At 45.2% G+C, this 117,214-nt stretch overlaps 3 protein-coding genes across 3 annotated transcripts; all 3 read left to right on the top strand.

Annotated features, from left to right (window-relative positions):
- Positions 1 to 32,556: 32,556 nt before the first annotated feature.
- On the top strand, positions 32,557 to 98,408 carry DDAH1 (dimethylarginine dimethylaminohydrolase 1). The gene is made up of 6 exons (XM_049809278.1): positions 32,557 to 32,985; positions 77,292 to 77,391; positions 78,577 to 78,650; positions 79,248 to 79,367; positions 93,294 to 93,437; positions 93,934 to 98,408. The coding sequence occupies exons 1-6, from the start codon at positions 32,680 to 32,682 to the stop codon at positions 94,048 to 94,050; spliced, it is 861 nt and encodes a 286-aa protein (XP_049665235.1). The 5' UTR covers positions 32,557 to 32,679; the 3' UTR covers positions 94,051 to 98,408.
- A 4,407-nt stretch (positions 98,409 to 102,815) lies between these two features.
- On the top strand, positions 102,816 to 111,764 carry BCL10 (BCL10 immune signaling adaptor). Its single transcript, XM_049809279.1, has 3 exons — positions 102,816 to 102,949; positions 107,910 to 108,198; positions 109,292 to 111,764. The coding sequence occupies exons 1-3, from the start codon at positions 102,872 to 102,874 to the stop codon at positions 109,657 to 109,659; spliced, it is 735 nt and encodes a 244-aa protein (XP_049665236.1). The 5' UTR covers positions 102,816 to 102,871; the 3' UTR covers positions 109,660 to 111,764.
- A 1,191-nt stretch (positions 111,765 to 112,955) lies between these two features.
- On the top strand, positions 112,956 to 116,821 carry C8H1orf52 (chromosome 8 C1orf52 homolog). The gene is made up of 3 exons (XM_049809281.1): positions 112,956 to 113,251; positions 113,376 to 113,583; positions 114,800 to 116,821. The coding sequence occupies exons 1-3, from the start codon at positions 112,991 to 112,993 to the stop codon at positions 114,880 to 114,882; spliced, it is 552 nt and encodes a 183-aa protein (XP_049665238.1). The 5' UTR covers positions 112,956 to 112,990; the 3' UTR covers positions 114,883 to 116,821.
- Positions 116,822 to 117,214: the final 393 nt, after the last annotated feature.

Raw genomic sequence — 117,214 nt, 5'->3', positions numbered from 1 at the left:
TATGTGTCACTGTCCTCTTTCGCTGCCTAACCTGGGGTCTGCTGCTGAAACTCCCCACGAGCTCAACTTCTCGACTAACGGGGTAATTTGGGATCAGAGCAGAAAACTGGGAGATAGGATGGGTCTTTCAGGTGAGCAGTGTGTGACAACACGATAATGTTTGTAACCGCTTGTGAGAGGAGAGCCTCTGGTTTCAAGGAGCGGGCTTTTTCAGGGTGTACCCATACAGTGTTTAACAGCGCCATGTCAAAATAAAAATCATTGATTAAAAGTGCGCCTTACTTGTGCTGCTAAAAACACTTCTAGATTATACATACTGAAAACAGTAAATATTTAACGTACAGGTTTACTTTTCCTGGTTTATAGAGAGCTCAGTGGGCCTGACAGAGCAGCTAGACAGATGTGTTTATAGCGAGCTCCCCGGGCGGGTACAATGCTGCAGTGTTTTGCCTGCGAGCACCACAGGGGCATGCTTAAAAAAATAAAAATGTTCCATTTACATTGGGGGAAAAAAATCCTGAGAATGTTTCTATTAATATTAGCTGGTGTAAAACCCCAAATTCTACATTTCAGGCCTTACATATTTCAAAAATAGAGGACTGGGTGGTGGTTGGTGAGGATGTCGGGTAGAAAGCGTTCCCTCGCTTACGTAGCTGGTGAAAGGGACGGTCAAGGTGGCAGTTCTTTTTGCAGGAGCAGAGGGCTCCTGCTGAAATGCCCCTGATGAAGGTCGGGTGCGAAATGAAGACTTCAGGAGCGAGCAGGGCAGGGCAGCAAACCCTGTGCACGGGGAGCGTGGGTGGGTGGGGGCACAGGCCAGCATGCCCTGCCTGTGGTTTCCATGGACTAGGAGCTGGGGCTCAGGACCACGGCTGAGAGCCTGGATGTTATCAGCGGGCATGTCCCTGAAAGGTGAGAGGGACCAGATGCTGTGCGGAAAGCAAAATGGCAGAGCCCTCCCCGCACGATTGGATGCACACGCTTCCCACACCTGCGAGATGCTGACTGGGACGGCGGGAGGTCGACTTCCACGATCAGGGAGATTTTTTTACACGTTAGCTTTGAACTTGGCTGGGGTCTTACCTGAGCGCTAGCTTCTGATCTCAATTATACTGATGTTAAAGCTGATTTATCTGGTCAAAATTAATGGCATTAATTAATTAGCACACATTAATTAACTGAAACAACTGACATTTGAGTTTCTGAAGAGCTCCCAAGGAATGTCTGGCTGCGTCTGCCTCTCTCTGATTTCCTCAGACGTTATCCTCAGCTGAGAAGTAAGTTTTATTTCGGTAATCTGATTAAACAGCTGGCAGCTTTGTAACTCTTGAAGAAAAAAGATTAACTTTTTAAAAGGGATTCTTGGGCTGACTAACTTCTCAGGGAATTCTTCTGTTGAAGAAAAGTAGAGCTAGGAAGTAGAAGTCTGTGTTGGGGCTGGCTAAGCACTCTATGATTAAATATAGACATATATATATATATATATAAATAAATTAATAGTCATCTCAGTGTGTGAGTAAAGGTAGGAGTCCTGGTGAGGTTGTTTTGCTTTCCCACCAGCTTCACCAGAAGAGGACATCTTTTTGCTGACTGCAGGTGACCTGCCATCCTGGTAACACAAGGGGATGGGGCCATCCCATGGGTACCCGCTCAGTGCGGGACAGCATCGTCCCGGTAAAGGCAGCTCAGCACCTCTCCTTACTGGGGCCTTCCAGCACAGGGGCGCTGGGCTGCCTTTGCTTTCGAGCCCTGGGTGCAGCTTCCTTCTCCGCAAGCTCCTTTTCTGACCAGTACGATGCACAGACCACCCCCTTGCACCCGGGAGCATCGCGAAAGGAGGGTGCTGAGAGAAGGGCGCTCCTATGCTGAGGGCTGGTATTGCCACAACAGCACTAGGGGCCATTGCACGTCCAGGAGAAGTGGCAGAATAATGCAACTCTTTTCTTTGCCGGCTGAACTACAGGCCATGTTTCAATACGGCTGGCTCGCATCTCTTTACTGTGCGTTAGTTGTGAGCGCCGATTCAAGCAAACCCAGCCATCTTAGACCCAAACTGAGATTCATTGATTCCAGCAGCAGCGCTGGCCTGAGGCACCCTGCTACACTGTGGCTGCTCCCCGGTGCCTCGTTCCCCTGCATTTATGACCTCCTTCTTGCTGTTGGAGTGGCACACAGGTCTGCAGTAAAACAAAGACCTCAGCCCGGGTCTCCCAGGGGTAGCAAACCAGCACATTAAGCCACTGTGTGACCTGGCAAGGACTTGTGACTCTCTGGATTTTATGGCAGGATACCCTTGCCCGAGTATTGCGCGTCCAGGAGGCTACACAGTTGATGCACAGTCAGCTCCTGAAGGGCAGCTGGCATGATGACAGTAGACTTAGAAAATGAATGAATTGTCAGCTTCAGTCTGGATGTCACCATCATTTTAATGCTAATGGACTTTTTCCTCAGCCAGCCTCCTGTCTGAATGGGGAGCACAGAAACATCCCAATATTTATGGGATTTTAACTAGATTAGTTACAAACCTATAAAGCAAAGAAAGAGACAGTTCATCCAGTATTGGGGAGGGGAGTGTTAAAAATGCCACCTCAGATAAAATATTATGGGAGTTGAGTAACTGCAAATAAGAACCTTGCCTATGAAATAGCTTCTTATGTGAGCTTGGGATGAGGGCCAAGAGAACGTCTAGGGCTTGGGGAAATTTATTAGCCCAGATCAACAGGATTTCTGGAACTCAGGAGATGGGGTGGCAAAGAATTTGCCTGTTGGAGTCTGCACTTCCTCCTTTCATGCCTGCAGCAGGAGTCTCACTTATAAAACTTTCAAGATGGTTCGTTTGCATTTTTTGAATTTTCTTGGTTCTCATTAGCAGCTGCAGTTCTGTCCTGGGACTTGGGAGAGCTGGGTTCAAGCTCTGGGTTTCCACAGCCTGCCAGTGTGGTCCTGGACACAAATCATTCATCTCCCTGTGCTTCACTGCCCCTCTGTAAAGAGGAGGTAAACGTTATTTCCTGACGCACGGGGATGTCAGGAGGGTGTGCTATGGACTCGGCGGCATTCGGATACCTGAAGCGTGAGCGAGAGCACTGTGGGTGCTTAGAATGACAAGCACGTGCAGAGGAGCTACAATGCAGAAGTTGACCCCTTGAAGGGGGAGGGATGGCATTTTGGTGGGGGGCAATGGGTCTTCCCTTTGATCCCAGTCATTTTAGTCACTCCCGTGATTCTCCTTACTCAGACACCTTTAATTTGTACCCTCTGCCAGTGCAAACTGGCTGTCCTGATAGGGCCATTGGTGTCCTGATGATATTAGGGTCATTGTGGCTATGCATTCACTTTAAAAAAGGACGCATGCACATCAATAGTGCACAACTTGCGAACCCACCACCTTTTGTCCCCCTGTTTTTCATCTCTCCCATTCCCATTAGCACCCTTCTGCTGTTCCTTTTGCTATTCCTTACCTGTGTTCAGCTTTCTGTCCAGGTTCTTCTAGCATGTGTCTCCCCTTCTGCCTTCACTTCGGTATTTCTGCCTCCACCTCCATCCTCACTCCCACATTTTGTCCATGTTTTATTTTTCTTATCTTGTTTTTGGAACCCATCCTTAGCCTCTCATATGTATTTCCCTTTTCCTCCCTCTAGTTCCAAGAGCTTTTCAGTAAACAGCATCCCTCTCCTATTCTGACTCATTGCCCACTGACAGTGGAAAGATTTCATCATGAAAGCGATGGAAAGATCTCCCGGTTTAGAGCGCGGGCTAGGTTAGGCTGACCTCGCTCCGCCTATCAAGTGAAGAGCCACAGGGTCTAATTCCTCAGCCGATGTTCGTTTGCCAGTTTATCTCACGTTCAGTTGTGCTGTGTTCCCACACCAGTACAAGTACCTGTGTGCACTGGGGGGGGATGCTGTATCAAGCCCCGTATCGTCCTGCTCCCATATGATGGTAGCAAGTACCTCAGTGGCTGTTGGTAATGTACTTAGCTGAAGTGTGGGAAAACTCTCAGACTTGAACTTCGCTTTGTGTTTCCATGCCATATGAAACTCGTTGAATGTTTGTCCTTCCCTTCACGTGGCTGCTGCCTGCTCTTGTATTGCATTGACATATGTGAAATCTATTTGGTCCCCTTTTTAATATGCTGCTTACAGTATAAATACAAAAGCAGACAGTGCTTCTGAAGAAGAATAAATGTAATTGTGGTGGTGGTTGTTGTTATAAATAGTGCAAAGGATTTAGAAGCTATTTAGTCTTTCGGGCGGGAATCATAAGTCTTCTGTGTAATACAACCTTAAGGCTCTCATATTTAGCTATCGAAGTCTTCCCAGTTGTGATTGGCCCAGTTCACTCATTACTGTTTGGCGTCAGTGCAGGATGAGGATGCTCTGCTCTTCACGGGAGTGAGGCTTAGCCCCCCAAAATGTGGTGTGCTAGATCATATGCCTGACCTGTACATACGTATATGGCCGTTATTCGTGCAAATCAGGCATTTGCATGTGCAACTGGTCCGTTTGCATAAAGAACCGTGGTGTTTCCACACATGAATTTTTGAGGTTGGTTCCTAAAATCAGTGCTGCATTTTTCCTCTGCTGGAGTGAAATGCAAATATTTATTTATTGACAGAGCTGGAGCTGATCGTTTTCCCTGTCCAGGTCTGAGCTGTCTGTTCCGTCAGATGAAAACAAGTAGTATTCCGACTTCTTCTTAAAACGCATTCGTTCATAACTGCGTTAAAAACAATTGGTGCCTGCTCTCTGCCAGCCCTGGTAGAGTACTATATATATATATATATATATATATTTGTGTGTGTATGCATGTATATGTATATCAAAAGGGGCTGAACGCCCAGAAATTCTCTTGGCAGCCCTGCTGTCTGGTTAGAAAAGGAAGTGAGCTACAAAATTTGAACATTCAGTTCTGAGACTTGAAAGCTTTCTGGATTTTATTACTGACTCAACAGGGTTTTCATTATGTATGTGGCCAAGAGGAGAAGTTTACGCAAGAGGAACATATTGTAGTTGAATGTGTTTGTAATTTTACACATTGTTAAATAATTGAGATAACTAGATGTCTCCTAAATGGACAAAATAAATTAAGTGTTAGCAGCAGTGTCACTGTGGCACAGACAAGTCAATACAAAAGAGTGGCCAGCCCCCATCTGAAAGCTGATTTCCAGTGCAGAGGGGTCCTGATCCAGATGCTGAGTGACATTTTGCTGTTGATGTGAATGGGAGCCATCTTTCCCTCCTATCTGGAAGTCTCTTGCTGCCTGTCAGTCTCTTCTACTCCAGATGATAGCATCTTCAGCTTGCTTTTTTTTTTTTTTTCCCCTCTGCTTTTTAGTAACTCGGTGCTATTTGAACAGCAGTTTGAGGCTAAGTTTCTTCTGCTCTCATTTTCATGTTAGTTTTGGGAAGGAAAATATTTTGAGAAGCAGATTATCATGCGAAGACAGAAGGTGTGGGCTGCATGGACTAAGCTGTAAATACAGACCGAGGCTGTGTCCCGCTGTCCTGGTCACCTCCTGCAGCAGGGGATGTGCTGTCGGATCACACCCTGCGGCCAGTCAGCTCTGCCACAAACCAGCTTGACAGCAAAGTGAATTCCTGTCCCACAGACAACACGCTCCCAGCTAATTTTGCACATGTTCATGTGATGGGTATTTATTCTTCATTGTCTTAAAAAGGTATTTATTTTTAAACCTCTGTGGTCTCTGGTGCCGTACAGTCTTAGCGCATGTGTTCTCATGAAACTACTGTCAGTGGGAAACGCTATCTATATGTGCCTTTGCATTTTACATGTGGGAAGCCGAGGTACGGGGAACATATAAGATCACTGGATAATTCGGGCGGGAATTCAGAACCCAGTCTGAACCTCTCTTGCTCCGGTTTACGCTGGAGCCTGGCTCTGTCTTCTGGATAACCACCCCAGAGGTGCCGGGGGCTGCGCTTGGGCCCCTCCCTCCTCCAGGGCGACCAAGCCCCCTTCCCTCAGCCCAGCGGGCTGACGGCCGTCTTTGCTGCCGGCTCGAGCCTGGTGCGCGCGCAGGAAGCCTGCGTCTCCGTCGCTCTTCGCCCCTACGGCAGCCCCCAAGCGTGGGAGGGAGAACCAACCGTTGGTTTTACAGGTACCGTGATGGCGTGCTCAACGCTGTGCCGTGGCTGCACCGCAGTCCTGCTGCTGCCTGCGACAGCAAACTCCATAGTCACTAGAACGTGCTTGCCTTCATTTTCGGTCTTTTTAAAAAAATTACATCGCTTTAGGGCGTATGACACCACCAACTTTGTAAATCAAGCTGGGTAGCCTCTCATTTTTGCCTTTGGTTTGTTCCATTTGTTCTGTTGTGTATCTTCCTGGAGAAACATCTACTCTTAACTGCTCTTGCAAAAGATACGTGTGAAGCAGTGTTTATCGCAGCAACAGCTGATCTGTGGCACTGAACCGCATGCAGGTCAGCAAAGTTCAAAGGTGTTTCCTTGCTGGTGCTACCTAAGTGGTCTCGTCGAGGGTAAACGCATACGCAAAACAGATCCGCTTTTGACGTGGGAAATGCAATGCATGCCTGCCCAGCTGTGTGTACCAAACGGAGGAGTTTACCAGCTTTTTTTCCACTTACCTCTCTGTTGCTGTGCTGGGTAACTCGTGGCAGGGTGGTGCAGGGGTCGGGATGCTCACGGCTCCTCACGGCCACGGCAGGAGGTGGGAGAGCAGGGACTGGGCTGCTGGGCTTGCGGGGGACACGGTGGGGTGCCCAGGAAGGTAACTGTGCTGATGCCCAAGAAGGTAACTGGGAGCCTCTGTCACGGCTCCCTCCCTCCCTCGCTGTCCTCAGCCCTCAAAGGTGTGTGGTACCTGCCCAGTGCCCCCTGGCCTTGAGAAGGTTTTCATTTGTGGCTGCCAGACTCAAGACTGTGGGCTGCTCCTGCTTTATAGTATAATGTTTTTGTAACGCCGTTATGCTGGCTTTCTTACTAAAAGCATCTTTTTTTAGTCACTTTTGCCTGCTAGTTCGCCCTCTGTTTTTGAGTGCATTGGATCAATTTCAGCCAACCATGAAAAGAAGGTATTTGTTTCCAAGAGATTAAGCTGGAGGCCGAGCCCAGGAAGGCGAGCAGCCGGGGGGAGGAGGGATACCCTGCCGATGCCCTGGGAGAGCCGGCGGCCTGAGCACAGCTCCGGTTAGAAGCTGGAGGAATCCATGGTGAGGAGGCAGAGGGAGAGGCTGTGAATACCCTGACCACAGAAAGTGCCTCCTTGGCGCTTGTACGGTCTTCAGACACCAGAAAGTCCAACCGCAAGACACAGATCCGTAGGAAATGAGGCCTCATTAGTTCCACTGCCCACAACTTGCTCATGGCTCCACCAGCGCTTCCAAGCGTTCGGTTTGGTCGAAGGTCTACTGGAAACTGGGCAGATGTCTTCCCTGAGTCACCCTGCTTTTCCACCTCCCCAAGGTCGAGGTGCTTCGCAGGCCAGGGCGCTGCTAGAGGCTGTCCATCATCATACAGGCATCCAACCTTTCTCCGGTGTGCTGGCACGTTGAAATCCATCTGGATCTTCTTTGTGGTTTTGCCAGAGATTTTACTAACCAGAAAAATGTGGCATTATAAGAAGGCAGTACCAGCTTGTTATTCATATCCTCACCCCGGTGAGAAAGAGCCAGAGAGCATGTTTTAAGCGTAGCCCATGGTCAGATGGTGTGGAGAGCGCTGGAAGCCTGGGATGGTCTGGCAGAAAAATAATTTCCCCTTTTAAAACCACTGAACAGTCCTTGTTCCTCCACACTCCAGCTGGTTAGCTTGGCCGCGCAGCCCGGGCACGGAGACGTGGCCGGTTCCACCCCCGATGCCTCCCAGCACCCCGGGTGAGCTCCTGCTGCAGCCTTGGCCGCCGCGGGCGAGGGACGGGCTCTGCCATGCTTTCGGCCGCCGGGGGAGAGGGGCTGGGGCAGGGGGTCTGGAGGGACGTCCTTTCCTCTTCCCTTGCTGGTGGCTTTGCAGCTTATTCCTGATGCAGAGAAGCTGCAGGGGGGGTTGACCTTTCGGAGGGAGGGTGTGCGTTCTCACCGGGAGCGGAGGCAGCGGGGCTGGGCAGGGGAGAGGGCCAGGGGTGCTGCCCGGTGTCGGTGCTGCCTCGTGGGGTTGGGCTCGCGCCGTGGGGCTCGCCACCACCCTGTCACGCTGTCCTGGGGGGAGCGATGGGAGGTGGTCACGCAGCGCTTGGGAGAGGCTGTGCAGCACAGCGCACGGTTTAGAAGGAAAAAATAGCCCTTCAAGAGCATCACTGGGGAAAAATTACCTGAATGCTTGGGCAGCCACTGTTCAGTGCGTGCTAACAGCAGCTCAGATTTTGTGGAGCTGAAAGCACTGCCAAGCCTTTTCCTCCTGCCTGCGTAACGCTGCACCTCCACCTCCCATCTCCCCCGCAGAAACACAGCAGCCTGGTGACACAGAGTTTTCCAGATATGATACATTTCTCTAAAATTGCTTTCAAATGTTCCTAGCAAGAAACTGCGCTACTCGTTTTGCCCGTGGTCCTGCGCGGCCGGCGGCGTTGGCGTGGGTGAGCGCGGCGAGGCGGTGGGTACGGCCCTGGCTCGGCCCGCGGGGAGCTGCCGGCCACCATAAACACAGCGTCCCCCAAAAGGCGGGTTATTGCCGGGGAGGCACCGTCGATGCCCTTCCTGGCGCTGCCCGAGCCATCCTCTCTGGCCGGCCACCGCGTCGCTGGTTTGAGCGCTGAGCCCAGCTGAAATGGGCAGCCGGCAGGTCGGTGGACAGCGGCAGCCCAGAAATGACACGTCTGGAACAGGCGGTTGAGCTGGTCCTGGGGGTGATCCCCTGCACATCCCAGGGCTGAGCCAGCTCACCCCCTGCTTGCAGGAGGGTTCCTGCGCTCCCCAGGGACGGGAGGGTTTGGGAGGCAGAGGAGCGAAGGTGACTGGAGCGAATCCGCAGGGCTCGGAGGAATTCGAGTGAAATGCCAGCGCCATCCTTTGATGCTCCCGCCCCGCGTCCTTTCCGCCTGCCTCTGTAAATAGGCCCCTTCTTAAATGGGAGGGGAAGGCAGCACTTCAGTATCAAATCTAGTCCATTAAAAACAAAATGATGGAGAGATTTACCTCCTCGGAGCCCACCTGTCAGTGTTCGCAGTTTTACTATCATATTTTCCAACATCTTCCCAGTGTTTTTCTCTCCTCTGTTGCTGTACACAGAGGCAGAGGAAACTTGCCTGTGCAGAGGAAAAAGTGAACCAGGCTTTCTCAGATGTTCTAATAAACAGCCTGAAAAAGCTTTACACATTGATCCCGTGCCATTTTAGTCATCAGAGGTCTTATTTACAACTGTAGCTTGCTTAAAAAAAAACAAAACAAAGCAAAACCACTGTAGACGTTCTGTATGTACAAATCACCTGGCTGCCTGAAGAAAAAAAATCTCCCAAGAAAATTGTAAGTTCAAAAGAATATTGTTATTTTTTAAAAAAAAAAACAACCAAACATTAATATTGTCCTTAGGAGAAGATGGTACCATTTAAAAATGCTAAATGAGTGTAACAGCCCTAGCATCTTCTGCATGTCTCTTGGCCTCATTCCATGATGCTCATAAATATTTGAACCTTTTGGGGCATTAATCCTTTGCAGCAAAGCTGTTAGCCTGGAAGGACTGCATCCATCTGAAACCCCATGGCATAGTCTGATAGTTTACAGGGGGAGATTTGGGGGGAGGGGCAGGGGGTGTTGTTGGTGGTTTTTTTTAGTATTATTTTTTTGCAAATGGGGATGAGTGGAGGGGGGTTGAGAGGGATGCGCAGAAGGCAGCAGTGTAGTGGTGCTGGCAGGGCGTTGTGTAGCTGCCTGTCTTTGGCAGGCCTTCACAGGACTCTCCTGCCACCCTGGCAAACTGCATGTGGAATTTCTTGTTTACTTCCCCTGTTTGAAGGCAAAAATTAGAACAGCTTCGCCGGAGAGGACTGAGAAGATGGGTTCTGATAGCCACCACAATGGTGCAGCAGGGAGAGTTAAGCAGCCCCAGAGTGATTTGGAGCAGTGCTAAGACTGCTCTAAATTACTCAGTCTATTACCAAATTGTAGGAGTTGCCATCCTGGAGTGTGCTGGGGTCCAGCCAAAACCTTCTCATGTCTAGTGAGTTGCTGGCAGATTCCTTGCTCAGTGATGGCACAGGAACGTGTGCGGTAGAGCATCACCCCGGTGTGGGCCAAGGACGCCAGTCATCTGCCTTGGCTGCATCGGCTTGCCCCAAAACTCCCCAGTGGGCAGGCTGACACAGGTATTTTTTGGAACAGTTTTGTTCCAGCTGGAGGAAACAAAAAAGGTCAGAAGCCAAATGGAAACGGAAATGTAGCATCTCTTTAAAAACAAAAAGAAAAAAAAAAGGTAAGAAGGTGAGGTGATTCCAACATGTTTGTAATCAGCTGTCACACTGAAAAGATCCAGCGTGAGGCTCTGAGTTCATCTGGAGTACAGAGCAGCAGAATTGTATGCAAGTGTTTTACTTCATTAGGAAAATCAGCATCTAATCCGTGTGGGAAATGGTAAACTTTGTTTCCACAGAAGTCCTGATTTTTTAAATTTATTTATTTGTTTGCCATGATACACATTGTGTTAGTTAAAGAAAAGTATTTAAGTCACAGAAAATATGACGCAGAAGATTCAGGGTGCCATTTGATAAACAATGGGCTGCAAGTTGTCAAAAAAAAAAAAAAAAAAAAAAGAGGCAAGTCTGGCACATGCTGAATCCATTCCTTTCTGTGCAGGAAGAAAAATAACAATTTATTTCCCATACGGCCAAACTCTTTCACAATCTGCATTGCTCAAAGCTTGAGTAATGGCCAGCAGCAGCAGGGATGTTCGCCTGTCAGGATGGTCTTTGCAAGCAAAGAAAGGTAAGTCGAGTGGTACGCCACCAAGCTCTCGATGACCCTGTGGCCGATACAGTGGGTTAGCGGCAATATTGTCTGCATCTTGATACAGGGTTAATTAGTTTTCCCTGCCAAATAGCAGTGGGCAGCTTCTGAAACATGCTGAATAGTTTTCCATTCGGGCCAGGTCCACTCATGGTGCTGGTTTGGTCGAAGGTTGCTTATGTGCCTCAGATGCCTAAAATGAGTTGGTTTACAGCATTACCGATTACTGACTCAAGATGGTGATACAAACAGTGCAAATTCGGATCTCGTCTTTCTGCTTCATGTTGGCTGACAAGTTAATCTTAAAATAATAATTATCTAATGGGGAAAATCCCACCAATCTAGGCAAGTGGATTAGAAAAATAGCCACCCTCACTGGTAAGAGTCCCAAAGTAATTTTTGAACCATGCTGTGGCTAAGGGCCATGGACATGTACCTGTTATCAAACAAAGGAGCAAAAGGCTGGCAAGAATTCCCCTTTAGTCTGCCTGGCATCAGTAAATACCTGCAGGTCAGCAGAAGATGTATTTATAGTTGTAACCACATGAAGCGAGAAAGCCTACACTTGCCCTGTATTTTTCCATGAGAGAGGTGAAGTAATTCAGGGTTTGTGAATAGATCACTGTTCCTGGACCTTCTTTTTTGACCCTGATTCCCTTTATATAACAGTCTTCTGTTCCTCCTGTGGATATGGTTGGGTTTTTTTTTGCTGGGAAAGTTATTTTTGGAATGATGGCTTATAATTGATGTTAAAGCATGTAATAAGGCGCTTATATATTCTTTGTGCTCACACTTGTTTTATGTAATTGCCACCAAAATTCATCCACTTGCTTTCAATTTTCTTGCCATGTTTACATCTGCTTTTGTTTCCTCCCCAATATTAAGTTTTCCAAACACATTGTTGGACATCAAGGATTCAATTCAAAGTCCAGAGCTGCAATCTATTCTGTTCGTGCAAAAGTATTGATGTCTTAGTAAGTTAATTGTCACGTTATGTCATCTACTTAGGCTTTTTCTCTGAGGGGGAAAGCTAGTGAGCTATTTTAACATATTTATATGCACTCAGAAAGACAAAGTAATGAATGAATGTATATTTAGGACCTACTCTGCTTCCCCTTAAACCCAAGAGAGGAGGGGTAGAGCAGGGAAAGAGAATTTTTTCTGCTCAGTTTGTGGAAACCTAAATGTGGCTTTTCCACAAATAAAGACCACCAATCCCGGTCTTAAAATACTTATGTACTGAAACAGCTGAAATTTTACCAGATAGTGACTTCATAGCATGAGGCTACATCACTATTATGTAAGAGTGCTCTGGCTATCTGCATTTCGAGATACTTTCAATATGCAGGAATGAAAATACATTCTGGCAGAAGGCTGGAGACCGGAAACTTTTGCTGGGAGGGTGCTGATGAATAGAGGCATGTTTTCTTTGCATCAGTTCTCTACTTGAAAAATATCTAATAAACAAAGCTGATTTTACTAAGGGAACAGATACAAGGTCTTCTTGCAAAGGTTCTTCTTTTTTACTGTAAACCATACTCAGACTGGGATACTTGCCAGTATTATTATGCCCCTGAAATCTTGTTTAGGCATACCATCAGTTTGGCCTTGCCTTTTGGAAATATTGAGCATGTAGGTTTTCCAAATTGAATATGGGCTTAAAACCTTTAAAATTCTTAACTTCTGCTTAAATGCCTTAAGGCCTGAGCCTGGAAATGAAATGCATGGAAAGCTCCACCTTGCTCCTAGTCAGAGGAATGCATGTTTTGAACAAAATTGGGTTTGGTAACCCACATTTGAAAAAGCCCTGGAAGCTTATGGTGTCAGTGACTCGTCCTGGGGGTGGATAGTGCTGGGGCTCATACTGGTTTTTTTAAGGGATATTTTTACCCTTGTTTTGTTTCCCAGTTCAAGAGCTTTTTTGTGAATGAGATAATCTGTTATTTTCAAAACTACAACTAGGTACTTTTTAGACTGTTGATTTGATGCCATTTTTGGTACCCTTTATGTCTTTCCTGTAACTCATTCCCAGATCTGAACAGATACTCTCCAACATGTGGTAAAGTAATTTCATCTCTGAAGTGTATATAGATCATTACAGACTGCATCCCAGAGCAGGTGTCCATGGATGGGGATGACCATTTTCCATCTGTTTGTTTTATTCCCTGGCTTATTTGTCACTATTAAATGATTACTGCAGTGACAGAACTCCCCAAGTATGCATTACTGAATTTCTATTTCAGCCGGGAAGCAAGATGATAGCCCTTTGGCACGCGCGCAGCCAAGGGAAGAGAAATATGAACAAAGTGGGGCTTTCAGTTCCCATATCTTTGCGAGATCGTTTTTTCAAAATAACCTTGTAAGGCTTAGTAATGAGCTTCTGCCAACACAGGCTCAGCTGCAAAACCATCGAGGTCGGAGGCGAAACCAGGCGGAAAGCGGGGCAGAAGCGGGGTGGCCGGGAGAGCCCCGCAGGTGACGGCGTGCCCGGGCAGCGGGCAGGGGGACGGACGCAGGCTGCTCGAGGGCGTAGGAGCTGCCCCCCGCGCTGCCGAGGTCCTCTCCTGCCAGCCTGCCACGCTGCGAGGAGCAGCTGGCTCCCTGCCTGCGCTGGGGAAAGGCAGGGATTGTGGACCGCGTTCAAAGTCCGGGTGAAGGCAGTGAGCCCGAGCTCGGAAGACCAGTTAAGTTCAGCTCAACATGTTTGTTAAGCTAGACTGACGAGGCAAAATTATATTCCCAAGCACTACTTCTTTCTTGGTTACCGGTACTGAGTCAGTTAATAGCGTAAGCTTAACTTACAAAGTCTATTTTTATTCCATTGCGCGGTTCCATTTAACTATAAATATTCCACAGTGTCAGATAAATCCCATCAGAAACTGAAGTGCTGCTATAAAAACATGCCATTGTTAGGGGCCCATCCTGATCCTTTGTCCCTAAAAGCATCTGGTGCTCCCAGAGGGTAGGTAAGAAAGAAGCAAGTTACCAAAACACGTATCAGATTTAAAGAGCAAGCTTTCCATTAATGCTTCGACACATCACTGAAACGATGGGGCTACAGGGTTGCAACAAGTCTAGGCAGGCCACCGGCCCAGCTGGCAAACCGCTCCAGAAGCCGTGGGTCAACGCAGCGTTAGGGCCGGGAGATCAAAGAGCACGGGGGCTGGAACCGGGCTGCTCTTATTTTTAGGGTCCTGACTCAGCGCAGCCTGGAAGGATGAGGGCTGGGAGGTTTCCCAGTGGCCGCTGCAGGCTCCCGGCGGAAGAGCTGGCTGCTCCCGGCGGGCAGGGGCTGCCCTCCCGGGGCCGGGGCTGTGGCTCGTTCGTGGCTGTGGCTTGTTTTGAGTCAGGAGCAAAGCAGCTAAGAGGAGCGTGAATTCTCCCGCATCCCGGTGCACCTCTGGTGCCCAGGGTGATGGTGCTGGTGTTGCAGAGCGGTGGGAACTGTTGGCCTCTGACACCCATCGACGACTCCCTGGTGTATCTCTGCTTCCAGAGGTGCATTTTTAACAAATCTTAGACTTTTAGAAATGGCAGCATAAAGGTTGATCTCTGTGCAGCAACCTTCTTTGTGACCCTCTTCCACGCTCCGGTGAGTGTGAAAGCTGACGGGGATGGGTGCAGGGGGCAGCAGGAGGCCTCTGGACCTGGGGGCCGGTGTGGGGAGCAGCCATCTCATGCTGGTGACGGGCACGCACCTCTGCCAGGAGAGCGGGGAAATGAAGGAGCTGTGTGCCCTGGCACGCCGTGTTAGAAATGAACGGCACCGAGGGAAAATTCACTGGGAAAGGTGTTTGCACAAAACACCTAGAAGCCTTTCAGGCATTTTTTGAGGTGGGGACAGGAAGGCATTGGGGAAAAACCTGTGGGTTGAAAATGTATTTCCAACTATTTTTAAAGTAAACAAATTCCTTTTGAAGTTGTGGGCTTGTTGCATAAATTGTGCATTTGACAGAGTAAGTGGTGGGATGTTATGGTAATTACTAATGTCCCTTGAATATTTGGTTAACCACTATATATAATCCCACATGCAGTAGCCGTTCCAGGGAGAATTTAGATCTACCCTTTGGGCAGGATTAAATGTTACTCTCTTGTTTCAGCAACTTTTCAATTATTTAATTCCAGAATGAGGAGTTTTTCATTTGGGGAGGGGAGAAAACTGTGTCCTTTTGACATCTGACTTTTAAAAACAGGTTCTGTTTGTACCTGCATGTGCTGAGCTGTGAGGTGACTGCCTGGGCACCGGGCAGGAGGGGTGGGAAAGCTGTCCCAGCTAAAGACCCTGGGTCTCTTGCAGAAATGGATTTGACTTCTTTCTTCCCTAGACCCAGACACACAGAAAATGCATCAGTGCAATGCTGAACTCTGCGTTTCAGGTCAGATTCTTGTAGAGATGTTAACGCTTGAGAAGGTACCCATCCCTAACCTGCTTCTCCTACTGGCATCTGAAACATACCCACCCTGGCCCGCAGTTTTTCTTCTGCCTGTTATTTTATCCTCACGTTCCTTCTCAGTTCTTCCTAGGAAAGTCTGCCTTGGTTCACAACCTGGAGCCTGCACGCACACAGGGCTGTGTAGGCTCGAGGCAGAAAGGTGATCTGCTCTCCCTAAGCTCAGTTTTTCTCTGTGGGGAATGATATATCCTTGGGCTATCATCCTTACTTTGCAAGTCTAAAATATTGCTTGAAGATACAAGCATATGTTCTTAGGTGATTGCCTAAATCAGTGTTTTTCTTTGGTGTATTAAAATACAAAAACAGACCTATGCTTTTAGAGGAGTTTCTAGTCTGGGTCAGATTGCCTAGACTGGATCTCTAAATGGTATCAGTACCTCTCTGCTTAGCTTTACAGCATGCTTTTGTAAATTTTATTTGTATCCAGTTGTTGTTAGCCATTTTCAGCTCGTTTGTTGCCTGGTTGGGATGCTGATCTTGTTCTTCGTTACTGAGGCAATACATGTCTTACAGTACTCTAGCCAGAGCTACCCGATGGTGTGACTTGTGTGGATGCTGAGCACTCTCTGTGCACTGCCTGGCTCACCTTCCTTCTGCTGGTACTTCTTCCCCTATTTTCCATCTTCATGACAGTTTGCCTCATAAATGCACTCGGGTGTAACCAGCACAGCTCCTCACTACTGCTCTGATACCAGAGAAGAAAACAGGGTCTGTAATTGCTATCTTTGATACCTTGTTTTTCAAGACATTAACTGCAAATAACACATTACAGCCACTTAGCAACAGAAATCCTTATAAGCAAGTTAAAATAAGATCTTAGCTCACTGGAGTACAATTTGAAGCTTAGGAAAATGTCGGCCATAAGCCCTTGTGCTCTTCTGTATAAAATAAGTCTGGGTCTAGTTTCCACCAATTACTTTAAATACAAATTAAATATGTGTTTCACTAGGGAGAGGCCTTTTTATAACCTGCAGAGGTTACAAGAGCAAACTTTAACAAGCTCTCGAAGTAGAAACCGTAACAATGGCTCTGGTGCCTTTTTGGACATAGAAACAGGGTAGCCGTATGGTGTGAGGCATTTCGATATTTAGATATCTGCAACAGAAATCCAGTAGCCCACATATTTAAAAAAAAGTATAATTTCTTGTTTCATTTTCCATCTTCACATGCTCACTTGAAGGCTTCCAGCTTTGGCTCTTTAAGTTGGTCCAAGAGTCAGTCAGCTGAAATGATACATACTGCTAATCACGCTCTGCAGAATTAACTGGGCATAGGACTAGTGTTGTTCCTAATCAGCACGAGTAAACATTTATCAAATACTAGAAACAAATATTGCCAAATCTGTTCATTTTCATACTATGTGGAAATAGAAATGGCCTTCCCTGTGGTAAATTGGCAGTGCCCAGAAATTTGCTGGGTGCTTTAAGGGAATTTCTTTTATTGGAGACGGCACAAGTTTCCTGGCTAGAGAGCTTAATAATCCAAATTTAAGCAAGACCAAGAGCTGAGTTTTTCTGACAGAAGTGGGGACGGAGAGCAGGGGCCAGAGCCAGAGCCAGCAGTTTTGGGGTCTGGGCACTGGCTCTGGATGGGGATTGTGGTGGCCCCCATCTGAGCAGGGCAGCTGGGGGAAGTGTTTTGTACCTCCTCAGCCTTCCCACCTGTGCAGGAACCCGCCCTGTCCCCCCAGCCAGCTCCTTTGGCAGCTCTGTCTGCGAGCGCCCAGGAGAAGGCTTAAGTTATATCGCAATGTGACATAACTTGTTGAGAAGCTAATGCAAATAACCGGGCATTACTGGGTTTGCCTTGTGAGCAGGCTGGCAAGAGTGAGTTTGAGGAGGGATTTAAAAGATAAAACATGGTAAGCCGAGCAGAATTAGCAAAACATTTCCTTATGGAGAGGTGGTGCAGAAGAAAGAGAAGAAAACATCAGTCCGGGTGAGCCTGAAAGGAGGAGCACCAGGAATGTGTGTATAAGAGATGGTATTAGAGTCTGATGAGATCCAGGCTGGATTTTCAAAGGAGGGCCAAGGAGTAGATCTGCAGATGGGAAAAACATTTATACTGAGGCCAGAGGGACCTAGGGCAGCTCCCACCGGCTTGGGGCTTGCTCTGAGAAGCCCAAACCTGATGAAGGACCATGAAGAGCTGCAGTTTTGAGGGATCCCAGAGTTGGGTGACTTCAAAAGCAACATTATAAGCCAGCGGTGTGGGGTGGCCGAGTGCCAGGGTGGCAGAAGGGACACTGCGCTGCAGTCATGACCAGGTAGCCCAGACTTTTCAGCAGAGTTGTAGAGAAAGAAATATCGGAGCCTCAACATATTTTGGGAGGACAGAAGGGATAAGGAAATGGAGGAGCCGAAAGTTATCCGACTCGGAGTGCTCGAGTGGAAAGAGAGGTGGTGAGACTGCTGACAGGAATGGGGCGAGAGGAAGGGGGTTAGGAGGAACGTGAGGATTCAGTACATGAGTGCTCTGTGCAGCTCAGCATTGCCTCCCTGCTCTCACCCCTGCCATCTCACTGGGAAACCCTCCAGGACACAGACATCCCTGTGACAAGCTGGCTGCCCCAGGAGCAGCGGCTGCTGCTGTGGCCAGAGCACCGTGCGAGGGGCTGGGGACAGCTGCTTCCCACTACCGCTTGCCTGAGCCTAGTGGACTTCGGTTTCTGTCTGTCAACCTGTGGCCCTTCAGCAGCTCCAAATCCAGTCATAAATTTTAAAATATATTATGGCTCTGATATGGAAGCAACCCCATGCCACTCTTTCTACATATTTTGAAGTTATTTTCGTAAGAATAACAAGTTCACAGTGAGTGCTGGGGTTCAGGCGCACGTGTAAGGGAATTGGTCTCAACTAAACGGATTCACAGAAAACCCAGCTGTGAAGGTGCTACATCATTTAGAATAGACATCCACTCTATTTAACAGGAGACAATCCCATGCGCACCCAGACACCATGCTCACAGCTCTTTGTCAGAGAGTATGCTGGATGCTCAAAAGTTACGATTACTCAACAGAAAATAATGCAACATTTTCTAAGCAGCTCTTGATTCTGGGTTGGGTGAAGGAAACTCATTTACATTTAAATACCCTTAAGCCCCTGAAAGAGTTTGAATTTTTCATTATGTTTAGAAAATAGCTTGTGCTTCTTTTCTATGTCTCAGATGTTATTCTCTTATTTACAACTGGCCCTTGCCGTTTCACTGCAAGGCTTCTCATTCATGAGCTGATCCTTTGAGTGTCGCTTCTTCTTTCCTAAGCTGGCCTGCTGTTTCAGAAGTCTACATATTCTCAGATTCAGCTGTGTCAGGCATTTCTGTCAACTCCTTCACCGAGCTATGGTATGTGAAAAACATCACAGATTTTCCTAGACCTTTCAAAGACCTTCTTATCTCCATCAATTTTTCCTGTTTTGATACTGCTTGTTATAGACTGCAGAGCAGCAGTTTATGGGTGGAGTGTTTATCATGGTGGGTCATTTGTGATGCTTTACTTAAAACTGTTGTTTGGGTTTGCCAGAATGATTCTGTGTTAACAGGTTTTTATTATGAAAAGCATAGCTGACCTTTAAAGTCCAAAGGCCATATTTATGAATGACTCAGCCTGCTCTCAGTGTGGCTGAAGATTACAGTACGCAAACAAAAGCCGAAGCATACTTCTCCCATGTAACTTTTTGAGAAAGCAGTATTTGCCTCTGGCATTCACCAAGGGAGCTTTCCCTTTGTGTGCAAGAGGAAAATGGGGCAGGCTACAATAAAAGGCATTGTTGGTCCCAGCATGCAAAGAATGATGATCCAAGAACTGAAATAATAGAAAAGTGTCGGGAGGGAATTTAGTTCACAAACATTTCAGGATAGCTTCAGGCTTACTCAAGTTTTGATTCAAGCTTCTCATTCTTCTTAAATTCTTTCCAGGCCAAAATGGATTAAATCGTTGCTAATCTTCAATCATCCACCCTTTCCCTGGGATCAGCATTCGAGGATGGCCTTGCCATGCGGCCGTTTCAGCCTGCAGTTCCTTAGTGACAGGAAACCCTGGGGAGTCACAGAGTATGTACTCTTGGGCTATGATTAGGATCTGTCTCCTCAAATTCCATCGTTAAGGTCTCTGCAGGAGGGGCCTTCTTGCTTTGTGTCCTGGAGAGTATCTGTTACAATAGTCCATAAGTATGACCAAGTATTGCACCCAACATGTACATAATAGATTATAAGCAATCGTTTTTATGGAGCTGGGTTCCAGACCAGAATGTTGCCTGACAGCTGTGCTTACTAATCATTGCAAATAGAAGAAGAAAACTGGTTTTGCTGTGACATACCTAGACAGGTACTGCTAGCCCTGGAATTTAAAAAAGGAAAAAAAAGAAGAAGAAAAAAAAAAGGTAAAAATTGTGTCCTTTTTCTTCTCGTGCTAGTCCAGTTGGGATGTTGTCCAACTGAACTGACAAAAAACCAAGAATAAGAATAATAAATCATTCCCACATAGGTATTATTATTTTTTTTCCTAAAACTCTTTTTTTTAAAAAAAAAAAAGTCTCTTAAAAAGTTCAGAACATGTCTTTTTTCCCCCTCTTCCTCTTTATCCCTACTGAAAACCCCTAGGAGCTAATGCCAGGCAAGAATTTGCGGTAGCAGCTCAATGCAAAAACTATGCAATTTATGTCCTGTGGCCCTATCAAATATAATTACAAACCATGTTCACAGCGCTGCAAATTACACAGCACTTCACCAGTGTGGGAGATGGCATGTTGCCTATTGTGAGAGATGATCCCACACCTAGAATTGACTGGCAGCTTTTATAAAATAGCGAGGCATCCCTTTTGTGCCTGGCTGATGAAGGACAGATGGTCTTTTTCTCCTTCAAGGAGAATTCCCATCAGGCTTTATTTGCAATAGTTTGTGTGCATATGAATTATTTGTATTAAAAGAGAATTAATATGGTATTTATTGGCAAACTATAATGCATTGAGATAAAGTGTAATTTTTAACTATTTCTTGCATCAACAATAGTACTGGCTATTCAATATTTTTTCTTTCTCTGATAATGGAGATCATTTTCATTAGCTCTAAGGCACCCTTGTGCTTCTCTGGCAGTGTAAATTCATTTATACCTGCCTTTAAGGCCTCTCTGCCCTTCCAGAGCAGTGCAGCAGAGGCTGAGGATAACTGAGAATCAAACTGCTATTAAAGGGACAAAAAAAAAATCATAACACAAGTTAATACTCTTTAATGTTAATAATACTCTTTTTAACCTTCCTCCTCCTTAGAAGTTCACATGTAGATTGGAAGGTTATGGATGGCTCAAGGGGAATGACGGATTCCCTCTTACCCTTTCTTTTCTCCCTTGATGTATCCCATAGCTTATTTGTTCTATGGTGAATATAGTTGAACCCTGTTCAGCTAATTTTGTGGCTTAATTAAGATAATGTAACCATTTTGTGCAAACACAAGGTGATTTATACAGCACAATGTTTTGGGCGTTGTGGCCTTGAGCTGTTGGGCTAAGCGGGATGCCATTTTACTTTTGTCTTTTTAGAGCCCTTGTTCTTGGATCCACGGGTACTTAATGGGTTTTCCTAATTTAATTCATAATAAAGTGATAATCATGATGATAAAATAAGAGGCCTGAGCTTTTAGCGGCTTTTTTTCTTCAGTATCCTTTGCACAGCTTCACTAATTGCATTAGATTCAGACCTGAATTATTGAAGGCTTCTGAAAAAACACGTATTTTGGTCAAGGACAATTAGGAGGAGTTCCTGGAAACTGTTTGCAGTGCTCAAGCTCAGCTGTCCATTAGTTACTTTTATTTATACAGCACCAAAAATGTGCCAGCAAAATTAAAGAGATTATAAAGTTCTATGAGAACTTTTTGCTCTATTGTTCCTTATAAGGAAAGTAAAATCTGCTCTTTCCGCTTAGAACCCAGACCTGCCTCAGTCGGATGAACTGAGGATGGATGAACTCTGTAATGACAAAATATATAAAAGATAGGGCTTCATTTCCAAGATGAAACCCCTCTCTGTTCCGTTTTGAAAGCTCTCAGTGGTGTATACAGCTAATGACATGTCTGCCTGGAAAGCCGGTTACCTGCTCGTGCAGGTGAGCGAGCGTTCAAAGGCGGCACCGGCGGGTGGTCCGCATGCACGGTCCTACACGCAGTTAGTTAGCATTGCATCTCAGCCGCGGCACATGCTGCTCCTCACTGTCTCTAAATGCTGCTCCGAATGTGGCCGGCAATGTGGAGCCTGTGCGGCAGGGTGATGGTTAGAGAGGGCTTGGGGAAGTGCAGTGTGAGTAAAAGAAACAAGTGGCCGATGAACGAGCAGGCAGGAGGGCAATAATTAAAGGAAAATGCCCTGGGCAGGGGATGGTGGGCTGCAAAATTCAATGGGAGGTGAAAAACACTGAAAATGGAGTGGAAGAGGGAAGACACAGCCTAGAAGGGTCTCCTGAAAATCCCTGTGCCGCACAGGGGCTGGTGGCCATCGTGGAGCATCCGTGGGGCTTTGGGAGGATCGCTCACTGGTGGAGCCGGGTGCAAGCAAGGATTTGAGGGTTTTTTTGTTAAAAAAGTGCTAGCAACAGCAGGAGGCCTGACTGTAATGAGCTTAATGAATGTGGCGCAAGGGATGTTGCAGGTAGAAGGAGAAATGTGGGATTTCTTGTGTGTGTAATTAGGACACTTGGCAGCTGGGTAAGCTTTAATTGCCATCCAAAGCTCCCGATCTTGCCAAAGAATGAAGAGAGTGAAGAGAGCTATTGATTTCCATCTGGGCAAACAATTTCCTTCTTAGTGCTCATCAGCCTGATGTGTATCTTCATTCGCTGTCGCTGCTGTGCACAAGCTAAAGCTGCTTTCATCGGCAGATTTCAGGTGGGGGTTCAGCTGAATATGTGGCTAGAATTGCAAGGCGTTAATGGTAAAAACTGCCTCACTTACCACACTGTCAGGACACAATGTCCTGTTAGTTTTGGAAAATCTCCACATCTCTAGGTCCTTATATAAAGCGTCTCTTTGCTGTAGTGTCCAGTTGCCTCCCAAAAATAAAATGGGCACAGAAGGACCCTTCTTCTCTCTCTGCTCAACAGGAGCAGGGCAATGTTTATTTTATATGATGCATGTTTGTTTATAAATGTGGTGTTACTGAGCAGAGGACTAGATCAAAGAAGTGGATTTTGCATTTCGCTTTGAAGACACAGATGTCCATAGTCAACATGATCTCTTTTAGGGGCAGCTTCCAAATTTCATGGGCTAAATGCCACATTTTTGCCCTGTTGTTGACAGTTTCATTGTTCCAGGGGCATAGAGCTGGTGCAGGTCATGATCTTGAAACAGAGACACAATGAGAAAACTCATACGTAGACACAAAGTGTAGCAATTTAATTAGGAAAAAAATACTAAGTGGTATTTTGGGAGAAAAGGTTGAGAAGAGAAAAAGAGGAGATAGAATTACTTTTGCAAAGCTATCAAAAAACCAGACTTGCTGCAATTTACAAATAACAACATTAGACACAAACAGATTTTTATACAACTAATCTAACATTGTGCATGTAGTGGAGATTGGCATGCCTATGCAGGGTAGATATGTGTGTATGGTTTTCTGAAGTTAAAAAAATAAAGATTAGAATAATGAATTCCCTTCTGTTGAGGAATGGATAATTAGTCAAATGGTAACATTCAGCAGATGCAACTTATTCATGTTGGAAATTCTATCATATAGTGCCCCAGGGGCATTGGACACTACACAGTCAAAATAATCAATAGTCAATGGTCAATAGTAGAAATTGTTACATGTACCCGATTTTAACAAAATTATTTGTACACCAAATGGGAAGAAACATAAACGCATACAGGGCTGGTTTTCCTTTTGCTTGTGTTTTCATCTGGAGTGACTTTACTAGAATGACTGTGCACTGACAGCAATGATAGGGCAGAATCAGCCTCCAGATATCTACATATTGAGTAATTGTGGTAAAGTTAAGTGATGGCTTGTAAATTAAAATGAAAGAAGTACTTGGCTAATGTCTAAAAAGTAATCATCTAAAAGTAATATTGTCTCATAAGTTCTATATTTTAAAAGTGGCTTTTTCTGACTTACCAGGAAAGAAATGCCTAACATGGCTTAATATGGTCATTGACTAGTCATATCTTGATTTTGGTTTTGTTTTTCTTTAAGAAAGATTTAACTTGATGCAGTAGGAAAAACAAATAGTTCCAAATTCAGACAGGCCCTCTTGAAAACAGTGATTTATTTCCTGTTGACTTTAATAACTAATCCCGTTAAAATAGCCTGTAGTAGAAAGCAAACCTTATATGTGGACGAGATGGTGGAGATAAAAAAGGCAAGTTTTAGATTCATACTTGCCAAATTTAAAATAGAAAAATGATGCATTTTCTGTTGGTTGGTTAGATCTTGAATTCCATCTTGTGCTATTAGGGTATTTTTAAATCATGATGTCACTGCTGCATTACTTTTGTGTGTGTATATATATGTCCCTTTCTAATCAGGAGATGACAATATATGCAGCAAAAGTCATCTGGTACCTCAGGCAGCTGTTAAAATACAACAGTTATCGATATAACCCCTTTGTTATTCAGTGTTGGATTATAGTCTCATTTTATACGCAGAGCAGTTCTACCGTTTATCACAAAATACTTCCCACATGACACTGGCTTGTCATCTCCACTGTTTCTGGAGAGATTCTGAGAAATGACTCATGGTGTGGTGTGCCCTACTTAGGATACTTCAGATGTTGCTTTTTCCAAGGTGCTTCCCCAAGCCTTTGACTTTCAGGTCTTGAAAGAAGAGTACCGATAAGTGGAAGTGCCTGAAACCATTAGTTATCTTTAAAAATACGTCTTTCTCTTGTGAAAAAATAAATAAAAGAATGTTTTTCCCTCTGCTACTAAAAAAGTTGTTTTAAATTACTTGTAACTGAAAGGAATAAATAAGTATATAGTTCCATTCCTGCCATTAATGCATCTGTTAAAGTGAGCAGATAATTATACTTTAGATCTAGCTATCCTGTAAAACTACGACCATAATCATTAAATAATTATATTTTATCTAGATACACAATAAAATTTCTTCTATCCCTACTTACTGTGCTCATTACCATATGGTATTTCTTCTCTGATCCTGAATGGAATAAGAATATGAGCATTTTGTGGCACTAGTCTATATGTATTTATAGCAGTAAGGAGTAGAACTGCCAAAATGCATGAAATATACACTTTTCTGTTACTGCTTTCAGAGAAATCAATATGAGCTATCTACTTTCACTGCTGATTTTGTCTTTGCAGTTATATTTTGAAAGGCATAACCGGTTCTCTTCACTTGATTTCACAAACACATTTCAAACAGAACTGAATTTATGTGGTCAGCAAAGCTATTGGCAAGCATATTCACTATGTGAACTGACTTCTCCTAGCAGTTTATTAAGACAACATTCATTCCTTTCCAATAATGTGGCTGGCAGTGTTTGTGTATCTACGTAAAATTAAAGCAGTTGGATTTCCACAAAATATTAAGTTGCTATCAAATGTAGAACGATAGAGATTCTGAAATACCAGCAGATCAGACAGAAGTGTGAGCATCAGTGCAGAATATCTGCAGCACATAGCAAATAGTAATTTACAGGCCATCACAAGTCCTCAGGACTTTTGGGGGAAAAAAGAGTTGTAACCATTAGTTTCAAGACAGCACAAGAAAAGGTGAATGAGATCTTTTAATGGTGTAACTAGGCATAGTTTTCTGAAGCTGAATACAGGCCTGTGATTGCCATAGAATTAAACGGGAGGAGCTGATTTTTGGTCAAATTCCTGCTAATCAAGTGAAAGGATAGGAGGGTTTGTATTATGTATAGAAGTTTGCTGTTGTTTTTAACAGCAGTAATTCTGTTTGATCTACCTTTTTGCTCTTTGCGTTTGGAATATGCTGTGGTGGAAATCTTCATTTTGAGTTGTGCTGATCTGTGGGAGAATTCAGATGGACCCTGGGCAACATGAGCACTGGGCTAATAGCAACTTCATGAAGGGCAACAAGGAGAACTGCAGAGATTTGAAATGGGTGGATATGTACAAAATGGAAACCAACTGAGCAGAAGCCCTGCTGAAAAGGATCTAAGGGTTACTGTGGGCTCCAGGTTCACAGTCTCTGAATATGTAAAATAGTATATTGGGCTGCACTAGGAGCATTATGGCCAGGAAACTGAGAGGAATTATTATCCCCCTGTGCTTGATATTGGTGAGGCCACATCTGAAATACTGTGTCCAGTCTGGTGCTCCCTGGTCAAGAGAGAGATTGAGAAACTGGAGATTGCCCTGCAGAGGACTACCAAGGTAATTAGGGATCTGAAGCACATGGCATGGAAGGAGAGATTTAGGCAGTTAGGCTTGTTTGGTTTGGAAAAGAGAAGGCTAAGAAGAAAATAATAGCAACCTATGAATACTTGAAAGGCAGTTACAAACACAATGGAGACAAATTCTTATCAACAGATGCAGAGGATAAATCAGGCAGAAGTTGTGCCTTGAGATTTTTGAATTGGACAAGAGATAGGCTCTGATCTTCTTACTGACGTTCGGAAAACAGACCTTGAAGTCCCATAGATGCTTCAGCTCAGCATTCCCTCAGAATCAAATGTTAGGTGGTATCAAGGGTGCCTCATCTCCTGCTGGTTTATCTACTGAAGGCAGTGCCCTCTGTGCTGCCTCTGGTTGTGGTCGTATGCGGTGACACTACTTGTCAGGGACATTGTGGGGAGTAGGAGTTCTGTCCTTTCTGAACTACACCTTAACTGCTCCATTTCTCCATTCTTTTTCAGCTGGTGAGTTAGAGGCACTCAGAAACCTCTTGGTTAAGTGGTAAGGAACAGCACAAATTCAAATGGAACAAACTGATTACTCGTGTCACTCCTGTGGAAGCACCTACCTGTTGTTCCCCATGGAGGGGCAAACAGCTATTGAGCATTTCCCTCTAAAGAAGAGATCATTTCATGTCTATTCTGTGATGAATTGCAGCAAGAGTTATTGCCACCAGCCTGGATACATTAATACTAAAGCTAATCTCTGTACCTTTTCATGTTTTATAGCTTCTTAACTCTGACACTTAGGACAGCATATTAATAGGCTCAGTAAAAAAGCCTATTGGAAATCTTTCACTTTCTTAGCTTGATTTGAGATGTATTAATCTGTCTATTTGTCTCTAGTACTAATCTTAGTGCCAAGGAAGCTGGCAAAAGAACTGCTTGCCCTTTGCAGGCACACAAAGGAAACCACAAAGCTGTTGGCTCGTGTGCATACATATACATATAAAGATCTGTGTAGCTCTCTCTCTCTCCCCACCCCCCCCCCCTTCTCTTTCTTGTGGATACAAAATCTAATTCCCCTTTAAGAAGTTTCATGTAAATATACAGTTTCATAGTTGAATTTGCAAGTTATTGACCAAGTCAACACCAAAAATGCACCAAGCATGTACAAATCAAGGCAAAAGATGCCTAAGTGATAAGAAAGGCTGGGAGTTCATTCTTGGGCAGCTGAGTCCTGGAAGAAATGGGAAATGTGAACAAAGAAAAGCAAAAAATGCTGCAGCCAAATGTCATTGCATCTTACTGCTGAGTTTGCAAGGGCTTTTCAGGCAATGAAAGGGAAGGACAGCCTGCCACACCTGTGGGGTGCTGCCAACTGGTCAGCTGGCTCCATAGAAAAGGGAAATGGAGACTTAGGATAAACATTAAAAAGCAACTCAAGTTACATTGTGAAGGGCTTGCGTGCTTTAAAACATATTAACCTGCATCAATCAGCACTTTTAAGCTTTTACTTTTTTAGGGAATAAATGTATAGTTTTGGTAGAAGAGTTGAAGGGGGGGGAAAACCCAGCATGTGCATTATTCCTCTTGTATCAGTGCAGTCCAGTTTAGCAGCCATAATTTAACAAAGACTTTATCCCACCCTTCCCTCAGGCAGCCTTTTTCTGCTGCCTGTGGGGGCACCTGCAGCACCTCACAGCAGCTGGTTTTGGAGTCATGAGACCCATTGAACAATAGCTGTGTAAGTGTGAATGGCCTGAGCCACCCCCCCTTTTACTGCTGGAGCTGATGCTTTCTTGCCAAGTTGATAAAATAGCATAAATAGCATACTTTATTAAAAATGCTGTCTGATAGCAGGTAAAGTCTGTCTAATTTTTCCAGGGCAGCCACAAGGACAATTTACAAACCACTTATCCTAGCCCTGTCTCCTCTTTCTCTCCTGGCTGGCGTAGTATTTCTGGCACGTTTCTGGGAAGTATGTCCATCAGGGAAACAAACGGTGTCTTTCTGTTCTTTTCTGTAAGAGAGATGTCAACTATTGTAATTCAGCATAGATTTCCACAGAGTACTGATCTTATTTTTCAGTTGTGGTCATCTATGACCTATGAACCTATGGTAACCCATGCTTTTTTTTAAAAATTCAATAAGTGACTTTTCCCCTGCAGAGAAAGAAGGGCAAAAATGGACATAAGGCATGGTGAAGGTGAGGAAGTAGGAACACAGGAGGTAAATAGTCAGAGTCTCTCCCCTATGATCTGTTTGCTCAGCCAAGTGAACCCATAAGTTGATCCTGGTTGTACTAGTGCAACCTATTGTAACAAATCATGTGGGAAGACTATAAATGTGAGGAATGCCCTGCGCCTCTGCACGTTGTCCAGGCTCCTTGGTGCCATGTGTCATGGCAACAATGGTGCCAAAGCTGCCTTTTAAAGAATCACCCTTTGACAGTTTTGTCTCCCAACAACTGTGTAGCTGTCAGCTCATGGGAATTCCTCCTTCTCTGGAGGATGCAAAATGCCAGCTGAGAAAACGCCTAGTTCATTATCCCATAGCAGACAAAACAAATATTGTGTTTCCCCTGAACCAGCTATATATAGAATTAATCTGACCCTGGTAAGACTCTGTGAGATAGCTCGGGTTCAACTCAGGCAAGGGAAAATGTTGCTCCCCAAAAGGATTTCTCTACAAGCTGGCAGATGCACTATTGATTTACACCATCCAGAAGAGGTTGGTCTCCTCTTCCAGGAGTGATCTGTTACATAAAGAATAGATGGCAATCTAAATCTGCTCAGCAGTTGGAAAATGAAAAAATACTCAGGAGCTTGTCCATGCAGTGGGGTGAAGTGACTTGTTGCCTAATGTCTTTAGCTTCTCTAAATGAGGAGCCCATACAATTATCTAGTAAAAATACTGTTTCAATGAATCACCGTGGGTTTTTGTATTACAGTACTAGAGCAGAAATTGAAAACTTCTGTTAACTATCTGGGTGAAAACCCCTTTCTGAGTCGCTTTTCATGTATCTAAAGCACGACTGAAGTAACATTTTTCTCTTCTATGGCTGTGAGGAAGACCTGATCCTGTACCTTTCCTAAGAGAATGACCCATTGATCGTAATGGGAGCTTTTCCTGCAGAGCAGTGTTTGCCTCTATTAGTAATGGCATTTGGCTGTGCAGTAGTTGCATGGTTTTCTGAAGAAATCACTTAAACCTGTATTATTTTTATAAAGTGAAATTCAGTGTCTCTCCATCTTTCTGGTGCAGATTCCCATCACCATAATGGGACATGCTGGTGACTGAATGGCTCAGCTGCTGTCTTGTCCTGGCTTTTCACGGTCTCAGGTTTCAAGTAGTATTTCATTAATAGTGTGAGAGATATCCATTAAGGCTTTAGAGCCAGCGGTGTTGTTTCAGCATCTGCAAGCGATGGGAAGTGTGTTCAAACTTTGCAGCCATCTAGCACGCCTGAGCAATCAGCCTGTGTGGTATGCGTTTGTATTCAGCCGTGGTCCAAATTCTCCTTTGTCATGGTCACACAAACTGTTCAACGGCAGTGACCAGCTGTGACCTTCAGTCACCTAGTGGTGCACGTAAAGTTTGCGCATGTGCTACTGGGGATGTTAGACTCATCATTACGTAGCTATTTTCACTAAAACAATAATTTTCAGTGGAAAAATGGTAATAGAATCATAGGCCTGGAAGGGACCTCTCCTCATCTATCCTTCTTCCCCAGCTCTGGCTTTCTGCTCCTGGCAGATATTTCTTTAAATTCTTCTTAAAACCACCTGGTATAGAGGCTGCACATTCTTCCCAATCTTTTTCTCTGCTCCTTATTGTTAGAAAGTTTTCCATAGTTTTCCTTGCAATAATTTAAGTCCGTTGCTTGCCTTCTACCTTGTAGAAATTATTCCCTTCATCTTTGTGGCAGCTTTTTACATAGCTGTACGCTGTTCTCAAGTCATAGCTGTAAAAACCCCCACCAACTTATCATTATGCTGCTAGTGATTTTGTCAAATGGATGAAATTTCACTCTGTGTATCAATGACTTTTCTGTCATAACTTTTAAACCATATCTCCTGTTTCAATTTCTATTCCTTTCTTCTGAAAGCAAATGCGCTATTCACATATGCATCCTCAAGTACATTTTGCAAAGCAATTTTCTTCTCACTGTCACTGCCAGCAGATGACTCTGTGTAGTGTCAGTCACATAAACACCTGGATTTGCATCCTTTTCTGTATGAAGCATTTTCTCCTTTCTAAATACATCTTTCTGTGATACTGCTTAAGCATTCTGCAGTCCATCTTCTGTTACAAGCATAGTTTTCATCATTCTGCATGAATTCCATAGTGTGACACAGCTTTTTTCTTTGCTGGGGGGCAGCTTTGCTCTTTTACACTGGTCTCTCCAGCAGGACAAAATTACAGGAAAATAAGGGATGTAGAGCAAGGTAGACAATAAATACTATGTCGATGACTGTAGCTGACCCATTTTGTATTACTGTATATGATGAATTTTAACATGACTCCCGCAAGACTGTTTGAACACATTCTATTATGTAATGTTAATTTGCGAGTAAACTGATATTTTGTTAATCTTATTATAAATATGCAAAATTTTGCTCTGGGTGCATCTGTTCCTAGATTGTTAATGATGCCTTTCTGTTCAACATAAATAATAGAACAATCACAATCTGCAAACACATCTTCATTTGTATTTAAACTGCACCATTTTATACATTTATGGAAATAAAGATGACTTTTTTTTTTTTTTATGGTAGTCGTTACTCCTGTAACCTTGTCTAAATAGCTAATGTTTTGTATTTCCAAAACACAATGTATTCGTAGCATACCACTATCTCATACCACTGCATCTCATAAAGAGATCCTCCTTTGTCCAGCCTTGTCTCCCATAATGCAGAAAGGTACTGAGAAGCTGTCAGAAGGGATACCTGGCCAGCTCCCAGGGAGCAGCCATGGCCACCTGAGGTCAGCCTGGGCCGGTGACAATGCCTCCGGGACAAACCTCACTGTCCTAGCGTATCATGTGTGTACAAGATGATTGTGTGGCATCACCTCATATCTCATATTCCTGTAGTCTCAGTGAGATCTAAAAATCATCATTGTTTATGGTATTTATGGATGTCAGAAAAATCTGTATTGACTAGAACTTTCTGGTTCATTGGCTGCAAGAACAACTATTTTCAATACCTTTTCATATAGGAACCCTGGCCATTTTTTTAAGTTACGGAAGGATAGTAGCACTTTTTCTTCTGACTAAAAGTCACACTAACAAAAATCAAACCAACACGTGTCAATGGCCATATCCCAAATCTGTAATAAGTAAAAATAGGCTTTAACAACTGTGGAAGGATCACATATTATACAAGAGATACTGTAATAACATTGGTAGTGGTTTCTATGAATTTGAAATGTCCTACATGATAGCAACTCAATTACGTGTCCATTTGTTTAAGGAGAATAATATTTGCACATTATTCAGTGAATGACAGTTATTCAAACAACTGCACCTATGCACATTAAGTAAAGGCAGCCTTTACAGGATATTTGGAGAACGTGTGGGAAATGCAGATGAAAATCTAGTCAGCTGCCGTTTTGGAAACACACTTTGATATTTCCTTCATGCTATTCCCTAACCATATTCCCAAATGCTGAATGTGTCCCGATGTCTGTGACAACGTGGCCAAGGCAGCTGCCCAGATTTTGTCTGAGCACCAAAGGGGGAACACGGAGCTGTGCTGGTGGGGTTCCCTCTGTGACCGGAGGGACACTTGGAAGAGCCTTGCCAGTAAAAGAAGAGCTGGAAGGAAAATTCATATTCCTTCTCTCTTACTGTCTGCTCCGGAGAGGAGAGGCCTCAGAGGTACCTGGGAGGGTGGCAGCAGGAGAAGCTGTGGATGTCGCCCATGGTGCGAGGTCTGGCCCAACGCTTCATTTGCCTCCTGCCTGGAAGCCAGAGGCATGCGCTGGGAACGGCTGGCCCTCATCCAGGATAACCTCAAGTCAGGATAACACCTGGGGAAAATGAAATGGGGAAGTAAGGGTTTCTTTTAAGGGAAAGGGTGGAAAATGCTCATCGTTTCAGACCCTGAGGCAGAAGTGGAGCAAAAACCCTGGTGTCCCTTCCACCCCACAATGGCGGAAACTTTGACAGCGTAGAGTGGCAGAAGGTAGGCACGCTCTGCTGGTGAGTGGCCTTGAGGAAAGCCACGAGGAGGGATTAGGAAGCGGCTGGGCTTATTTCCTTTGGATTTGTATTTGGAACTGCCTTCGTCACGGGATATTCTTCCCTTGGCCGCACGGATAAACTGCCCGGCCTCTTGCTCCGCTGCTGGCGAAGCAGCAGGCGGCCGCAAAGGCCACGCAGGCAGCCAGCCTGTCGTATGCTCGGGCAGGAGGGGTAAGCAGCCTTCCCCCTTGCCCACGCCCAGCTCGAGCGAGCGTAGAAACGCAGGGGGACGCAGGTGTTTGAATTCTGTCAGCACAGTTATGTGTTCATACGTAACTACGTGAGATTACGATGTGAAACCGCGCTGCCCTTCAAGGCCCGTTGTGGCACTGGAGCCCCACGGCAGGCACGGGCAGCCTCAGCGCCCCAGCCCCGGGGCAAGCGCCGGGGCCGCGCCATGGAGGGTCGAGGACCCCACCGCCTCTCCACGGCCGGGCCGCGCCGCCCCTGAGGGGATCGCCCCGGCCCCGCGGCTCGCCCCGATCCTCTCAGGGCCGAGCGGCCGGTGCCGCCGCTCCCGCCCGCCGCACAGGTAAGCGGCTCCCTGTGGGGGGCGGCCAATGGCGCGGCCCGGCCGCCGCCGCCAGCCAATGGCAGCGCGCTTGGCGGCGGCCCCATGGAAATGTGCCTGGTGGGGAGCCAATGGGGCGCGGCCGGGCCGCGGGCGGCGCTTTATCAGCTGCCAGGGCCGGCGGCGGCGGTCGCGGCCGCCCGTCCCTCCCTCTCTCCTCCGCGCCCCGCCGTCCCCGCCGCGCAGCATGGCCGGGCTGGGCGGCGGCCCCGCCGCCTTCGGGCGCTGCACGCACGCCGTGGTGCGGTCGCTGCCCGAGTCGCTGTGCCGGCAGGCGCTGCGCCGCGCCTCGGGCCCCGAGGTTGACTTCGCCCGCGCGGAGCGGGAGCATCAGCTGTACGTGGGCGTGCTGCGGGGCAAGCTGGGGCTGCAGGTGCTGGAGCTGCCGGCCGACGAGAGCCTCCCCGACTGCGCCTTCGTGGAGGACGCGGCCGTGGTCTGCGAGGAGACGGCGCTCGTCACCCGCCCGGGCGCGCCCAGCCGCAGGAAGGAGGTACGGCGGGGGCCGGGCCGGGGCAGCGATGCCCGCGGCGCGCAGGTGGGCTCCGGGCGGCCGCGCCGTCGGGCGTGGCCCCGGGCCCGCCCCGGCGGGAGCGGGGCGGCGGCGGGGATCGCTCACGGGGCAGCCGCCCTCCTCGGTGGGACCGGCGCGGCGGGCCCCGGGCGGCGGCTCTTGCCCGGCCTCCAGCCGCCGCGGCGGCTCCGGCTGGCAGCGGCCGGTGCCGCGGAGCCCGGCTGCGCCGGGGCTTTGTGGGAGAGCGGTGTTCTGCTCCTGAAAACAAGTGGACGGTGTAAAAACTATGACTCATCCTTTCTGGGGCGTGCGGGCTGCCGCTCGGTGCGAACTTGGCCGGCTCGGTCCTGCGGGACGGATCGCCGCTCCGTTGTGCAGGTCTGTGCCCGTGCTGCAGCACTGCGCGGTCCAAACCCCGTTTTCGTAACATGTTCAACTTGAGCTCTGTTCCAGGTAGGGCGTTACTGGTGCCTACGGTAGTTGTACCTGTGGGCCTTCGCACAAGGACTGGTTTTTGTTTTGGTGCGCTCCCTGTTAGCCTGAACGCCCTTGAACCTGATGTCACCTTCACTGTGCGCCCGCTGCAGGCCCGGTGGGCTCAGGGTGTGTGGATGTACAGGGGGCGCGTGCGGTCCTGTTGGAGAGAGGCGCGAAGGATGCGCAGTTGCCTCGCTTCGGACATTCTGAGCACTCTTATAACATGCTCAGCCCATTCATAAACTAGTTCATCAGGCAGCGCGTGCATTGAAGTGCCACGCAGTTACCTCCTTAATGAGTTCAGTAGCAAATTAAACAAACCTTACGCTGTCTGAAGCTGCAAAACTACTACAATGGCAACCTGTTTTCCTGTGTCCTAAGGTAACCTTCTTCACACCTCTTCCATTTCCCATCCTCTCTGGGATACCATAGCTCATCTCGTGATCCACAAGTATGTATTGTTGTGCCTGGGGGATGGGGATGGGCCACTGGCTGTAGTATACTAGGAGCTCTTAGCTGCTGATTGCAATGGATGAGTGTCTCCACTTGCTCTTTTTGATGTAGTGCCCTTCTTTTAGCAATTACGAAGTTCACTTGAATTTTGTCCAACAACGTAGCAGTCTGAGGTACTGCATACATCTTGTACATGTGCACTTCCTTGTGCATACCCATGTGTATTTTACTCTTTGAAGCACATCTGAATGTTTTTAAAGGTGACAGCATGAGAGTAAAGTGTGTTTGCCACATGCTGCTCTCAGAAGCAGCTGTTTCTCAGCCAGAGACCAAGTAAGTTTTCACTGGTCCTTCCCATGACTTGCTGGTATGTAGCTATGTGACTCCTGCTGCCATTTGCACAATTTCCCCTTTGGGAGAAATATGCCAGTTACTGAATTTGCATGAAGTGCAAATTCAGTAACTGGCATATTTCTCCCAAAGGGGAAATTGTGCAAATTCACAAGTGCGTGTGTGTGAGGGAATCAGCTGTGGCTCTATATGTTTTTTTTCCATTTTGATGTCTCAATTTGTGCCAATGCACAGTGAATTACAAGAGACAAGATATGGCAGCAAAGCTGAATGTGAGAGTGGCTGTAACTATTTGCTGTACCATTAGAGGTGCCATAAGGAAATTAAAAAGCATGAAATAAGGAAGCAAAGGATGTGGGGTACTTCTTACTGTTTACAAAGAAGCAGGTTGCTTTCTCTTCCTCCTTCCTTCAGTGTCTCTAGTTCTGGCTCAGCAAAGGTAGTGGACAAAGACACATAACCCGAGGGTGCAGGAGTAATGGAGGAGAGTTAGTGATGTGCAAGGCAGAGAGAAGGGGTTTGCTGGACCCTTGAGCAGAACAGTGTCTGGTGTGAGTACCTGACAGCATTAGCCCTTTTCTGGGGTTAAAACCAGCAAATTAAGTAGCAAATTAGTGGCATCTTGCCTGTTATAAGTACCAGTCAAGCAAAGCAATGCTTTTTTCTTTTAACAAAAAACTGCAAGATGTCACATTTACTTTTGTAATCCTAAATACGTTAAATTTTTTTAAACCATAATTAGATGTTATTTCCCAGTGTCCACAAAAATTAGAAAGAATTGTGCTGCAGGGGATGCATATGGTAACAATTTATCATTGTATTACACAGTTTATTGTCATTTTGAGAATAATACAAAATCTGTTTATGTTCTGAGGTTTTTCTTGCTTAACCCATGCCTGCTGGCCCTCAGACCAGGTTTCTTATTGATCAGCGTTCCCTATTTTGCATGAAGTAGTAGTTCAGAAGTGATTGGAAATAAAGCCTGAACATGGTAAATTTTTATTAGAAACAGCATAACAGATTTACTACTTTCTATGGGTGGATTGTCCAGGCAGAGTCATGAATCAAGAGGGGAGAAAAAGCTTTGAAGCATAATTTGAACCTTATTAGTTTTCTTGAATGATGGAGCAATCCCTCCCATGAGTTTTCTGTGAAGTAAAAAAGAAAAAATAATTGAACAAGCATCCTCTTAAAACTATAACAATGCATGACACTGCAGTGTAGTGCTTGTCTGAACATGTTATTCTTAATTATTTACAACAGTTCTTCCTCCTGGGAACATCATTACAGCAGTGCTTTGTGGAGAGGGGGAGAAGATGCTCATTTCTGCAGGATCATGCCTGATGGTTCCTGGTCCCTCTCTCCTCCCAGGCATCCCCTGGGGCAGCCTCCCCTCCCCAGCATGGTGACAGAGTTGGTTGTGTTTAGCTAGTGAGTCTGCTTTGTTTGAGTAGTTAGTGACCAGGATGTCATCTTGAAAACAGTAAGATGGTCAAGGCTTTAGAAAGCAGAAATGTGTGCATAACTACGCCCCCCAGAGCTTTGCCTGCTGTGGTGGAGGGCTTGGCATGGGCCTTGGATGTCTTGGCAAACATCTGTGATAACCTTGCTTTTATAAAGAGCCCCCCTAAGAAGCACCAGTGTTTCTTCTAGCTTCCCTAGAGGGTGTTTCCTATTGTAGCCAGAGCTTCTCTGCTCTCCCTGCCTCCAGCCCTGGATCTGGAGGTACCAGCTGTAGGTGCTCAGGCAGTCTGGGCACTGAGGCCTGAGGCCACCCTGAGCTGAGGGAGCCCAGCGCCTGTTCCTGACCCTTCTGTTCATCCTGGTGGGTGGCTGTTGGCAGCCTCCCAAGGTCTTTTTCTGAGGTTTCTATTCAGTCTGTGAATTCCCCATTGAGATAGGTCCTGGAGGCTGGTGGCACGTGAAGTTGCTGCAGGGTCTGTCCCAGCATCTGCCCTGTTAAATGTCTTTATTGGTGACCTGGAGGAGATGGGGGCATCTGTACTGAGCTGTGAATGGCCCCAAACTGGGCTAAGCGGGGCAAGGGTGAGAGGCGATACCCTCGAGGTCTGGGCTGCTGTTCAGAGGGACCTCGCAAGGCCTAAGGAAGGGGCTGATCTAGGGACCTTATGGAGTTGAACAGGGACAGATGCAAAGTCCTGCCTCGGGGAAGGAAGGATCCTTAGGTGGGACTGAGTGGGTGGGCGACAGCTCTGCAGAAGAATCCCTGTGGGGTGTCTGGTGGGCAGCACAGTGGCCGTGAGCCAGCAGTGTGTCCCTGTGGTAAAGGTGGCCAGTAGGTTCCCGGGCCGTATGAACAAGAGCAGAACCAGTAGACTGAGGGAAGTGATTACCCTCTAGACTTGGAACTTGCAGACTGCATCTTATCAAGAACATGGAGCCAGGCTGTTTGGTTGTGTGGCAGAAAGGCAAGAGATGACAGACACAGACTGAAGCATGAGGTTTTAATGGTGTATAAGGAGAAGGCTTTTCAGTGGGGACAGCCAAGCAGTGGAATAAGGGCCTAGAAAAGCTGTGCAGTCATCATCCTTGGAGGTTTTCAAGACCCAGCTGGATAAAGCCGTGAGCAACCTGGTCTGTTCTCATAGCTGTCCTTGCCTTGAGTTGGGAGGTTGGCCTAGAAACCTCCTGAGGTACCTTCCAACCTGAATTATTCTGTGAGCATGAAAACAAGTTGTATGTTAGGGTACATGGAGTCAAGCATTTGTCAGTTGAACTGCCATGAAATCTTTGCTGTCGAGACAGGGGACAATCATTAAATCTAGATTGCTTCCAGTCTGATGGATCCACTGCTAGAAAACCAGAAGGATGAAGCCTTGTGAAACCAGTTTCTTCATGCAGCCTCTGAAAGACTGTACTCCTACCTCAGCTGTCTTGGTCAGCCTGGTATGAAAGTGAACCAAGGCTCTTGTAGCGTGTTGTCACTTATATGGCCAACTGGGTGACAGAGAGGGAAAGAGGGTGGATGCAGTCTACGGACAGCACCAGTTTCTCAAAGTGCAATATCTTATTCTTTTTATGTAACGTAAGTGCAAACCCATGAATATTTTAGCAGTACAGTTGGTGTACGCTTGGCTTAATACAGTTAACATAAAGCCCAACTTCTGAGCATGCACTCCTGACCTGAGCCTCCTGGTAAGGCAGGACTCAGCCAGCCTTGTCTTCCTGATCTCTTAACTGTTTAACGGACTTCTGTTCAGAGCAGTCAGGAGCAGTGGAGGAAGGAAGGGATGAGGGAAACAGGACTGTAGGATACCATTTCTGCAAGGAATTACAAGATGGAGGGCTTGTGTCCAGGAAACCCACTAAGAGGCATGTGGTAGGTCAGGCTCTGAGGCCTGATCAGACCAGTCAAAGTTGAAGGGCACAGGGGGCTGCCAAGGTGCATCCCAAAGACAACAGCCTGGCTGAATACACAGCTGGAGCAGTGCTATTTCAGGTGCGTTGTGCCTCCTGATAAACTGTCTGCCAGGTGCATGAACTGAGCAGCACTGTCTCCATCTCCCCTGCTTCATGCTGCTGAAAACCTATAATGCAGTATTTAAGAACTGATGCAGCATGTTCTTTGACTGACTAGACTCCTTATTAAGAAGGCTTGTCATCAATTACTGTAACACTGTACACAGCAGGCAAATTTCTGCAGTAGTTTGTAATAGCATTGATTGAGCTTTCAGGCTTTATAGATACTATTGCTTACCCCTCCAGCACCATTGGATTCTTCACTGGTTGTCTGTCTGGAACAAAACAAAATAAAATCTGGGGTTATGTCTGTTCTTGCTCCAAGTTATTGTAGGGTGAAAAAAAGAGTTGAATTATATTTGGTCATGTTCAGCCAGTACTGGGAAAGAGCCCAGTATTTTTTTAGTAAAGTAGAAAAATTAGTCATGCATTTAATGATTTGCTTGCAAGAGTCAGACTTATTTCAAGGCATTACGTTTCTGTGTTATCTTCTGAACTTATTTTAAAATTCATAGTTTCTGGGGAGTTTTGGATTTGGCAGAAAGGTAGAGGCTTTTGAAGTAAGCCAGTGGTAGATTGCTAGGGCAGATAAGCTGGTGTTTTGTTTAGCTGTGTGCAGCCACCAGTGTGCTTGATGTTCAAGTTGAGTAACTCCAATGGAAATGTTGTGATCGCTGATCAGATTGCCAGTTCCAGCACCTTTTGTTCCAGCAGTATGTTCTCAATTGTTTATTCCCCTAGTATAAACTCTTCACGTCACCTTCTGAATACAACAGGGTTAGTTGCTGAGAAGAGCCCTCATCAGCACATTGCTCTTACTGCCTAAGTTGTGTTAATGTGCGTGGGGTAGCACAAACCAGCATTTCCACCATTTCTGTGCTTATGCAGACAGATGGAAACCCAAAAGCTCAGCAAAATGCACCCACGGTGACCTGGCCTCTTCTCAGCCGCTGCATAGGGAAGGGAGGATAGCTGGTGCTGGGAAAGCTTCAGGAGCTGCTGCAGAAGAGATTACTGTGGTTCCTTCGTTGTCAAGAGGAAACTTCCACCCAAGAGTATTGTTATTCCCCACTGCCCCAAGACCCCCTGGGGACAACTTGAGGGGCTGCATTCCTGTGGTGTGGGAGGGTAGACAGTCCTTCAGCAGTGAGGATGGGGGATGAGCAGGGAAGGAGTGTTTGTCAAATCCCATCCTCTCAGCAAGTGTGGGAGAAGCCTCCTGATTGCCTTTTGAGCATCTCTGGGTACCTCTTCCCAAATCTGCTTGCCAGGTGGCAGGGCTTTGTCCACAGCAGTGCTTCTGCAGAGCTTCTAGCTGTGCTGGGCCAGGTAATGTACTTTTCAGTGCTGAGCACCCTCAGCTGCTACCTCCCTCCCACCCTGTACAGCTTCTGCAGGGCTGTGCAGCCATATATGAACTAGAGCTTGTACCCTGTACTGGGCTGCAGTCTCAGCTGCAGCTTATTGCTTGCAGGAATGATTCTCAGGCCAGCTGGCGGAGGGTGCTGAGAAAATAGAATGCAAGAGTTTAGTAAGTTATGTATATATTGCATAGACTGAGGTAATACTACATAGCTACTGCTAAATGTTAGACACTTCCTCCACTCTCTCTGTAGACCTAGACAGTTCTGTAGGATAATAATGTCTATTGCAAAATAATAGAAAAGCTAGGCTCAGGAGAAACAGTTTCAAGGCTCTGCTAGCTCCTGAGCTTAATTAGATTATGGGTTTTTTATTTTGTTTTATAGCACATGCTAGTACAAAAGAATGTGTATTTGCTGACTAATCACTTAAACCAGCATCTCTCTGCACAACTGGCAAAGATCTGTCTCGTTTCCATGGAGGATTAGCACTTGCTGATCACTAAAGAGGCAAGAGATTAAACATTTTATTACCACTTTAAATAATTCATAGTTCTTTAAACTGTCATAACAAATTGTGGAGGTCTCATACATTTGCACTGACCCCTTTGCATGTCCTGATTGTGCTTTACCCTTGATGTTAGGCTAACATTGGTGTTCTGCCTAGAAAGCTTATGATCGAAAGCACAGAGGTTACCACTGTGTCATTGCTTAGTGCTTAAAACAGCAGGTGAGTAAACACGGGCAAAAGCTTTACATGAAGGTTGACAAAAATGAGGAATGGCACTAGGTACCTTTCCACCCTCTTGTCAGATTGTTTTTTCTTGAATACCTTTCTCATCCTACACTGCGCCTTATATGTGCTCCTTTAGCCTATCCTTTTCACCATCTTCTCAGTCTAACCTCAAAATTAGACTGAAAGTGTGCAAGATGTTGTCAGTGTGTTTTCAGTATAACTGAAAACAAGTTGAGAAGTACCAGTCAGACTTCAGATAAGATGTGTACCTGAGTTTTAATGTGAGTTTTGGTTGTCTTTTGCAGAACATATCATTGGTAGAACCAAATGTAATGATCTTCCACAAAGTGTATGTCAACTGGAGTTTTTTTCCAGGAGCAAACAGGTGATGCCCATCATGGGGTATTGAAGGCAATGAAGTAGCTCTTGTCAGAATCTGCATCAGTGTTTTTCTTTAGCATCTTTCATTAGCTTTCGTTTTCAGTGGTTTTGGTATTAACATATAAATTATCTAAAAAGCACCCAGTAAATGAGAAAAGCTTCTTAAACAGTACTTAAGTTTGGTTTTAAACAATATTGAGAAGTTTAAAAACAAATCCTTTGGACAGTATCAGGTAGACCTGTGTCAGGAGCCTATGCAATGGTAGTATCAGTAGACATGAGAAGGGATGTTTTAGCCTCCTAAAGCAGACTATTTCAAAAGTGTTTTGACTTGTTTTTGTGGCTCTGCCCCTTCCATCTGCTTTGTAGTTTGAGTGCTGCCTCATGGTTTGGGTAGGTGTTTCTTTGGTCTTAAAGTTCATTGTTGATGTAGCTCTGACCCTATATTAGTAGGGCTGACACTTTGGGCAAATTGGCTATGCCAAGAACTGTACTTTTTCATTTTCAGTTTTGCTTCTGTGATCACAGATTTAATGAAAATGTTAGGAAGTAGCTCCTAGTCAGATCAATATAAGTGGACTGTATTCATTGTAATTGGTTTCTATCTATAGAACTGTAAAACAATCTTTAAGGACAGTCTAGGAACAACTTGGGTTTCATGCTTTTCTAGCAGAGGCAATATTTAGACTTTGTTATTAAATTGCAATGTCAAGTTTCCCAGGAATATCCAAGTTGCTGACCAGAAGATTAAAAAAAGGCAGACCCCAAATTAAATGCCTGGTTTTTAATCTCCTGTGGACACTTATTATTGTGCAAGCCTGATGTCAGCTTTTGTACCTTGTTAATCACTGTTCCTTTAGCTGTGATAAATAGCCCTTGGTGAGCTTATGGTTCAGTGCAAATGCTAAGTGGTTAAAGGTTCCAAATAACTGTAAGCATTTCCTCAAAAAAGTGAAAAGAGCCTTTTCTGCTGCTCTGATTTACCTGTATGGCTTGGAGCTACCCTGCTCCTTCCTGAAGAGATTTCTGCCCAGACTTCCAAATTGAACCTAAATCTCTTTCTTTGGCAACTGCCTCACTTAAAAGCATTGTAAAAACTAGTTTACCACAGTCACTGCCAGATTTTGGTTTTGGGATTCAAAGGTGGGTTCATAACATATGTAGTATATGTTGCCTTATAGTTGTGTGGGCTGTTTGTTGGTTGTTTTTTTGTTTGGTTGGTTTTTTAATCCTATGCTCCCTACAAGCCTGCAACACCCGACACTCGCTGCAAAACAGAGGGTTGGTATGCAAACTGCAGTGCTGTCTTGCTCACTGTGGGATCTGACAGCATCTCTGGAGAGTGGTGGAGCAGAGCATGTGTATTGTGGTTTAACCCCAGCCAGCAACTAAGTACTACACAGCTGCTCACTCACTCCCCTTTCTCAGTGGGATGGGGAGGAGAACTGGGGAAAAAAAAAAAGTAAAACTCATAGGTTGAGTTAAGACTGGTTTAATAACTAAAATATAATAACACTAATAATAAAAAATATAATAATAAATGTAATGAAAAGGAATATAAGAAAAAGAGAGAAATAACCCCCCCTAAACACCAAGTGATGCACAGTGCAATTTCTCATCACATGCTGACTGATGCCTGAGCAGTGATCTGCCCCTCCTGGCCAACTCCCCCCAGTTTATATACTGAGAATGACGTTCTATGGTATGGAATATCCCTTTGGCTAGTTTGGGTCAGCTCTCCTGGACATGTTCTCTCCCAGCTTCTTGTACACCTGCTTGCTGGCAGAGCATGGGAAACTGAAAAATCCTTAATTTAGGATAAGTGCTACGTAGCAACAACTATAACATCAGTGTGTTATCAACATTATTCTTACACTAAATCCAAAACACAGCACTGCACCAGCTACTAAGAAGAAAATTAACTCTCTCCCAGCTGAAACCAGTACAGTGTGATGCAGAAGAGCTCCTGTGTGCTCTGCTTTTGCCTTTTGGCCTCTGAGATGCTCTGGTATGGAAACCGAAGTCCCCAGCTGAGATTTCCCATGCTGTACCAATGGCACAAGCAGCAGCTGCTCCCAGCACTGTGCCAGGACACACACATGCGCAGAAGAAGCATATATCTTCATTTTCCCTGCTCTGCCTCCCACTTGCCTCCAGTCCCATGTCTCTCCACCTGGGCCTCTCTCTTGCCTTCCATGTTTCCAAACTGGCCTCCCATAGCCTCTGTGTACTGGTTCCCCGAGCCAGGATCCTGATGTGCCCTGCCCCTCATTCTCCTATGCAGACCATGGGCTGTAGTGCTGCAGGGCTGTACTGTACTTCCCATGGGAAAAACGGGAGCTGGGATGGCATCTCCACTGGCAGCACACACCTCTGACAGCACCTCTGCAGGGCTGTGGTTGAGGGTAAGCATAGCTGTTTGCTGGTAATAGTGTGTGGAGCTGCCTGTCTGTCACTTCATTAAAGTTCTCAAACTTGATTAATTTCCCTTTCCACTAAACTCTTCAGTAGCAAATGCATTACAGGTTTATATAGCAATCTGGCATTTCCTCTGAGCAGGGTGATGCCAGGTCTTTTAGCTGATACAGAGTTTTGTCGTAAAGCACTCTGTCTTGAGGCAAGATGTATGATGCTCATTTCAAGCTCCTTCACATCCTAGGAAGAGACGTGTTTCATGTTTTTATGCAACGTTATTTGTCTAGCTATGTATATAACCCAGTGGAACAGATATTCCTTAATCTTTTATTCCCATTATCTTTTAAATGTTTGTGTTTCTTTGCAGGCCCTTCAGTGGTTGGCTTTATAAGAACAGTACTTTCCACGTTCTGGTGCCAAGTTCATTGTGCTCACTTGTTGCCCCAATGCTGCATCTTGCCAAGCTTCCTGCAGTTATAGGGTCCTGATTATTTTACACAAAACTCTTAATGCTGCATATAAACCAATGGGATTCCACGATGCTAATTCAAGAACATGAGTCTCAGCTCTGGCAGTAGACAGGCTGATTCGTTGTAAAACATACATACTTATGATGTAGAAACATAAATGTGGCAGAGGCAAGAACCTCTGGCTTGTTACTGTTTCTCCCAAAACTACATTTGATCAACAAGGCCAGTTGTGTCCTTAAACTCACTGCCTCTAGTTTTCCCTCATGGGGAGGTGACTAGGGCATGCAAATCTTCAGCAAGCATGACTGGTCTAAACTGATTTTTTTTGTATTAAAATAAGCAGAGTTTAATTTCTATCAATATTACTGCTTATTCTTACCTTGCTGATTTCTCTGGAATGACTCTGGAACAGGTACTTGACTTTGGCTGCAGACACAGCATGACTCCGCTGAGGATGCTGTGGGAAGTGACCAGGAAGCAAGCTTTAACTTGCAATACTCCACTCGTACTCAGTATTTTGTGAGTTTAGCAGCTCAGATTAGCCTATGCAAACAGTGTCTATGCTTCTGCATCGTTCAGTTTTCAGAGAATTTCTTGTCTTTGTCAAAAGTCTCCTGGATCAAAAATGCAGACCTGATTTTTAAATATCTGACCTGAAGCACAAGTCACCTATACAAAGCAGAGTCTTCACTACCCATAAGTTATCCCAGCACAGAGACATCTGTGTAGAAGTCATTGCAGAGGTTGGTGGCTGCAGAGAATGTGTTCCTACCAAGGAAAAAAGTACTGTCAGTAATTACTGATCATTAATTGTTGTGGTTTTTTTAAAAAAGGGGTTTTTTTACAGGAGCATATGTCTAAGTGATCAAGTTTATGGTGTGAGAGAGCTTCGCTCTTGGTATCAGATCTGGGCAGTCACAGTTCTAGGGTGGAAGATAAATGATGCGCCCACAGTATCAGGTGACAATATCTTTTCTTGCTGCCTTTTTTTGAGCAGTATTAGGAATTCTTCTTTCAGGAAAATTTAAATGTTTTATGGCTGGGGTGTACCGGAGTCAGGTTTTGGATTCATCCAAGGCCACTGATCACATACAAGTCAGCTGACCACACTGTAATATGCTGGTTTTCTGTCATTCTGAGTCAATAGCAAAACCAAACAAGTATTTCAAAAACAGCTTGTTCAAGACTTGCAGAAGTCATTTTAATTTCAGTAGTGATTCAGTATTTGGCACTATCTTTAAAAAATAATTGTGATAATTTGTTTCTGGAACCTTTATGTCTGTTAATAGTAAAGGAACTGGCTATCCACATCTGTCTCTGGATGCCAGCCGAAGTTCTCTGGCGAGATGAAATTGTCTGTATCGGCTTAGTCCCAACTGGCCACTGAAGCAAACTGAAACAAGATTGCCACATAATTGGACACTATTGGCAGAGTTGTGATTGATTTTGGATTTCTCTTTTCTTTTTCTGAGGCTTAACGTAAGAGCTGTCAGGGAAGCTGAATCCCATACCTCATAGAAATGGTGATCATACAGGACAAGAATCCTGCTTGTGCATATGTCTCTGCGCTTTGGTATGGTCGATGTCCTTTGAGTCGCAGACCAGCAGCCATGGTGATAGTCATCTCCATGCAAACCCAAGCTAGAAAGGCAAGTGTTTCAGAGATGGAGCTAGTTTTTGGCCTGCTGTCCAGAAATACCAAACTATGTTTTTAAAAATACTTTAAATGTTTAGCAGTAAACTGCAGACCATGCCTCTCTGTAAAGGTGAGAGACATTTACCAGTCCTACAGGAGTTAATTTTGCAAACAGTACAAGTGCTTTGGAGAGTTTCACCTACCCAGATACCTAAGTGTGCCTGTCATCACTGCGCTTAAAACTTTTACTAAGTGATGAATCTCAAGTATCTCATGCTCTTCAAACACTGTACAGGAGAGGTGGTGTGGCTATTGCTAGTCACTAGGTATTCACTGAAGTTCAATGCACTAGTTCATGGCTCGGTATTTGTTTCAAGCTTCTGATGGGAATACTAGTGCCTGTGCTAGCAAAGTGTGGTAGAAAGAGCTGAAGCAAGCAGTGCTGTTAAGAGGCAAATAGAAACTGATATAACCAATAGATAATGATGGAAGATGATATGAATTGGATACCTGTATTTTTCCAGGGAACGCTGAAGTCATCTACAAGTTTGCCTGCTTTTTGCAAGGTGATATGGGGTGACTCCTGTAGCCATGTGTATTCAGAAACTTTCAAATGTGGTGCTTTCCTGGAGTAGAGGATGCTAGAGGACAAGGAGGCACAGGGTTGTGATAGACCCTCTTCCACATGCCTCCTGGCCGCAGCAGCTCAAAATGTGTGCAAAGAACAACTGGTTTTAGTGCAGTTTCTAGAAGAAATCAGGCAGATACTACTCTGCTGTTGGCCATACTGCTCTTTGTCCAAAAATGCTTCATCCTTTTGACTGATCTGAACTGGTTTTAAGGGAAGAAACTACCTGAAAGGTAAAACCCCACCAATGCAGGAAATGTCAGGGCTGAAGTTGAGGTAGAGGAGACATGCTGTCAAAGCTGGTATGAAGACGATGGCTAGGAGGTAACCTGACAGTCTGATGTAGGGGAGAGCCTTTGTCAGCACTTTAAGCACTGTGCTGGATGCCATGTCTTCACTGATGCTGGCAAGTCCAACTGTGAAACTCCAATCCATGTGAAATGGACCTTCAGTAGTGCCATACAGCGATGACTTATTTTCATGACCCTTAAAGCAAGTGTTTCTGTTAATCCTCCTCTTGTTCTGGGATATGACCTCATTGTCACACAGTAAAACCACCAGCTTGCCCTGACCACAGGGCTCTGGGTTAGGACAGTCCCTTCTAGATGAGCATTTCCAAAACTTGTTTAAATGCTGTATATCTCCAGTATTGCTGAAAGGCCATTTTTTTGACTGGGCTTAAATTGATTATTCATCTGGGCCTGAAATGCTGTGTGAGGTTCTAGTTACCCATCCTGGAAATGCGGTGTAAGCAGAAAAGGTAGGAGTGGACGAGAAGACCTTGCTGCAGTGTAAGACTGCTTCTGTATGAAGTGACGCTAATTAGATAAATGGCTTCAGCTCTAAAGCTATTTTGGGCAGGGGAGGGGAGAAATAGGAGAGCTCTACAATATCTCAAATGGTGCAGAGAAAATGAACTGGGAATGATAGTATGAAACTTGATGACATCCAGAGAAGTACCCAGGCAGAAGATTCAAGCAAAAGGAAGTACTTTGTCATGCAATGCACAACTGAACTGTCAGATTCGTTGCCAGGATGTTGCGGGGGCCAAAAGTACAGCTGGGCACCAACTAATGAAAGAGAGATCCATCAATAGCTGTTTAACACTTTTATCCAGAAATATGTACGCTGCCTCTTACAATAAGCTGGGGAAAATATACTGGAGACAGCAGCACTCTATACTTGTCCTCTTTCTGTTATTCTTTCCTTAAGCTGCCAGTACCGACCGCTGTTGGAGTCAGGCTCCTTGGATATACAGGTGTCTCTGACCCACTTAAGCTGTTCATGTATTATGAATAAGCTGTAATACTGATAGCTGTTTAGCAGACTCATTATAATGAGTCACTTGCTGTGATACTGAAGGTCGCAAGTCGTCCAAGGACTGCCATTTGGGAGGCAGTTGCCCTGCCTTAACCCTGCAGAGATCTTGTCGGTGTTCCTGTCCCACCAGGCAAGGGGAATCTGTGTTCAGGCTTAATGAGGGTGTCCAATGGTGTAAGATAGACCATCACTAGCACCAGAAATGGGTGCACTGAGGTTAGATGTTGATTTATTTTTTCTTCCCTGCCTCAGTATGTCCATCCTAGCACAGATAGTAGAAAATGGAACAATTTCACCATTAAGACAGTCAGAGATATTTTATGTCAACAGTATAAAAGGATTTCTGCCCTCCCCTCCCCCCCCCCCCCCCCCCCCCCAGCAAGTCATTAACCCTAAGAAACAGTGCACACTTTGTAAAGCAGAGATCTCTCATTGGGAAATGTTGTTTCTAGCTTTTCCACATCAGCTGTGAAAACATATTGCCATCCAAGCTTTGCAAAATGATTCTTAGAAAGGCCCAGCAATGCATACTTGGCATACAGAGGTTTGATATATTGAGAGCCAGGCTTAACATTATGGAAGACGGTGTCCTAGAAGAGCCTTTGCAGAAAGGTGCCATGAGGAGGATGGTCTCCCATGAGCCCTGCGATCTATGTTGTCATGGGGCAGTTGATGGCAGCTGATAACCTGCCAGTTTGTTGTGGACATGATGGACAGGCTTTTCCTGAATAGCTTGATATAGATCGAGTTAGCCTGAAAATACCAGCATCGGTGATAGGAAATAGTTGTTCCTTTTCAGAGCACAAGGAACCTTTTGGAAAAGGCACTGCTCTTTTTTTGGCCCATATGCCCTGCTTCACAGCTAATTGACTCACTGAAAATTTGCAAAGCAGAACTCCTGGTCTCTTTATGCCTGCAAATGGCAGACATGGGAGACATTCGAGGTGGGTTTGATGAATGGCAGGCTGCCAGCGGTGGCATCCATCTTGTTATCTGAGATAATGTCATGAGCAGCCTGAAAGCCATTTCTGCCAGAAGAGCATCAAACCAGCCTCATGCAGAACTGACTGGAGAGCTTTTACAGGAGCAGGACTAGAACTGCTGTGGCCAGGGTTGGATGGTAAGCTGTGGCGGGTTGACCCCAGCTGGATGCCAGGTGTCCACCAAAACCGTTCTATCACTCCCCCTCCTCAACTGGACAGGGGAGAGAAAATATAACAAAGCTTGTGGGTTGAGATAAGGACAGGAGAGATCATTCACCAATTACTGTCACGGGCAAAACAGACTCAGCTTGGGGAAGATTAACTCAATTTATTACAAATCAACCAGAGTAGGGTAATGAGAAATAAAACCAAATCTCAGAACACCTTCCCTCCACCCCTCCCTTCTTCCTGGGCACAACTTCACTCCCGGATTCTCTACCAGCAGAAGAGGGCAGCACAGGGGGACGGGGAATGGGGTTTACAGTCAGTTCATCACATGTTATTTTCTGCCGCTTCATCCTCCTCCGGGGGAGGACTCCTCACACTCTTCCCCTGCCCCAGGGTGGGGTCCCTCCCACATGAGACAGTCTTCCACGAACTTCTCCAATGTGAGTTATTCCCACGGGCTGCAGTTCTTCACGAACTGTTCCAGCATGGGTCCCTTCCATGCCATGCAGTCCTTCAGGCACAGACTGCTCCAGTGTGGGTCCCCCAGAGAGTCACAAGTCCTGCCAGCAAACCTGCTCCATGGGCTCCTCTCTCCACAGATCCACAGGTCCTGCCAGGAGCCTGCTCCAGCGCAGGCTTCCCACAGGGTCACGGCCTCCTTCGGGAACCCACCTGCTCCAGCCTGGGGTCCTCCCCAGGCTGCAGGTGGAGATCCGCTCCACCGTGGACCTCCCTGGGCTGCTGGGGGACAGCCTGCCTCACTGTGGTCTTCCCCAGGGGCTGCAGGGGAATCTCTGCTCCAGCGCCTGGAGCATCTCCTCCCCCTCCTTCTTCACTGACCTTGGTGTCTGCAGGGTTGTTTCTCTTGCATGTTCTCACTCCTCTCTCTGGCTGCCGTTTCTGTCTGTCCCAACTTTTTTTTCCTTCTTAAAAATGTTATCCCAGAGGCATTACCGCTATCACTGATTGGCTCGGCCTTGGCCGGCGGCGGGTCCGTCTTAGAGCCGGCTGGTATGGGCTCTCTCTCTCTCGAACGCAGGGGAAGCTTCCAGCAGCTTCTTACAGAAGCCACCCTTGTAACCCCCCCCTGCTACCAAAACCTTGCCACACAAAGCCAATACATAAGCACTCTTCTGTGGCTGTGTTTCCCAAAGTCCTCACAGCTGTCAGCCCTTTGCATGGAAGCCTGGTGTGGACTCATGGCATCACTGATGCCCTGATCAAACAGGGGCTGTGAGAGCCTGGGACCTGTAGGTGTTGCAGCCTGCCAGGCAGGGAAGAAGGGCTCTTGTGCTGCATTTCTCTTTGCTTTGGTGCCTGTCACTTGGCTGTAGTAACACTCCCAGTGGGTTTACCTGACCCAGTAGCTGGAGCCATGGCTCCCCTGCAGCCTGGATTGCTGTGGCACTGTGTCCTGGCCATGCAGGATGACTGGAGAGTAGCAAAAGTAAATGCCAGGGAAGGTGAAACTAATGCAAAGAAGGGTGACTGCTATCCAGGCTCTGACAAAGGCATCTGGGTTTGTGGTACCAGTGGGAAAAATACTGCCATGACTGTCCCTTCTGCTAGCTGCAAGCGTGTCCTGTCCCTCCCGGGGCTTGCTGTTTCATGTCCTGGCTTTGATATTTCCCGAGCATGGCTTTATCTTTCTCATTTCTCCATCCTTAGGGGAACCTTGGCACAGATGTCAGCAGCCACCAGAAACTGCCAAAAGCTTTTGTACAGTTGAAATGTGCTCTGTCCGTGCTTCATCTTGAGGACTAAAGGCACTGCTTGTAATTCTGCACCAGGCTTCTCCAATTTTAACCTAGTTTCCACTTTGCTTAGTTTCCTTACCCTCTTTACAAGGTTGCTGCGCACAACCAGAAGCCTAACAGGAGCTCCTTAAAGATCTGCCAGTCCTCCAATGCGCAGCAGTATTCCCAAAACTTTTTAAGAAATGGGTTTGTGTTTCTCCAGGATGGAATGTAAACAAAGGGCTGCTAATAAAACAGTGTGTAAGGTCTTATTCAGATTTATATAAATCCTGAGACCATGTCTAAAAATAGTGCCCTGTTTTGCATTCCTGAAAGCAGATTCACCACATACCTACATCTGCCATGAAGATCTGTGCTGGTAACAAACCGGACTTCTTGGAAATGGTATGAAAAGTACTGAAAACCCATTTTAATTTTATTAGCCTTACAAAATACATATTGACAGTCATGTTAAATATTCAAACACATGGAATGGACTGCAGCCTTGGTACTAGCAGGAGGCATCCAGTATGGGAAACGGCCTAGAGGTGTCTGTTGGAGAAGTGCAAGCGTTGGCTGCCTGCTCAGAAGCTGGTGGGATCTGGAGCAGGGAGGACTGTGGGGGAGCTGGATGTAGATCTAGCTGATGGTTTCAGTCTAGGAAGGAGTGAAAGGATAAAGACAGGCAATTGCTGTGCATTCTGTATGTTATGTTAGGATTCAAGGAGGGGGACTTTTTTCTTTTAAGGCTTGTGCCTGTGACGCAAGTATATAAGTAGCTGGGGCTCAATCCTATAAGGTGCCAGTGCTTAACGCAGAGCCTGTAATCGGTCTTCTTAGTTTAAAGCACTTAAACTCTTTCCTGCCCTGCGTCTGCTTACTTACCATCTCTCTGAGCTGATCTCATGATCATGTTTTTCAATAGTGGAAAGTCTGACGTAATGTAACATTTGTCAAGATGATACGGCTTTAGCTTTAAAGTGTTTCTTAGCCTTAAATATTGACTAGGAGATTTTAGATTGTAGTGTGGTGCCCATGAAAGTGTGTGGTTAATAGCACAATAGAAATTGTATGCATAGTAGTATTAAATACAGCGTGTAGCAACATTAAATATATCCTGCAACGAGTTTTAAGAGCAAGTTAAATCCATGTGGAGCATGGATCTTTAAAGAATGCTTAATCTTTGTGCCTTGCTTTCTGCATGGTCCTCCAGGGATGGAAAAGCTGTCTCTTTGTTGTTGATGCATAAAGCATCTGACATGCCTCCCATATGTGTTGACTGTTCTAGTAGTGAGATTTTCTGTAGGTTTGCCCCTTTATACCTAGTAGAAAACAGATACACTCATTTAGCTTTTTGGGAAGGTACTCCAGAGGAGCTGAGGATGAGGAGGTGGCTGCCGTCAACACCAGCTTTCCTTGTCACACGTACCCTGTCTGGTTCAAGGCATTAACCCCAGCCTGCACAGACACCGGTGTAGGTGATAACTCCTGTAGATGAGATCAGCAGCAGAATCTTTTTAAAGTGTTTTAACATGCCTGAATAAGTGCTCACACAGTGGTATGTGTCCTCTGACCCCTGGCCAAAGCCCTGAATGGGAAGTACAGGCTCAGCATCTCTGAAAGGCAGGCTCTTTTCTCTTGAGCCTATGCGTGATTTAGGAGCCCAACCCAGCTATAGGCACTCGTACTGAGAAGTTTGGGCTGCTGTTTCTAAACTCATCCTTAAAACTCAAGCTGCTTATATGCTAGGATTGGGGGTTTTGTTTTCCACAAAAGGTGTTCTTGCCCCCACTTCCCTGCTTTTGCAGCTGTAAGAAAGCTAAGCATGAGGCAGAGGAGTGTGCCATCGCACGTGGGAGGTAGGAAAGGTGTGTTTGAAAGTATATTAAGCTATGACTGCTGCTTGTATTGGCACAGGCTGTAGGAAGCTGCATTTCCAATGAACAACTGGAAGAATGAGGGTCACCCCTCTTGAAAGGAGCCAAGACCCTTCACAGCATCCAGCATGGTCCTTACTTCATGCCAGCAGCACGAGCATGTGTTCAGGCTCTCCTACGAGGTGAGACCTGGCATGAGGAGAGGGGATTTGTCTGAGTGCATCTGTATGTGGCCCAAATTCTGAATTTCCAGCAAGGCTTTTTCCCAAGCTGATTTGTCTGTGGGAATTGTATTGACCCAGAAGTGATGCCTAGAAAGATGTTCCCTGAAGTACAGGTGTGAGCTGTAGCAGCCTGCAAGGCACTGTAGCAGTCTGCAAGTATCTGAAGTATTTACTTTGAGACATTAGTCACACTGAGAAATGACCTTGTCCAGCTGTAGTGCAGGCTTACATGGTAATTCAGTATAAGAGACCAGGAAATGTGGAAACTCTGGCTTCCTCAGTCCATCATGAGTTGCACTTTTAGGAACATGCATGAAAGGTGTGTAGGTCTTGCCTGAGGCTCCTATGCACAGTTTTCACCAGCTAGGTCATCTTCAAAGAAATGCTTGCTGGAAGTACCCCAGGACTCCTGGAAAACCTAATTCAGTGTACTTGGAGGGTCAGTTGTTTGTTCTTTCCATAACACTTGCTTCTGTGGAGTATACTGCTCTGATGCCCTACTGTGGTGGTGTCTTAGCAAGCTGTTTTCTGGGAAGCAAATTTTTTGGTGATACCTTCAGCTCTGTAGTTTCCAAATGCAGTTAATCTCAGTGGAAGCAGCCTTTAGCGTGGAAGCCAACCAGACACCCACGGCAGCAGAGAGAAGAGCTGAGTTATTTTAAAATTCTAAAAATTAAAAAGTATTTTTTTCACTTGCATTCTTGGGTCTTGGCCTGAACAAGGAGCGGAGGTGCCAAAATACTGCGAGAGCGTCTGTTGTTGCAGTATGTCTGGCCGAACCAGAAGCAGGAAATTCTTGTGAGAGCCTGTCTCATGAGATTGCCAGCCAGCTCTGAGCCTTGCCGGTTGCTCGTTGTGAGTGTGAGCTAGTGAGGTGGGGATGTGGTTGAGAGGGAAATATTTGAAGGTGGGTAAAATGGTTCATTAGAAGTGATAGCAGAGTATGTGTGCATGGTGGAGTGGTGGTGGTTTTCTGTTTTGAACACAAAAGCAAGAAGTGAATATACGAAGCAAATTTGCATCAACCTCTTTCTTGCAGTGGAGGAGGAAATAGGGAGAACTCACTGTATGGGTTGAGCGCTGGTCTGCTGTGCTCAGAGACCTTTGGGTCTCCCTCTGGTTTGAAGGGGGCCAAATCCAGCCCCCCGGTTCATAACATCCTTTTAAAAACTTGTAGGTCAGGAATTTTTTCTTACCCTAGGCTAGACTCTGCTCTAAAACTTTCCATGTTGTCGTGTGCAGAGCTGCCTTGGCAGGAGCAGGGATGCAGGCGCTGCAGCAAGAGCCCTGGTACTTTAACCCCCCTGTCCAGAAGACTTATTCCACCTTGGCTCCATTTCAAGACTAAAAGGCCGTAGCCAGTCTATGCTGCCGTTTACAGCATTATTGCTCCTGGTGGAGCTGTAACAGTGGGAAACTTTAAAGGAAAAGCACATAATGGAAACTGATTAGAAAAGTGGAGAAAGTCTCTGGGTACAATAAAGCATTGCCTGAAGAAAGGAGGGGGGTTAAGGTGAGGCCTTAAAAGGCATGTATTCGATCACAGCAGGGCAGGAAATAGCTTTAGGAGAATTTTTTCTTTGGTCCATTCATAACCTGGTTTGTACCTCATTAACTTTCTGTTAGTGCTTTTTTCTTTTGAAATCCAGGGTAGCTTATTCCCGCTGAAGTCAATGTGAAGAGTCATTCAGCACTGAGCGCATGAATCCTCTCGTGCAGATTAAACAAGAGAAGCTCCCAGTTTTGCTTTCATCCTAAAGGGATGAGAAGCACGTTGAGGATCTGCTGATGATGCATGCTTTATTTACTCCATTTCTGTGGAGCTACAATAAGCTTCCCAGAGGTGCCTTTTCCAGGGTGTTTGCACCATTTTTCTGTAATACATCGCATGTGCAAATGACAACCCCTGTGAAACCAGTTGCACTCTTGCTACTGGTTGTATTAAGCCTGTTAAGTTTGTTAGAAGCTCCTGTTTATGAAGGAATTGCCATAAAAGCTGCATGGCCCGGTTGTTTAAGATCTTAGAGGTTTTTCTCTTTCAGCCATTCCCTGCTTACCTAACAAATGCTGGTTTTGCGAACTGTTGTTCTGCAGTGCTAAAATTGGATTCCAGGTATTTTAAACTGTGCTTCATTATAGCCTTTAGGAACGACAGCTGGGGTTTTGTCTTGCTGATGGAGCCTAATTTGAATGACTTTCCTCATCAAGCCCATTTAATTAAAGATTCATTACATTCTGTATAGTGTAACAGTGAAAATGGAGAAGTGTTCCCTGGCCAGCCAGCTGCTGAAAGGGAGGGATTAGCTATGGCAGATAGGGTAAGAAGTTGTGGGATTAAACTGCAGGTTTGATACTAGGGGAAAATGGGAGGGTTAGTGAAGGGTTAGAATAGGTTGCATGGGTGTCCGGGGGGCTTTCTAGTCCTGGAGAGCTGAGTGGGTGTGCATGTGGGATGCACTTATCCTGCCTGTGCTGCCCTCTGAGAAGGCTTAGTGTAGACAGCACAAAAAATAGAGGATGGACTCTTGCAATCTTTTGCAAACCCTGTATGGTTTGCAGTTATATGGGTCTCATGAGGGAATGAGGAAACAGCAACCCAGAAGACAGAGACTGGAAATCAAAGTGATGCGCTGGGTTTGAGATGGGAGCACCGGTCACCCCAGCTGCTTGCTTAGTTTTTTGTCCCTGTGTGTGTATGGGGAGAGGAGTGTTTTCTCAAGTAGCTGTTCAGCAACAAACACTTCCAAAGACATGCTGAGAACCTTTTGTGCCAGTGTCCTTGGTGGCAGTCGGCTCTGCGCTGGAGAAATGCTTCGATGATTCCCCCAAGTGGTGCAGTGGTGCTACTGGAGCATCCAAAGAAGCCATTAGGTTGTAGATCCAACTTCTGCTTCAAGGCAGGGATGAAGAGTTGTGTATTGGGGGGGGGGGGGGGGTTAGGTTTGGGGTTTTTTTGCTTGAAATGAGAGAATATATGATGGGGTCTTATTTGTATTTGAAATTTGTATTTGAAAAGAGGAATAACTTAGATGGAGAGGGGCATTTCAGTATAAATTTCACAAGCCTGGAAAAAATTCCAGGCTACATTTAAAAATCTTGTTTGTACTCTTCCTGAAGTGCCTGTTGATCTTGTTTGCTCTGATTGAGAAGAGAAAACCTTAAATGAACACATAAACCATCAGAAAGCATAGCATTGCTGCTCAGACCAGCTGTTCTGTGAGGAGCCTACTAAAACTAACGCTTATTTCTTCTGGTCCCAGTTCTTCCTGTCTGTTTGGGTTTGCTTTTTGGTGCATGTTCTTCTCTAGCATGAGTTTTGTGGCTCTCACTTGCTTGGTTCCTTGGTGGCCAGGCTCCCCCTCACCAGCTCCACTCGGGCAGAGCTGTGCCACCAGGGAGCCGTACCCTGGCGCTGCCGTCCTGTGTGCCGGCACCCCGGGTGGTGGCAAAGCACCGGTGGGGAGCTGGGAGCTCCCCTGCTCCCAAAGGAAGGGGCTCCCAGGAGCACCCATAGCTTCCCTTGGCTGAACCGGCTGGGCAGAGACATGCCATTTTCTGTCCATCCGCAGCAGATAATAAACCTCTGGAGCTGCAGAGGTGTGGGAAGGAGTAATCGATTCCTGTAAGAGCACTTGAAAGCTGTTGTTTTATGTGCTAAGTGTTTGTTGATGTGACTCTAGATTTCAGCTGCAAGCCGGACTGGAGAGGCACAGTTACATCTTGGTTCTGTAATCTGAGCCTTCCACAGGTGGCTCTCTCAGGGCTCCTTTCTTCTCAGTATTTCCGTATTTTTGGGAGGTGTGCCTCCCAAATCTGCACGAGATTTATTAGGTTGATTTGTCTGGGTTTTGCAGTTAATCCAGAGGGGTCCCAAGGCCCCCACTGTAGTCTGCGTGGCTTCCTGCACAACATGGCTTTGCGTGGCATCGTCCCCCTCTGCTGAGCCAGACTGCATCCAAACACATTCACAAACCTGAATACTACAGGGCCTGTTTCTGCTGTCCTGTTATGTTAGTGGAATTGCTTAGAAATAATCATGTAGAGGGATGATACAAGTGCTGAGCTCCTGTGCTCTGCTAGGTCCAAGTCCCCTTTGCAGGAGAGCTTGATGCACCAAGATGGAAGTGTATAAATCCTCTGTGCAATACATGGAAATAAAAATGTGTTCTGGGTTTGGGTTTGCTTCCTGTTGGATCCAAGCTCTAGAGCAGCTCTGTCGTACCCAGTTTCTTTGGCTGAGCTGAGGGTGTGCACAGGTTCTTCAGGGGTCTTAGGATCTTTCGGACACCAGTGGGTGATAGTGTGCGGGGAGCTCCATGTTGGTTTAAAGCTGCAGTAGTTCGTATGTAGGGTCTGATTTGCTGTAGCGTGAGCTCCAGTAACTCTGATAAGAGGGCAGAGCATGAGCTTGTCCAAACACAGCAACTCTCCTTCTGTCAAGGAAAAACCATGTAGCATTTCATAGCCAACACTGAAAATACTGTGTTGGAAAGCTTAACCCTCCATGCATTTTAACTGACGTTTTCTTCGTTTTATTTTTAACCAGATGCATGGAGACCACCAGTGTTGCAGGCACAAGTGCCGCTCTGGGTGCTGCTCCCTGGCAGAGCAAGCAAGTGGAAAATTGGGTATCTGAGACTTTGCAGGACATGATCTGCACTTACAGATTTCTGTAAAAGACAAAGGAAACACAAAAATAGTGTTTTTCTGTTGGAGGCTGTAGTGCAGTACAATGAGCCAGGTAGTGTCCTGTGGAGCATCCATGCTAGCACAGGGTTACATCAGTTCTGCTCTGTGCTGGGCGGTTTCTTACAGACCTGTCTCTTGTGTGTGAGGGGAAATTGCTATTCCAGGAAATACTGAACATGAGATCTCCCCCTTAGCTGGCAAAAGTTCACTAAGCATTCCCATCACCAGTTGAATGGTTCTCATACATATGTGTAGATGTGCATATATATACATAGTGTATGTAGTTATATATATGGTTACTTGTTCATTGTGAACATCACTGCAGATTTTTATTACTGCAGGGAACTGCTCTTACATGGTAATGTCTGCTGAGAGTTAAGTCCATCGTTGAGAAGTGTTTTCGGTCTTGATCTTAGGCAGGTCTTAAACCTGGGACCCAGAGGTAGGAAGAGGTGTCCTAAATGATGACCGTAGCTAACTCTCTGAAATAGCATGGTGTTCTTGCTGCCCACCTTTCTCTTTCATCCTTCTCCCTGACTCTATTCCAGGACATCTTGTGGAAAAAGGAAAAGTAGTTTCCTGTAGAACTGGCTTTTTTTCTTCTTCCCATAGATGGTTTTTTTCCCCCCTCTACTCTCAAGTTAAATGGGAAAACAAAGTGTGCAGTATTTCTGCTGCAGAGTTAAATATTGATGAAGATTAAGATGCATTAGAAGACTGAGGAAATTCATGGGACAGGAATAAAAATAAACAAAACCCAGAAAATTTAAAAAATGTTCAAGCGTATGAATGGCCCTTTATCTTTCTACCTTCCTGCATGGCTTCCAATAAAATGTTTCGGCATCTTGATGCGAACGTTCCAGTTTCACTGAGCTGGGGACAAGGAAGTGCTGTACAGTAACGGTTACAGGGGGAAAATCTTCTGTGCTGTGTTGGTCTTGGACTTCCTCAGAGTATTTTTGTTCCAGATGTTAAACTGTTTTGTTTTTTTTTCAGAAGCCTTGTTACGTTGCCAGAACATTAGATTTTTTTAAGGATTTTCCGAACCCCAGCTGATTATCACAACACACAAGAATCCAAACTTGGGCTTGGCTTTGCTGCGCTGCAGCAGCTGCAGAAAATCTGTGCGAAGGCGCAGGTTCACATCGCCATCATTGAATGCCCTTATAGGGTAAAGCAGGGAATTTCTGCTTTGCTGCCTCATACAACACGGGGATTCACGTCAGCCATTGAGTAACATCGAGTTCCCCAAAGCAGAAATACCACCACGTGCACTCTGCAGCCGAGGCGGTAGCAGAGCTCCCGAAAGAGCTGCAGCAGAGCAACTCGGGGATGGAAAAAATGACATCCCATCTGCCTCCGTCCAGGCAAAGGATAGCCTGCTCGGAGCAGAGGCAAAATCAGTCCCCGGTGTATTTTGTTTCTAGATATAACAGTGCTTTTTTAGCTGGCTATATGTGATGATGCTGGTAGTACATGGCACAGATCACGTGTTGCTGCTTGATTGAAGTCAAACGCCGGATCCCCCTCCCTGTGGCTCCCTCCCCGACCAAGGCGCCTGTGCCCCAGCTCCCTGCAGCCCCGCTGCTCACATTCTTTTCAGCCCTTTGATCTAATCCTTATGGAAATAGATGGAAAAATCTCCTAGACTCTGGTTTGTCTATTCAGAGTGTTAGTAGGAAGCTTCTCTTTACAAAAGCAATAAATATATAAGCACCTTCTACTTTGTACCTGCTCCTCTCTTTACCTGCCTGATTTTTGTCTTTGTGCATTTACGGAAACTCTCAGCTATAGTATTTTTGCACTTAATGCATCTTCCCAACACTTGCTGTACCTCCCCTGCTGTCTTCATTTTGCTTTGAAGGGTCGTCAGCCCATATGAGCGGAAGCCTGTGACTATCCTAGTATTAAAGACAGTGTGGAGCTCAATGTGTTCAAATTCCTTTCCCTGACCACAACCCTCTTTTTCAGAGGTGAAGTCTGCCAACCAACTCGGGCGCCCTGCTCTTCATGCCAAAGAAAGCTACTTATTTAGCCAAGCATATCTGCTTTACCTGGAAAAGGGCTCCTCGAGGCTGCTGGAGCAAGGCTTCTGGCTGCAACAGGAGAGATTCCCCAGGCTGCCGGTGGCTAAGGCAGTGCGCAGCTGCCAGGGCGCATTGCCGAAGTGGTAAACGGATTTAGCACGCTGCAACTTTTCATCATCTTGGGTCTGTGCCTGGTCTGTAAGGACCGTGGTGTTCTTTCCTGGGAGCAACGCGGGGTCAGAGCGCTTGTGTGGTGCCTGGATGGAGCTAAGCATGGCTCTCTCACCGAGTGCCGCTGAGTTGTCCCCCACCCCAAGAGAGAGCTGGAGGACAAGACCTAATGAAAAGATGGCATAGAAAGGTGGCTAAGATATCTGGATTTTTAAAGGGGGTTTCATTCAGTTAGGTATCAAGTGAGCGGCAGCTTGAGGCAGTTAAAGTAGAAAGGACAACAGGGTCAGCTCTTTTCTGTTCTGAATATTGATGTCTCAGGGAAGGGCTGATGAAGAACAGAGTCCAAAATGTGAGGTATGAGCACATGCAACAGGTAAATCGCCATAAAATAGAGTGAAAAGCTCAAGTTTGTGCCAGAGATCCAAAGGGACTCTTCACTGTAATGAAATTAAGATGAGGCTGGGATGCTGGGGTAGGGCTGTCCCCGTCTCCTGGGACCAGACCCTGTTACTCATGAAAGGTTTCACTCTGGTGTCCAGTGTGCCCCAGGAAAAGCTCTGGTCATGATTCATGGTTGTAGCCAGAAGAGAAGAAGGGTCTGTGACTTATCCTCTGTCACTCAGTGCCCTTGCTGTGTGGGACTAATCCCAGCAGTGCTTTTCCGGGTTTGTTTATTTTTTCAATAGTATTTCATAAAGAATTTGCTCAAGTCTGGTTTTGTGTAGGAAGATATCCACATGGAGAACATAGAGGAAACTCTTCCAAAGCAGAATCTGAAGCTTGGAGTGAAACTGGTCAATGAAGGCAGAAATTTGGCTGTAGAAATACGACCAACCTTGTCTCTGTTGTGGCAGCCTGGTCCTCAACTGGACTTTGGGGGGTAATAAAGAGAGTATAGCAATGCATCAGGATGGATATTTGCACTCTTGTGCTGCTTCCTGCTATTCTTCTCTGACTCATGGATTGCACGGAGATCTCTGTATATTTTAAATGCCAGTGGGCCCTGCAGCAGTAGGCATGAGATTAAGCCCATCTTTTAATCGTTGTAACTTTGGACAGACTAACCCAATTAGCGTCCTCTCGACTCTTCCTTTTCCCATTTCAGAGGAACGGAAATGGAAGAAGTCATCCCTTATTTACACAAACTGATGGATTTTAGCAGTTTCCCTTGAAAGGTACCATTATCCTAATCAAGTGAAAATAACCACTGAAAAGTCTCGATTATCATAAAATTGAGATGTTGCAGTTCAATTGTATTTCCAGACTCAGGCGAGCTGCTGGAATGCATGCAGTTTAACTTTCCTCTATGATATAATAGTTTAAAAGAGATCAGGGTACATTTTACCATAGTGTCTAGCAATGTGAGTTTATTCAGACTTTTGGCAGGCAGTTCTGCACACTCTTGCTAAAACTGTGAATCATCCATTGTTGGCTGATTGCACTCTAGTTGCTAAGAGATCTGTCAAGTGCATACTGAGGCTTAATTCTACATTTGCTCTAAGAAGGGCTAAATGTATTAAATTGGAACATGTCACATCCTTCCTAAACAAGTAATTAAGGCACTGCTATGAGCCTGTCTGATGGAGAGGAGAGAAGGAGCTGGGAACAGCTGGAAGATTTAACTTGGGTTGAGGTTGGTCTCCTCTGTCTGGGAACGCTAGACTTATTGCATGTTGGATTTTCACAACCTGATGCATAGTGGAAATAGAAAGGGGAGGGAGACACTAAAAAAAAAATAGAATTTGCAAAAGGACTTGTTTTTCAGTGTCCTTATATAAACCTCTTAAAATGATCTAATGCTATTTCACAAAGTGTAATTTTTAGTAATGGAAAGACAATACGTCAGTGTTTCCCAAGTTGCCTTGCCCCCCGCCCCCTCCCAAGTGAACTCCATTCACACTGCCCCTCCCCAGTTATCCCATCGCTTGGACATGCTGCAATACGTATTGCAGATGCTGTGCGCTTTCATTCAAGATTGTACCGTTTAATGTTCCTGTTTGCTAAGTGTACCAGCAGAAGTGGCGAGTAAGTGGTACTGTAAGATATCTTTTACCACCTTCTCTGTCCTAAATAGCCACAAGCTTTTCCAGGGAGGCCTTTTACTACCCACAAGGAGAAAATTGATCCATTTGTCGGTAGTAAACCAAGTACGTCATCTGTTTCTGTGAGCGTACTCCTGCCTGTGTGGGGATGTGTGGCAGCAATTAAAAAAAAAAAAAAAAAAGTAAAAAAGTTCTTTAGTCAAGATTTTCAGACTCATCTGTTCCTAAAATTACATCATTTGCACTGGCATTAGCCACTGTCTGAAAAGTGCCTTAGTTTCTCACCAGGCTCTGCATCTTCTTCCCCTTCACTGAACAAGGAGGAAAAGTCATGAAGTTGCGGTTTGTCCATCAGAGTTTTCTGGTGCCCAGACTTAGCAACAGGCTTCCAGGTTCAGGCTTTTGCCAGTCATCTTCTCCCAGACCCACGTTGTCTGCATTGGGGGTGGGCTGCTCACTGCTGAGCCATGGGTACCCTCCGCTCGGGCTGCAAAGAAGGGAAAGAGTTTAACACAATCCTGCTAAGTTATCTAAATGATAAATTATCTTCCTTTTAAAAATAAAAACACTATCCTTGCATCAGCCATGGCTCCTGGTTTGGATTCAGCTTCTAGGCGCTGTATTTTGTTGGAGCTTGTTACTGAATTTCTGTTCCTTGTGTAGATCTCTGCAGACATGATTTGAAGGCTTTTATAATCCTCTCTTTGATCAGCAAAACAGATTGAGCTCCGTTAATGCTGCTTTGACTGAGGTTTTGGAAATGACGCCTTCTTCCCGGTGGCTCCTCTCGGAGCCCTTCATGACTGTTGGACGTTCTCCGCGTGGTGGACGGTGGTACTGGAGAGCAGCTGTGGCAACGCCATGTGCCGTGATGGTGGATCTCTCTGCCACTATACAGTGTTCCACTGCTTGTGCATCTGAAGATCTCTCTTCAGTCTCAGGGTCATGGCTAGAGCCCACGTGCAGACGATGATCCTCTGTGGTGGCTCGGTTTACAGAACTAAACAGATGGCCCGTCCTCTGGCTGTGGCCTGAGGTCCTTGTGCCAGCTACACAGCCTTCACGGTGGCCATGTGGCAGCGTGGGTTGGTCACTTCTACCTCTTGTGCCATCCTCCCTGCCTGAGACCTGGTTTGCTCATGGTTTAACACTCCCTTGGTCACTGACCAGTGATGACTGTGTGCCCTCAGTCTGTTTGTGTGAAACTTGAGTGACTTTGCACCGACAGGTTTCTGTTCGAAACACACCTATTCAGCAATGATTTCCATTCTCACCAGGTCTTGAGACGTGTGAAAACATTCTGTTTGCATACCAGCAGCAGTATCCACTTGTATACACCTTGCCCTGGTGCATCAGTGCAGTGCTATCACTGCTGTTGACTGGAGTTATCCTTCCATCCAAAGCTGTATCAAACTAGACAAGATTGACTTTCTGTAAACACATACCGATTGGTATTCATTATTTTATCCTTCAATTGCTTATTACTCTCCCCTGTCAGCCATTTCGTAAATTTTTCTGGCATCCCCATTAGGCTGTGAAGGGTTATGAACACTACAGAGCTCCTCCTTAGGTAGAAATCATCCTGACCCGCTGTTTTAAAAGTATTTTTTAATAATTGCTGTTTAATGTTCTCCTGTGTTATGGCTGGGGTGAAAATTACTCTCTGTAATACAATCTGAATATTTAACTGGCTTTTTTTCCCATGCAGAACGGAAATATTTATTCAGTACTTTTACCTTTTTGGTGTGAATATTGAAAATTTCACCCTTTCCAGGTAGTAATGAATCAGCACCACTGTTGCTATACCTGTTGTTCCTAAGGTAGGGAAGCAAAGCAGAAGGAAAAAAAGGCCCTCGTGAATCTCAATTCTGCTATCCAGAAATTTTCACTAGGTCCTTCTGCCTTTTTTTTAAGAAGTTCTCTTAATTTCTGATATATTGCATTAAAACTTACTTGTTAAAATTGTTTTGGCTTTTGTATCTGATTTAATTTCCCTGCTACACTAATTAACTTGGCTATTATTTTTGATCCTTAATATAGTACAGCATTCTTTCTCACATGTGAGAGTGGGCTTTCTGGACATTTAATGACATTTTCTTAAAACTGCTCCGGGGCAACACCTATTTTTAGCATGTGAATTAGCTGCTTAATGGTTTGGCTCAGCTATGTCAGCTTTGTGAAAATAAGGTTTTGAAAATTATTAATTCTGTGTGTTCATTATGTAACTGCTTTTACTTATTAGGGACATCCATTTTGCCTATGAAATCTCTCACTTTGGTGCGTTTTAGCTTCACCACTTTATCTGTAACTGAAAGAGTGTTATCTGTATTCTGAACAAATTATTGTGCGTTTATAAATTAATATTCACTAACTGTGCGTTAGGTTTTTCAGGAACATCATCTTTCTGGTAATTGTAACAAGTGGTCTCTGAAGAAGAAGCTGTATTTCTTCCTTTAGAGCCAAGTGAGTATTGAAAAGACTTGATATCTTCTAGTGCTTCCTACCTTTGCCCTCCTTTCAACCTGTTACTCTGCTGAAGTGGAAGATGAAGGTGGAACAGGCCAAACAAAACATCATATTCCTCCTGCTCTGACCTTGCAGACTGTATTCGTTTCTGCAGCTTCTCTTTGCTGTTGTGTTAACTACAGTTATAATTTTCTTTCACCAGCCAGAACAGGTAGGAAAACAGGCTTTCTGTCTTTCCCCTTGAGCCCTTAAACACTTGCAGGACATCAAAAGCATTCAACAGTAGATAGAGACAAGTTTTAAAAACAGCGCTAACATCTACAAAGAATATAGTAGTCATTGTTTTCCCACTTTACTGGTTGACTTAGAGATCTGTAAATGTGCGCAGTGTGGAGTTACACCAGCCAGCAGAAGACCCTTCCCACTGAAGAAGCTAAAAAACTTGCTGTACAATACATGGTTGTCTCTGGTCTTCCTAAGTGTAACCCAGTGATCGTGAGGAGCGAATGAGGAACTCTTGAGCTTTCTTCCTTATGTGGGGGTCCATAACTAGCAAGTTTTAGGGTATCTTCACTTTCTCCAGGATGCTTGCAGGAGATGCACTAAGGCCTCGATGCAGAAGTCAAAGGTGGGTGTCCGTAGACCAGGTGCTCGCAGCAATTTCCCCCACGCTTGCTGTACGGTGCAGGCATCGCTTCCTTCCTCCCAGGCTGGAGGGAGTGTCACGTTCACAGCTGAGCCCTCTTGGTAGGGCTGGGGCTTGCCTGGCTGGGATTGTGGTCCTCAGGGGGGGCTCAGCCACCCTACGCAGCAGTAACGTCCTCCCCAGTGGGGCGGGAGCCCCAGCAGCCAAAGTCAAAAACAGCTGCCAAGGAAATACACAGTTCAGCTCCTCGGTGGCAAGAGTGCATTAAGTGGTTTCCATTTAATTTTTTCACAACTGACTGCCGCTCCAGCCCCAAGCTCGCCTTTTGTTTGCAGCAGGTCCTGCAGGTACCCGTGGGCTCTGGCATTGCTTTTGTCTGGGAGTGCTGCAGTTACAAGCTGTCAGGTTACTTCCACACCTCTGATGGTGTTGATACCATCTGGTGAGGTAATAGTTTCCATTTAGTTACAATTTTATAAATTTCAGTATTTCCCTTTATTTCTGTATGACGGTGAAGTTATGTAGTACTGTGCAGAGAAAGGAAAAGCCATTAGGCTGACTATAAAGTAATATTGGAGTCTGCTGTATCATCAACTCTTGGCTGTTATTCCAGCAGACATGCTCCCTATTCCCACGCGAGTCTGGAAATGGGCCGCTGTTGCCTTGTGTCCGTCAGTCGTGCCACTGCTGTTTGCTCTGTGCAGCGGTGGTTGTGGGCTGGGCTCCTGCAAGGCAAATATTGTTCCAAACATGGGACCTGTTGGGAGGATCATGGCATCACCACGTCCCCCAAAGCAATGCCTCGTGCACCTGGAGCTGGCAGCGGGCAGAGCTCAGATGCTCCAGTACGTAACCCCTTAGGAGCATCACTGCTACTCTGTGAAGGGTGCTGGCTGTGCAATGAAACACAGGCATGCACTGCCTCAGAATCAGGAGGTGTAATTAGGAAATGTAGGTCATCAAATTCAATTAGCCCAGTGCAGTGTAGCTGGGAAGAGTTCTTACTGGATTTACTCCCCCTTCAGAGTAGCTCTTATTAAATAATACCTTACGTGAAACCCTAATTTCTAAGGTGCATTTAAAAGCCTGCAGAGAGATATTTCCCTTCCCAAAGTAACCGCAAAACAAAGTAGTAAGATACCGAAGCGTCTCCAGCACAGTGCCTGATGAGTGGGATTGGTGAGTGAGTGGGTGAGTGAAGGAGAGGTGGCTCACTTTGCGAAAGCACACCTTGCTAAAGGAGCATGGTTGAGTTAGAAGTCTTGCATCTAAAGTGTCTTTCTACAAGAAGAGCTTTAACTGAGTAGAATCGTTGAAGAGTTACCTTTTACTTAGCTGTTACTTTGCTTTCTTCATTTTTAACCCCTGTCCCTGTGCATTACAAGTTTGCCTTTGGTTTCCTTTTGTTTAAAATCCACTCGTATTTTATGAATGTACAAGTGGAAGATGTAGTGAAGTGCAGAGTAACTGAGTTGCAGACATGTCAAGGAAATCTATTTCTTTTGAAAATGTAATGCCACCCCCACCCCAATTTTGCTGCACTTCCTAGCTGAACATAGTATTTAGCTCTATTGAAAGAATATCGTCTTGGGATATGTAAAAGTGTGTAAGCAGCTTGTTTGGCAGGGAAAGGAGCAAAATGATGAACCACGTTGCACCTCTTCGTGCTCTTAAAGTGCTTTCCTTACAGGCATGCTGACATTTGCATTTCTGCATTTACTGTATAAAATGTAAAGGGACATCTCGGGTCGGGGGGGATTCTGGCTTCAGTGGGGCCAGCATTTCATCCTCTGCTGCCTGCCTAGAGTTCAGGTCCTGTGTTCAGGTTTGACCCTCCTAATTCCCACCCGCAACTAAACGCTTCCCTGGCAAATCTGTGTGGAGTTGTATTGATGATGCTTGTAGGTGATCAAAGCAACAGTGTCCTCTGAGATTTGAAATGATGATGACTTGAACTTAGAATAAGCACCTAAGCAATTTCTGTTTAAAAAAAAAAAAAAAAAAAGACTAGTAGTATTCTACTCTAGGTTTTGGTTTTAAACTTGATCAGTACTCATCCATCATTGAGTATTAAAAGGACACGTGCTGCTGTACTGCATCTTTGTGAAATGTTTTAAATTCTCTAACCTTGTACCTATATTGCAGAAATTGTTTGGGAGAGTTGTATAAATGTCAATGCACTGAAACTAATATAGACTTCAAGGTAATTAAGTGCGGGGAGGCCTTAAGGGAGTTCCTTTGGCTTCTACTTTGTTCATATTTCTTGCATAGATCAGGGCTTTTTAGATCAGAGTTCGTATGTGTGCCCTTTTTGTCTGGGTGAACTGTCACTGCGTGAAGGGCAGGTGGCTATTTCCTTTTTCCAAGCATTTACATGTCTGTCATAAACAAGAAATGCACAGTTTTTCAGGGCTTTTGGTATCACCTCTATCCAAAGTTGGTGCTCGATCACAGGGCAGACGGGTGCCTTTCGCAGCCGTTCTGATGGCGAGGTTTTGGAGCAGCTTTGGGAAGGCTCCCATGCTCCCTCCTGGGGGCCAAGGGCACAGTTCTGCATCTGGTGGGTCATTGTCCCCTCTTGGGCAGTAGGACTCAATGTTGTCACGTAGGAGGTTTAATAGCCATATACTTCCTGTTCTGTAACTCTCTGGTCTTGTAATTTTACTGAACAACAGTCCCCCGAGAGGTTAGGGAGGGAAGGAGGGGAGGCAGAGTGCAAGCAGGCTGGTTTAAAAGTAGGAGCTGTATTTTGTTAGTATCATGTTAATGTAACGTACATTACAATGAAGGTAGTCTGCCTACAGTTGTTGGTGTTTTTAAATGAAATATCGCCTGTGAGTTTTATGGCTTAAAAATGCAAAAGGTGAGAAGAGAGCTTGTACTGCAGTCCTTCTGTCACTAGAGGCACAGGAGGGTGCGGCACGTCCTGGCAAAGCAGCCGGAGAGGCGGCATCGTCCCTCTCTGCGTTTGCAGGGTGCGCAGCAAGCGTCTGGGGGGGACGGAGGCTCTTCTCAGCCCAACGCTGCAGGCACCTGCCTGAACACTTGGTGAGCTTGCGAGGAAAGGCAGGGCACTGGATATACAAAATTTTCTACCTCTTAAAAATGTGTGGTTATAGAGAGACTTGCACCAACTGCTGTGTCTTGCATGTGCTCTTCATGTTTTAGTGCTTGCTGCTTTATTCTCATTTCCTCCTAATGACTGTAAGCCTCAAACGGGAAATCGGTGCAGAAGCAGGACTTGCGAAGCTGACTCTTCCTTCACCTTTGTCAGTTTGAGTTCAAGGGCCAGTAGCCAGAGATGGGTAGTTGCTTATGCTTACTGCATATTTTTCTTTAAAGCTTGAGAATGTATTACAACTTGTCAGTATAGTATTAGACTGCTAAAGCTTATTTTTCAGGTTGAAATGTCCCACCTAGCGTGTGGTGGCCAGTTTGTTCAATGGATGACTCCCAGTTTGCTTTTTTGTGTTGAGATGTAGTTTTGACTACTTAAAACTGTTGGTGTGTCTTCAAGGATTTAATCCCATTTCACGTATACCAGCAAACTTCCATAAACCTACTGGGACAACACTTTTCTTACCCAGCAGTGGAAACCTTACCGAACTAGTTGGGAGACAGAAAATGGTCAGAATTTACATTTTCTGCCATTATTATTGTTATGTATGTCTAGACACTCCAGGGGACTCTTGCAGGATGTGTTAGCATAGCTAAAATAAGACAGACAAATCAACTTCTCTGAAAGCATGAATGAAACCTATTATTAGAGGGGAAAAAATGCGGGGCTAGTATAACCTCTGCCCGTGGGGCCCCTGTTATAAAATAACACGGGAGCAACCGGATGCTCTTCAGTGAAAGGCCAGTTACTGAGTGAATTCAATGTGAAGAAAAATATTCTCCTTGCTGCCTGTGATGATGGCCATTGCTCCCTGAGCTGGGCTGGCTCCAGGGGGCTCTGGGCAGGCGCCCACTGGAGCAATTGCTTCTCCTCCCTGCCTGTCCTCGGTACGTGGCAGTGGGGACCTGGTGGCGACCACTGGGTCTTGTCCGTGGCTCCCCACCAGACAGACTAGGTGGGACCAGATCTTCCCAATGATGATCGTCGGCTATTCGTGCAGCTGAAATCTGCAGGTTGGTTCCCACATGCCTCGGAGAGGCAATGGGAAGAGTTCAGAGCTGGGTGGTGATGATGATTCCCTGATGGGATGGAGCTGAGTGGGACCTGCTTTTCAGCAGTATCGGGTTAGTTAATATAAAATTAAAGCTTCTAGATCTCCTTCCAAGAAGGAGACTGACATGCTTTCCAGTGTTAGAAATTACAAAATTTGGAGTCCTCTTGGCACAATGACATGTGCACACAGCAAGGTCAGAAGGCAACAGCAGGCGTGCCAGCAGCTTGACAATTAACTGCGAGGACTCTAACAAAATCCATTTTAATGCAAAAAAAACCCACTCTTGATGGTTTTTTTCTAAAGTTTTTTTGTATTTATTTTGGTTGATAAAACTAAGATTTGGTGGAGGGAGGAGGAAATGAGTTGCAGAACTGCAAACTCAAATGAAAATTCAGACCAGACCAAGCTTGACTGGGCGCTAGGGAAGCTGGGAGGTGCTTGTACCATTTACCACTACGTTCAAATTGTGAGCACCCTGTTCAAGAAGTTACAAACCCCTGAATATTCTGGTTGAGGTATAATTATTTTTCACTTCTTTAGCATAGATTTTCCTTTGAAAAGAGTTCCCTACCTTAAAATAAGCGGAGTATTATCCTTGCCAAAGATCTTTCAGCCTCTTTAGAATAGGGCATTTAGATTACTGGGGACAAAGTGAGTATCTTGAATGCTCTGTGTCAAGGCACGAACAAACGGCACAGAAACAGTAGTACAGTACAGAGTGAAACCTGACAACTTGGTGTTAAAGGAAAGGAATGCTACTGTATGGTTCGATTGTGATCAACTTATCTTCAAGTGGGTTTATTAGCAATTTAATGGAATATTGGTTATTCAGGAGCCATAATAGCCCCGGCTGAAATGTCCCTTCTGCGCGGTTTTCCCATACCCTGTGGAATGAGCAGAATGTGACAGTTGAGCTTTCAACAGGCTTCATGAATTTTAAATACTTTTCAGCTGTGAAATGGGGCACATGGCGTGTGGTCAAGGGTGGACAAGGAGCTGGCAGCCGCTGGGGGTATTATGGGATATTGAGTGTCTGGGAGATAATGAATGCTTGGCTTATCCAGGTGCATTCTTGGCCCGCTGTGCATGTCCAGGCAGAATGGAATATATTTCTCTGTCCAACACTTAACAATTGATCATTTTGTAATTGTAAGCAGAAAGTATTTAGAACACTACTTTCTCAGCATGCCTGCGTACGACTTAAATTTCATGTCATCCTCTTTATCCAGCAAAATCTTCACTGTTTTTCTGTAACAATGCATTCATGCTGCTTTAACTTTTTCACTAACCTGATTTTACGCTTAGTGGATCTTAGTGAGCCTTTTCTTCTAGCGACTTTAAATCTCCATCTTTTTAAGCTTTTTTTTTTTCCTCTGTGAATTTTTTATACCCGCTTGAAATTATTTCCACTTGCTGTGGGTTGAAATTTCAGCCCAACTTTTTGTAGCAAGTGAGGAGGTTACCGGCTCCTGTTTTGTGGGAAATAGTGTCTGTGCATTTTAAAGGCTAAGTAGTGGAAGAGAGGAAGGGGAAACCCAGGCGGGGTTTACTGCTGGTGAGCTGCCTAGAGTTGCTCTCATGCGCTTCAGTTCTGCTTAGCTATTAAAACACAACATGCTCCAAGGACATCCATATTAATTGTGTTTTTAACTGCGTGTACCTGGAAGAGGAGGTTGGCGCTTGACCTCCTGAGACCTGCCAGGCTGGAGCTCCCCTCCTGCACAGCTGAGAAGCTTTTCTGGGACAAGAAGCCCCGGAGGCCACCTGCCACTCTGCTCCTCCTCCACGCGCCAGTCCCTCTCTGTGCTGTCCCTGGTCCAGCTCTTTCCATGTTTCCCCTTCCCTGTTAATCCCTAGAGGTGCTGTACTCACCCCAGTCTCAGGTTGCTCTCTAGGGGCCATGGACTTTTGGCACCGGGTACATCAGCTCTAGGTACACAGTTTATGACTATTTTAGTAGTAGGGCAGTAAGTGTGTTTGGATCCATAATTAGCACTGTGTGGGCAATAACAAATGGGGTAATTATCCATGTGGCCCTTTCTGAACTCCGTGGTTCATAAACTACCCAAACTCTGCCAAAACCTGCACCTACTTGCTGCAGGCTTTGGGTGAGGGTGAAACTGTCTCAGAGCTGCAACCAGAAAGCGTTGGTGTGGGATCTGTGTATCGGACAAGTTATCTGCTGCTTGAGGACATGGCTTGGGAGTACCTTGGTGTTCCTTCTTGGCCCTCCCATGGCCTCGTTTGGTGAAAAACGGTTGAAGACGAGTCGTGCTGCGTGCACGCTGGATGGCATGTCTGGCTGAGCAGGGTGGAAGGAGCACTGCATCTGCCAGCAGAGCGTGGTGCCGGCTGTGTGCTGGTGGGTACTCTGGCACAGCCACAGAGGCACAAGTCTGATGCTGCGGTGAAACTGCCACACTGTTTGGGTAAGGACCTGGCCTTGGAGCTCCATGTTGGCAGAGCGCGGCAGGGTAGGATCAGCTGAAACTCCCAAAAAGGGTTTTCTGGGTGTTCTGACATAACACGGTGCTTTCCACACATCATCATGTGCAGCCTAGTTTGAAGTCATGCTCGGATCACTCTGAACTGAGCAGTCTGGATGTGATTTGTCCAGGTGCCTTGGGAGCGGCATATCCACCCATGCCATCCAGGCGCGTGCTGCTGAGTAGCTGGTGATTCGCTTCAGGGCCAGGCTACTTCCAGTCTTCACCTTCTCTCCCCTTCCCAAAAGAGGCAGTGGGATGGACACAAAGGCCCTGTGTGGGTAGAAAGGGGGATCCATTGCCAAAGCAAACTGTGGTCTGTCAGCTGGTAGGGACGGGAACGGCAGGTACAGGACGTCCGTACCAGGCTGTGCTGGCAGCTGTTTGTGGGACAGAGCTAACCTTACTTGTCTAGCACTGAACACACTCTTACAGTGTGATCTGCATCGAATAGCAGTGCTGGAGTGTCTTGTGCTTCCACCGCTTTCATGCTTGACCTCTCAAGAGCCAGGGCCCTTTCTGGTATCAACACTGGGAGCAGGAGTCGGAAACTCTGCCACAACACACATCCCACAAATTTCCGAGATCAATATACGCGAGGGTGTGTAAATGACCTACTTAAAGCAAGAGAACAACCAGTAGTGGGTTCTTCTTCTCAAAAACCTCAAAACTGTTACAGTGCTGCTTTGTTTTTTTTTTTTTGAAGCCTCTGCAAGCCCAGAAGAGCAATGCTTATCGTCAAGAGCAGAGAAACTTTCCTCATCTCCAGAGGGAGCAGATTCAGACAGGCAAGAACCTGGATCCTGACCAACACTGGTGTCTGTTTTTGCAAAACTGAAGTCTACCCTTTCCTGGCCCCAGATTTGTCCATCTCTATTTATAGCCTTCACTCGGACCCTTGCTGAAAAATGCATTATATATTGACAGTGGCACTTTGTGAACCCAGAGCTAATGGCTCCAGAAATAGTCAACTCAGAGATATCATAGTCTAACTTCTGCATATATTAAGTCTGACATTTGCTTTGCACAGCTATGAATGATGGTTTAAAACAATGAAGTGGAGACTGAAACCCAGTAATTGTGATTTACCATGCTGGAGAAACCAATGGTGGATGTAAAATTTCAGGAGACAGTGTGGTAGAGTATCTTGGGCTGAGAGTCCTTTTTGTTAGAGCTGCGGTCGGTCTCCGGAGAACTGAGCTGTTAGCACTTAGACCTGAGCTCTGCTGGTTTAGAAACCTCATTTAATCTCTGGTTCATTGGATAGTCTTCTGCTCTCTGAATCTCTGCATCCTTTTATGTGAAACAGGTCTGCAGGCGTTCTTCCCCCTTTCGTGAGAGCTTGGAGGTGAAGGCGGAAGGGTAATTGCAGTCATTAGGGGATGCCTGATTTGGTACCATCCACAACTTCTGCTGAGCCCCAGCTGTGCCCCTGCCCATGGGGCATTTGGGAGCCTTGGTGGCGCCTTGCCTGTGGCCCCACCGCCCAGCCCTGGCATCCCCGGGGGAAAAGCTGTCCTGCTCTTGGCAGGGGTGAGCCCGTGGCTCATGAAATCATTTCCCTGTTTCCACTGTCTTTCAAAAAGATGATTTTGTTCTTACTGTCAGTAATGTAAATCCCATAACATCGTTAGCGCACAGAAGAGCAGTAAATAATTTAGGAAGCAGCCTCTGTTTAGAGTGCATCAAATACCAATAGAAAGAAAAATCCCCGCACATCAGTTACAGTAATTGGTGGAAGGCACCAGTCCGGAGGGTAATGAGCTCCATTTTTAAAGCACGAGGAAATTAGATTCTTATAAATGTCAAACACAGTTATTGTCCTCTTTCCTTGAAACAGAGCTGAGCTGGCTGGAACCCATTGTCTCTCAATCAGCTTTGCCATGGATTAGACACATCCCGTCTCACACCAGGAATGTGCTTATTAGAAAAAATATCACTACACAAAGCATACAAGCTTTAACACTCAACCGATGTACTAATGGGTACGTGTACAATAAAACCCAGTGTTGTTTAACAAACCTTAAGCTGACCTGAGATAATACGATACAGAAATCTTAAAGGATACAGATGAGTGTTTTCTTTGTGTGCTACAATTCTGACTACCTGAGATTTTAGTTTTCAAATAAAGGAGATAAAGTGAGAGAAGGTGACTTTTCCTCTTGGCTACTGACAAAAAAAAGCAAGCAGTAAGTCTTCTTCATAGTGAATATGCTTGTAATCATGTCATGTCCAAATATTTTGTGTATTTTACTGGTGTCTCCTGGGTAACTGTGGCTTAACAGAGGACTTTCTCCATCCGTTTTTTTTTTTTCAGTTCTCTCCTGGAAAAAAAAGCAAAAGGTGGTTATTTGTTCATACATCAAAGCCCTGTGATTTAGTCTTTTCTTCATTATAAAATCTCACCAGTATGTGTTAAGACTTCACACTTTAGAAAAATGGTTCTCCGTTGTTTGGGGAGGATAAAATGTGAAGAGGATAGAGGGCTTTGGAAAATCAAACCCCTTTGCTGCATCCCTATTTTTAACTTCTTACTTGAGCATAACAATCACTTGTCCCTTCTTAGCTACAGATTGTATCTTGGTTTTTTTTCTGGGGTAGGAGGTCCATTGGAAAGTGGCACAATGCTTCCTGACGTGGGAAGGCTTAAGGATGGAGCCAAGCTCTCGGTTCCCTTTTGCAATGATGAGATACAGACTCAGGCTACTTGTGTGGACTTTACCACCTACTAACCCAAACTCTGAATGTAGTAGTACACTGTTTCCAAGATGGTCGTGTGTCAAACATGTACTATGGACCTGCTGCGTTGGAGACCCTACTCAGAACTGCTGCAGGATGGTGTTAAAGATGATGTGGTGGGGGTAATTCGAGTCTGTCTGTGCTATCCCCCTCCCCCATGCAGGAAGCTTGGCTATATGCAAAAGCAGATGGGCTATTCATTTTTTGTTTTGTTTTTTTTTCTAGAATCCTGTATTTACAAGTTCTTCTTTTCCAGTTGCCTTTTTAATAAAGTCAAGTCTTCCCTCCAGTCTTCTCCATCTCAGTTTGTGCTCCTTTTTTCATTTCTGCTTCTACTGAATGAAGTTCCTGGTGTTGCCCATAGAAAACAAACAGTAACTTGACACTTCTATTTTACACAAGCAACAGATATCGAAAGATATTCCTAGCATATGTCACCAGACATGTGAACAGCACTTTCCAATTAAAACATTGAACCGTAGACTTGAATCCATTAACACCCATCATGGAAAAAGATCCAGCTATTTATATGGCACTCATTTTATTTATTTAAATTTGGTTTCATAAGCTAAAATGAGCTCAACTGTTGGGGAAAAACATCTTGAGCATCTTATAAATATCTTCAAAGCCTGGAACAATCACGAAGCAAATTAAACTAGTTTTCTGCGATTTTGAACAACTCTTCGTTCTGATAACTTTCCTTAATGTCTGTGCTACAGCTGCATCAACCCCTGTAAGTTAAATAAAGAAACAGTTCAAGGCATCTCTGACGTAGCCTGGTGGTTAAATGGTAATCAGCAGCTGGTGATTAAAACATATATATATGAAAAAAATCACAAATCCAAGTCAGCATTTACCTTCCACTATTCTCATTAGCTAGGCACTTTACTTGATTGGTACTCTAGCACAAGTGTTATTAATTGGCCATTCTGGCTGCCGCCTCCCTGCCTGCCTCTCCCCACGAAGCTCTGCGGCACCTTTGCTGAGTGCGTTGGAGTCATGTCTCGGGATGGTACAAGCATTTTGCATGGTTGCAATGCTCAGGTAAAAAGTAGGTTTCCCACCTGCTAGAGGAAGCCCATACCCGCCTCAGTGACTGGTGCTTGTTTGCTCTGGTCGCAGGTACATCTTCTCGCAGGCAGATCCATCTTTGGGCTTTTGTAATCCCTCCAACTTCCCGCACGTAGCCAAGATGCATGCTGCTTTTCTTTTCCCCTCAATAATCTGCCTCTTTCTGACCATTAAATTTATTAAGCCGTTAACGGACACAAATTTTCCAGCCAGCATGCCTAGCTTGCTTGTGATGCTTGTTGCACAGTTCCTGGTCCCACTAGGTCTGCAGGTAGCGTTCTAACACGAAGCACCTTCATGTCTTCTCTGCAGTCTGTCCGGCTTTTACACCTCTTTACTTTCTCAGATGTTCTTCTGTGGTCCAGAGAAGCTTTTGCTTTTGGCTCTCCCCATAGAAAGCAGGTAGGGTGGTCCTCTGCCACGGTAACATCCACAGCTCTGCTGATGCTCCAGACTGGTGGGGACATGGTATCAGGGAGGAGGACAGTAATGGCATGGGGAGCAGGTCCTTGGCGAGGGCAGCCGCTGGCTTGGCTTCCTCTGCAAGCCCAGACAGCTTCTGCTGGGAGCGCATCTCCTGAGAGGGCTTTCTCTTCTTGGCGTTTTGGTTTTGGAAGCTGCTGGAGGTGGTGGGTTAACTGGAGATAGGTGACCACACAACAGGCTGGGTGATCCTGTTTTTTCCTGTGGTTTGGCCTTCTGCCTTAAATAACCCCATCTGGTGGGTATATTTATTTATTCCAACTGCCAGTGGCTGGTGTACTCGTGTGTCAGGGTGTCCCGGTCGTCACTTTGCTTGTCTGCTTCATGTCGGCACAAAACAGTGAGTCTATGTGTTCTTGGATTGGGAACTTTCTTATATAATGCCACAACTCTGTTACTCCATATTAAGCAATTGTTTTCTTCCTTGGGGTCTTACGGCTCTTAAGCACGTAGCACCTGCACAGTAAAACCCACTGGGCTTCACAGGCAAAAGAAATCATTCAGCTATCAGCACGCGGAAGTTATGAAATGTTCCTGTGTTTGTACGACAGTCAGTTTTCCAATATTAACTCAGCTGTTTCCCATTTATTTTTAAAATACCACATGGGTCCAGTCCTCCTTATAAACCTAATTTTAAAGATCACTGGAGATAGAACAAGACTAAGAAAGATGAAGCCTTACTACTAAGCCTGGAGACTCTTGAGTGCCAAGTTTCAGCCTGAAGTCATTTTAGCATCAAGTGAGAGACAGAGGAGCAAAAAGAAGTGTTAATAATTGTAAAGGGCACGCTGCAGGCTTGCTCCAGTCTGCATGCCAAAGCCTTAGATGGGATTTTGTGTGGGGAGGACAAGTCCCTTCATCTTGGGAAGTTCCTGGATACAGTTCTGCGTTGCAGTGTAACCCATCAGCATTCCCCAGGTGGCACAAAGACCTGCCTTTGTCCTGTTCAACTTTAAACTGAGGCACCTACTTTAACAGTGGGCTTGTCCAAGGTTTTTTCTGTAAAGTAACTGGAGAGCAAGGCTGTGCTAGGGAGAAAGACGAACATCTAGAGAGCAGATCAATCTTCGATAAGATGTTATAGACCTACATCACCTGTCCTGGCAGCCCGTGGAGACCTGCTCTTGTCTTTTTGGACCTGGGCTTCGGGATTAATGGGATCACTCACAAATGCCACATAGCTAAGTCATGGAAAATTAGTGGGAAAAAGGGGCTTAGGTGGATCACATCCGCCCCCTCCCTTATTCCCTGAAGCCAGCACCGCTCTTAAGAAGGAATGACAGCCAAAGTATGTGTTGCTATTGCTCTGAGGCTGCTGCAGCGAGGGTGAAGGACCAGTCACCATCATGTCTCCTTTCCCTGCCGTGGCAGGTATAGTTTGGCAGAGCCCAGGAGTAGGGCTGCTAGAGTTGCTCCTGTTGGTATATGGTGCTGGAAGACAAATACCCTGTCACCTGCTTTAGCTTCCTGTGTTTCTTCTATAAGTGCTTAATTTATCACATTAAATAGATAAATGACCTGTGCGACATGCAAAAATCAGAGCTGTCTAACAGGTCTTCACTACATCTTCCACGTTTGTTAATGCTTGCTGGGCACCTCTGGTTAACCATGATGAGGAGGTTTCACTGAAAACAAAGGTGCTGGTGTGTGGGATCAGGTTCATGGGTTTCTGTGGATAAGCTCATTTATACTGACATTCTGCCAGCTGTAGTTGTAAGCTTTTGGTCAGCGCTTGGTTGCACGTAGGTGCGTCTTTTGGCTTACAAGGCACCAAGACAATGGTGCTTGAACATAGCAAGCATTAGCCCCTCTTATGGATAGCCTCTATAGAAACAGGTTCTGCTGTAGGCATCCTCAGCAGCCCTCACTGGGAAAGAGGAAACCTACTGAAGCTGCATTCCCTGCTCCTGTTATGAGCTCCTTTCAGCAGAAAATGGGCTCAGCAGCCCCAGGCTCCTGCCACACGTGCAGCTCTCTGCAGCAAGCAGCCAGCGCACAACATATAGACATGAAAGGTCTTGTAATTCTGTAGCAGGGTAGCTCAAAAATGCAACAACTAGTGCTCAGTAAAATTGCAAAACCATAAAGAAAATAAACATTTACTGATTTGGGGATTTTTATTTTTTTCTCGCCCCAACTGACAAGGGGCTTGGGGCAGAGCTGCCACCTCCACGGCTGGTAGAGCCACGTCTGGTGTCTGAGCAGTGCGGAAGGAGAGAACGTCACTCCTCTGCTGGTGCTTTTTCCTGCTCGAACCTAAGGGACAGGATTTGCAAGAGAGGATATTACTGTGCAGAGGGACTGGACTTAACATGCGTTTTGGATCCCTCATCTGTCTCCCCCAGATGCTGCATGGTTCCTGTGCAAAGGCAAGAGCCCAATCACTGCCGCTTGACGCTCCATCCTCACCAGACCACAAAGGCCTCTGGAGAGAGTTGGGGTGCTGCAATGGGCAGGGCCGCAAGGGACCCTGCCATCTGCCTTGCTAAAGGCACGTTAAAGGACTTGAATTCTTCCTAATAATATGTATTTCTGGTAGTTTTTAAAAGTTTTTCAATGGTACAATATATTCTAAACAACTTTCTTTTAAACAGGTTGAAGCCGTGAAGAGAGTACTAGAAAGTCTCAACCTCAATATAGTAGAGATGATAGATGAAAACGCAACCTTAGATGGTGGAGACGTCTTATTTACAGGTATAGTGGTAGTGAATTTGCTGTTTACATATTCTGAGTGCCTTGAAGACCATGTTATCTGTCGTCTGCGTAACAAAATGTCGTTCATGCGGTTTGTTAAATCAGTTGTTTACTAAATGTCACAAAGGTAGCTGAGAGATGAATTTTCAATGCAACCCTCGATTGTCCTGCCTAATGCCTGAATAAATGAAGTAGCAGTACACACAGTACAAAGAGCAGCACTGTGCATACAAATTTTATTTTAGCTTGTAAAGTGCCAATAAGAAAAATGCTCTCAGTAGTCAACTGCCTGCAGTTGTTTCATATTTCTTATTACAAGCAGCTACATTCACCAGACTCATTTTCAGGGCTTGTAAAAGCTTGAGGCAGAAGATTGTCACTAGTTCAATGAATCAAATGCAAAAAATGCATTTTTAGTTTATGGAGAAAGTGGTGGAGTTGCCTGCCAGATGTCATGTGCTAGACAACTTATATGCATGGTTGACTTCAAAGATGAAGATGCTGACTGCGTTTTTTATGTCGTTAAACCCATTAGGCATTTTCTCACATTGGCTGCACACACGCTTGCTCCTTGCCTGTGCTGAATGAGCCTGTTTATTTTGATCTGCATCACAGTAGACTGGCTGCTTGCCTTAGTTCACCAAGGGGAAAGAAGGGCCTCAAAAGAGGCAGACCAGGAAGGGAGGCCTTTCTAAGGCAGTGCAGATCCAGCACTGATTTTCTCTGGAGCTGGAGGATGCCGGTGGCTGCAGAGCTGCCTTCGAGACCAGAGGAAATCTCAGAGGGAGAGGGAAATGGTCAATCAGTGCTGTACTAATCCAACCCAGCTGTTCTCTTTCCTGACTCAATGACCATTGCGGAGCTTTAGAAGAGGAAGCTATTTATGCTTCTGGTGAAATGTGTCTTCTGGAAGAAGATAATTGCTTTAAATTATGAGCTCGCAATTGCAGGTTGCATTCTTCTATGCTGAATTTTCAGTTTTACTACACAAGTTGGGAAAAGAAAGATAGAAAATGATAGCCATGAAAGATTGCTTCAGAATGTCTAAAGCTGGCCTGTTTTTAAAATGTCTATGTTCTGATGAAGGAGCTGATGTGGTGATTTTTTGGATGGCTTAAAAAAAAAGATGGCTTAAGAAAAATAATAAATGCTGTAATTGTTTTGCCCTTCATTTTTTCATTCCAGGCAGAGAATTTTTTGTGGGTCTTTCCAGGCGGACAAATCAACGTGGTGCAGAAATTCTGGCTGACACATTTAAGGTTTGTAGATTCATTCATGCCACAGGAAATACAAGCTTTCATCCACTGAACCAATTTAAAAATTATACTGGCTAAGACATTTGTCATAATCAAGAGCTTTATTTAGGACTTTAAAAAAAAAAAAAGTACAAGTTACTGAAGAGGTTTGAGCATCCTGCAAAGTGACAGATGCTGAAGTTGGATCTGAAATGTGAGATCGCTGCATAAAAGTAACTTGGATAGTAGGAGGCTGTTATTATTTGAGAGCAAATCAACACTCACATCCTTAATGTTCTCATGTATCGGCAATGTGTTCTTATTGCTGGTCCCTGGAGAGGTTTTATGTACATACTGTTTAATTACACGTTTTAATGTATTTCTTTACAGTTGCAACAATAGTAATATTTGAAACATGTTCTGGATTTTACTCCAGTGCACCAGACAAGACAAGCTGGTCCAGAGGGGTATGTCGTACTTAAACAGTTGACACTGTGCCCTGGGATATGTTGCTATTGTTAATTTGCAGAGAGTAAAATTAATTATGGAATGTCTCAATATAATTATGGAACCAGGACAATTTAAAAATATTTATAGCAACCATTCTTTGCTCCTGTACAGGATTATGCTGTCTCCACAGTCCCTGTTCATGATGCTTTGCATCTGAAGAGCTTTTGCAGCATGGCTGGACCAAACTTGATTGCTATTGGATCAAGTGAAGCTGCACAGAAAGCCCTCAAGGTAAAGCACGTAAGAAAATTTTCTAAACAACAAACTTGGGTTTTTTTTGTTTTAATCTCTGCTCAAGGATGCTGGAATTTTAAAATAGATCGAGATCAATGAAAGAGGAAATTAGTACATCTTGGGGTCCCCTGTATGTGCAAACCATAATGAATGTTCATATCAGGCAAGAGAACAGTGATGTTAATTTTGCTTTAGCTATCTTCAGGAAAAAAATGGATCATACAGATTATAACTTACAGCTTTGTTGACTAAAAAGGTGATAATTTGGTAGTAGGAGGGAGGAAGGAGGTATTATCAGAGCAGTGGAGATATTTACTTCAGATGTTGCCATAAGGAAACATGGCTTTTAAAATTGCCGGAGGGGAAGTAAAAGTTTTGGCATGAAGAAGGAAGGAGAGGGGTCTGATCCCTGTTGTGAAGATGACCTGTGTACACATTTTGCAGTGTAGATTTTCTGGATAAAATCAGTAAGTAACTCCAGCTGCAGGGGACTCGCCATCCCTCCATCCTCTGTCATCTGGCTGCAAAGTCAGGTTCCTTCCTGGTAATGCTTTTTCCTCTCTGGTCCCATGAGGGTCTCATAACAGCATGGCTTCAACAGAAAGAAGGGAGAGTAGTCTCACCCCAGCCTTGCTGATAATTTGGGTCTCTGAACACTTTTCTTTAAAGTGGGAGGTGTGGGTTTGAACCCTGGGGCTAAGAGGTCTCATGAATCTGGGTTTCTCTTTGCTGGCAGACTTGCAAACCAGTAATCCATTGTGTAGCAGGTCAATACTGTAGTACCACCATCATCCTTGATGGGAAATGTTTATTGCTGCTGTGGTTTGCACTGGGTTCAGTGGCTTTCCCGCCTGCTGGGTGTGTTCAGAGCAAATCTACCAAATTAAGCTTTTTCAGAGATGTGGGCACAGAGACACCTGAGGCCATGAATCTCATTACGCATATAGGCAATGAGACAGCTCACCCAAGAGATCAGCATCTCTGCTCCCACACGGTAGCACAGCTGCAGGCACTGATGCTTTGCAGCAGAAACTTTGGCTGGGGCACCAAAACAGCAAAGTGCAACTGAGACTTTACCTGAAGTGAAGCTTGAGGGAGTTTGTCCCTGTTGATAAATTAAGACCTACCAACCTGCACACTTTGGTTTGAGATGCAGGTAAGTCAGAGCATGTCTGAAAGCATTACAGCTAAGTGTCTTGCGCATTTTTGTCAGGACTTGCCTTCAAAGGTTAAACCAAAATTTACTTTTCAGTGATGGCAGCAAGTCCTATATTTTCACCTTATGATTGTACTGATTCTTTTGCCAATAAATAAGAACCTAAGTGCAGGCTTTGCTCTTCGGCTTTGCAGAAGCCTCCTTGATGCAATGTGATCACTAACGCATGGAGGAAGCCAGCCGTGTGTCCCTTATAATAAATGAGGAGTGGTGGAGATAGCTCTGCTGTACTAGTGAGAAAGCTCTCTGAAATCCACTCAGTTTAAATGCAACTTATGCAACCCGACTTGTATCTCTTGCCCTGATTCTAAAGCATGAATTATTTTGAAGAACAGCACCACTATCAGTGCCCAAGGCTACTGATCTGAATCTGTTCCAGGCAGAACATTTACAACAGAAATAGCATGTAACTCTGAAATCAACATCCCTGTCCCCCAAAGAGCTTAGGAACACATCCTGCATGGCTTGTACACCTCCTTGGCTTCAGTAAGCTAGTGATATTTATTACTTTAAAACATCCTTAAATATTTGCAAGATGGAGGCCTGAGAGACTTCTTGTCCCTACTGCCATGCTGCGATATTTCATTGCACATTTGCTTTTCAGATCTTACACATTTTCCTCATGGGCATAATCCTAGGACTTTTCATTTCCCAGCAGCATCATTTTTACTATCAGAGCTCAGCAGAGATTTGGTGGTTTGGTGGGTTTTTTTTTTCTTTTTTATCTTGTGACAGTTCAAGATTTAAAATGTCTCAGTCCCCAGCTAAGATAAACCCAACATTTCAAATCTCAGAATCTCTCCTGCTGGACATGGGTTGAATTATGGAGGCCAGGAAAGTGCAGTCCTGGCTAGCTTAGACTTGCAGCTTGGCAGCAATTAAGGGAATAGGATAGCAGCCTGATTGCTCCATGTGAGCTTAGGGGAGCTCTTAAACAAGAGGACAGTCCGTTGACTTCCCGCATAGTTTGGAGTGGCTTTAAGTTTGCTCATTCATTTGAACAAGCTGTCAAAGTTACTCTCTTATTAGAAATCACTATGTGAAGCTCTGGGACGACAATTCCCAGCTTATCACCTATGTCTTCTCCCCTGAGAAACTTATGAGAAATGGTTTTGGTTGTAAAGGTCTGATGCTCCTGATGCTGTGAGATTGATTTAGTCTGGGATGGAAAGTGTCCTGCATTCTTCTTTGTGAAATGTGCACTATCCCAAATATTCAGGCTCAAACTCGAAATGCATCGTGAGCAGCAGCCTGATGAAGTTTGCAGATATCCAGACAGCGCTACACTTGTATAGAGTGTTTATAAACATGAGAAAAATTCAAGTACAATACTGGTTGCTCAGAGCTGCAATTTGAACTTGAGCCAGGACTAATCTGAGAAGTCATCAGTTTGATTAAAGCCTTTTGCACAGCTCGGCTAATCGTGTTGCAGTGCATCAATTTAGCTATTGTAGCCAAAAATATTTTTTGGATAAGCTGATTAAATGTTGCTGGTAACTAGCCGTCAAGTAAATACCAGCATTAATCAAGGTACAGTAAAAAGCAGATAAGTTTTTAGAAGAAAATGGTAATTAACAAGATAATCTAGCAGGATAATCTAGTTGGTGGATATTTTTTAAAAAAGAAGTCAACTATGTCAGTTTTCAGTGTGTTTCTCTGCATCAGACACTTACATGTGTGTGGTGGTCATGCTTGCTCACACCCTGCCAGCTGAGGTAATGGACTCTGGCTCAGGGCAGCAGTTTTGTGCTGTAGCACTTGCCCTTCTGTATTGGGTTTGCATGGCAAGGTTTTGGTAAGTGGAGGGGGGCTACAGGGGTGGCTTCTGTGAGAAGCTGCTGGAAGCTTCCCCATGTCCGATAGAGCCAATGCCAGCCAGCTCCAAGATGGACCTGCCACTGGCCAAGGCCGAGCCCATCAGTGACAATGGTAGTGCCTCTGGGATAACAGATTTAGAGAAGAGGAAAATGTTGCTGCACAACAGAAATGGCAGCCAGAGACAGGAGTGAGAACATGTAAGAGAAACAGCTCTGCAGACCCCCAGGTCAGTGAAGAAGGAGGGGGAGGAGATGCTCCAGGCGCCGGAGCAGAGATTCCCCTGCAGCCTGTGGGGAAGACCCTGGTGAGGCAGGCTGTCCCCCTGCAGCCCAGGGAGGTCCACGGTGGAGCAGATCTCCACCTGCAGCCTGGGGAGGACCCCGCGCTGGAGCAGGTGGGTTCCTGAAGGAGGCTGTGACCCCGTGGGAAGCCCGCACTGGAGCAGGCTCCTGGCAGGACCTGCGGATCTGTGGAGAGAGGAGTCCACGCTGGAGCAGGTTTTCTGGCAGGACTTGGAACCCTGTGGGGGACCCACGCTGGAGCAGTCTGTGCCTGAAGGACTGCATGGCATGGAAGGGACCCATGCTGGAGCAGTTCATGAAGAACTGCAGCCCATGGGAAGGACCCACGTTGGAGAAGTTCATGGAGAACTGTCTCCCGTGGGAGGGACCCCACCCTGGGGCAGGGGAAGAGTGTGAGGAGTCCTCCCCTTGAGGAGGAAGGAGCAGCAAAGACAGGGTGTGATGAACTGACTGCAACACCCATTCCCTGTCCCCCTGTGATGCTGGTGGGGGGCTAGGTAGAGAATTTGGAAGTGAAGCTGTGCCCAGGAAGAAGGGAGGGGTGGGGGAAGGTGTTTTAAGATTTGGTTTTATTTCTCATTATCCTACTCTGGTTTGATTGGCAATAAATTGAGTTAATTTTCCCTAAGTCGAGTCTGGTTTGCCCATGATGGTAATTGGTGAGCGATCTCTCCCTGCCCTTATCTCAACCCACAAGCCTTTTGTTATATTTTCTCTCCCCTGTCCAGCTGAGGAGGGGGAGTGAGAGAGCGGCTTCGGTGGGCACCTGCCGTCCAGCCAGGGTCAACCCACAACACCTCCTCATGCTCCTAGCGAGCTGACAGATTACATCAGGCAACCACATCGCAGTCAGAGCAACGTATGAAGTTACCCAAAGTGTTTCTTGCTCAGTGTATTGGATCCAACTCCACTTTCATCCTGGGTAACCTCTAGCTGTTCCTCCAGGAGTCTAAATCTCTTCAGAGAAATTATTGGAAAACAAATAGGTAAAGCATCCATCTTGGAAATGATGGAGTTGGCAGTGCTGCTTATCACCAGCTTCCTCTAACATCTGAATTCTTGCTTTTGGACCTTAGTGATTTCTTTGTATTGGTTCACTTGCCTCTGAAGAAAAAAATTTCAGTTGGTAATCAGCTTCTTGCAGTCTTGTGGAAATGCAGTTACAAGAGGATCTCTATGAGGCAGTGATAGTCAGAATTAAAAGCTGCTCTCTGAATTTCACCAGATTGACTGAGCTGTAGCAGTGCTGTCAGCTGCTTCTGTTATTACCCATCGCAGTCTGTGTGGCAGTACAGCCCCCTGAGCTTCTATCAAGTCATTTGCCTGGCACAGCCCAGCATGCCACTCCTTTATTGTGATAGCTTGTTATTTTAAACCTCTCCTTTGTTGTTGCCATTTTTCATGTCTGGAAATGCAATCATACAAGCAAGATGATTAAGCTGTCTTTAACTATCTCCGGTAGTTGAGTTGTTTTCATTCTGTAGCGTGTCTTGGTAGGCAGCAAGTGAACTGCTGTATCATGCTATGCTATTAAAATAGGATTTATCTTCCTACTAACAATCTTGTTTGAAAAAGACATTTTTCTTGATTGTTCTTACTGGTGCAAATCATGTATCCTTACAATACTTTAAAAATAGAAAAAGAAATTGCATCTGGTGCTCACATGGCAGAGTGCAATTGATCATGAGTTCAGTGCAGTGTGTGTATTGTAAAGTGCTGCAAGTGAGCTAGGAGATGAGTGCACAGAGTTTAGGATTATAGATGACATGCTAGAAGCAGGTAATAAATCAGAAGTGACGTTTTAACCATTAAATCCTCTTCAGGCTCTGGCAAGTATAAAATATTTATTTGGGCTGCAACTGAAAAGTGCCACTTGAGGAAACTGGGTGAAAGAGGCAAATTAACTGCAGAAAGTACTGGGGCCTGTAGCGGCTATCACATCTGAAACTTTAACTTCCCTCTGCTGTTTTCAGTGTGCATTTAATTCCTTCTTGTAGTTCATAATTCTGTACGTGTAATTCCATAGTTGAACATTGGCCGTGGCTGTTGAGCCAGTAAAGCCTGGGATTATTTTTCTGTTCCCTCAGTGAGGCCAGGATTTCCTCCAAACATGTCACCTTTGGGCTCTGATCCTGCGCTGTTGGAGTCACTGACCTTTACCGTGAGCGTGAATGAGGATGAATTTGGGCTGTGACAGCGCTGGCCCTGGCGTAGGGAGGTGACAGGGCAGCACTGCGGGCGAACGCTCTGCACCACGTTTTCCTCAATGAGAGACACAGCCCTGGGGTCTTGCTGGGACAGCAGAAGAGCAGGAACTGGCCCAGTACGTACGTAATCCAGTTCAGGTTCCAGCAGCAAAGGCAAACGCTAAGCAAGATGATGATGAGAACCGTGACGCAGCAGTTTTTACACATGCCTTTCTGTACTTTTTCACTCTATACTAAATCCTGAAAAGCCGCCTTTCTGTCCTTTGGCCGTTTGTGTTGGTTGGTACAGAGCACAAATCTCCTCTGCTTTCTGTGATGAGTGAAGACTTGGACAGTGGGAGATCACAGTGGACACAGTCCTTGGTTTAAGCAGCTTTGTCTATGGTCAAACCATTCTCTGCCACCTTCTGGATAACTCGGTAGCAATCCCAAAGGATCTGAGGATTACACGTTCATAGCTTTGGCAAGCTCAACTATTCCCTTGCAAGCAGTACGTATTGTGTTTGTAGCAAGTGCCTGCTAATGAACTTGCTCTCTCAGCCGCTGGGAAATGAGGTCGTCCTTTGGGTAGGCTCTGGTGTTGCGCAGTCTCCAAAGGACTAGCCCTAGGGTCTCCCCACGGGACATGGTATGAACTTGCTGCTCTGGCGTAATGCTGGATGCCTGGTGATTGCTGATGGATTTCAGAAGGGAGCAGAGGACCTGGAAGGAAGGTAGGAAATTCAGCATGGTGCCTAGGGGAGAGGGCTGCAACGCGGGGAGCACTCATCCCACCCTAAGGCCTGATCTTGGTCCCTGTGGCCAGCTGTGTCTGGGGTATTCCCTCCGAGATCTGGGATAATGGAGTTGCACGTGAAACGTCTGGGGTTTCAGTTGGTCGTTTCAGAGGAACGGATGCTAATTACAGAGGCAGCGTGGCCGTGGCAGATGTCAGGGCTGAGGGGCATTGCCAGGTGGGCTGCGAGGCAGAGCGGGTAACGCAGCTGAGCTTGTAACCCCTCATGTCCCCTGGACAGACCTGCCCAGTAGGACCTGGAGCAGTGGTGACATCTGCACTTCTGAGCTCGCCCTTGGTATCCCAGGCTTCGACCTCATTAGTCAATGGGATTTCATTATGGTCAGGAGTGTATCAGAATATATACAGTAGTGCAATACCATGACTTCAGCAAATAGCTTTTTTTTTCTGCTTTCGGTAAAAGGTTGGACATGATTGCTCTGCCTTCTTCTTGACTCTCCCATTCGATATCGTCTGTTGGGTGTGGAGCTGCTCATTCATCCCCTAAATTATTCCCTGAAGGACACTATTGCAAATGTAGCTGTTTTGACAGAGGTCAAGGGAGGCTTATCGAAACCACATCTTAAGGATAAAATAGAAAGGAGTCTCTTTTGGGCAACTAGGCCCTTGGTCTGTATCCAAAGCTATGATCAGAGCAGTGCTTTTAAAGACTTGGGTGCAAGGAGTTGTTCTAGCATTGGCATTTGCCCCCATTCATGTGATTAAATGCCTTTTGTTCGTATTCCAGCTTGTATAATTGAAGTCTCTGCAGTGTGCCAGCTTTAAAAAGCCGAGTAATGTTTCCCTGCATGAGGGCAAGGTTATGGTGCCTGCATAAAGCTGAGGGGTTCCCAGCTCTGCCACAGAAGCACCTCCAGAATGGGCACCTAAGGAAAAACATCTATCTGGTGTTCTTAGAAAGCAGCCCATACGCCCAGGCAGCATGAACAGGCTCAGCTAAATCTCCTCCTCCTATTGTCTGTATAGTGTCTGTCTTTCCTAGTAATGTGCAAGTTTGCATGAAAACATTATCTCTTCTTCCTTAAGAATTCATCATTTGTGCCTCTGCTTATTCCCCACATGAAGTCATAATTCTCTATTTACGATATCACAATGGGTTGCTGTGGAAATGATTACTAATATTAATAACCCAAAGAGGATGACATCAGGTAGGGAATTAGCAGAAAGTGCAGTTGAGTGCTGACTTTTCTGTAATGCAGCAACAAAGAAAGGTTAGTGAAATCCAGAGAACAGTTGACAACTTGCCCCTAAAAATAAAAATTAAAAAATGAGACTTTGCTGCTCTCAGCCTTATAGATAGGAAAATCGGTCAATTTAAAAAAAATCTTGTGCACTTTCCTTTAGCTCCTTCTGATTTTCTGTTACTTTATGAAATAGGGGTGTACAGAATCTCAGAGGACTCAGGTCTTCACTGAGTGCCAGATGACCTGCCACTGTAAAAACACAACTAGTTGTGGTTTTCTTTTAAAGTTAGATGTTGTAATAAACATACTGCTTTTAATGGAGTGCCAGTGCTGTTCAGTTCCATATATGCAGAAGAATCTACTCTTTTGGAAGATACAGACTCAACAGTATACGTTTATAGAATAGAGACTGTTGTATTAGTCTACTTTTTTTTTTTTAAAGGGTGAGGAAAGCGTCCCTTTCAATACATATTTGTCGTCACCATTAAGGCTGTCAGCCATGGGATCTGGGTGAGAGGCTGACTGAGATGGCATTTGACTTGCGTAAATGGGGACTCATGTTTCTATTCCTTTGCTGCTTTTTTTTCCTCTGAGTAGTCTCTCCCTGGGTTCCTGTGCCAAAAGACAGGATGTTCATCCTCTCGCCTTCTTGACTGAGAGTAACAACACACGTAAGCTGCTTCCTTTTCCCCTCCTCAGGTCACGGTTTCCCTTTCCAGCAGTCCTTGGGCAGAGCTGGCAGGCAGGTGACAGCGTGACCGTGACGCAGGGTGGTTTGGAGGGGCAGAGGAGCACAGGTGTGCACGTGAATGGCACGTGGTGCCCGTTACATCTGCGGTGATGCAGAAGGTGTCCTGTGCCAGGAAAAGCCGAGGAGCAGGGTGGGAGAGGTTGCTTAAAGAACTCTGCCTTCTGGAAAACATGACTGAGAGGATGCAGCAGGGAGGAGAAGCCCAAAGCCCAGCTGCTGAGAGCATGGGTGGTAGACGGAAATTAAAGTAACACTCTGGCTGTGTATGGGCTAAGGAGTTTGGCGTATTGACCATCGCAGACTGGAGCATTGCTGGTTTCAAACAGATCTTAAAGGCAGTTTGCATCCATAGGGTCTATGCTATCCTATGCTGTATCTCTGGCAGACTTTTCAGTACCTGACAAGAAGCCTTAGATCACTCTACTGTGATTTATGCTGCTCAAAGTGGCTGTCTTCTCCTCCTCCCACTGAGTCTACCCTGCTGTTGTCTCTCCTGCCTGTCTGCATTTCGGGAATGATGCTCCTGATAGATCTCGTCATTCAAGCAAGATCGCTGGCTTTTCCAGCTCTGCTCTTCTGTCTCCTCTGGTCAGCCTGGCCAACTGTCTATGGTCACTGTGGGCACTGCTGCATTTCAAGGAAACTCTGAGAAGCTGTTGAGTAGCGTGGTTTGTATGGCAGGCTGAGTCCCTGCACCCAGGCCTGTAGCACCGGGGCATAGCTCGCCAGCCTTACTCTGTCCTGCACTTTCTTGTGTTGAACCCTAAGGCTGCTGCTTTCTCTCTGCAGTGCCAGTTGTTTCTCCAAATATGAAGAAGCGAGGAAGGAAATTAATAGACAGAGACAGGGCAATAAAACAGTGAATGAAATTCAGTGTAGATAGGTGTAAAGTGATGCGCAGCAGGGACAGGGAGATTAATGATGTGAATATCACATACAAAATAATGTGCTCTGACTGATCATTACCACAGAACTAAGATCCTGGGCTTGTTGAAATTGCCAGCTCAGCTGAAAACCAAATGGAAAACATAATTATGCCACTGATTAAAGCTGTGGTGTGTCTGTATATTGGCTGTTGTGTGTACTTTGCATGCACGATCCCTTTGTTCTGAAAAAGGTAGAGTAGAACTGGAAAGATTCAGAAAAGTGTGATAAGAATGCACCTGGGACAGCTTGTCTAAGGAGGCAAACTAAGCACACTATGAATGTAACCTGAAAAAGAGGCAACTGAGATGGGATCATAGGCGCCTATAAAATCAGGAATGATGTGGAAAAGGCAAATGGGGATCAATTGTTTGCTGTCTCTTCTAGTGCGAGAATCAGGGGAGCTCTAAAGGTAAGGGGCAAGTTCAAAAAAAAAAGGAAAAGAAATGCTTCCTCACACAGTATGTGTCTGAACTCTGAAGCTACCTTGCTACAGGTTCAAAAGCAAACTGGACAGACTCCTGGGGCAGTGCTATAGGTGGTGTTGGTCTGTATGACAGCTGAGTTAAGGTTCCTGGGAACCACACACCAAACCTCAGTCACCTCCAGTCCCTGTCTTAGGATCCAGAAGTGGGATATCGCCATCTCTCACATGGGGCTGGAGACCCCCATCATGCAGCGCTAAAAAAGAAGCTCCTCCAGTTCTTCAAGCATTAAAAAATGGCAGGTTTGGTGATCAGCAGTGTTTTCCAGGTAGCAAGCAATAATTTACCTTTCTCTCTCAGTCCTTCCTCCAGATGGCAATGTACTGGCCAGGTGCCTGCCCTCATCTTTTGCCTTAAGCGTCTAAGGGCATAAGCCTGAAGTTGCTCCCACACAAGGGATCCTTCCTCCAAGCAGAAGAGAAGTGTGCTGTCCTTCCAAACTCCCAGCTAACCTGGGGGGATGTGTCTGCGTATCGCTGAGTTAGTCTTCTCATCAGCGTTAGTTGCCCTGCACCACAAAAATACTTCATTTTCATCGTTGTAGGTAAAATCTTGATGTAGCTTAATCTTTTCTCACAATTTTCAGTCTCTTGGATTAAAATATTCCAGTTTCCTCTGTACCCCAGGCCAAATGCTACTTAAGCGTCAGTGTAAACCAGGCCAAACTTCAATGTTCTTGGAAAGAAGGAAAAGAGATGGGATGGAAAAAATATCTTAAACAGTTTTAAGTAAATAGTTTTCTTTTAAGAATGCTGTGACTTGAACGATTTAGGAAAGGGTAGCTGAAATCTGTTGAGAGAGTGATCCTGTGGGTGTAGGGTTATATGCATTTGACTTGGGCTTAGGTTTGATTTTTCTTTTAATTGTTGGGGCCAGGGGAGCAGGGGCTAATCAAAACAAAAATCAGACCCCAAAAATCTGCACTTCTGCTCCTCTGTGGACGTGACATGGGCATTTTTAAGTGGTGTTCACTGCTGTGTTAGCAAGAGGAACATTCAGTGTATGTTTGGTTTTGCTTGTGGGGTGTTGGAGATACAAAGGCACACTGCAGGTGCAGTGGGTTTGGTCGCTGTCTGTCCCGCAGCAATCTGGGTGCAAGTAGGTCCCGGGTGGCAGCAGGACTCAGACTGCGGCCTTCCTCTTGGAGGGGGAAAATTTGTAATAGGCTTGGCCTGTTTTAAAAGTGCATGTGGTCATCTTAACTCTGTCAGTGATAATAGGCCCTAAACACATATGCATTTTTCCTTCATGCATAATGCTGCTTCATATTTAGGATTATTTAGCTTATCCATTACCTCAGTTGTCTGAGGACACACTGTAAAAAAACTATAGAAAAGGCATTTTAGGCTATGCGAGTGACTTCAACGTAAGGAAAGCATGACTAAGGGCTGAGAGAATGCGCAATGAAAATTACCCTCTTCAGGCTGAAGAAAATTCCCAGAAAAATTAGGCATGTGGGAAATGCCTGGCCCTTAACGTAGCTGGTCATACAATGTTTGTGGGCAGAAAGCCAGCCCTCCGCAAATGCATTGTGCGAGTGCTATAGTCTTTGTAAACTTGTCATTTCAAAAAAAAAATAAATGTTCGGGGTGTGTATCTGATAGAAAATACAACCAAAGGACCTTGCTTTTATCTCTTTCTCTGCCGTGGAGTCCCATCTGGCCAGGCACATGTGCTCAGTGACTTTACATAATACAAGTATGGAAAACCCCACAGGTCTTTAAAATAACCTGATTGCGTCACATTCGTGCATTTCTGTTGCATCTAGAGCCTCCCTATGGGGCAGGTTTGGGGCGTTAGTGCCTGGGCGCTCTCTCAAGAAAGTGGTTTTTGACATTTTACTTCAACATGCAGGCATAGTTGTAACAATGATAAAAGCTTGCAGATATCATTTCCTTCTTATCTTAAGAGCTGAGGAAGAGAGTAATCTTGTATTGTCAAATCTCCAGTTACTAATAAATGTTTTCTTGTGGTGGTGTTCGAGCTAGCTGAGATCCCATTCCCACTGTCACAGCTACTCAAACTCCCATGCTGCTTCACTTCACTTTCCCACTCATTTTTTCTCATTTGTTTCTGAATTAATTCAGCCACCATTTCTGTGCTTTTTAATCTTGAAAACAGTCCTCCTAACATGCCCTCGCCATCATCTCCCAGGCTCCCCAAAAGCTGGTTCCTGAGGCACAACCAGGGCCCTGCCACTTGTTCTCCATTTCTGCTCGCTGCTGCTGTTCTCACTTCAGCATTTTACAGAAGCAAATGAACGGGAGATGTGTCCGTACCCTTCTGCTTAAGAATTCATTCATAATTTCATATGGAAATGTTTCACAGTGATTCACAATATATTTCTGATGAATGAGCTGTTCTTACAGAAACCCTACAATATTGGGATTCTGTTTCTAACAAGGACTGGAGAAAGCACAACTGTTTGGGAGCTGAGTGAAATCCAGGTGTGGTGGCTTTTCCTCTACCAATACATGCATTTTAGTGCAGATTTAATAAATATGTTTCCTTAACTGAGACTTAAAAGATTATGTGGGCAAGAAGAGAGAAGCTGCAGGTAGAGAATGAGTCTGCTGGCTCTGGTTACCAGGGACAAGAGTTGCACTGGGTGCGGGCATGGCACCTGCTGCTAGATGTCTGCAAGCATCAAGAAACATCATTTCAGCAATGAAATACATCTTGGCAACATAACAGAAACAAAAATATAAATAGGAAAGTCAACCATGGTAAGCACAGTAATAAAAATACATCCAGTGAAGTAAACGTGCAAGCATTTTTCCCCAGAAAAACACATTAACCTTTTATGGAGGTAGATGTAACCTTGGAAGCTCAGGAGAGTTTCACAACATCAGAAAGAAAAAGAAATGACAATCTGATAACACTTCCTCAAGAATGCGTGGCATTCTTCATTGTGAATTTCATGTTCTCTGCGGGATGTGGATGACTCAGGCTACAACATGAAAAATGTATCCAGACCTATAAAGGAATTACTGTAGGTGTGTGCTAGCATGAGTTGCTTTGTTGCTTCCCAGTATGTTGTAGATCCTTTTTATAATTCAGTTCCATATAGTATTTTTTTTATGAATGAGAAGTACTACAAATGAATGACCTTGCAAATAATTTAATGATAAACTTAACCGTGCCTGAAATTGAAGTCTGCTCTCTACTATGTGATATAAATCTGTGGGGTTTCCCTGAGGAGGGAATTTAGTTGAAAAATTTTGTTAACAGAGTATCAGTTTATTTTTAAGATAATATTAGTGTATTTTTAAGCTGAAAAAAAGCCTTTTCTTTCTGTTTGCATCTTTGCAATATATGTGGGAACATAGAGGGGCTAGGAGAGAAACTGAAACACTTGCATTTGCTTAGGCTTTCGGTAGGACCAAAGTTTTTGACTTTGAGCTTTGTTCACTTTGTGTTATTCTTGGTCTCTGTCAGGGTGAAGCTGATGTAAAGCTGTAGCAGTACAATGGGGAGTTGGGCGTCTTGTCTCCAGGCTTTTCCCATCTTTATTAAAAAGTTGAGCCTGATCCAAAACATGGGATCTCAGGCTTCTTGTGTGCTGAGAGTCTCTGTCTCTGAAATTCCAACCAGGATCCAAATTTGTGTATGAGCCCTATATTTATAAACCAAACCTCTGAAACCCACTAGCTTTACTGTTCTGAGGAGGTTATTGTGTTGTCCCCTTGGGAACGAGGATTAGCACAGACGTGCCTTCTCGCTCCCTGGCACAGGTGCTTAGTGAAAGAGTAACTGCTTGGAAGGCAGAAAGGAGGTCCCTGAAAAGAATTAAGATTGGGCTGATAGCCAGGCTGGGAACTGTTCCTGTCCTGTTTGTGTTAATTCATGCTCATTTTATAAATATTGAATGATGGCTGCTTTTTTTGAAGGTGCTGAGCACCTATAGTTTCCATCAATGTGAGCAGGGGTTTTGCATACTCAATGCACATTCCTTGAGGAAAAGACCCCACGGAGGATACTTACCGAGTGCCCTGCTTAATCCTGCTGCTTGCAGGAACCATTTCACAAAGGTTTTCTACTGCTCATTTCAGTTAGGGTTAGTTGATTCTTCCTTGAAGGGCAGAGATGAAAAGAGATCTCCTTACTTGCTGAATAGCAAAATGGCCCTTGGCTGACTTGGCAATCACTATTAGATATTTTTTGGAGGCTCTGTTCTCCCATTTGTTAGGGGCTGCTAATGTGTTTGGTCTAAATAGCTGTGCTTTGTGTCTCCTGGCAGACCATGCAACAGATGAGCGACCACCGCTATGACAAGTTGACGGTACCCGACGATGCTGCAGCAAACTGCATTTACTTAAACATTCCCAGCAAAGGCCATGTCCTGCTGCACCGAGCCCCTGAGGAGTACCCAGAGAGTGCAAAGGTGAGCGCCGTGCTGAGGGTGCCTGGGAGACCCCCCGCATCCTGGCCTTGCTGAGAAGTCGGTGGGGATTGAAATAATTCAGGACATGGTTTAGTGGGCATGGTTGATGGTTGGACTCGATGATCTTGAAGGTCTTTTCCAACCTAAACGATTCTACGATTCTACGATCAGGTGCTTTCTAGAATGGGCTGTTGTATCCCTTCAGGGAAGTATCAGATGGCAAAAGGTGGGAGGCCTGGACTTTGTTCTCATCTCCACTACTGATTTAATTACTTTGTCTCTTGTGCCCCTGATGCTTGCTTCTTCTGCATAACTGGACACAGCAACAGTTCCCCTCACTGCAGTTGTGATGTTAGTGTTGATTACAAATGATGAGATGGCTTAGCACCCGCTGATAAATCAATCCATGGCTGTTCCTTCTGTAAATAGTTAGAGAAAAGGGAAAATAGAGAGGCGTAAAGTGTAACAATTCTGTTCCGTTTTCTTTCCTAAACAGGTATTTGAAAAACTGAAGGACCACATGCTGATCCCGATAGCCAACACGGAACTGGATAAAGTAGATGGGTCACTCACCTGTTGCTCTGTGCTTATTAACAAAACTTCAGAATTATGAGTTTACAGAGTCCCTCCCTTGTAACTGGCAATAATGTTACACACAAGGTAGACGAATCTGTATCCACACTTTTATTGTTTTTATTGACAATCTACTGTACCACTGTGCTACTAACCCTTGTTTACAAATTTTTTGCTTTGTGTATTTTTATGTCCTTGCAGATAGTATTTAAAGTGGATGTACGGTTCGTTGGGGGGCACATAACTTGAAGTATGCTAGTCCCGTGGGCTAGCGGAAGACAATTATAATGGCTAACCCCTAGTATTAGTGGTTTAACATATCTATGTGAAAACTTTATGAAAACCAACTAATTCTCAACATTTCAAGCACCTCTGTTGTCTTGACGCTGTTCCCTTCTCCTATCTTTTTTCCCTTGCTTCCTTGCTCTGCATCTTTTTTTCCTTCCTCGGTCCTCTTTCAGTGATGCAAGGTGTCAGGGGGGACTGAAGAAAACTCAGTGGGCTCATGAACTTGGTATCTTGTGTGGTAGGGAAGTTTTCCATACACTAGCTGGAACAGTGGGCAATGGACTCTGCTCACTGTCTCTGCCATATCACGTTGCTGCTGCTGGGCAGAGTTGTGGCTGGAATCGATTTCAGATGCCAGGTAGCAACTTTGGAAAAAGCTTACTCCGACGGGAGCGTTCAAGGGCAATGTCTGCCTGGGAAACTTGAATGACAGAAAAAGAGGGAACAATGCAGCCACACAAGATACATCCTGCAAGTTCAGGTCCCAGTTTGCTGCTAATGCTTTGACTTTCAATTTGGTGAGAATGGAAGAGGAGTTTTTAAAAAGGCCAGATCCCAGGGAGCACCCGGACCACAAAAATGAAAGACTGAGATGCTTTTGGAAAAGTTAAACCTACGAATGTAATCTAAAATATGGGGGGGGTTAATTCTCTTTATTTACTTTTTAAATTTATTTCTGTCTCTCCTTTCTGTTTTCTCCTTTTTTGGAGGCCACTTACTAGCAAAATTCAAAAGGAAAAGGTGATAGAAGGAGTTGAAGGACAGCTATTCCTGGATTATGCTCATGAATAAGGGAAGCTATTTTTTCCTGAAAGATTGGCCTTTGTACTTTATCTGCCTTTGGGGCAGTTTTCCTTGGAACAATAACAATCTTATCTTTTTTTAATTGCATGAATATTTACTGTGGTATTCAGTTAAAACAAATACAATTTTTGTAGCAAATTCCACAACATGTTTACCCACTGAGTCATACTTTTTTTTACCACAGTAGAGTGAAGCATACCCCATTGTATTCACATGCTTCTTGTTAAATCACTTGTAAACTAAGGATGGAGAAATTCCCAAACAGGGGCAGTAGTGGGAACTCTCCAGAGACTGACAAATAGTCTGAACATGTTATCAACTTCCTAGACATCTCCTCCACCTTTCCTGAACCACTTGTGGTGTGTTGCTAAGGTACAGTAGGAAGCGAGCAGGGGGGGCACAGGCAATGTGGTCTGCAGGAAGGCAAACAGTATTAATCAAGCACACACTTGGATATTCTTTGGAAACCTGCATGCTTTTTTGTGCAGTCATAACGGGGGAAACACAAGTACTCGTATCCGTAGGTACTCCTCAGCGTATCTCTCACTTCGTCTCAGTGGCTAAGGAGGTGGAAACCTCCTGGAAGCTACCGGAATACATCTGATGCATTGTAGGCACTCTGTATGTTGTGATGACTTGAGGTATCATGAGGGAGAGAACAATGACGAGCAAATATAACGTATGTAAAAAGAGAGCATGTCCCAAAGGAAGTCTTCAGCCAGCCAAACAGCAAGTGCCGTTTTTTATGGCTGTGTGCTGTCCCAAAGGGTTCTCCTAACGTTTCCCCTTTGTCTCCTCCATTCCCATGCGCCATCATTTAAGCCTGACCCAGATGATCAGGCTCTACGGATGTAAACATTGCAGTGGGGAATCTATTTTTCTACCTTCCCTTGGTGCTTTTAAAATATCTGATAAAGCATCTTGCATTTTAAAATTATTTGGCATTAAGCAAAGATTTTGTGCCAAAAAGTGACCCTGCAGTATTTAACTGTGACCTTCTAGAGGCAAGCTGTACTCTGCTAAAAACCTATGCAGCTGTGGGAGCTGTTGTACAAAGCTGGAACAGAATCCCCCCGACCTGTCTGTGTACCTCCTGGGGCCTGGCCCCCATCCGTGTCCTTCAGTCCCTCTTCCCTCCTCTCATTAGGGAACCAGAGCATCCAACTACACTGGAACAGTGTTAGGCTGTGACATTTCTACTCAATTTATCTCTCAAACTTTGTTGTTTGTTGTTTGTTTTTTTTCTTCCACCCCCTCTCACCTTTCACCTGTCTCGCTCTTTCTCAGACTCTTGTTTTAGTTTATGGAATGATGAGCACTTTTCTTTTTTAACCCCAAGTGGTTTTGCCTTCTGTTGCTTCAGTTCTCCTGCTTGAGTCTTCTTTTTCTCTACTCCTCCCTCTTTGCTGTTCACTCCAAAGTACCCCAACCCACGGTGGACTATCCTAAACTCACTCCCTCCTTAAGTAGATGCCAGCAGGGAAGAGAAACTGAGGGGTCCACTTCGGCTCTAAGCGACTTTCTCTGAGCTGGAAGGATGACTGTCAACAGGAGCTATAGATCCAGAGAGTGACAAGGGTGACTCCTCTTCTTCAGGGTTACTCCAGAAATGAGAAATATTTGTGGTGGACATTGTTGATATCTCACGTCCCTGAAAGCAACAGAATAGGTGACAATTAATTTCCCTGGCTCCCCAAGGGAGGGAGAGGGGGAGTCAGGATCTCAGAGCTGAGAAACCTCTGTGTTGACAGACATGTTGGTCTTTCACCTGTTGCCATTTGGGTTTCCTTGGCTTCAAGGCTGCATTTTGGTATACAGAAAGAGCAAGGGAGTGGCTGAGGGACCTGAATTCCCTCAGGTGATGATTTCAAGTTATATTCAAACTGTCTAACTTCAAGCACAGAATTTAGGTGCTCTAAATCACACCTGTTTTTTCTCTGTTGGTCTCAGTAGGTATCATAGCCTTCTAACATAGACACTCTAAATTACATCTTAGCCTGATGCCAAAAGTTACCTAAGCTGGTTATTGAGATTGCCATCACCTCTCCACTTTTAGCGTTATTCTTTATTCTGGCATTATAAAGCAAAAACATTAAGAGCACTTCAGTTTGTGCATTTGCAGTATGGTACTAAGAACTAAATTAATGCCAAATGCTTCTTGTTCTTAGCATTTTGCTGTTTTCCATTTTTTCTGTTGCCCAAACGAAGAATTCAGTGAGGATATTTCTGCTGTGATACATATGCATGTAATGGGCATCCTGTACATCTTGTCACCAGAACATTTCTCAGATGCCTGATATAAATCATCATCCTTGATTAATATAAATAATAAAATAAAATCCCAAACCAAAAAAGGAGATGAGACACTGAACACTAATAGCTGCCCACATAAAGTACTTGATAACAACTGTCAGGCTATATGACATAGCAGGCCAGTGCAGAAGTTCTTGTGGTTAATAGCTCAGCAATGGGGCTTGAATTACTCATCAAAGGTTTTTTTTTCCTTTGAGCAATCAGTTTAGCTCAGTTCAAATGAGAGCTGCAACGTGCGTTATAGATCTTTCACAGATGTTCTCTTTGCGAAGAGTTTAGGGAGAGCTGTGATATCTGGGTTTCTTTCTTCACCAGAATGTGAATACAGTGTCTTTCTCTGCAATGAAAATGTGAATGCATACTGTACCTTATAAGATAAACTTGAATTCTTCCATTTCTGCATTTTTGTCTTTTCCATGCTAATGTACTCCTTTTCAATCTTAAATAGATGCCACTGTATGAAGCTATGCTCTGATTAATTTGGTGATTTCCATGTGATAGTTAGAGAGCTCATAAGCAACACTACGTCCAGTTTTAAAAACAAAAAGTCAGTGCACAGAATGCTGTTTGTTCACAGCAAATTGGGGATGAAATATGGACAAAAAATGAGCTTTTGATTCCATTCAGCTTCTTATACATTATATCAGTGAAGTTAGAGCCAAATTGCTTTGATAGAAAACATCAATATTCACATGGAACCATTTGAGGAAAATAGTTTACCATTTAAGATTCTTTATTTTTGCTTTTATCAATAAGGAAGCTGAAAAGATAAGACTGCTTAAAGAATGGTATTTGTTAAGTGATTGTGAACAAAGTATCATTGGACCTCATGTATTTTCAGAAAAGTTTTAACTGGATGTATGATGTAACTTGTATAGAGTTGCATGTGAATTGTGTTAGTCACTGTTACACATTGTATTGTTCTGCAGTGCACAAATATGACTACTGAACACAGAAGTGTTACATTTCATTAATTAAAATCTTGTTGCAGTATATAGTTCCCCACTTTTTGTGCCAAAAGCATCAATACATTCCATAATCTGTTCTAATAGAGGTTTGCACTTTCTTTTTTTTTTTTTTTGGTGACTCTTGCAGTTTCAATACTATATATCCCCATCACGAAGGAATAAAATGTGACTTGTACTGTGTACTGTGTAGTTTTTGCCTCTTGGTTTTGAAACTGAATGTATATGCATTTAATTTAATACTGTTTCATGCCATCTTTTTATTTGGAATCTTGTTACCTGCCTAGAAATAAAGCCAATTATAGACACTAATGCTAAACCTTTAAACCTGTTAGAAGAAATCTTGACTCTTGAAAAACAGATCATGATTTCAGATTCTACATTTGAGAATAAGGTATAGAGAGGATATATTGCCTATGTGTTCTAGATACAAGGGTTGTGACTAAATTTTATTATTGTCCAAGATAACTAAACAGATGTTACTGTAGTACAGTATTTTGTCTGTAGTTCTTGTATCTACTCTAAGTTACAAAAGGTGAAACTACAAAGGTTTAGTGGCATGACCGTTATGGTTAAATTATTCACGTAGCTCTCGTGCCTTTTCTACCCCAGGATGTCATGAGAGGTGACTACATTTCAGACATTGCTTTGTGCTAACGTGACAGATGGCCGCATGTTTTATATCTAAATACTACTTCTTGTGTGCTACAAATACTGCATGTGGGGCTAATCTCTGCTTGTACCCTTGTGCTCTAATATCATTAGGTTATGATACTAGGATTAATGATCTCGGGAGACAATGCAGTTACTCCAGGCTTCATGGACGGGTGTCTAAGTGCTCATGGGCCTTCAGTGCCACCTTGTGGCAATCCAAGATTCAATTGTTCAAGGCCTCCATATTGTTGCTTCAACTTTTTAAGAAACCCAACATAAATTAACAGTACCGTCGCAAAAGAATTAAATCACTTCCAAACTGTACAGCTTTGCTAGTACATAATCTAATACGCTTCTTGCTGGAGAGGCAGGGACAAAGAAAGATTTCATGATGGCTGATCTAATGCAGCCTTTGTACTAATTTAACTACACTGGTTAAAAGTATGACTTTTATACTAAATATTTGAATCAATGCTACGTCTAATGTGGATACATCTAGCTTGGTGCAATTAATATAGTAAACTCATGCATTTACATGTATCTTTGTGTACCCATATCTACAGGAAAGAGTTAGTACCAATTTACTTGAATTTGTTTCTAAATGGTAATAATTAAAAATAACAAAAGCTATACAAGCCACTCGCCACATTAAGAAGCTTCTCATAGGATATCAAAACCTTCAAAAGCAAAAGCATAATAGTCATTTAAAAAAGGAGTGCCCTTTGCAAAATTTAGCTGTAGAATATTACTTCAGCAAGTAGAGACTTCTGCACTTGGGTGTATGAATTCACTCTCCGCTGTAAGTACACCCTGCCGAAAAAGCATCAGTCACAGTCCCCTGCATTATAAAGTCCAGACATTCTGATGCTCTCAGCAACCTCACCGCCAAAAATTCATGAGCTGTAGGTTGATTGCTGTTGGTTTGTAGTTGAAAACTTGCCATTGGTAGCTGCAGATATCCATTCAGTTTGGGCAAGGCCTTTGATCTCGATCTGGATCTGTAATCGAAGCAAACTCTCTTTCCCTTCTCTCCGCCTAGCAGCTTTCCTCCTCCTCCCTAGGGAATTGTGGGTGTAGAGCCCTGCCCCTCTCACAGGAGCCCAGGGTAGGGGTGGTCCTGCCAGCTCCAGAAAGGGGTTGTGCTGAGGTAAGGAGCAGGAGGCAGAATGGGATGGGCACACACGAAGCTCCCAGGTAGAGGCCCCTGCTCTGCAGTGAGGACTGCCTGGCGAGGGGTTGATCAATGAGGGCAGACGGGGAAGAAAACCTGGAGCCAGTCACAGCTCTGAAAAGCCAGCCGACCTCTTCTCACAAACTGCGACAGCATTACAACATTTTTTAGGACCAATGTTGTGAAAAATTTGAAGAGGTCTGGGTTATAAGCAGTTTCCAAAACTTACTTGGAAATTTACTCTAGAAATTTATTCTAGATGGACATTACATATGTACATATTCATAAAACCAATGCAGTGTCCAAAATCTTCCCAGCTCCCTTGAAAGAAATTCTCTCTAACTCACTCTTCATTGAGGCTCACTTCTTAATATTGAACTGATGTTAACCTCCTGAAACGAGCTTCATGCCGAGTAGTCTTCTTCCAACTGCCTGGACCATTAAATCCTGTTAGGGGTTATAGGCATCAAGTCTGCTAAAATATATTCTATTCTTGTATTCTCTAACCACGTGTTCTTTTCCTGATTGCTGAAGATAATTCATTTCAGTTTGTCTCATACGTGGCTCAGGAATCCAGAAGCCTAACCCTCCAGACATCACGTGGCTTTGAACTGCACCTCTCACTGAGCAAGGTTATTAACAAATACTCTAAATCCAGAATGCATGATAGCTATTTTTATCAGCAGTATTGTACAGAGCCAGTAAAGTCTACAATATAATTCACCTTGAAGAGGAGGAGCTGGAAGGCATTTGGTTTCATGAACAAGGATGGGAGTCAGGGGCTGGGAAGATGCCTGGCTCTGTCTCAGAAATGCCACAATGAGCTTGCTGGAAGTATCGGAGAATCTGAAATCTTTCCATCTATTTTGGTGCCTGGCACAGATTGGGGGGGGGATCAGCGTAGGCACTTGGGACTTGAAAAATATGGCCTGCGCTGCAGCCCCCTGAGCAGGAAAACAGGAGTTAAAACACATTTACTTTGTATTTCAGATGTTTAATCCAGAGGTACGCAGCCCGCAGCCCGCTTTGAGAAATTCAAAGGTGCTACAGGAAACAAAGGCTTCTTGGGGTGGGAGTAACACCACAGAAGGATTTGGGTTGTGAGCAGAGGTGTGCTGCCAATTACCAGCGATCAGCTCTGCAGGGCTGGATGGTGAGGGCGAGTCTAAAGGAGCTTTCACTGGGGAGAAGCATCCTTCACAGCAGTGGCAGGGAGCAGAGCTGGTTGGGTGTTTACCAGTCTGAGGACTGGCTGCGATTTTAACAGGCAGCTCTACAGAAAGCAGCCCTGTCACCAGGTAAGAACAGTGACTAGTCCTTTATTTTTTTAAATGTTCTGGGCAGAACCTTTGTTATCCACTGCGTTTATTGAAAAGCTGAGAATGCTAGCACTGTAAAATAGGTATCAATCCGGTTAGTATTTGAAGTACAATTGCGTTAACAAGGCACGTCAAGCAAAAGGATTTTGCAAAAAGTACCGTAAAACTGGTAGTTTTGCCTTACTGACAGCAAACCCAAGTATCGATTGCTTCTACTTCTATGCGCTTGCTTGTTTAACTGCTGGAAACGAAGTTTTCAAGACGGCAGCAATAGCCTGAGTTTTACCTTCTGACAGCTGAAAAAAAAATACCGATTAATTAAGTTTTGCCTTCTGTCCTTTAGTTAAGAGCTCGCTCCTGCGTGGGGCGAGGCCGGCAGGCAGCGGCACCGGCTGGTGCCGAGCCCGAGAGCGTGGGGCTGCCCGGCCTCCGTGGGGGGGTGGCGGGTGTCAAATGGGAGCTGCTGACAGCTCCGCTGCGTGCGGCTCGGCTTGTTCTCGGGGCCGCAGCTGCCCTGAAGATCGCCCTTTGCAGCAGCGCGTTTTTGAAAACTGTCAGTCCCCAAAACCTCTTGAAAACCCCCGCGTCCTCCCACCCGCAATCGCGGAACCCGGACCCGCCGTCAACGAGCGTGGCGTCACCCAGACACACCGGCGCCCTGCCGTGCAGCGGCCCCGAGCGCCGCCGGCCCCGGGCGCCGCCGGCCCCCGGCGCCCGCACCGCTCAGCCTTCCCCAACACCTGTTTTAACGGAGGGCGCGTTAAAAGGTCCCCGGGCGGCGGCTGCGAGCCGCAGGCGCGGACGCCCGCCACGGCCTGGTGACAGCTCCGGAGAGGGGCCGCGTTCAAGCCGCGGGGGGAGCCGCTCCCTGCGCCTCAGCAGGGCAGGCGGGAGCCCCGCCGCCAGGCCCGGCCGTCCATCGCTCCCCGCGCCGCCGAAGGCCGCGGGCCCGGGCAGCAGGGAGGGAGGAAGGGAGGAAGGGAGCCAGCCCTTGCCCGGGCCGGCTGCCCGCACGCCTCAGGCGAAGGCGGTGGGGACCGGCGCGGCCCGGCTCCGCTCAGGCTCCCGGCGGAGCGAGACTACCGCGACGCGAGGGCGGTGGGAACGGGGGCGGGGGCGGGGCGGGGGCGGGGACGCGGCCGGGGACGCACCTGCGCGCACGCGCCACTGGGCGGGGCCACGCGGCGGGGAGCGCCGCCGCGGGGGCGGGGTGCCTTCCATGAGAGGCCATTGGTGGGCGGGTGGGCGCGGGGCGGGGCCAGGCGGGCGTAGGCGGGGCCAGGGCCGGAAGCGCTGCCCTGAGCGGTTTTCCCCAGCGGTGGCGGCGGCGGCGGAGGGGTTTCCGTTATGGAAGGCCCGAGCTCGAGCTCGGGGGCTGTGGGGCGGCTGCTAACGGAGGACGAGATGGCCGAGGTGAAGAAGGATGTAAGTGGGGGGCTGGGACGAGAGGCCGGACGGGCCGGGGCCGGGGCGCGGAGCGGATCGCCGGGGTGGGGCCAGGGCCCGGCCGGGGGAAGCGGAAGCCCCGTCAGGGCGGGCGTCCGAGGGGGGAGGCCGGCGCCGGGGCGGGAGGGCCGCCAGCCGCCGCCGGGCCGGGCCCCTGCCGCGCCGCCCGGAATTCCCCGCCGCCTTCCCGGCGGGGGCGGGCAGGTCACCTGCGGTGAGGCGAGGCGGGGGCGGCGGGCCCGGCCCTGGGCTCCGCGGCGCCCGGCTGGGGCGTCCTGCCCGGAGCTCGCCGGGCGCGGCAGCCCGCGCCTCTGGCCTCCGGGGGGCTTCCCGGTGTCGGGCTGCTAGTGGCTGGCAAAAACCTGCCCCTGGGGCCAGGTCTTCGCCGGGCAGTTCCGTTTTCCTTTGTTTTCCTCCAGGCGGTCTACGCCTTCGTCGCGCTTTGCGGCCAGAGTAGCGAGGGTTTGGTTCTCGTGGTGCCTCGGTGTACCACGGCGAGGCCTCGGCGGCAGAGTGGAAGTGATGAGTAATTAGCATGGTATCCAAAGGTTAGCTGCAAATGTATGTGCTTCTCTGGGTGTTAACAAGATTCCCTCTTCCACAGCATGAGTGTTTGGATTAAATATTGATAGGATTTTTTAAGGCTTTTTGTTCTATCTTTTTCTGATTATTTTTTTCACCCCACATTTGCTCACTGATGTCTGGAATCTGAGGGAAGGCTCCACCCTGACTCAGTCTGGGTTTACTTGTCTCTTTGGTAGACCGGGAAGCAAGCGATGTGCTAACCAACCTCAACAATGACTGGTTAATTTAAAAAGAAAAATAATTTAAAAATCACAATTTATCAATTATTTATTGACCATCCGCGCTTCTGTTTGTAATTTACAGTGTCTTAGGTTTGACTTAATTGGTTTTTCATGTTCCTTTAAAATACAGTAAAGAATGTTTGGAGTTGGGTTTTGGTTTCTTACTAGCTTTATGCATACATAGTTTTCTTTAAACGCTTTGTCATAGTTTTGAGAGGCATGTTTTGCAAGTTATTACTTGCTTCTGTGGTTCCACAGAAGCAATACCGCAATAGCATCTGGCAGTTAAACAAAAAAAACCCAACACCATCACCCTGCTTAAATCAAATTATATATATAATGTGATATGTATGTTAATCTGTGTCAGTGACTGAATTCACGGCCGCATCTCACAGAAGCCCATGAATGTGTCGCTTCAGCCTATAATCTTATAGGGCCTCCCATAGTAATTGGAGGACTTGATGGAAACCTAATACGTAGAAAGAAATAACATTAGCTTTATCATACAATCCAATAAATCTGACTTCAGATTTTAAACATTACAGCTTCATGATACAAAGTGCTAGTTCAGTGTAAACTCACTTAGCTGTTTCAAAGCTGTTCAAGTATCTTTGATAGGATTGCTTCAAACAGAAGTGCTGCGAGAAACACTGTATTACCAGAAGTTCTGTGTACGTTATGTGACAGCATACCTCAGAATGCTAACTTGCAAGGATGACGTGGTCTGGGTAAACTCGTCTTGAGGAGGAATTATAAAGGTTGGAGTCTTACATTTGAGAGCTGGGAAGGAGGCAGTGAGCCATACGAAATCATCGATACAGAGCAAAGTATATTTAAAGCTTCTCTTCTAATGTGTTCGCTCTTTCTGTCCCTCATAAACTGTTAACCTATGAGGACAGTGCAGAGGGGAATTCAGAACTGATATGCTTCATACAGTGTAAGACTCATTACAGGAAGATGTTAGTCAAAACACAATAGTCTTTCTATTGAATAACAACTCACTCTATTCTTTTAATGTTGAAACATTGACTGACGCGTTTCAGAGTTTGTTGATTGATCCTTCTGGTGGTAGGATGAGATTTCCATGACAACTGAAGAAATCTGTGTGGCCTACTACATTTGTAACTATTCAGGCATGGGCTTGTTGCAGTTGGACACTTGAGATGTATTCCCGAGCTGCCTAAATTGATATAAGCTGTACTGTTGCATTCTTCTGCTCTTATCATAGTTGTTATGCCACCACTAGGGCCAATGTGACTGCACGTTAAACTGGATTGGGTAATTAATCTGGCTGTGGGAGGGGGAAAAAAGCACCGATTCAGTTTCTTGACTGGATCTTCTCATCCAGCAGTACAAGGGAAAGGGTAGGAACACGCGAGTGTTCCTTGAACTTAAATTGGCCGCCGTGGAGCTGCACCCGTATGTTTTTGGTTTTACGTATTCAGTCTGGTGGTGATAGTCCACTGCCAAAAGCCTTCCTTTATCTTCCATGCATGCTCATCTGATGTTTTCTTTAACAACTGTGTAGCCACAGGCTGTTTATTGATAGCTTAGTATTTGTTGGATCCTAAAGAGCAACTAGAAGAACACGTTTATCCTTTGCTATGCTTAATGGAGACATCCAGGAAGTTTTTTCTTTGAGTTACTGGTGCTTTCCCTAGCACCAGTGTGCCAGACACTATTTTGCTGTTTGAAATAATCTGTTTTAAAGTGCATCTTTATATCTGGTTTTTCTTCCACTTCTATTTACTGAGCTAGTAAATGGCTATAAGGCAAATAGGTATTTTAAAAGTTTATTTTTTTAATGCTGCTGTTATGCAATCTAATCTCAAAAAGCAGGAGGATATTTGAAAACTTTCTTCAGGAAAGAAGTTTTGTTTCTTTCCATCTCTTCACATGTCTTGTATGTAAAGGTGCTTTTCATTCTAGCTCTCAAATCTTTTTTTTCTTTTTTTGAATCAAATGAGACTTGGGGGGGCGTTAGTTTTTTCACATCAGTAATATTCACCTAGTGGGTGTCTGACTTGTGTAATTCTGCACAGTGAAAAATGTTGGCAGGAGAAACTGCCAATTTTGTAGTAATACATAAAATAAAAGCTTGTTTTTCAAGTGAGAGCTGTCATTTGTGACTCTCATTTTCATAGAATAGTAGATACTGAAACCAGAGAGTTGTGAACACATGCATTAATTCTGTTTCAATGTTAATATCAAGCAGGCTTGTTCAGGTACAGATTGAAATAAGATTTAATATAATTTATATTTTGGCAATGTTTGTGCTTGTATGTACCCTCTGAACAAGGTGGAGGAAGACTGTTTTTTGTTTTGATAACTGTAAAAATAAATTGGCCAGTACGGGAGAGGACACTTGGTCTTCCAAGGAGGAAATCAAAGTGGTGACATGGCAGTCTTTAGTTCTGATGTTGCTCCTATGTAACTACATCTGAAATAAATTGGTAGTCAGGTTAGAATTGAATATGGTTACAAAAGATAGCATGTTTCCCCAGTGTTGTGGTTTAACCCCAGCCAGCAACTAAACACCACACAGCCACTCGCTCACTCCCTTCTCCCGCGGTGGGATGGGGGAGAGAATCAAAAGGGTAAAAGTGAGAAAACTCGTGGGCTGAGATAAAGTCAGTTTAATAGGGAAAGCAAAAGCTGCGCATGCAAGCAAAGCAAAACAGGGAATTCATTCACCACCTCCCGTTGGCAGGCAGGTGTTCAGCCATCTCCAGGAAAGCAGGGCTCCATCACGTGTGACGGTTACTTGGGCAGACAAACGTCATCACTCCAAATGTCCCCCCTTCCTCCTCCTTCCCCCAGCTGTATATGCTGAGCATGACGTCCTGTGGTCTGGAATACCCCTTGGGTCAGTCGGGGTCGGCTGTCCCAGCTGTGTCCACCCCCAACTTCTTGTGCACCCCCAGCCTCCTCGCTGGTGGGGCGGTGTGAGAAGCAGAAAAGGCCTTGGCTCTGCGCGAGCACTGCTCAGCAGTCACTAAAACATCCCTGGGTTATCCACACTGTTTCCAGCACAAATCCAAAACACAGCCCCATACCAGCTGCTATGAGGAAAATTTACCCCAGCCAAAACCAGCACACCCAGGAAGATGATCTCTGAGAGAATGTGACCTGATACTAGGTGTTACAGTTTGTGAAGATGCAAAGTGGCACTGCTGCTGGAGTGCTCAAGACAAATGTCTCCACTTCATCATACCCGCTTTTAACGGACTGCATGTTGGGGTCTTTAGACAATGGATGGAGTCCCCTCCCATGGGCAGATCGTTCCACCCTTTCTTTTTGCTGGTTGTAGAGAAGACTTAAGCAACCAGCTTACACTTGTAAGCTGAAGCTGTGTTGCAGAGGATAGAGTGATTTTGCTTTTGCCAGAGTCATCAGAGTTGCACTCTTATGGTCTGTACAGCATGTTAGAGATGTGCAAGTTGCTTCAGGTGTTTAATATAAAATCTTAAATGAAAAGACAGCAGTTTGATGAAGACAACCAGCCAGCAAACTTGCTGAGAATACATACATCTGTGGATGAAAGTGCATGTGTTTTGAATGCTAGTAATCTGTTGAACTTGTAAATAGTGGGGTTTATTTAACAAACCTTTTAAACAGTAAGTATATTCGTGCTGTTGCTCTGAGACTGCTTTTACTCAATGTACAGAAAACATCAATAATTGTAATACTTTGGATTTGTGCTTCATGGGTGCAAATAGTATGGGAATGTGTCAGGTAGGCAGTGAGAACGAGTGTTTCTGTAGACAAATGAGTAGGTGCTGTTGTGTTTTGTTGGTGTAAGTTCTTTTCATTCTTACTTGGTAAATGTTCTGGAACATGATAACCACAGACTTGATATAACTAACATTTTCAGTAAGTATTCACCTTATTACTTAACATGTGTTAAAACTCCCAAATTCACTCAAAGAAAACTAATGAAAGGGATAAGTAAATTAGATAACATTTTTTAAAAAATGGGGTGGTTTTTTGCACTGAGAAAAATCTCTGCTAGGTAACACCACAGCAGCTTTAAAAATTGTTTCATTAACCTGTATCAAAATCATATAGGCTTCAAATACAGGCTTCTCAATAAATTGAATAATTGGCTAATAGTAGTTTGTTTTGTTTTTCAGGCTTTAGAAAGGATGCGTCCTTACCTGTGTGATAAAATCATAGCCGAAAGACACTTTGATTACCTACGTTCAAAGAAAATACTCACTAGAGAGGACACAGAAGAAATTTCTTCTCGATCTTCCAGTAGGAAAAAAACTGGGAAATTATTGGACTACTTAGCAGAAAACCCAAAGGGACTAGATGCTTTGATTGAATCTATCAGACGAGAAAGAACACAAAACTTCCTGTTACAAAAGATAACTGATGTAGTGTTGAAAGTCAAAAATGAAAAACTTGAAGCTCTCAAAGGTGAGGAGTTTGTAATAATATTTTGTAAGACATGTGTTTTATTTTGACAGTCTGCAAAAGTAAACTCCAGCAATTCTTTAAACCATGTTTCTTAGTGCAGTTTGGGGTTTTTTGTTTCCTCTAGTGTTTGAGACAACATTCTTGGCAATATCACTGGTTTGGTTTTAAGATCCTAGTGCATGCATCCTGGCTTTGCCTTTTTACTATCTGGAGACATCATAAATAACAAATTGCAAAAACCCCTATCATGTGGTGTTATGATGTATAAGTTTCAGTTTTGCTTTCTGTAAGGTTCTAATTTAGAACTTAAAATACATGTTTATCTTCCACCTTGCATTTCTCTTGAAGCTATTTACTGCAGTGGCAGGATGCTCTGGTTTTGTTAAAATTTGCACCTCAGCAGAAGATAAGCCAGCAAATGCAACCTGAGGGGAATTCTTCTGTATGCTTTCAATGCCAAAACTTAAAATTAGACACTGTAAATGTATGCATGTGTTGCATCATACAGGTAGAGAGGTTTTGTTGACATGCAAAGCTTGAAGTGACTATATGCACTCATATTTTAAGGCAGATAAAGAAAGTATAAGCCTTTTAAACTAAAAGCCTTACTTCCTCTTCAACACCCATCAAAACAGAAATAAAGAAGGAAGAAAGTACATTTTTAACCCCAGAGAGGAAAGGCCTGAAGTTTTCTCTGGCTTCAGGTAATACAGCCTCCAAATGCAGTCTGCTTTGGAGTAGAACTGTGTAGCTGAAGCTTTTAAAAGTTTGAAGAACACAGTGAGAAAAATCTGTCAAAAGATGGGTCAAAGGGCTAAAGTGACTTCCTAAAATGGGACTTCAATTACAGTGCATCTTTGTCAAATAGTAGCTGATACAGAGATATAGTGAAATCATTCACATCAGCCTAGGTAACCTGCCTGTATTTTTTTAATTTGTCATGAATATTGGGATGTCAGAGGTGAGCTGAAGAGGTTAGTCTGTTAAAAATACGGACAGTTGATCTTTGACAATCTTACTGATATTAAATCGGAGCTCAGTTTTAAGAGTGCACCGTATTGTAATTAAATCCAGTCTCTGTTTTTTGTCTTAGGTCTAAGCTGCAGCACCTGTATGACCTCACTGTATGGAGGAACAAACAATCTTTCCAGATCATATTCTGATGAATCCAATTTTTTTGATAAAACAAAAGACAAAGAATCTACCCAGATACATCATCCAGAAGAAGATTACAGCACTGCCGCATTTGTGTCTGCTGTCTCTCTTCATTCAATGAATTTGCCAATTGCGGAGATGGGAAATGCAGAGAGTGCTGTTTTCTCAGCCTCCCTTCCAGGGCCTGGAGACCCCGGTGCACCCCCCCTCCCCCCAGAGCTCCAGTCAGAGCAGCAAGAACCGTGTACTAGTTCAAGTGACAATTGCTTTTTGCCTTTAAGATCACGTTCTCTTCAACCACAGTGAACGTAGTGACTTTTGTCTTTTCATCCAAACGGTACTGAAACTTTGTGTGATGTCTTATAAAGGTTAAAAAAATGTTTTCAAATTGTGAACTAGAAAAATCAGAGGAAACAATCTATGCTATTTACAACTTTTTAAGGAGTAAACTTTTTTGTAATCGGATGACTCTGGAGCTGCTTGATTTTATGTCCTTTAGGGAGCTGTTTTCCAAAGATCATGGTATTACATCAGCAAAGGTTTGGTTTTTAAACCCATATATTTAAGATTTCACATTTATTTGCAGATATTGAAGCTGCCATTATAGAACAAATGGAGTTTTTCTTCCTACAGAAACTAACAGATCTGTTTTTCGTAATGTTTCTGTGACAGGTGAATTGGGGAAAAATGGCTAGGAAAAGTATTGGAAAATAACTTTCTGGACTAAAAGTTCAGGCTTACTTACCAAAAAGCTTAAACTCATTTACCGAATTAAATGTTTCCCTGTAGGATAATTTCTGCCCTCTACGTACGTGTGTGCGGCTCCATTTGCAAAAAAACCCAAGCAACCCAACCCCAAATCTGGCCAAATCTGTAGCTGTGCTTATTTGCAAGAAGTCTCTTAATTGTATGAACTTTGTTCTCTGTCCTACCCGTAAATCAAAAGGCACTCGGTATCGCAGTGATTTGAATTAGCAACTATACTTCCACAAGTCTTAGAATATTATTCTTGTATATTAGAGATTTCTGATTTGAGATGCACTTTAAATATAAATTCTCATTAATACTGGAAAAGGAATGTAAACTGCTGTAACAGCATCATGTGGACTGTAAGAAAATGTTATTGTATAATGCTATTAAGGAGCAAAGCTTGTATGTTTTGTCCCAGTAGGTAAGTAGAGGAAGAGTCCTATAGGAAGAAAATATCCATACCTGAAGGACTCTTGGAAATGTTGCACTTCAGATACCTACTCTTCAAAGCAGATACAGGTTTACATTTCAAATTGTTTGGAGTCAAATGCATTTTAAACTATTTCGACATGGGAAGGTTCTCATTTCTTGACACATCGTAATATGCTGTATTCCTCTCATACTCTATTCTTGAGTTGTAATTTACTTTTTATGAAGTTGGCCTATAATCACTTCAAAATTAGTAGGCAAAGACAAACTCTTACTTGGAAATGTGTACAGTTGTGTTCTGCAGTACTACACTTTAAAGTGATGGGATGTTTTCAGTATATCAAAGGGTAGGTTTGTATTTAAGGCTTTAAATTATTTTGGCTCTCATACAGTGCTATAGCCGTGTAATTCTATTCAAATTCAAAGCCAGCTAATATTCCTAAACTGTGTTCTCCTTTTGTGGAGATGGACCATCTGCAGGACCTCAATATAGTATCTGATTTTTTTTCATGTTTACTCTGGTTTTGGAAGTAGATTAAAATAAACTGCAATGTACAACTACACTCCATACATAGTATATGAATAGCTTACATTTGACAAAGATGTGGGATTCCGTTTACTGTTCATAATAATCCTTGTTTTTCTTGTATATGTGTAAGGTCATAGGCTGTCAGGACGGTGAAAATGCTTTTCAATAAAACTGCTTGGTTCAGAAGGCACTCTGGAAGTTAAGTGCCTAAATCTGCAAGCAAAATTTTGCTCTCTAACATGAAGTTAAGGGTAGGCTTAAATCCCTCTCTTCCATTAACTGGAACTGTAGTTGCACACACTCAGGCTGTCTGAAAATTGATTTGTCTAAAAATTGATGTGTCTAAATACCCACTGCAGCCACTTAAAAGAGCTGTGCTTAGGTTTGGGTCCCTTCTTGGAGTCTTGTAGCTGGATGAGAGTGAGCAGGCTTGCCCTTAACTGAAAAAGAGCATCAGCTCAGGGTGAAGACTGCCTTGCAGATCTAAATCCGAACCTGGGAGGTGTGCTGCCTGCTGCAGCATGCTGCGCAGCCTGCAGGAAGCCTACCTGTGCAGGGATCACTCCTGCAGTGGAGGCTGCGAACCTGAGGTTTTAAATGAATGTACTATCTTACCAAATGTTTATAACATGCATTTTTTTAAAAAAAATGAAATATTTTTATCACAACTTTTGGAATAAACTCATTTGTATAATTGCCTGTTTTCCTGTCTGCCTCTCTCATTTTTAACATGTATAGGTTGTAAGAGAACTTCATGCCGGTATCTGGATGTGTAGTTTTGGTTTTGTGTATGTGGGAGGCTTTTGTTCTCCTTGTCTTGTTAGAGAGGTTTGTTCCTGGTGGAAAGGCTGACTTAATGTGAAACACCTGAGCCTGTAGCACTGCATTCAAGAGCAGTGGACAGGGAAAACATGCATGTGAAATTAAGACCTTGGCTGCTTAACTACACCTTGGGTGGTTCATGACTGGTATTGCTAACCTGATCCTTGCTTTTTTTTCAAATGACTCGGTTGCTTGACTTCTTAAAGATGTGAGAAGTGTTGCTTCCAGCCATGCATGTATTGACTTAATTTAAGAATGAAGATTTTTATTTTTATTAATAGCGGGGGAGAAACAAAACCTTTAAGGTCTGAGGGGTACGACTCAAAAAAGACTTTGCAAGTGTTGCAGGGACCGTGGAGGTTTGCTTCAGTGGTTGTTTTCATCGTGCTTTGTGTGTAGGGTTTCTTTCAAAATAACGATTATGGTATTGATTACAAGGGATTAGCTGGACACGGTTAAGTATCTTTACGGTAAAGGAATTGATCATATTATAACCAAAGCCCCTTCCTTAGGCCTTGTCCTGCCTCCGTGGTCATACAAGTAACCTGATCAGCACTAGTAAATATTTTAGCTGATGCTGTAACAGATAAGAAGAGTCTGGTACAAACTTTTTCCAACAGATTTGACAAATCTGTGTTGGTAAAGATAGCCTACGCGGCTGCTTAAGCTACAGCGGGATAGGCGACGTTCGAAGCTTTATCTGCCCTGGGTTAGCCAGCGCTCGAACACTGAGGAAACCGTGCTTTCTCTCTACTTTGGCCTGCAGCTGTAAAAAAGAAAAGGAGAAACGGAGGTCGTCTCGGTTTCACGTCTGGTTTTCTGCACCCGTCTGTGGTCACCGAGAGGGAGAAGTTCCCTGCGTTACGGGGGGCGAGCCCACCGGTGTACCCCAGGGTGGTGGCGGGAAGGCCGGCTTTCCCCCCCCCCTCCTCCTGCCGGATCCCCTTCGCCTCGTACCGACTGGCCCCCGACCCACGCCACAAGAGCCGCGGGCTTCGCCTCCCGCGGCCCAGCGCGGAGCCCGGCCCCGGGCAGGCGGCGGCAGGCCGGAACCCTCGGCGCGCGCCCGGTTTCCGTGCGGGCCCTGTCGCGGCGGCAGGCCCCGCCATGGCGGCGGAGGGAGAGGACCCGCTGGGCTATTTCGCGGCCTACGGCAGCTCCAGCTCCGACTCGGAGGCCGACGAGCCGCAGCCCGACGAGCGCCAGGCGGGGGGCGGCGCGGCGGCGGGGGGCAGCCCGGGGCGGCGGCCGCGGCTGCCGCCGCCCGACGAGCTCTTCCGTAGGGTGTCGCAGCCGCCCGCCTTCCTCTACAACCCGCTCAACAAGCAGATCGACTGGGAGAGCCGCGTCCTGCGGGCGCCCGAGGAGGTGCGGGGGGCGGTGGGGCGCGGGGGGCAGCCCGAGGCGGCCGCCGGGGCCGGGCCGGGCCTGACCTGACCGCCGCCCTGAGCGCCGAGGCCCGGCGTGACGGGTGCCCTGCTCTCTCCTGCAGCCCCCCAAGGAGTTCAAGGTGTGGAAGAACAACGCCGTGCCCCCGCCGGAGACCTACAGCCCGCCCGAGAAGAAGCCCCCGCCGCCCCCTGCCCTCGACATGGCCATAAAGTGGTCCAACATCTACGAGGACAACGGCGACGACGCGCCCCGGCAGGCCGGCAAGGCCAGCTTTCTGCCGGCTGAGGAGCAGGACCCCCTCGAATCGGGTGAGGGCCTGGCGCACGGCAGCCCTGCGGGTTCCAGATCCGCGCGGGTGGGGAGGCGAGCCGGGTGGGTGCGTTCCGAGAGTGGGGAGCTCCCTGCCCACCGCTCGAGGAGGCTCAGCTGCGGCGGCCGCTGCTGCTGGAGGGCTGCGCAGGGCAGGGCAGGGCAGTCGTTGGCCGCGGGGACGGTTGGGCTGCCCTGCGTGTGCTCTGGTTTTCCTGCGGTTAACTGAGACCCTCCAGCAGTGTCTCCGCGCCCTTAGCAGGAGCGCGGAGCGATTAAAGCGCCTGTCGGACTGTAGTTATGCCAAACGAACGCGTTCCGTCGAGGTACTGTTAAAACAGAAAGCGGTACGAGAGCTGCTGCCTTGACCCTAGGCGTAGACGTAGGTCAGTAAGTTATTTCTACCGTGCTTGCAAAACCTGGGGGCCGAGAGGGGAATTAAATAAAATGTCCATGTGGCAGATTACTGAGGGAAATGATTTACTGTCCTCTTCGCTTTTAATTACGGCGCAAGCTGTAACGGTAAGCTGGGAAGTAAAGAAATATTTGATAGGAGGGAGGAATTATTTTTTTTAAAAAACTGCTGCAGAAAGAGAATAGCCAGTAACAGCCAAGAGAACAAAACCAGAAGAAGAAATTCTGGGCTTTCAGAGCACAGTTTTGGTTCACCAGTAAAGTTATCAGCAACCTTTTCAAATGGAAAGTTCTTTCGCCGTCTTGCTCCTTTTTTTTTGTTCTGGGTGTTCCTTCCCCAGCGGCAGTTTTTCTCTCTCTATCTTGCTCCATTTGTTCTGTATACTTTTTTTTCCTACTACACATTTCTCTTAGTCAGCCTTCATCCAAAGACTAAGAAGTTAAACTGTTAATTGACCTTGACGTTACTTCCTGCTTCTAAAATGTCATTTTCTAGTTTTTTGTCTATTCAGATAATTCTGTCTATTCAGATAATATTTTTTTTTTAGAACAGGTACTGTACAGTAGCCTAACAAGGCCTCTTCTTAGTTATCCTCAATGGTCTGTGGTAGTAATAACAAGTAATCGTTCCTATTCTGTGCACGTGTTGCCCACGTTCCAAAAATGAGGGTGTTGTCAGTTAATACTACTGTCTTTTTTCCAGGCATCTCAGATGGGGTTAAGTCAGTTTTTCTGAGGATGATGTTTAAGACAAAGATACTGGCTTTGCTGACTTTGATTAACTCTGTCCTTTATTTAAAGATGGTGAAAAAGATGATGAACCAGCTTCCGCTAAGAAACGTAAACTAGACTCTGGGGAGCAGACAAAGAAGAAGAAGTTATAAGCAGGGCGTGCTGGATTTAGCCATAATGAGAATTTCAATGAACTTGGATTCCTCTGCTGCCATGGGAAACAAATACGTGTTTACTGAATTTCTCTCGCCTATCGGGTAGGGAATTTTATTTCTGTAGTATGCTTGCCTTTTGGAAAGCACAACATTAAATGGACAGTGTCGTGATAGAAACTCGTCTACTGAACAAAATTTAAACCTGTTTATTTAAAAGAGGTGTTTAGAAGAGGGATCCATTGTGATGGATACTTGTGCTCATGCAGGTTACAGGACTTCATGGTATTTTGTTTATCAAGAAACCTGGTAACGTGAGCTTTTCTGGACTGACTTTTCCATTGTGTCAAAACCTTTTATAAAGGAGTATATACTAAAGATTCTCTAAGTACTGTCCTGTGATATGTTTGCATAATGTTGTTTTGAAATGTATGTAAAGACTGCTGATAGGTCACTGGAATAAAACTACATACGAAAACATCTGCGGTATAAATATTGCGTTGCATGCTTGGTGAATAGGAGGGATGAATTCTGTACTGTATGCATTTCAGTGATGTATTTCTTACGACACAACAGATTCCTCAGGGTTTTCTTTGTAATAAATATACAACTGAAAACTGAAAAAAACATGGACCTAATAATAGAGTTTAATATTTGATAATGAGTTTTGATGTTATGTGATCTGCATCAGTGAAACATGAGACTAACCGATGCAGGAAAAATGAAAGCATTTAACTTATTCTTCCTAAAATTGAAAACAGAATCTAGACATTTTTGTGGAAAAAAAAAATTATGATAAAGCTGTGGTAATCTTTACTGCCAAGTTGTTTTTATTTTATTTCAGCACAAACAGTTGGTAATCTTCTCAAAGTGCTAGTCAGTGTATGTTGCATTTGTGATATGCTGCTGCATGGATTTGGGGGTCTGTATGTGAAAAAGTACCAGCAAAACTGGGTTGGAGGGTGGGTTACTCTAGGTTTATTTTCAGATAAACCTTCTGTGCCTTAGGAAATCTTAAGTGAGATTAGGCCTACTAATAGAAGTTTATGTAATTAAACTATTAATGTAAACATTCATAATTTTTATTTTCCTTCTGTCTTGGACTAGCTTTAATTTTGCAGAACAGGTTCTGTATGATATGTGCTAATATGATGTTAATATTTTTAAAAGATTTTTTTTTTCAAATCTTTTGAACCTCAGTATGTAGAAAAATGTCTTCATTTTTAATGAGTATATGAAGTTAGCAACAAGTTATGCAGTTCTAGCCTTGGCAGTGTGATAGTGCTTTCTGTGGATCCTTCTCTACCTGCAGGCTCCGCAACCGTTCCTTGCCGATTTCACAGGCCATTGGTCTAAATCTGTGATATATTCCACCCCTTCTGTGCTGCAAGTCTGGAAACGATTCAAAAAATGATACTTGTACACAGCTGAGGGTTCCCCATGCCCCAGCTCTCCTAGCACAAACCCAAATATCTGACACTGTTGTAGCAAGCTCCGAGATAGGGGACGGTATTGTCCGCAAAGCCAATGAAGTGCCAGATCTGTGTACGGTTTCTCAAAATGCTCCATCTCAGGTTGCGATGGCCGGGCTAGAGCAGGGACTAGGCTGGCAGGGAGCAGAGCAGAGCTGGCCTCCAGGTTGCAAGGGGAAGCCTCCCGTGCCCTTAATGATAACCCTGCTAAGTTCCAGCTGGGATAAAGACCATTTCGCCGCAGTCGAATACGACTGCTTGCTGAAATGGAGCTTTTACTAGGTGGGCAGCCAGTGTAGCATGACAGTTCAGGAATTGTGGGTATCTGTGTTTTGTTGAGCTGCCAGACTATAAATGCCTGTACTTCGCTTTGTCTAGAATGCTATAATGTAATTTCTCCCTCATTCTAATAATAGCGCGTGGAACTCCCACTGAAAGTTGTCATCTAATTGTATTGGTTTTGTGTGGCAAGGTTTTGGTAGCGGGGGGTGTTACAAGGGTGGCTTCTGTAAGAAGCTGCTGGAAGCTTCCCCTGCGTTCGAGAGAGAGAGAGCCCATACCAGCCGGCTCTAAGACGGACCCGCTGCCGGCCAAGGCCGAGCCAATCAGTGATAGTGGTTAACGCCTCTGGGATAACATTTTTAAGAAGGAAAAAAAAGTTGGGACAGGGAGAAAACAACCACCGGAGTGAGGAATAAGAACATGTAAGAGAAACAAGCCTGTGGACACCAAGGTCAGTGAAGAAGGAGGGGGAGGAGATGCTCCAGGCGCTGGAGCAGAGGTTCCCCTGCAGCCCATGGGGAAGACCACAGTGAGGCAGGCTGTCCCCCTGCAGCCCAGGTAAGTCCGCAGTGGAGCAG

The sequence above is a fragment of the Accipiter gentilis genome, chromosome 8 (assembly GCF_929443795.1).
Source record: "Accipiter gentilis chromosome 8, bAccGen1.1, whole genome shotgun sequence".
Taxonomy (NCBI): Eukaryota; Metazoa; Chordata; class Aves; order Accipitriformes; family Accipitridae; genus Astur; species Astur gentilis.
Note: the sequence above shows the minus strand (reverse complement) of the source record. Positions and strands in the feature narration are given on the sequence as shown.

Bases quoted from the DNA above. Each gene is read 5' to 3' on its own strand.
- C8H1orf52 (XM_049809281.1), top strand. From the start codon at position 112,991: ATGGCGGCGGAGGGAGAGGACCCGCTGGGCTATTTCGCGGCCTACGGC. The intron at 113,252-113,375 runs GTGCGGGGGGCG...TCTCTCCTGCAG, and splicing joins TCCTGCGGGCGCCCGAGGAG to CCCCCCAAGGAGTTCAAGGT. The intron at 113,584-114,799 runs GTGAGGGCCTGG...CTTTATTTAAAG, and splicing joins GCAGGACCCCCTCGAATCGG to ATGGTGAAAAAGATGATGAA.
- DDAH1 (XM_049809278.1), top strand. From the start codon at position 32,680: ATGGCCGGGCTGGGCGGCGGCCCCGCCGCCTTCGGGCGCTGCACGCAC. The intron at 32,986-77,291 runs GTACGGCGGGGG...TCTTTTAAACAG, and splicing joins CGCCCAGCCGCAGGAAGGAG to GTTGAAGCCGTGAAGAGAGT. The intron at 79,368-93,293 runs GTAAAGCACGTA...GTCTCCTGGCAG, and splicing joins CTGCACAGAAAGCCCTCAAG to ACCATGCAACAGATGAGCGA.
- BCL10 (XM_049809279.1), top strand. From the start codon at position 102,872: ATGGAAGGCCCGAGCTCGAGCTCGGGGGCTGTGGGGCGGCTGCTAACG. The intron at 102,950-107,909 runs GTAAGTGGGGGG...TTTGTTTTTCAG, and splicing joins TGGCCGAGGTGAAGAAGGAT to GCTTTAGAAAGGATGCGTCC. The intron at 108,199-109,291 runs GTGAGGAGTTTG...TTTTTGTCTTAG, and splicing joins AAAACTTGAAGCTCTCAAAG to GTCTAAGCTGCAGCACCTGT.